The sequence below is a fragment of the Pinus tabuliformis genome, chromosome 5_1 (genome assembly GCF_031772625.1).
Source record: "Pinus tabuliformis cultivar Carrire ecotype Pingquan chromosome 5_1, CPIR1, whole genome shotgun sequence".
Taxonomy (NCBI): domain Eukaryota; kingdom Viridiplantae; phylum Streptophyta; class Pinopsida; order Pinales; family Pinaceae; genus Pinus; species Pinus tabuliformis.
Window position 1 is genome coordinate 309,247,592 of NC_142305.1, and position 144,179 is coordinate 309,391,770.

Below are 144,179 nucleotides of genomic sequence, written 5' to 3' on the forward strand. Positions count from 1 at the left end.
TAAAATTAGAGATAGGAAGCTCCAGGAGTTGTAGCATTATTGCTACAATACTGGAGCCCACCAGTATGACATATTTGGCATGTAAAAATGTCGATCATGAAAGATGAATACCTGCTGCAGCAGGAGGCTAACAGTGGCTCCACTTGGGGATGGTTTTTCCTTGTGAAAATCCAAGAACAGTAGGTCAGACTGCCTTGATCTTCTATTGTTGTTGTAGGACTAGGACTTTCTCTGTGTTGATTGTTAAATGCATGGGATTTCGACGTATGAGCAGCACTTTCCCTCAACTGAATTACTGCGAATATGAAGCACTGCCTGCTTTCTTCTGCGCGCTTGATATTACATACACTTTTTCTTGAGAACTGCCTTTTGAAATAAACCCAAAAAGGGAGCAAACTAGAGCAACTACTCTTAATTTTGCTTTTGAACAGGATGTAGATGTAATACTAAAAAACGCTCCTCTGTTTTAATACTATTGACTGAAGAGCTGGAAACCTGAATGCAGCATTTTTAATTGGATTTGCCGCTATAAACAACAGCGCTGCCCCTTTACCATTGAGTACATTTAAAATATATCTAAACCTGCCTTGCGCACCCTTTAAAGTAACTTGATAACCGGGAGAAAATTTAAGGTGTTTCTCTTTGAAATTAACTTCAAACGAATAGAGGCTTCAAATGTTGCGCTCCTTTGGCTTTTTTCTTCAGAACTGCGCTCTTTTCCCAAAATTAACCGCAAAGACAGAGCTTTGAAATGGAGGACTTGTGCTACTCTGTCTCCATGCTATGCTGCGTGGCTACTGGCAATCGAATTGCTTATGAAAAACAAAAGGAAAGCTCTGATATATACAAACACTAATGTACAGATATATAGAGGGGCACTGTATCCCTTAAAAGGGGTCTCGATAATGTTTCAACATTCGGCCATTTACGGGGCCGTCTTCCACTGTGCTGTTATCTATCGTTTTGAGAAAATACGTGTTATTTCCTTGCACAGCACTGATAACAAATGGGCCTTTCCAAAGAAAATCAAATTTTGCATGCTTGCCCTTGTCTTCTCTTCTTGAGTCCCACCTTAACACTTAATCGCCAATAAAGAAATCCTCAGCTTTAGTGCTTTTGTCAAATGCTTTCTTTAGCCTTTCTTGCACAATTTGAGCTCTGTCATACACATGCTCTCTGGTTTGCTGGAGATGAATGGTCTAATTTATTCTTCTTTGAATATTATTTGGTTCTGCTTGGATCTCTTGTAACAACTTGATGATAGGAATGCCCAAGGAAGATGGAAATCTGGCCTCCATGCCATATACCAGCTCATAAGGGCTCATCCCAATGGGTTTCTTTGTTGAAAGTCTGTCTACCCACAGGGCATTTGTGAGCTTTCTATGCCAGTTCTTCTTGTTTTCTTCTAAGATCTTCTTGATAATATTGATCAGACTCTTGTTGGATGATTCAGCCAGGCCATTACCTTGAGGGTAATAGGCTGTGGAGTGGCCTAAGGTGATATGAAATTTATGGCAAAATTTGATCATCTTTTTGGATTTGAAAGCAGCAGCGTTGTCAGTGATGATCTTTTCAGGGCAGCCAAATCTGGAAAGGATATTGCACTCCAGGAATTGGATAATTGTGGAGTCATTGGCTTGCCTACATGGGATGGCCTCAATCCACTTGGTGAAATAGTCGGTGGCTGTTAAAATCCACTTATGTTGGCCTGATGAAGAGGGATGGATTTCTCCAATGAAGTCGAGACCCCATTGTTGAAAAGGCTTTTTGGTTGAAATGGGCTTAAGAGGCAAAGGCAACAGATTTCTTTTTCCCTCAAAGATTTGGCATTTGTGGCACGAGGTAGTAAACTTTTTTACATATGTAAACAAGGAGGGCCAATAGAAACCAGCCCTTAGAATTTTATCAGTAGTGGACTTCCAATATAGATGTCCTCCACAGTCCCCTACATGGAATTCTTTCATGACATTGTTAGTTTCATTCATGGTTAAACAATTTAGCAATATGCCCTCATGATTTTTCCAAAATAATGCGGTATCTATGACGCAAAACTTTGAAGCCTTCATCTTTAAAAATCTTTTCTTGGTTCTGGACAATCCTGGGGGAGCAAACAGGTTTAACAATACAAAGCATATATCAGCATACCATGGAGATTGCAAAAAGGTTTCACTGATCTGTGGAGTCGCCAGCTCCTGTTCATTGTCGAGTTGGTTAATGTCCAAGGCTTGAAAGTTTGTTTCGGACATCAGTTTGGCTAAACCTTGTCCCTTTATCAGCTTGGTTGGTTTTATTTCAATGCCATAATCAAGGATACTAGCAATCCACTTGCCTCTTTTGCCCTCTAACCCTTCTTGGGTTAATATGTCTTTTACAATAGCATTTGGGACATAGGCAATCACATGTGAATATAAAATGTAAACTTGGAAATCTTTGATTGCTTTGACCTAAGCGTAGGCCTGCTTCTCCATGATTTGGTACTTTAAGGGAGTATCTCTTAAGGCTCAACTGAAAAATGCAATTGGATTTTCAGCTCCTTGATCATCCTTTTGCAAAAGGACAGTAGCTATGGTGTGCTCAGATGCAAATGAAAATATGATGAAATATTTGTCAAATTGCGGACTGGTGAGGACAGGGGCTTGGGTTAAGGCAGTTTTGATGCTTTCAAAGGCTTGCTTGGTCTGAAGAGACCATTTTACCTTAGCATCCTTTTTTAACATGTTGCCTAACAGTCTTATTAGTTCGGCTAGGTTTGGAATAAATCTTCTTAAGAATGTTATTTTTCCTAGGAATGCTTGCAATTCTTTTATATTCCTTGGATATGGGATTTGCAAAATGGCTTGGATCCTTTCAGGATCTATTCTAATCCTGTCTTATGAGATGATATGGCCTAGTAGTTTACCTTCTTCAAGGCCAAAGAGAGACTTCTTGGGGTTCAAGGAAATGCCGTATTTCCTACATGCCATGAATATTTGCCTCAAAGGTTTTAGGTGCTCTTGATCAGATTTGGAGAAAGGGGTTAAGTCATCGAGGTAGACAATTAGGAAATCATGTATTTCCTTGGAAAATGCAATATCCATTGCCCTTTGAAAGGTAGCACCAGCTTTTTTAAGTCCGAAAGGCATTTTCACATACTTAAATGTTCCCCATGGTGTGGTAAAGGTTGTCTTGTCTTGGTCATCCAGGTGAACCAGTATTTGATTGAAACCTGAAAAGCCATCTAGCAAAGATATTCTAGATGACCCCACTACTCTTTGTAGGATGTGGTCCATTTTTGGCAAGGGGTAGTGGTCTTTTAGGGAGACTTGGTTTAAATTTCTTAGATCTACACATAGCCTAATCTCACTTGTCTTCTTTCTTGTGGGAACAATATTGGATACCCATTCAGAAAATCTGATGGGTGTTATGATACCTGCTTCAAACATCCTTTTCACTTCCTTTTCAATCAAAGGAAGAAGTACGGGATTGATTCTTCTAAGTTTCTGTTTGAAGGGCTTTTGATTTGGTTTCAAGGGAATGGTGTGTTTGATCACTGAGGTGTCATAGGACTTCAAATCCTCATAACTCCAAGCAAATACATCTTGGAATTCTTTGAACAAATCAACATATTTGGGTTTTTGATCAGTTGGCAAAGATTGAGATAGTTTGATCATTTTGGGCTTCTCTGCTGACCCAATGTTATGTTCTTCTATAGCGGCGTTTAAGGGTTGCATTTTTGGTTTTTTGGGCACATCATTTGTATCAAACATATCTTCTAATGGAGTGAGGCCAGCAGGGAGAAAGTTATCCTTTAGATCAACGATCTCGCCTCTGTTTTGGCTATTTCCTCCAAATGCATCTGCTTTAGCTATTCTATGTTTGCATTGTCAAAAACAGTTGGGTTTAGGATTTGTTTGGCTGTTACTGCTGTTACAGCCTGCTGATTTTCATTTGTTTGTTGTTGTTCATCCGTCATGGTATCAATGTCAATGTTAGTATTTGAAAACTCATGCTCAAGAGTGAGGAAATTGTTAATTTGTTCATCGCTTTCAAACACTTTCCAATCTTTAACATTATTTGGGATAGCAGGCCTATGTTTTATCTCGGCAGTGAAATGGTGATTTGGCCCAAAGGGAAGTTTGCATGTACTAGCAAAAGTGGCTAGGATGTGTGCATGAATGTTATGATCTCTTGAAATCTTGGCAAGCTTGGATTCAGTGAATGCATTGAGTATATTAGTAGCAGCGGTCCTATAGGCCCTCATTCTATTGTCATTAGTAACAAAGTTGCATTTCATTTGTTGGATTACTAGGTCGGAGTCACCTAGAATGGACACTTTGGCAGCTCCTAAAGCTCTGAGCAGCTTAAGGCCTAAAAGGAGTGCCTCATACTTGGCCATGTTGTTGGTGCATTTGAAATTTAGTCTATATGCATGAACTTGTGCATAATTGTTGTGTGTGTTGTGAATCCATATTCCAGCCCCTGCTCCTAACTTGTTTACTGAACCATCAAACTCTAAATACCATGTGATTTCTTTCTTGTGGTTAGTATTGAGAGTTTCAGTGATTTTAGGATTGGGCGGACCTGAGTCTCGTGTTTGGCGAGGTTCTTCTTGTGTGCTGGTTGCATTGGCTGTTGTGACAGTCTCATGGGTATGTGCAACCGATTCTTCATTGATGTGTGCTTGTTGTTCTAAAGCCAACGGCTTGACATCTGTTGAAAGGTGGTAAAAAAACTCAATGTTCACATTGCCAAGATGACAGTGGACCCCTCTACTAATGCGATTGCTCTTCCTGCCACTACGATAAAATCTGTGCAGTCTACGAAAAAATTTGGTGGCAAGAACAAGAAGAATAAGAAAAAGACCGCTCCTTCTAAAGAGCAGTCAACAAAGCAGCCAAACCTAAAACAGAAAGCCATTGCACCTACTAACGAGGAAAAGGATAAAACCACCAGATATCCATGCAAACTCTATGCTGAAGACCACACAACCTGGCGTTGTCCACGTCTTCAGGAATGCATTGAATACCTTGCCAAAAGGGATACTGGTAAGATCCCCGCTGTCCTTAAGAATCCTTTCACCACTCAGCAACAGCAAAATCTTATTGCAAACCAACCGCGACCCCCTTAAGGGGGCAATGATGGTTCGCAACATCCTTCGACTGGTGAAGGATCTTCTACCATTTACACATTTGAAACCGAAGAACTCACCATAGGAGCCAAATCTTATGGAGATCCTGTTGCTCCTGCAACAAAACCTTCCTCAGGTCAAAACCCACCACCGCCCAACGATTTGCATATCAAAAGGCCAATTGAGGACCTTGTGTTGGGTCCCTATAATACTAGTGATTACCCCATTACTATTGTAGTTATACCCCTTATATATATTTTTGTGCCCCTATTACCCCCATATTGTTATTTCTGTGCCCCATAGAATCCCTCTATTGTTATTCTTGTGGCTTTATATTATTATTGTTAGGTCGGCTGGATTATATTGTGACTCCTTAGACTCCTATATATAGAAAGGAGGTTTTGTCATTTGAATCATCCAAGAATTGTTCATTTATGTAATGTAAAGGAGGTTTCCCCCTCGAAGAGGCTGAATTCTAAGGCGTTGATCTATCTTTTCTATCTTTTCTTGAGCTGGTTTCATAACATTTGGTATCAGAGCTTTGGATTCTAGGGTTTCGCTGCTCCAAACAGGTCATCGTGGAATTTTCGCTATAACTTTTTTTCTGGGACGTTTCAGAAGTTGCAAAAAAAACCCATTTGAGAAGAAATCGCGCTGAACCTTGGGTCCGAATTTCAGAGCTTTTTAAGCGATATTTGCGGAGATATGATCTGAGGAAGTTGGTCTTTTTGCAGACTCCTGAATTACATTCAAAACAGGTGACCTGGGGAAAATCGTCATAACTTTCTCTCTGGGGATCGGATTGAAATTTCGTAAGAAGGTACAGAAAGAGAACGGACTGTAGTTTCTTGTATGTGTTTTTCAGATCCATAGGTCGAAACAGTGACTCGTGGCACGTCTTACAAGTTCGCTCTACTGAACTAGTCTGTAATCAAGTCACTGTGGGAGATTCCGCATAACTCTTCATTGGAGAATCCAATTTGGGTCAGAATTGTGGCATTGGAAAGAGGACGCAGAAGGCTACTACAGGTCACAATTTCAGAATTGGAGGATCTGGAATTACAGAGATACATCAGATTCAATATCAGGCTTCTACAAAGTGAAAAAAGGTGTGTAGTTTTTTTTAAATTTTTGTGTAAGCTGGGTTTGAAGGAATTCAAAGGGCATAGTAAAGAATTATTATCGGTAACTGATGCCCCGAGGAAAGAAAATGCAAACACCTAGTAAGGAACCTGAAAGCTCTAGCATGACTCATGAAGAAGAGGAAGAAATGCTACATGATATATCAAAATTACAAGAACAAGTGCAACAAATGTCACGCTCACAAAAGCTAACAGACGCTAAGATAAATGGCATGGAATCTAAGATAAAGGGCGTGGAAGCTAAGATGGATGATTGGAAGACAAATTTAAAGACATACATGGAAGAATTGAAGATAGATTTGAACACAAACTTGAAGACAAGCATGACAGATATGAAGACAGATTTGACAAATTTTCTACAAGAAATACTTACTAATGGTGAAAAGGTAGTAAAGGAAAATCATGATGCGAACAAAAGAAATGTTAACCATGATATCATAGACTCTAATGTTGGATCAAAGACCCACCATATTCCAAAAATCGATATGAGAAAGTTTGATGGCAAGGATCCCGCCACATGGATATTACAAATGGAGCAATTCTTCGATCTCAATAATGTGCAAAACGCACAAAAGGTACGTATGGCAACTGTATATTTGGAACCAAATCAGTTTGTATGGTATCAATGGCTTTGTTCTCGTAAACAATTTATCACTTGGGCAATTTTTACGGAAGAATTGATAGCACATTATGAGGATACAAAAGCAACACTTTTTTTAGCCAATTGATAAGTCTCAAACAAAAGGGTTCAGTAATGGAGCACATTGAGGAGTTCCAAAAATTGAACATAAGGGTAAAAGATATTCCAGAGGAGCATAGGATTGATGTGTTCATAGGGTCTTTAAAGGATAATATCCAACATGATGTTCGCCTTTGGGAACCTGATTCATTAGAGAAGGCATTCAGGTTAGCAAGAAAAATGGAAAGCAAAATTATGGCAACTAGGAAGCATATCACTCACAACTATAAAGACGGAAGTGTTGTTACCCTAGTCTTCCACAACCTACAAGGTTGACACCACAACAATTGGAAGAAAAAAGAGCAAAAGGGCTTTGTTACAATTGTGATAGCAAATACACAAAAGGTCATAAGTGTGCTGAGAAGAAATTATTCTACATAGATTGTGAAGAGGAAGAAGAAAAGGAGCAAGAAAGGTCAAAAGAAGAGGATATACTCCAGGAACAAAGCCTAGATGAAGAACAAATAAATCCGACCATATCTTGTAATGCATTGGCGGGAATTACCACTCCTCAAACCATCAAGATAGAAGGACAAATCAAGAAGAAAAAGGTAATAGTGTTGATTGATTCAGGAAGCACCCACAATTTTATTCATTGTAGGGTAGCAAAAGAATTGAATTGCTTCCTATATCCAGCACCAGAGTGTCAAGTGATGATTGCAAATGGAGGAACAATAAATTTCTCTGGAAAGTGCCATAATATCAAGCTATCCATGGGAGAATATGTATTGACTAGCCCAATGCTTTCCATTCCAATGGGAGGTGTTGATGTTGTACTAGGAGTCCAATGGCTACAATCCTTGGGTACAATAGCTTTTAATTTTCAAGAACTTTTCATCAAATTTTCTACGGAAGGAAAGGAAGTTGAATTAAGGGGTATTGCAGGGAAACCAGGAAAGATAATCAGCTCTAATGGCATGACAAAGCTTCTAAAAAAGGAGCAAAGAGGTGTAATTGCACAATTATGTTCGCTAGATGTTTCCACATTGGAATCATCTATTTCTCCAGATCTCCAAAAAGTCCTGGACAATCATTCCAAGGTATTTGAGACTCCCAAAGGTCTCCCACCTATGCGTGATCATGATCATGCTATTCATCTGATTCCAGGAAGTGTTCCTCCAAACATCAGGCCGTACAGATATCCCTATGTCCAAAAAAGTGAAATTGAACGTATGGTTGCAGAAATGCTAGAGGCTGGTATAATTCAACCGAGTCAAAGTTCTTTCTCAGCTCCAGTAGTATTGGTGCACAAGAAGGATGGATCATGGCGCATGTGTCCGGATTATAGGGAGCTCAACAAGCTCACTATTAAAGATAAGTTCCCCATTCCTGTCATTGATGAATTACTGGATGAATTGCATGGATCAATTTACTTCACCAAGTTGGATCTTCGTTCAGGATATCATCAAATCAGAATGAAGATTGAAGACATTCCGAAAATGGCATTTAGAACTCATGAGGGTCATTATGAATTTTTGGTCATGCCTTTTGGCCTTACCAATGCACCTTCAACATTTCAAGGTTTGATGAATTCAATTTTCAAACCATTCCTTAGAAAATTTGTGTTAGTATTTTTTGATGATATACTAATCTACAGCAAGTCTTGGAAGGATCATGTTGAACATGTTGACAGGGTGCTACAACTATTGGAGGAGAAACAATTATATGCAAAAAGATCCAAATGTTTCTTTGGAGTCCAGGAGGTGGAATATTTGGGTCATATTGTATCTCATGAAGGAGTTAAGGTAGACCCTAGCAAAATTAAAGCCATTAAGGAATGGAAAATCCCCACATCCATAAAGCATCTGCGAGGATTTCTTGGGTTGACAGGGTATTATCGCAAGTTTTTTAAGAATTATGGGAGAATAGCAGCACCTCTAACAACATTATTGAAGAAAGATTCATTTTCATGGACTTCGGAAGCAACAAAGGCCTTTGAACATCTTAAAGAGGCAATGTGCCAAGCACCGGTCTTAGCTACACCGGACTTCACAAAAACCTTTATTGTGGAATGTGATGCTTCAGGAAATGGAATTGGTGCTGTTCTAATGCAAGATGAAAGACCCATTGCTTTTGAAAGTCGTCCAATCAAGGGAAAGTTTTAAGCAAAGCTATTTATGAGAAGGAAATGTTGGCAATACTCCATGCACTTAAGAAATGGCGACCCTACCTAATGGGAAGACACTTCAAGGTAAAAACGGATCATGATAGCCTTAAATACTTTTTAGAACAAAGATTATCCTCTGAAGAGCAACAAAAGTGGGTCACAAAGATGTTGGGTTATGACTTTGAAATCATCTACAAAAAAGGGAAGCAAAATGTGGTGGCAGATGCACTCTCAAGAAAGGATGAGGATGTGGAAGCATTGTTGTGTGCCATTTCTATTATCCAACCAGATTGGATAAACGAAGCAAGGGAGGAATGGAAGAATGACGAAGAAGTGTGGGCACTTATTCGAAAGCTACAACAAGATTCCAGTACTTCTGATACATTTAGCTGGCAAAATGATTCGTTATGGTACAAAGATCGCTTATACCTCTGTAAGAATTCCCAGCTAAAACAAAAGATTCTTATGGAATTGCACACTTCTCCCTTAGGAGGGCACTCAGGATTTTTAAAAACTTACCACAGGGTTAAGAAGGAATTTTTTTGGGATGGCCTTAAATCAGATATTCAAAAGTTTGTGGCGGAATGTTTGGTTTGCCAACAAAATAAAGTTGAAACAATTAAGACACCGGGTCTATTACAACCTTTATCCATTCCAAGCCAACGTTGGGAGGAGGTTTCAATGGATTTTATCACAGGTTTACCCAAGTCTGAGGGAAAGAGTGTCATCATGGTGGTAGTTGACAGACTTACCAAGTATGCACACTTTTGTGCATTATCACATCCATTTAAAGCCAGTACAGTTTCTACTGCATTTATGGAAACAGTTCAAAAGCTACATGGAAACCCAAAGATTATTGTAAGTGACAGAGATCCCATTTTCACTGGAAATTTTTGGACAGAATTATTTTCTTGTCTTGGTACTCAGTTAGCTCATAGCTCATCTTATCATCCTCAATCTGATGGGAAAACTGAGATAGTAAACAAATGTTTGGAAGGATATCTTCGTTGCTTTGTATCTGATAAACAGACACAATGGGTCAAATGGTTGCCTCTGGCTGAATGGTGGTATAACACTTCCTTCCATACAGCAACAAAAATGACCCCATTTATGGCACTTTATGGGTATCAACCACCATCCATCACATCATATTTAAGAGAAAATTCTAAGGTTCAGGCAGTGGAACATCACATCGAACATCAACAACAAGTCCTCCAACTCTTAAAGGATAACCTCGTGTTGGCACAAAATAGAATGAAACAACAGGCAGATCAACATCGCAGTGAAAGAAGTTTTGATGTAGGTGATTGGGTATTCCTACGGCTACAACCATATAAGCAAATGTCCCTAAAGCAAGCTAAGAAGGATAATAAATTATCACCAAAGTATTATGGTCCGTACAAGGTGTTGGAAAAGATTGGTACTATGGCATACAAATTGGAGCTTCCTGCAGCTTCTCGATTGCACCCAGTTTTCCATGTTTCATGTTTAAAGAAGGTTATAGGCGACAAGCTCCCAATTCAAACAATATTGCCAGAACTTGACGAGGAAGGAAAAATTATATTGGAACCGGAAGCAGTCACAGAAAAAAGAACTCGACAGCTACGAAATCGATCAATTTCAGAGTATCTTATCAAGTGGAAGAACTTATCCGCTGAAGATTCCACATGGGAGGATGAGAATTTTATGCAGAAGTATCCAGAACTACTCAAGCGTTGAGGACAACACTTTTTTGAAGGAGAGGGGCATGTTGGGTCCCTATAATACTAGTGATTACCCCATTACTATTGTAGTTATACCCCTTATATATATATTGTTGTGCCCCTATTACCCCCATATTGTTATTTCTGTGCCCCATAGAATCCCTCTATTGTTATTCTTGTGGCTTTATATTATTATTGTTAGGTCGGCTGGATTATATTGTGACTCCTTAGACTCCTATATATAGAAAGGAGGTTTTGTCATTTGAATCATCCAAGAATTGTTCATTTATGTAATGTAAAGGAGGTTGCCCCCTCGAAGAGGCTGAATTCTAAGGCGTTGATCTATCTTTTCTATCTTTTCTTGAGCTGGTTTCATAACACCTTGTAATTCGACCCCCAAAAGGGGCACTTCGACACACAATGCACAATACATCTACATGTTCTGCCCAACACTATAACATTGTAGAAGATTTGGCGCAAGCACCGTTGGCTATGTCGATGCTCGAAGTATTACAAACATGCCCAACATAACGGAAAGCTTTGCTTTCAGCTATTGGGGTTATTGACCCAATGGATTCCATGCTTGATATTTTTGACATGGACAAGTGTAAACCTCCCCTTTCTCACTAGCTTTCATTCCAGGTGCATATCACTTCGAAAGGTAAAGGTATACACAAAACTGTCATCGACAAAGGTGATTATACCTGCGTCATGTTGGCTTCATGTTGGCTCGCCTTGGGTTCTCCAGCCTTATCCCCATCATCGAACTCCCTTAAAGCTTTCGACGACCACACCTTTATCCCAAAAGGATACCTAGCCAATTTCCCCGTCACTTTGTGTGGGAAAACCATAATTGTGGACATATAAGTCGTAGACGAAAAACTCGACTATAATCTCTTGCTGGGTTGTAGTTGGACATATGCCATGACGGCCATTGTATCTACTGTCTTTCACATCATCCTATTTCCATTAGATGGAAAGGTTATTACAGTAGATCAATTGTCTTTCTACACGCCTGATTATTGACCATTACCAAGTGACTCCGTACCCCTAGTAGGAGGTGGAATTGACTGCTATGTTAGTTTAGGTACCAGTCTACTAAAGGCTTCATCCATCATGGGTTGTTTTCCTCTTTAGCTACCCAAGGTTTCATAGACGATCAACATGATTTCATATGTTCCTCATGAATTGACTGATCCATGGATCATGCTGACTCCTTCAGACCTTGACACATTTGGAGACCAGATGTCGCTGTCACCAGCTGAATTGGCCTACCAAGCCATTCAATCCACATCCGCATCTCTGGTCTTGTTGGTTACTACCGATGGTACCACCGCCCTTCACATGACTACTGTTACCAGGAAAACTAGTGTCTATTCAAAACTGCTAGTCCCACTAAGACAGGTAGCTATCTTAGAAACAAACAAGCTAAAGTTACTTGTATTTTCCTTTACGAGAGATAGATGAGAAAGAAGCAGAGAGTACCAACCTCGGTCTTTCTCTTGGCTCCTTTCTTGTTTCCTTTCCCCTTTGACAGAATCTCGCCACTGCTTCCTTACTTGTCCCGCTTCAAAGAGCACCTGTAGAATCACAGCAACATAATGCCATAAAAGCATAGAGATCTATAACTGTAAACAATATAAGATCAGATATATATTGACCATACAAATGCATATATCAACACAATATTCAGAGATACACAAGAATATGGAGGAAAACTCAAATAGCTTTATTGATAAAAGTAGTAGAAGAGAGGATTACAACCACTTGGTTTGACCCATCGCCATCCTCCCATCTTGAAAGCCCTCTTCACCTCATACAAAGCAAGATCACCCAACAATGTCTTCAAAGAGAAACCAACAACACTTCTTTGCAAATTACCAAATTCCAACCTCTGGATCTCTGGGATGAGGGATCCATATATAGATATTTGCAGGGGGGTGAGTTAGCTTCTGGGATTTTGATTAGTGTCATCTCTCTGATAGTTCTTGGTTCCACTTGGAGATTTCATGATCTCTTACTCATCCTTGGGTGAATTCAGGGAGGAAAGTGTCAAATGAGCAGCTTCTAGAAGATTCTCAGGGTTTCCACCTAGCAAACTGCTTGTGCCATTTGTCTACTCTCACTCATCGCACCCTATAGAAGGGCTTTCCAGTATGCATCGCACTTTTTGCATGTGGCAGGTGAGATGCATCGCACCCTTAGCACTGGGCAGTCTGTATGGTCCTACTTTGACCAGTTCTGAGTGGTTTTTCATGGAGAACTTCTGGGAGATGATGTAATCAGCTGACCTTGCTCCTTTAGGGTATGAAACAACACTTTTAGGGACTTAGAAACCCTTGGCTTATGGACATATGTGATTGGGGTTGCAGTGACAAAATATGTCTATAACAACCATTCCTCCTTTAGATCCACTCAATCAACTCCTACCTACGAATGAAGCTGTTCGAGGAATCATGAGTTTTAATATTTGATTCGGACATGATGCCTCTTCAAATCCTGTCCCCTGACATACCAAAAATCATTTCCTCACCCTATACGACCATCCAAACTTTAGATGTGGAAGGAAACATGGGTGACACTTCCAAATCATTGCCCATTGATATTTCTGTCAAGACAGGCATCATGGAAAACATCTAGATGAGAGTGGATTGCAATCCTAAGGAAATTACGAGCTCCACCTATCTATTTAAGGAATCCCATGATGTATTCAGTGGGTCTCACGAGGAAATGCCTGGAATTAATCTATCTATTGTCGCACATGAGATCCAGTGTTACGACGATGAAAAATTCATTGAGTGTCAGATCCCTTCCCTAGAAATAGCCATTGAAACCCTGCCCAGCACTACTGCTGAAGAATAACGCTTACTATACCTTAAACAGCTAGATAAAACCTGTCGAGATGCCGACATGGCACTCGAGGCTCACAAGCAGCAGGTATAATCCCAATTTTTGAAAGAGGTTAAGCTTTGTTCTTACCAATAGGGTGACCTTGTGTTGCTCTATCATCCAAAAGATGACCTCTTGGATTTGTCAGGCGGATGAATCGTTCTTACGGACGAGACCGATCTCCCTAGTATCTAATGATATCTAGCGACAAGCAAACCAAACAAATTCTATATTTCTCTAAATATGCGATTTATAAATAAAGGCTAATAGATGTTTTAGACATACCTCAGGTCCAGTGCTAGTTTGTGGAAGCCACGCTCCGTTGATCCAAATGAGCTCCTTTGTAAAGAATCTGCAAACACAAATAGGCACACAAATCAAATAACATCTGAAAAGCCAATATAATAAACCATATTTATCATGATGATCAAGGAATTCATGAAATAAACCATATAAGACAATTTATTGAGAAAAATGAATCTGATTGTATTAACTTTAATCAAAGAAGAACTTTACAACCTTGGTGCCTTGATGTTGTACAAGCTCCTCCCAGGGTCCAGCAAGAATCTCCTCTACTTTGACAAGTTTAACTCTCTTCCCAATGAAGCCAAAAGGTATGTAATCTCAGCTTAACTAGGAAGTCTCAATTCCAACAGCATTTACCCTCACAAATGTTCAGCTTTCAACCTCCCTAGCAACCAGCCCAATGCCTTAATTTATAGTGCAAAGGAGGGAAGTTACTAGGTCCACCTTCAAAGGGATAGAGCCCTCCTTCGAAGGGATAAGCTCCTCTTATCAAGGGGTTAGCTCCTTTAGTTATGGGATGCATGAACCACCTAGGAGCGAACCAACCATGTCAAGATTCCTTCTAGAAGCATCCATAATTAACCCAAAGTGAGTTTTTAAGAATAAACTTGCGCCTTTTTTACCTTTACATGGGTCTGCACCCACTCCTTTAGAAACAGAGCGGGCAGGTCTGCGGGTAACATGACCAATGGGTGCGGGACCGTAGGTAATGGTAAGAGAAAGTGTGCAACCAGAGTTTTATATATTTTCAAGGACTTTCTCTCATTTTTAAAGCTTGACATGAAGAGCTGAGGTTTGAGACTTGCAAAGGAGGACAGTATGATTGGTGATAGACTCACACTGACTGCAGAAAGTCATGGTGACAATATTTTGTGTGATAGATTGCCCCCTAAATTACGAAGTCTGTAGTAGATGAGGATTTCATTTATCATCTAAGAAGAGTGAATTACTTTATCATTTCGAGGATCATCTTGTGGAGAGCCCGGTTGGAACCTGTAAAAACATTCAATACAAAATATATATATATATATATATATATATGAGATCATATCATCTTTAAGGTAGGCATTCCCATACTCAGATCAAAACTGACTAGAAAACTAACTAAACTGCTCTGATACAGGAATGATCTTGCAATACATCACAAGTATAGACACATGTAGACACAGTATGGACACAGCCATTTGTTTATGAATAGTCCATTGTATAATGAATACAAAATTCCTCGCAGCCTGGATGGTGGAAACTAGATCCAGGGTCTTGATTTCTACTTCCCGAAATAGTACGATTCTATCCATGTGAATGAATGTGTCGAAGTTGAACATGGTAGAAACCACTTGATTACCAGTCAATGATGTAAATTGTTAACAAGTGTGAGAGAAACCACCAGTAATGTCAATGGCTCTCAAAGTACTCAGTATAATCCATGAAATGTGAATAGATGTGTTGATGTCGAACATGTCACGGAATCCTTTGATCGAAGGTTAATGATGCAACCTATCATTGAAGGCGAAAAACCTGCCATTGAGGCATGCAGATCCCAAGGTACTGACGATTTCTAGATCATCTTTCTAGATAATGAGCTGAGGTCGATAGAAAGCGATCCATTGTAGGCAAGCCCACAACACGAAATCATAGATCAAGTTTGAAGAAATATAGTTGCAAGGATTGACTCAGGGATGGTCAAGATGGATGATAGATATTTTTCAGATGAATGGTTTATTTGCACTGACCTCGTGAACACATAACGACACAGCATATGGTTTGGTGACAATTGACCCAAAGCTAATACCCAGAAACCGGCTGAAGACTTTCAAATATGATTTGATTAACTGTTAGGAAAAGGATTTCCCAACCCAGGTGAACAAAAAGTGTCATGTTCAAGAGTGGTTAAATGTTTTTCTGAGACACAAAGTATAACAAACAGGCTCATTTTTCTCTCTTTTCCCCCACCATTTCTGGTAAGTACCTCTTTATTTTTGACAAGCTTGAGGAGGATAACATTTGCTTGATTATAATTTCATCCTTCGGATGAGTCCAACTTAGTTTAAATTCGAACCCTAAGAAGGAGTGGTCTGTTCCTGTTTGTAATTGAATAGATCCTTTACTATTAAATTTTAACGAGTCCAGTATAGGAGAAACTTGGCGTTTTTCAATTTTAGGGAGTCTGAAAAAAACTTAAGAAAACTCCATGGTTGTCCTTTTTCGTAAATTTGTGTCTCCCAAGCCCGAAAAAGTATAAAATAATACTTGAGAGAACCACTTGACCATTACGATCAAGGAGTACTTTTCATAATTAGTGTCTCTGATCCGAAAAAAGTAAAAAATCGATCAATGACACGTCGTTTTATAACCAATATCGAATTTGAAATGACAAAAATCCGATAATATTTTCATGTTTTTATGGTCAGAAAAGGGTTGTAAGTGGACCGTCTTTTTAATTCCGTTTTAACAAGCTTAAAAAGAGAAACTCGGCAATATTTTCATATTTTAGGAGTCAGAAAAGAGATTAAAGGTGACTCTAATGTTTTTTGTCAAAAATGATCAACTTTGCCTGAAAAATCCGTTATCCTGCACAAAAACTCAAACATTACTCATAATTGTTTAAAGTAAATAAAAATGCTTCAAAGGTTACCTCTTTAAAGTGAAAAATAAACAAATTAAAAATTCGTTTATTCATTTATTCAAAAAATCTTATAAAAATGGCTTTTGTGAATTCATTTTTATTGTTTGACTTCAGAGTGAGAAAAAAGAGCTTTTGGTAAGAAACTTCCCGTGAAGATTGCGGAAAATTCGTCCGTTGGAATAGAACACCGTCACCTCCAGGTAATCCACATCATCTTACTCTTGCATTTCATCCATTTGAAATTTGTTTTTAGGGTTTTGTTTTGATTTCTAGGAAATATTTAGGTTAAAAGACCGCGCACGGGGGTCCGCAGGCGCAGCATGCGAAACCTGCGGACCCCAACTTTTTCACATGCAGAAAAAAGTCAGTGGCCTGCACCTATTGTATAGCCAGAGCGTGTACCTATGCACTGTCTCTAACATAGAGGGTGCGGTCCCCACGGCATATGTTCTAACATTCCAAATTTTTCAAAATTTTCCCAAAAACTTCGATTTAAGATATTCTAATCCGCCTTTTCTTTGAATGTAGGGTATACACCATGCTTGACTGGCGGGAACGGGAGCACGAGGATGTGGACCTCGCCACGATTAATCATCAACCTTTGATTGATGCATTGAAGGCATGCAGTTTATTCAAATTTTGGGCCATACCTGGCATGAGGGCCCAAGTGGACTTTTTGCAGTGGCTGGTAGACAGGTGGAATGTACAGGACCAGTGCTTCTTTATTGGTGGCCACCAGCTCGAAATGGAGCCAGAGGACATTTAATTTTTGACTAGTTTGCCTAAGAGAGGTGAACAATTGACTCTATTCGGGGCTAGGCTAGGTGGCTAGTCTGTCGATAGCCTCCGGCTAGAGTTTTGTAACGACCAAACCAAGGACAAAGGGATTGATATCAAAACCATCTCCTGTCCTAAACTCAAAGTGATTGCATTTACTATCACCAGGCTCTGTGGAAGTGCAACACTACATATGGCCACTGGATCCCAAATGCGGATGGCAATAGACTGCTTTCGGGGCACCATCTTCAACTGGTGTGAAGCTGTGTTGGCTAATGTAAAAGGCCAACTGACTAGAGCAAAGAACGGACAACTGAAAAACTTTGGATATGGTTTCTTAGTTGTGAGCTTTGGTCTAGAGAGGGTCCCAATGTTAGTCCCACAACATCTTTCCGTTGGAGCTGGACTTCCTCGAGAGCCCAAACTGATGCGTTGGGTTGCAGTTATGGCCCGTCATCCTGAGGAGGGTTCAGAAGTTGTTCGATTTCCTCCTGAGTATTTTCATTGGTTGGAGAACCAAGTTTTTGCTATTTAGGATTTTCCTTATGCTGGGATGGATTATCGTGGTGACCCAGACATGGCTCTTCCACCAGGAGAGCAATGGGATGACTCAGGTAAAATCATTTTTAACATTTTCTAATTTAATTTTTTTTTGTTTTTAAATCGTCCCAAAATTGATAGTAAAATTTTTCAAATGCAGATGTAGGTCCACAACGACCAGCCACTCTCCGACCTTATGAGAGGAAACAGCCAGTTGTAACAGCACCAGCCCCATGGGATGAATCTACAGAGACCTTGGTCGAATTTGAAAACCATCTAGGGCATTTGACAGTAGAATTCCAGAGACTAGCATAGATGACATTCCTGTTAGGCTACAGCGCTATGTGATTGGGGTCCCAGGACCTTTCAGGAGGTTCCTTTGTAGGGTGGCCCGTACAGTGGTTTCTTATCGCGATCATCACCAGTGATAGGATGATTGCCTGTTGTAGACTCATATGACATTTTTTCTTTTTGTACTATCATTTTGCCGATCATAAGTTGTTTTTCAACCTATGATCGAAGACGATGTATATTTGACACACTCCTATGCTATGCTATATCACTATTACTGGCTATCTTGTAAAACATGTTTATGGAATGTTTTTAAATTTACTGTTTGATTATTGCAAATGTCTACTTAACATTCGAGAAGCAATTGCATCTACTAATGTATTTAAATATCTTGGAATATGCTGATATTCAATATAGTCAAATTCACGTTCCAAGAGACGAACTCTCAAAAATAATCTCAATAACACTGGATTTCTAATGGCATACACTCTATTAAGCTGTAACACAACGAGTTCAGAATCTAACCTCACAATCAAACTCCGAATCTCAAATGAGATGGATTCAGATAATAACTCAATCACTGCACTATACTATGCAATTTTGTTCGTTGTTTGACCGAGGCTTACCCCATGCATAGATACCAACTCATCAGAGGGTGAATAGATAACCCAAGCTACGGAAGAAATGTTCTGTGTGTTACGACAAGCACCATCAGCAAAACCAATGTATGTTTGGAGAGATGTCGACATCTGCAATATCAAGAGTAAAATCAAGATAAGCAGGAATAATGACAAAAACACTCTCTAAGCTAAGCACACATTTTAGTCTAAAACACACCAGCTAGGAAAAAAACTAACCTAACTAAAATCTCCACACCCAGATTTAAGCATAATATCTCTTCAGGTAATGACCATTTCTGGGCTTACCTAAAGAGACCCCGTCAAAGTCTACCAATTTATAGGCCCCTTTTGCCAGCTTTCGCTTAACAACATAAGGAGCATGCCACATGGATACGAATTTTCCAATGCCTAATTTATCATTTGCTTGATCATACAGTAAGACTAGGTATCCTTCCGAAAAATTACGAGGTGTAACATTTCGATCATACTGAGCTTTAATACGTTTGGCATGAGCTTCGATTGCTAGTGCAGCATCATGTCGATTCTCATCTAGCTGAGCCAAGTACAGCAAACGTTTTTCCTCTTCGGAAGTGGCTGGAAGTAATTCTATGGCCATTTGCAATGATGGGATTTCACATTCAATGGGTAACACAGCTTCCAAACCGTAAACTAGTTGGAAATGAGTGAAGCCAATTGATGTTTTTACTGAGGTTCGATACGCCCAAAGCGATGAAAATAGCATGTTATGCCAATTTGACCTATGAATCCCAATGATTCGTCGGATCATGATGACTAGAACTTTTTTGATGGCTTCAACCAGACCATTAGCCTGTGGATAATATGGAGTTGAACTATCGTGACGCAAGCCAAGTTGGTCTGTTAGTTCAGTCATCATAATATTTCAAAAATGACACCCATGATCAGTGATAATCGCTTGTGGAACACCGAACCTAGCAATTATATGATTGAAAATGAAAATCATAGCAATTTTGCTGTCTGCCGAAAATGTAGACATCGCCTTGGCCCACTTGGTAAAATAATCTACCGCAAAGATGATATACGCATGCCCCCCGGCCGAGTGAGGATTACATCTAATAAAATCGATACCCCATTTTTTAAAAGGACCGGCGGAAATTATAGGGTGGAGAGGAGCAGGTGGAGCGCACATCTTTAGATCAAAAATTTGGCAGTTGTGGCAATTTCGGACCGCGTTAATACAATCTTTAAACAAAGACAGCCAGAAATAGCCAGCGCGCAATATCTTTTGGGCTGTGGCAAACCCAGACATATGACCGCCACACGCTCCAGAGTGATAGTCATTTAGAACCCTTTCAGCTTCCTCATGAGTTAAACAACGTCAGAAAACAGATTCTGCCCCACGACGATAAAGTGTATCTCCAATAATTCTGAATTGTTGGGATTGGAATCGTATTTTCCGACACTGAGTTCTTGAAATTTCAGGCCGAAAGGATTGGGTCTGGAGATAAACTATGATATCTCCATACCATGGATCTAAAGTGTTGATTAGAAACAAGGATTCATCCGCAATGGGCTCTTCCGCCACAGTTTTGGTATCAGCACGCGAGAAGTCACACATCAACTCCATAAAAACTAAAGATTCCTTTGACTTATATTTTTCAAACTCTAAGTCAAATTCTTGTAGGATAACAATCCATTTGGAATACTTGCCCCCTAGCAATTGTTTGGTTAAAATATAGATCATAGGGTTGCAATCGGAAATTACAGCAGTTTTGCGTAGTAAAATGTAATGACGAAAACGTTGGACATCTTGAACAGCTGCCAGGGCCAATTTCTCCACATGTGAATATTTTAGCTCAGTCAAATTTAAGGTTCGACTAAGGTAATATATCACATGTTCACTACCGAATTCATCTTCCTGAAATAATACCATTCCAATGGTGGAATGAGAGGCGACGAGATATAAGTAGTCCTGGTTGTAGTTGGGAGCATGCAATAACGGTACATGGGTCAACGCATGTTTTAGTGCATCAAAAGATTTATCGGCTATCTCATCCCAAAAGAATGGAGTATTCTGTTTCAGCAACTGGGTACAACCCTTTGTTATCTCGCCGTAGTTAAGAATGAATCGACGTAAAAAGTTTGCTTTCCCTTGCAAACTTTGGAGTTGGCGAAGAGTCGAAGGAGGAGGCATTTTTACAATAGCTTCAACCTTCGAGGGATCGACACAAATGCCAGCTTTCGAAACAAAAAATCCCAGTAACCGACCTGTTTCTATACAGAAAACACACTTGTGTGGATTCAACCTAATTCGATAATGCCTACACCTCATAAATATTGCTCGTAAATGGATGAGATGATCAGCTCGATGTAATGAATGAGCAGGTAAATCATCGAGATAGGGTTGCACAATGTGCTTGATGTCATGAAACGCATAAGACATGGCCCTTTGAAAAGTTGCACCAACGTTCTTGAGCCCAAAAGGTAATTTGCAATAAGCAAATGTCCCCCATGGACAAATGAAAGCCATTTTTGGTTAATCAGCAGGTAGAATATTTATTTGATTGTATCTGGAAAAACCATCCATGAAGGAGAATATTTCACTGCCAGCACAATCATGTATGATTTGATCGATATAGGGAGTTGGGTAATTGTCTTTTGGACAGGCTCAATTAATATCCCTATAATCGATACATATTCTTATTTTTCCTTTTTTTTAATTAACAGGAACAATATTCGATACCCAATCTGTTAAGGGAATTGGATAAATGAAACCTGCTTTAAGTAATTTTTCAACTTCTGCTTTAATAGCAGCAACTTTTCGTGGGTGGATCTGACGCAAACGTTGCCGAACGGGTTTAGCATCCGGGTAAGTTTTGATTTCATGAAAAATAATTGTTGGGTAAATTCCTAGCATTTCCTCATATGACCAGGCAAACATGTCACAGAATTCTTGAAATAGGGCCTTATATGTTTAAATTTCATCTTTCGTACAAGAGGCACCTATATGAATGTTTTCAACAATTCCAGGCTTAACCGAAATGTCAATAGGAATAGTTCGAGAAATATTTCCCAAATTTAACTCAGAATCAGGATTTTTCAATGGATTATGAGGTTCCTTGACATAATCAATCGTAAAAATAGATGAAAAATCATTTTCAAAATGATCAATCTCAAGTAAAAATGAAGATCTATGATGAAGATCTTCCCATGGTAAATCATCAACAGACAAGATTTCACGAATTTTCTCATCAGTGTGAACAAGTTCAGAAAACGTTGTTGAATCTGAGTCTGACATTGAAAGTGATTCTTCATGGACCACATTCATTAAGTCAATTTCGGTTGAAGAAGGGTCGGAAAATGACTGTACGGCCTGATACTCAATTTCATATGGACTCAAAGGCATAACATCACCAAACGAATCTATCTCAGATTCGGAAGGTACGATCCAAGGATCATCATAAACAATAGTGGTTGATGAAATCATATGAATGGTTGCAGTAGAAGGTGATACATTGGGAGGAGGAAAGGAAAAAGTTCCTAGTAAACCAGAATCTTTAACTAGTCCTACTCCAACATCCTTATAAGGGATAGTTGTTTTGCCGACATGCTGGATACTTTCAGAAGAGGCTGGGTTAGATGAAAAGCAAGTTAGATGGTCTATAGTTATGATCTTTCCTTTATGAGGAAACTTTATAAGCCGAAAGATCGATGAAACAATAGCAGTCATAGCGTAAGACCAACTACAACCCAAGAGAAGGTTGTAATATAGAGGGGCATCAACCACCTCCACATCTAGATTAACAGTTTTGCCTTCAAACCCTATAGGTAAATCCTATAGAATGCCAAAAGGATGGAACCCACGAAAATCAAAAACCTTTAGAATCGTCGGGGATTGATTGAGTGTAGGAGAACCAAGCGATCTCCAACACTGGATTGACATAATACACGTTGAGGCTCCCTCATCAATCACAGTCCTATAGCAAGGTCTATTTTTGACTAACACTGGAATCTGGAAATCCATTTGATGAGTTAAGCGAGGTGTACTATTTTCTAGATCGAAAATTATAAGGTTCGAGTCCTGAATATCAATAGCTCCTATAGCCGACAATAGCAATTTACGCTGTGTTGGACATGATTACAGCACCTCAAAAGCAGACATTGCTGAAGGTGAAATAGCCAAATCTTCAACAATGTTATAGTTCTGAGCAGCTCTCGCATGTGGATTGAAAGCTGACTTTCAAAGTATACCCTTAGCGGGCAGTTTGATTACTAAGTCTAGGTTAGGTTTCTCGATCTGTAGTGGATCGGAACCGGGAGTTGAAGTTGATGGGTTCGAATTAGAAGATTCTGCTTCCTTACCACCAACAGGACTTTTACTTCCATAATCTTGCGATCGTGTCACAATCCTAACATGGGACATCATCATTATGGGTTCTTCTGAGGCATTTGAGGAAGAACCTATCATATTACTGTCTTAACTAGGAAAAGGATCCTTCAAAACAGCAGGCGTTTGAGAACCTTTGACGATTTTCACAACCTCAGCACGATGAGGGCAGTCTCTTGTAAAATGCTCTTCGTCACAAATGAGACAAGGATAACGAGGTTTTCGTTTCTCATCAGTAGATTCCTTTTTTTCTGGTTTCTCTTTCAAATTTTTATCTGTTTTATTTTTCTTCTTCCCTTTATTTTTACTGAAAGATTTTGATTTGGCAGTAGATGACTCTACAACATGAATATCGGCAGAAATTTCCGCGGAAGAATCTCCTGTCGGGGAATCTGGTAAAGTTATGATAGGAGAAGAATTCTTGGAAGATTTCTTCTTACTTTTGGTATTAACTGTACCAATCATACCATCAGCGGCATGAGACCCTGAAGGAGCTGCAGTTATTTGATTTTATTTAGGAAGATCGGGGATTTTCTCGTGTAACATACCCGACTACGTATAAACGAGGTCAAGGTACTGAGCTTGAGAAATTACTCGCTCTTCAGTAACGACTCCTGCCTTAGCTACATCCTCAGTGATTTTAGGTAGTAAAGATTTGACAAACCATTTTGCTAAGATTTGATCCGGAAAAAAAACTTTCACTAAACGCCGTCGACGTCTCCATTCATGAATGTGATCTGAAATGTAAGTGGACGTTGACTGTTTTAATGAAGTTAATAATTCCGTGCCATTGTCATATCTGACAGGCAATTGAAAATGAGTTAAAAACGAAGTAGCTAGCTGACTAAAGTTATAAAAAGTGGCTCGCGGTAACTCAATGTACCACTTGGCCGCAAGACCAATTAGAGTGCGTTGAAAAAGCCGTAAATGAATTGAATCATCTGAAATAGAGTTAGATGCACACTAGAGGTGATAAGTCATCACATGGTTCGACGGATCCTCTCCTGATTTTCCTTCAAACTTAGGAATATCACTGGGCAACCAGGATTAACCGGACCGTACTGGGGTTGTTGCGGATGTTGATAAGTATATCCAGGGTACAGTTGATACTGATAGACTGGGTTCTGCACAGCAGGACCGAATTGGTACTATACCTGGTACGATTGATAAGTAAATTGAGGTTGACTTGTGACAACCGTACTTGGACCAGGTTGTCCTACAGGCATTTGAACTGAAGTCTGAATTGTGGGTCCATACTGAGGTAAAGATTCTTGAGGAATTGATGCAGGAACAGTAGAAACCGGAGCTGTCGATACTCCAAAAGTAGGTTGGGTAAATGGAACGGATGTTGCAGCAGTCACAGCAGTAGTTTGAGGCGGAGTTCGAGGCGAACTAGGCCCAGGCTGAGAAACTACAGAAGGTGCAGAAGTTTGAATAGTAGGTTGGACAGGTTGTTGGGTTGAACCAGAAACCAAGGGTTGTCCAAATTGAGATGACAACTGCACATTCGGTTGTAAGATCTGTTGGGATTGAGATGGATCCCACACTAAGTTCATTCTGGGGTATGGACCCATAGAAGGTTGAGCATATGGAGGACCATAACTAGGTTGAGGGTAGGGTTGACCTTGAGGTTGATAACCTTGAGGCACATATTGATACTGGGGTTGACCTTGAGGTACATATTGATACTGGGGTTGACCTTGAGGTACATACTGAGTCTGGGGTTGACCTTGAGGAATGTACTGTCTCGTAGGTGTGTACTATCCTTTAGGTTGGCCCCCGGGTGGTAATTGGGTACCTTGCGGTTGCCCCCCAGCCGATAATTGAGGACCTTGAGGCTGCCCCCCAAGCTGTAACTGGCCACCTTGAGGTTGCGGATTTGGAATGGTACCTGACATCATAAGAATATCTTCTACACTCAATGGCTTACTTCTGTTATTACCAGTTAATAACCCTTGTTCAACAGGTTGAGGAGATGCTCCCGAAAAAGTACCAGTAAGTGACTGATACCCAGAGGGAACAGAAAGACTGCCATATAAAAAGTTTTCTAGAGATTGAGAAAACATGGATGACTGTCTCGACATATTCAAAGGAGGATAATAACCCCTAGGTGGACTGTAAAAGATTGATTCACGCTCCCTAAGTTCTATAGCTGGTTGATTTTCAAGGATAGGTATACCTTCCTCCGGAGTAACAAGTTCTTCAATAGCAATAAGTCCAGAAGGAAGATTTTGGGTAATGACTCTTTCTACCCTGGGTGAACTAGGACCACTGAAAGTTGGAGAGGCAAATCTTGATGATGGAGTAGCAGCAGGTTCAGTTTCAGGTTTAGATATTTCAGGTTCCTCGGCTAATTCACTAGTAGAATAAAAACTACCAGTAACATCGGAAAATGAAACACATTCAATAATATACTCTGGTGCTTGAACTTGATAATCAGGATGTACAACTAAAGAAGACTCTCCTTCTTCAGGTGACCCAACTCTACTGTCAATAGGAGTTACAAGGGCTCGTATCCCTTCAAGCTAGCTTGGTGAAAACTTAGGAGGTTGGCCACGAAGTCTACGGGACCTCCTCGGTAATTCAGCCACGATTAAATATTTTAATTACTTCACACGCAAACAAAGAAAAATCTCAATGAAAACCACCTAAAGTCTCTAAAGAACCAAATAATTTTGAATCACACGCCTAAAGAATCTAGGAGGTCAAACCAGACACAAACAGTAACTTTCTGTACCAAAATCACTAGTTAGTGATGAAATCCAACGTCGCAGAATTCAATAAAGAAATGGTGGTTGGAACAGTTACCCCGACAACCTGCTTAATGAATAGACTGGCACAAGTTTCTCCACTAAACTGTCTCGAGTGAAGAGAACCCCCCAGAAAATCCAAGTGAGTCTAGACGACATCTGCTCCAGGTACAGTGGGATCTTCCCTCCACCGTCACCTTAGGAAAGAATCTTATAGAATATGGTCACTATGGTTACCAATAGAAACAAATATACCTGGGGGAACAGTCTGTGATCCGATACACACGCAAGGGCAGAGTAGCAAGCTCAATCCCCTTGAAGGCTCCTTGACATAATTGTTACAGGGAAAAGTGTCTATATAGAACTGCTCTATCCCACTAAGGTGTGACAGCTGCCTTAGAAACAAACAGAGAAAAACTACTTTTGTTTTTCCTTTATGAATTATAGATAGAGAGGAACAGAAAGACCAACCTTTGTCTTGCGCTAATCTCCTGATTTGATCCCTCTCTCCTTTGATAGTCTTCAGCTACCTGCTCCCTTGCACGCCCAGCTTCACCAAGTACCTGTAAGATCACAGAAGCATAGCACTATACAAAGACATGGATCTATAATCATAAACATTCTAGGATCAAATGTAAATTGACCATACCAATGTAGCAAGCATCAAGGACACAAAAGCATGGAGGAAAACTTGAATAGCTTTTATTGATAAACAAGAAAAGAGCCAAGAGGAGTACAACCAGTTGTTCTGACCCAGCATCAACCTCCCAGCAAAGAATCCCCTCTTCACCTCAAACAAAGCTTGGATCACCCAACAATCTGATGTTTATCTCAAGAAACCAACAGCAATTCCTTACAATATGCAAAATTCCAGCCTTCGGATCTTTGGGATGAGGGATCCATATATAGATATCTGTAATGGCGATGAGTCAGCTTGTGATTTGATTAGTGTCTTCTCTCTGATATTTCTTGCTTCCACTTGGAGACTGATGGTCTCTTACTCATCATTGGTCGAATTCAGTGAGGCAAGTGTCACAGGAGAAGATTCTGGAAGCTTCCATTGCCTCTCCACCTCGCGGAATGACACTACCATTTGTCATTTCTCACCCATCGCACCCCAAAGAAGGGATTTTTGAAATGCAACGCAACCACACAGTGTATTTAGGTGAGATGCAACGCACTTAGCTAGTGGAGCAGCTGAAATGATCCTGTTTTGACCAATTCTGATCAGCTTTTCATGGAGAACTTCTGGGAGAAGCTGTAATATGTTGACCTTGTTCCTTTAGGGGTTAGAACAACACTTTTAGGGACTTAGGAGCCCTTGGTTTATGGACATTTCATGCTTGGGGTTGTAGGGCCCAAAAATGTCTATAACAGTTGCCCCCTAAAGCATGAGGTCATTAATCTTTTGATGTCGGGTGAAATGCTTTATTATGAGGATCCGAAGTTCTTTCAATGTTGGGAGGAGATCTGTAATAAGATACAATACAATATATTATCTTCATAATATCTTCATGATCTAGCTGAGGCGGGCATTCCCATGCTCAGCTTTATAAATTCATTTTCATGTACATAGGACAGACAATCGTCTGAGTGTAGACTGATGATTCTGATAGAGCCATCATCCTTTTGGTTGGATGATTATCTGTGCAGCAATGATGTACATTTGATGTCTTTATTTTCCCTGAATATATATCGCAGCCCGGATGGATGAAACTAGATCCGGGGTCTTCAATCTCGTTCGATCTTCACTCGGAGTACAAGTCGATCCATGTGAGAAATGTTCTGAAGTCGAACATGGAAAGACATCGCTTGATTACCAACCAATGATGTAAATTGTTAACAAGCGCGAGAGGAATCACCGATAATGATAATGACCCTCAAGGTACTGCAGTACAATTCACATGGTGTGAATAAAGGACTTGGTGTCGAACACCACGCAAAATCTTTCGGTCAAAGGCCATTGATGTAAACCTATCGCCGGAAGTGAGAAACTTGCCATTGAGGCATGCAAGCTTCAAAGTACTGAACGGGATGTTCCTAGATCAACTTCTTGGATAATGAGATGATGTCAACAAGAAGTGATCCGTCACAGGAGGGCCTTAATGAATCCCACATCAATGACACAAAACGGAGCAAATGATTTTAATGGAGGTGAAAACGATCTGGTGATATAAGGTTCAGGGTGGCAGTCATGAAAGAATGGAGTATAATGTATGGTAGTGGGTGAGACACAGGTGAATTCTCTGAATGACTTCTCTTGAACATATCGGCGACACTGTTGTGATGGATTGGTAGTATTAACCCAAAATGTGGATGGTATGATGTGACCATGGTGATGTGACCGGTGAATGAAACAACCCAACCCGACTCGGACACGGAGTGGAAGTGTCATGTTCAAGAGCGACTTGCTACCAACAAAGTTTCTTCAAGTTTTCTTCCCAATTTTCCTTAGTCATTGCTAACCAGTACCTCTTTATTTTTTTCAAGCTTGAGGAGGATAACATATGCTTGTTCTATAATTTTCCCTTCGGGCAAACCCATCGCTATGTTTTAACGAGCCTAGCGATAGTGAAACTCGTTCTCGTCTATAGAAAAGTTTGTCGCTATTCTACTTTTTAACGAGTTTAACGACAAAGATAACTCGGTCCTTTTCAATTTTAGAGAGTCTGAAAAGGAACGTAAAGGTAACTCCAAAATTCCTTTTTCGTCATCTAATCCCTTAAGTCTGAAAAAGTATAAAACAATACAGAAGGGATGAATTTTCGATACTTTTAACGAGCCGAACAAAACAAGCGCTTGATCTTTTTGTGTAATAATCCCTCAGGTCCAAAAAGATTAAAATCTAGAGGAGGGATAGCACTTCCTGTCCCTTTAACGAGCTGGAGAGGCCAATGGCTCAGCAATCTTTTCATATTTTACGAGTCAGTTGAAAAGAGCTTAAAGGAGACTCGTCTTTTGAGGAACGAGTGATAAAATGGGTAGCAGCTGATTCCAGGTAAGGTTTGGAATTTTCCAATCATGGCAGTGTCACAAGGATGGCTAGTGAGATCACTCTTTGCAGCTGTTCCTCAAAATGGGTAAACAATCAAATGGAGGTGAATGATTGGCCAATGAAAAAGTGGAGGTGACGATGCAAACACGACCAAGGCTTTAATGGCTGAAGTACTACATTCACAATGGTTATTTACCGGGGAATAGTTTATTTTTTAACGAGCTTAAACGCGGGGGGAAACATTTGCTCATGGCTTATGTTTATTTTTTAACGAGCTTGAACTATGTGCTAAAATTGCTCGATTAATCCAGTCATGTGATAAGAATGTCTCATATAAAAACGGAAACTTTTAGAGTTTTGCCCCACATCCTTTCTTTATGCAAGTTAGGAAACGACCAATCCAAAAAAAACAGATAAATGATCGCTCTTTGCTTGCACTCCAAAAGGTTTGCATGCCCCCAGGCATAAAACAGAGTTTCAAGGTTACCCCTTCTTTAGTCCATTAAAACATTTGTTTTACCGAGAGAGGCCTACCTCTTACAGGTTACCCAAAGATTGTTCTATTCATAGCGCAAACAAAACACTTCTTCGGCGATGTCTACCGAAATAGACAAAGGTGAGTGAAGGAGGCTACTCCACTCACATAACTTTGACAAGAGAATATTGTTCTAGAATAACCCCCTCTTCCAATCACGGACGGGGGTACAGACTAGTCATATTCTCTCGCGGAAACCTACCCTATACCCGAAGTTTTCCTGCCGAAGCAGACCAGGGTGCATGCCCCCTGGGTTTCAGTCATGTCCCCCCGAATCACTCGCGCTCAGCGGCTGGACGGACTGGGGATTAAGACATTTCTTGCATGAAAAGACCATTCAGGGATGGTATATGACTATTTGCTCTGTATGATCCGGGAAATGAAAGCCGGTCTACGAGCTTGACCACTCTTCCTTCGTGCGGAAAACACATTACTCTAAAGAGTGAGGAGACAATTGCTCCCATGCAATAAATATAGTCTCGTCCAAGGAGTAGATTGTAATCCAGGGGTCCTTGAACTACCATAACATTCATGTGAATGGTTTTCCCTCTCAATGTTATGGGCACATTGGGAAGGATCCATAATGGTCGACTGGTTCCTTTATCAAAGCCTGTTAGATTTCTCATTTCAGGCAAAAGCGGTGGCGAACCAAGCGCTTTCCAAGCAATTGAGGAAAGGATACTCACAGAAGCCCCCTCATCTATGATGGTACCAACCATAACCATTCTATATATTTGAACAATAATTCGGAATGGTACACTAGCTGGTAAACGGGGTCTGCCTAGTTGATTCCAGTTGAAGGAGACAACTAGGTTGCTTGGAGGTGGGACCGAATAGACAGCCGGGTATGACTCTGACGAACTTCCTTCCTGCGGTAAAGGAATGGGTAAATTGCACCCATGTTCGTTGGAGTCTGTGCTTATGAAAAGAATTTGGACGGTGTCATCCTTGTTCTCTTTTGTGACTGTATCATCTGAAGATGGAACCTCTGAAGGCAAGACCGGGTCAACTGCCGCCTCGACCTTTTGACTTTCTTCTGGTATGGGTTCAGATGGTTTATCTTCAATGATAGATGCTTCGGCCGACCACCTGAGTGGGCCAGCCGGATTTTCAACTAGTGACGGACTCGGCAAGAGTTTTTTATATCCAGGAGGAAGTCGTAACGGTGAAACCGGACGATCGTCCAAAACTCTTTTGGCTTCGTCTAAGAAGGGACAACGATGGACGGCATGATCGCCTTCGCACAGTTTACAAGGAAATCTATATTTTCCTTTTTGTCCTGGGGCTTCACTTTCACTAGTTGACGGTGTGTTTTCAACATGACCATCAAAGGTTGATGACACCGGGTTGTGCAAACGAGGAGACCAGTCCCTTAAGATCCGAGGGATGCAAGGACAATCTCTGTGATAGTGGTCTCCTTTGCAAATGACACATGGTGATTTAGGCCTTGTCGGTGCAGTGTGTGGATTTTCGCTAGACGACACTCGTTTGCCCCCATTCGCTTTTGGCTCCTTCTTCTTCTTCTCTTTCTTCTTCTTCTCTTTCTTCTTCTTTTCCTTCTTCTCCTTAGGTACTTGAATTTTGGCTTTACCAGCCCCATCAAGCGAAGAGGAAGGAGGAGAGGAAGAATTAGAGGAAGTAGAAGGTTGGTGGGTAACTCTAGACTCGTCTAGTTGCTGATTCGATTGTTCAGGAATTGTGGTGTTCTGAACGACAGAGGTTGAGAAGAGCCATACAGGCAAACCAATTGTCAGTCCTGGAAGCGACAATGTGGCCATATGGGGTGCACCAACATCTCCCCAAGAGGAGAAGGGACTAGGATTTCCTCCAAGGGGAATTCCTTGGTTGGTGGATTCCATTTTCTCAACCCAAGATCAACGTAGGAAAGGGTAATGAATATTCTGTTTAAAATAAATTTTATACACTTCGACACAACTTGTTTTTTCAATTTTTAAGAGTCGAGAAAAAACAAAAGATGACTCTAGTCTCCTTCAATTTTTAATGAGCCTGAAGTGACAAGTGCTCAGATGGACCTTTTCTGTTAAGGAGTCTGAAAAGGAACGAAAGGGACTACTCTGGAAATCTAGGTAGAGGGATTACCAAACCAATCGCAAAACTGCAGAATACTTTTTACGGTACGGCAGTCAATCTTCCCGAATGTTGTGTTCAGTGCATTGCGATCGATAGGGCGGCAGAGACGGATTCCTATGGATAAAGGATTAAGCCTATTGGGGTCTCCCAAAATATACTCGACGGTACGTGGGAGCACAAGTCCGTACTGGAACTTATCGTCTCAAAGTGGAGGAATCACCCAACCATCAGTGAGAACAATAGTTACCAGGCTTTACGACGCCGGAATACGTCTCTAGCCTAGACTTCTAAATGTTGTGCGTTAAGTTCCAAAGTGTTGTTAGATTCATTGAATTTATTTTAAGTTGATCTTGTTTATGAAGTTTGCCTTTCAGGTTCACCACGAGATGTAGATGTAATTCCTAAAATGAAATCTAAGATGATAAACAAACTTTTTATCTCCTTTGTGCAATGAAAATCCTAGCTACTAGGGAAAAGAAAGACAGAATCTTTTCACAAAGAGCAAAGAGCACACTCTAAATGCACTTTCCTAAATCAAGCCAATCAGACTGTCTATATGCAAATGCACATGCATGTATTTGTTTTCGACTTTCTTAGTATATGAATGCTAAAAAGAAAGTTGATGCACAAATCTGAATTTCTTTTCAAGCGACAAATATCAACAAGTTTCTTTTCGAAATCAAAAATGGAGAAGATCACAATCACCTTACGATTTTGAAATGAATACTTGTTCTAGACACTAGAAAATTACAAATTCAGACCAAAGGCAGTAGTAACAGGATAACCGACCATCAACAGCAATCAAACTCTTTCCTATGATTGAAATCGACACTTGCGACAGTTTCAAATCAAAGGACGACAGTACGATTACGCTACTTTTGCAAAGGAGAACTGTAAATGACTCAACAAACACACAAAAACATCCACAGTTCTTTTGTACAAAGGAGGCGGAATAACAGCAAGGAAAAGGGGTTTCAAACAGACATATACTGATCACAGGCAGCAAAATTCAGGAATAGAACTGGAAAGAATGAATCACAGGAGCCACAACTGCACAGAGCTACTCTGATCAGCGCACCTATAACACAGAGAATCTGAAATGCAGCGCAGCTTGTCCACTCGGGAAGTGCGCTGAAATTCAGAATCTCTGAACAGTACCTACGTTGGGCCAGAAACGAGACTCTGTTCGGGTTTCGGGTCACAGTTTGCAGTTCAGTTCTTGGGTTTTGGTTGAGCAAAAAGCAATCAGTAATTCAACAATCATGGGTAGATCTAAGGAGGATCTAAGAGTTATCACAAGGGAAATTAGATAGTTTGTGAATCAGTTGTTTAAATCATAAACAGATCCAGTAGATGGATTGAGCAGTTATCTATTTTGCATTTGTTATGGCAAATGCAGTTCGAATGCTACTTTGTAAGTTTATGAAACAAAAAACAAAGAATGATAAACAAACAAACTAATTATCTCCCCAGCAGAGTCGCCATTTTGTTACAGGGAAAGTGTCTATATAGAACTGCTCTATCCCACAAAGGTGTGACAGCTGCCTTAGAAACAAACAGAGAAAAACTACTTTCGTTTTTCCTTTATGAATTATAGATAGAGAGGAACAAAAAGACCAACCTATGTCTTGCGCTAATCTCCTGATTTGATCCCTCTCTTCTTTGATAGTCTTCAGCTACCTGCTCCCTTGCACGCCCAGCTTCACCAAGTACCTGTAAGATCACAGAAGCATAGCACTATACAAAGACATGGATCTATAATCATAAACAATCTAGGATAAGATGTAAATTGACCATACAAATGTAGCAAGTATTAATGACACAAAAGCATGGAGGAAAACTTGAATAGCTTTTATTGATAAACAAGAAAAGAGCCAAGAGGAGTTACAACCAGTTGTTCTGACCCAGCATCAACCTCCCAGCAAAGAAGCCCCTCTTCACCTCAAACAAAGCTTGGATCACCCAACAATCTGATGTTTATCTCAAGAAACCAACAACAATTCCTTACAATATGCAAAATTCCAGCCTTCGGATCTCTGGGATGAGGGATCCATATATAGATATCTGTAAGGGGGATGAGTCAGCTTGTGATTTGATTAGTGTCTTCTCTCTGATAGTTCTTGCTTCCACTTGGAGACTGATGGTCTCTTACTCATCATTGGTCGAATTCAGTGAGGCAAGTGTCACAGGAGAAGATTCTGGAAGCTTCCATTGCCTCTCCACCTCGTGGAATGACACTACCATTTGTCATTTCTTGCCCATCGCACCCCACAGAAGGGATTTTTGAAATGAAACGCACCCACACAGTGTATTTAGGTGAGATGCAAAGCACTTAGCCAGTGGAGCAGCTGAAATGATCCTGTTTTGACCAATTCTGATCAGCTTTTCATGGAGAACTTCTGGGAGAAGTTGTAATCTATTGACCTTGTTCCTTTAGGGGTTAGAACAACACTTTTAGGGACTTAGGAGCCCTTGGTTTATGGACATTTCATGCATGGGGTTATAGGGCCCAAAAATTTCTATAACAATAATCCAAGGTTTACCAACAAGTGACCCCAGGCTCCTCGACAATAGTTAATCTGAGGTTTACCATTTTTAATACGTGTATATCTTGTATCGTTTCCAATGAGGAAGGATTGATTACCCCACTGGTTCAGACACGATCTCGTTCTTGACTCCTTTAAGAGGAGCTTTCCAGAGCATAGATGTAACAATTGGAGTTTATCTCCTACTGCAAGATATAGCTACTTGTTTGTTTTTACTATCTTGGAGAGTTAATTACTCCCTACTCCAAGATACTAGCCTAAGCTATGTTGGTGATAAAGAGCCCTAGAAATAAAAATATTGCTAGATAGATTTTACTTTAAGTGTTATTTTTATTGGTTTTTTCTTAAGTCAAAAGGTGCGGAGATGAAACTTTATGGTGTGAAGACTCGACTCCAAAACACTAAAAATGCACTTAAGATGATAAATAGTCCTTTTTCTTCAATGAATTTCTAGCTAAAGAAAGATTTGAGAATGCAAATGCTTGTAAAAACAAATCTTTCCTTAACAAACAAGTAAAAAGAAGAACTCTTTGTCTTTTCCAATAGACTCAAAAACGAGACAACTAGTTATGCTCACAAAAATTTCCCTTTCTTTTCAAACACTCAAATACTACAAAAACAAATTTTTTCAAAAGAGATTTTTTTTTTAAATTTTTATAAAACACTCAAAACTCTTGAAAAATCTAATCTTGAGATCTACAAATTCTAAAAAACTAATTGAAGCAAAAGCTTACAAAATTTATTTTCAAGGATGTTTTACTTAGTTATCAGCAAACTAAGGAATAATTTGTCTAGAATCACAAATTAATCAAAAAACAACCAGCTTTTATTTTCTTTTTAAAAAATGAAATCCAAAACTTTCAAAACAAGTTCTTTCGAAGCTTTGCAAAGAGAAAAATGAGATGTATTCCTCAACAAAGGCAGATTTTACAAATTGGTCAGACTCATAAGAAGACCAGTAAAAACCAAGGTGATCTGAGGTTTCTAAGGCTTCTAAGCTCTGAGTTACTACAAAGACCAAAAAAAGTCAAGCCAGGCACACAAAGCTTCTAGAAATTCACCTAAAACCTAAATGCCAATGGAATTAACCTACGAAAAGTTTTCGACAAGACATGTGCAGATCTGGGTAGAGGCTAAAACATATAAACAAATCCTAAGCTGACTGAATGAGAAAATTTTAAGTTTTTCAAAATTTTGACAGGGTCCGCAGGCTCCCAGTACAACCAGGTGCGGTACCGCTCTGTGTGTAAAGCAAAAGTGCGGGGATGTCCGCACTGTGTTACAAACAGAGGGTGTGGTCCTCTTCCAAAAGCATGAAAAACAAAAAATAATTCAAGATCTACAGAACCTACCCAATCCCACACAGCAAGCAAAAACCAGAAACAGAGAAACAGTTTCTCAAGTCAAAGTAAAAGCAAAGGCAAAAACCAAAAATTCAAGTCCCCAGTGGAGTCGCCATTTTTTCGGGCAGATGAATCGTTCTTGCAGACAAGACCGATCTCCCTAGTATCTAATTATATCTAGCGACAAGCAAACCAAACAAATTCTATCTTTCTCTAAATACATGATTTATAAATAAAGGCTAATAGATGTTTTAGGTCTACCTCGGGTCCAGTGCTAGTTTGTGGAAGCCACGCTCCGTTGATCCAAATGAGCTCCTTTGTAAAGAATCTGCAAACACAAACAGGCACACATATCAAATAGCATCTGAAAAGCCAATATAATAAACCATATTTATCATGATGATCAAGGAATTCATGAAATAAACCATATAAGACAATTTATTGAGAAAAATGAATCTGATTGTATTAACTTTAATCAAAGAAGAACTTTACAACCTTAGTGCCTTGATGTTGTACAAGCTCCTCCCAGGGTCCAGCAAGAATCTCCTCTACTTTTACAAGTTTCACTCTCTTCCCAATGAAGCCAAAAGGTATGTAATCTCTTCTCGCAAGCTTAACTAGGAAGTCTCAATTACAACAGCGTTTACCCTAAAAAATGTTCAGCTTTCAACCTCCCTAGCAACCAGCCCAATACCTTAATTTATAGTGCAAAGGAGGGAAGTTACTAGGTCCACCTTCAAAGGGATAGAGCCCTCCTTCAAAGGGATAAGCTTCTCTCATCAAGGGGTTAGCTCCTTTAGTTATGGGATGCATGAACCACCTAGGAGCGAACCAACCACGTCAAGATTCCTTCTAGAACTGTCTAGAATTAACCCAAAGTGAGTTTTTAAGAATAAAGTTGCACCTTTTTTACTTTTACAGGGATCCGCACCCACTCCTTTAGAGACAGAGCGGGCAGGTCCACAGGTAACATGACCAATTGGTGCGGGACCGCAAGTAATGGTAAGAGAAAGTGCGGAACCAGAGTTTTATAGATTTTCAAGGACTTTCTCTCATTTTTAAAGCTTGACATGAAGAGCTGAGGTTTGAGACTTGCAAAGGAGGATAGTATGAGTGGTGATAGACTCACACTAACTGCAGAAAGTCATGGTGACAATATTTTGTGTAACAGGAGTCATGCATGCTTCAACCCATCTGGCTAGGTCCCTATGTTGTAAAGAAAGTCCTCCCCACGGGGGCATATGAACTGCAGGATCGGGAAGGAGTCCCGCTCAAGGAGCCCAAATATGGGCTCTATCTAAAAAGGTATTATGCCTAGTATTGCACTGGGCATGTGCTTTGTAATTTTATGTATTCATAAGTTTTTCTTCCCTTTTTGGTGTGATTGGATTGTTTTGTTATTTAGTGGAGTACTTGTCTCATGCATTCTTCTCGCAATGCAGATGTCATCATTACCTTTAGCATACGTAGGATACATGGACGGTGCCAGTCATCACACACAATACATTGCATCAACTGCTTGGGTCACCTACACACCTGAGTCGGAACTATTTTTCTCCAGAGGGGTCCTTCTTGGTACCGCCACCAACAATATTGCTGAGTACATGTCCGTTTTTTCACTTCTCATGGAAGCGTCATCAAGGGACATCTCCAATCTAGTGGTCAAGTTAGACTCCTAGCTAGTCGTTATGCAATTGACAAACCATTATCACATTTGTAATCCAACCTTGTTGCATCATTATCTAAGGGTATGACTCCTAGAATGTCGATTTGAAATAATCACATATGAACATGTTTCTCGTGAATTAAATACAATTGCTAATTCATTAGCTAACTATGTATTAGACTGGAATTTGTCTCATTCTTTATAGAAGCATGCATGAAAAGTAAAACATTTACTTAGTTAAATTAAAATATATATATATATATATATATATATATATATATAATTAAAAACACATTTACACCATAAAAATACCAAAAATGTTAGTATATATATATATATATATATATCTATCTATCTATATATATATATATATATATATATATATATATCTCAAAATCCAGTCTTTTACATCAAAATATTTCAAAACATGGATGTTTTAAGTACAAAATGGCTACCAAGCCTAGCTACAAACACCCATATGGCTACGCCAAAACACCTGCAAAAAAGAGCCTATTGCTCCTGAAATGCTAAAACTGCTCTAGCTACCCTGTGAAGAGGAACAAGAAACCGCTTAGGTACACCAACTTTGTGCCACTGCATATGAGCGGGAATCTCCCTCATGGGGGGGGGACACCCATGATAAAACCATCTAGGCTCCTCATAACCTTGCGGAGACTATCAGCATTGCCCCCTCCAGCAGGTAGTTGGCCTCCTCGTCACATATGGCGAGGTTTGCCTGTAGGTCGTAATGGCACCACATTTGTGTTAAAGCATAAAGTTTCATGTCAATACTTATTTCGCCTATAAAAAACATTACATAAACATTCAAAAGCTAAAAAATACTTAAATTATTGTAAAAAATTATTCTCACCTTGAGGACCCCAGTTGGTCCCAGGTGTTAGCATCAAGTCCAGGTCGCCGATAAATTCCATGCCCTCATAAGCATAGTCATCAATAATCGCAATTTGGCTACAGAGCCACTGGAAGAAATCTTCGTCGAAGAAATGTTGGATTGGTCCTCCTCCTGTGCGAGGATCGAGTGATGACCAGCGACCCTACCTTGGCTCCCTTAGATCAAGGGGACCTAAGCTCATCCTTGGACGCATAACAGGTACCCTCTCAAGGAAGAATGAGACTATGATAGTATTGTACCCAAAACTGTGTTGGGTACGAGTCTTGCATGCTGTTAATTCCGCCTTCAACTAGCGAAGCACTGCTTCACACCAATTGAACATCTATGGCTGGACACAGCCAACTGTAAGCAACAGTTGGGCCTTTGTTGCAACGTGGTGACTCTTTGACCCTGCCAACCACATAATCAACCATAAAACTACCCTCATAGACCTGGACCTTATCCTCTCTATGGGGACTCTGTTGCTGACTAGTCCACTCTCAAGGATACAGTAGGATTGCAACTCTGAGGTAGATCATGGATCTGGCCTACCACCAGTGAGGTTTTCCTATGCCCCATAGCATGACAAACCAGTCAAAAAATAGATGTCATCACAGTTAATAGCCAGCTCCTGATGTCCAATCCTAAACACTTGCTCATGTTCATCCCAGCGTTGGATAATCCACCTCAATAAATCCTCCTGCCCTTTCATCAGCTCCAGCTTTGCATACTTTAATAAACCGCAATGGCACAAAGCAAGTATGCATGCTCGATCGTTTTGCATTAGCAATTCCTGGCCATCATTGGCCCGTTCTCTCCATAGGTGAGTCATTTCGGCCTGAAACCTGCACAAAATAACCCTAAAAATAGTCAAAATGGGGCAAAAACACTTCAGGAATCCATGCATGAGGGTTTTAACTGCGCCCTTTAGCTTTAATGCTACACCCAATGCTGCACAGGGAGGATTAATGCCCTCCAGTGGGTCGTACAGAGTGTTTAACGCTCCCTCCAGGTCATCTGGAGGGCATTAGTGCGTAAACAAGGCTTTAGGGCACCTCAGATCTGCATAATTCCACCCATAAAACTATCAAAAAAGGTTAAGAAATGCATAGAGAAAAGTTTTATCCTTCACCTAGGACTAACGGTACGCCGAATGGTCACTTGGATCTCCTGCAATGGTCATTGGAAAATTTGTTGTTCTTTAGCTCCAAAATGCTCTCACAAATCTCAAAATAGTGAAAATAACGCATGTGAAAGCTCAAAAAATTTCCTTATATTTATTTTGGAGACATGATTTTCTGAAATCATTAAAGAGGAAGTAGTCCATTCTCCATGATTTTTTTATCATGCATGAACCCATATGATAGGAATTGTTGCCTTTTTATACTTCTTACCACCTTTTTTATGAAAGTACCTTCAGGAATGAAATGCAGTAAAAGCTGCATGCAATTCTCAATAGAGCACTTTTTGATATATTTTATTGCTCTTTAAAAAATAAAAACGTCTCCGAGTTTTCATCATTGTGCTTGTTAAATATATATGATGATGCTCTGAGCAACTCTTTTCTGATCCTTTTCCAGCTCATTAAATTGAAAAAGACCAAGGGAGCATTCTTTTTAGCTTCTTTTTTCTCACTCTTTAAACTGAAAAAATCCTGAGCTTTATCTTTAGGCTCGTTAAACTTTATAATTATGACACGAGCATTATTTTAGGTACTTTTCTCTCTCGTTAAACTAAAAAATCTCGAGTTTTTGTTACCGAGCTCATTAAAAATATATGGCAGTAGCAAGAGCAATTTCTTTTTTGGGACCATTTCTCGCTCTTAAATCGAAAAATCCCGAAGTTTTTCCCCTCCTTCAGGCTCGTTAAATCTATGAAGAAGGAATGAGCAGTTCTTTTCCCTCTTTTTTCTCGCTCACTAAACTAAAAAAGATACCGTGAGTTTTCTTCATTTGACTCATTAAAAATTTTGATGAAGGTATTGAGTTTTTCGTCGCGTGACTCATTAAAAATTCACGAAGAAAAACGAGTTTACTCCATCGCCTCATACTCATAAAAAAATGAGGTTGACATCTATTGAAAATAGGTTTCTCTTTATCTGGGTTCAATAGATTAACTAACATAAAAGTAATTGATCTGGGTATACTGTTAACCTTTTGTCGCACTCGGTTAACAACTATGACAAAGGGACCACCATGGAGTTTCTCTTTATGATATTTTTAGACTCTCTACATATGAAAAGACCACTGAGTTGTCTAGTCTAGACTCTTTAAATTACATAGACAAGATATAGAGTTGTTATTTTTACGATACTTTTCAGAGTCTTAAAAACATGAAAAAATCGACGAGTTTGCTTGTCTGGACTCATTAAACTAATCAGATAGGGCACAGAGTCGCTCTTTTTGTAATCCTTTTCAGACTCTTTAAAAGTGAAAAGATCGATGAGTTTACCCATCTAGACTCATAAAATTAATCAAACGGGGAAAGTGGACAATAAAACTGTATTTTGTATTAGAAAGAATGGTTTGGCAGCAGTTGTTCCCTTGAAAATGGCACTCCCTCAGATAAAAATTCCTTTTGATGGCCTCTCAATATGAACCCTAGCATCCTATGAGTTTTAGCTTATATACCTTGATATAATTGCATCTCTATATCCTAACAGTCTGTAGTGTTCATGAGTCTAGTTCTGTCTGGTTAAAACCGTTGTCGTGCCTTCTATTGTTCAAGGGTTAACCATTTGTTTCCTCCATCAACCGATCACACATATCCTTTCATCATGACCTCTGTTGTTTAGACCCAAATGCTAAAAATATTCCTCAAAAAACAAAATCATTCTTGTCCCGTTTCATGTCGATTGATGTAGGACACATCATTGCCTACCTTTTGACATGTTTCTTCCTATCAACTTCAACACTCTATCTAGGAAGATAACCCAGAAACCCATTCAATGCCTTGGTACTTGTAGACATTAGTGGCAAGTGGCCTTGTGCTTGGTCAGGGGTTCTCATTATTGGCTCCTCATTAAGCAATTCTACGGGTGTTCGACGACAAAGACATCTTTCACACTCGCTAGTTTGTATTGTGCATCTTGGAGACCATCACCATTATCAGTGGCCTTCCTTGCGTCTATTAACGGTATCCATTATTGACTTGTAATCAGATGATTTCTGCATGTTCAATGTCAACGCATATATTCACATGTATCGATCTATGCTGTTCAGTGAAGCGGAAATCAAGACCTTGGGTAGAGGCTTGCATCATTCAGCCTTGTTTCCTCTTCCAAGATGCGGATATTATTTTCTAGAGACATCTGTTTCAAGATGATTATATTATGATACTAGATCCGCATTGTGCTTATCGGTGGCTAGTATTGTCATATATCTTTGGAGAAAAGTAATCTAACATAGCTACTAACCATGGGAATGCCCGACTAAGGACATGATTTTAGCAGTTTTATATATATGTCTTGTATCAGGTTTTCCTTGCTGCCCTAAGCTTCTCTCTCTCTCATTTTGACAGAAAAATTACAGTTTAAGTAAAGTATTTCGACCATCATCATAGCCTCTGATCTCATACCTTAGGGGGCATCTGTTATACAACAAAATGACCTCCTCATCAACTCAGAGGGGGGAGACATGATGACTGAAGCAAAGACCGCAATTACAGGCCTTGATTCCACACTAACGCTGGTTGTACACTAACAAACTGATTTATAAATATTGTTACCAAGCCCAGAGGTGCGCTAGTGACCCTACTAAAGCATGTTGCTAGTCAAGGGACAACATTAGTGAAACTAAGGGAAGTTCCAGGGGTCAAAGGAATGAATTGACTCACAAATATCTAGATATTTGTCCCTAAATTTACTCAATAAAAGCAAGGAAACATCCAAAATCAACCTATTTGGAGAAATTCTAATTTGGAAAAAGGACGAAAATGGGAAAGAGCTTAAAAGTAGGGCAAGTTCATTGCTTTTTCCCTAGTGAACTCCATGAGGAACTTGGAAACCCTAACTTGATTGTTATATAAGCAAAGTGAAGGTCATTATGAAAGGGGTCAAATCATTTGAAAGGATAACCTACTAAGTTGTTGATAACTGTCACATATCTGATGAAGTGAGCTAGAAGAGAGAGAGAGAGAGAAGCAAAAGGGGAAAAGGAAGACTGATACAATAGATGGTTGTAATCACTATTCCGTTATTAATACAGAACTGCAGTTGTGTTCCCTACTCCATGATGTCGGTAACATTGTTCATTAAGTTGTTCATTTGAGACTTGTTTATATGAGTAGTTTAGTTGTATGAAAATATATGTTCATTGTGTATTCATATATTGGTTTTCAAGGTTGTATGCGATGATTATTTTTACCTTTCCTTTGTGCAGGAATTGATTTGGAGATGGCTTTGAGGGAGTTCCTCTTAGCTGCATTATGATATCCAGACAAATCTAGAAGGATACTTGAGGTAATCCTCTTTCCATACTTTGTTAATTGATATTTGTCTATGAACATGTGTATAACTTGGTAGCATCTGCAGATAATCTTACAGTCCGTCGAAGGTCCCGAGAAGGCCTTTGAGGGTAGTTTTCATTCTTCGTACACTGTGCATTTTACCCCATACCACTAGCCCTTCCACCTTGCAACTTCAACTTTACCTTTCCACGACCAGTGATTCTAGCCTTCCTATCATCCCCTAAGAAGACATCACCACCATCGTATTTCTCATACTCGCAAAACCACTCTCTATGGGCAGTGAAGTGAAAGGATTCACCTGAGTCAATCAACCATGCCTCATGATCGACATGTGTACTTGAAGAAGCCAAGTACACATCCCCACCTTCATCTAAGGTGGTTTTCACCTCTGCAGAAGGATCATCATCAGATCCCTTTCCTTTGTCAGGAGCATTAGATTTATAGTCCCTTTTGTAGTGCCCTTCCTTTCCGCATTTCTAGCACACCACCTTTACAGGTTTTCCTGGAGATTTAGATATCCCTCTAGATTTAGATATCCCACTTGATGACTTATTTTTGTTTCTATTTTGGGATTGTCCTCGTACAGACAAGGCATCATCATTCTGGCTCTCCATATTTTTCCATCTCATCTCCTTCGTTAGCAAGGATGAGACTATTTCATCAAACTGCAAGGAAGTTGCATTACTACCTATTGAAATAACTAGGCTATCCCATGAATCTGGTAGAGAACACAACAAACTAATGCACTTATATTCATCTAAAATTTTGATATCAATAGACGATAACTGACTTACCACAGTATTAAATGCATTCAGATGCTCTGTCACCAAGTCTCCATCTTTCATCCTTAGGTTATACAAATTTTTCTATAGGAATAGTTTATTCACCAGAGACTTAGATTGGTACCAAGTCCCTAACTTTTCCCACAAAGCCTTCATTTTAGCTTCCCCTGATACATTCAACAATACTGAATCTGAGACACACAATCATTTTGTGCTCCTTGCCTTCTGATCCAAATTTTTCCATTCTTCATCAAACACTCTCGTTGGTTTATTACCCGGATCTACCGCGATCCACTGAACTTTATCCACCAACAGTTCCTCCATATTGAGTTTCCACAACTCAAAACTTTGACCATTAAATTTCTCGATCTCTATCTTTCCACTGCTTTCCATCTTCTTTCACTACCAGAATCGATATCACAAATCTCCCATTAAACAGGGTCTACCAAAGTCCCGAGCGAAACCCCTCAGCAACAAAGGTGTCCCCTTGAAGCCAAAACCTGGATCTGATATGAAATGTAGGTTTTAACCTCATACATAAATTACCTGCATACGAATTCTAAAACATAGAAAATAAACAATGTGAGAGAATAACACATAAAACACATATACACAGATATTTTCCCCTAAATCCCAAAACCGGGACTACCAGCTTGATTTTTCATTATATTCCTTTCAATGTTACAATACATATCTATACATTCTGAAGCATCCAATACCATGGACCGAAAACCATCGTGTCCAAAACCGTGTGCGAAAAACATGCACAAAACCATAGGTAGGTCTACCCAACCTAATATAGGGTCCAAAGCCAAAAAATTTCAAGGCACTACCCCGGACCCCGTAGAGTGGGGTTACCTGCACCCCTCAAACGTCCTATCACCCCCCCACTACGCAATAGTAGCAATTAAGGGGGGGCTCCTCCCCCCTTATAACCCCCCGGTTAACTACGTGGGCTAGCCGTGGAAAGAATATAACACAACCCAACACTCACCAAACTCACTATTAAAGATAAATTTCCCATTCTTGTCATTGATGAATTACATGGAGAAACATACTTCACCAAGTTGGATCTTCGTTCAGGATATCATCAAATTAGAATGAAGAGTGAAGATATTCTGAAAACAACATTCAGAACTCATGAGGGTCATTATGAATTTTTGATCACGCCTTTTTGCCTTACTCATGAACCTTCCACATTTCACGGTTTGATAAATTCCATTTTCAAACCCTTCTTTTGAAACTTTGTGTTAGTATTTTGTGATGATATACTAATCTACAACAAGTCTTGGAAGAATCATGTTCAATATGTTGACAGGGTGCTGAAACTATTGGAGTAGAAATAATTATATGAAAAAGCCTCCAAATGTTTCTTTGGAGTTGTTGTGGCTGCTACAACACCCTCAAAAATTTTGGCTTGCACTCAAATTTCAGAGCCTTACTTGGTATTTTCCTTGATTGTCGCAAAAACTTAAGCTCATTTCATGAGCTTTCTTGAAGTTTTGTGGCTCCTTTTGCATGTTGGATTAACTGTCATCTTTTGGCATGTTTGACTGTCATACAATGTCTATGAACCTTTTCTAGTGGTTTCGAAGTTCAGTATTTGTGTATATGAGTTGTCCCAACCATGTAAACATCCATCGCATTCATACACAAAGTCTTGAGAACTGTCGCACAAGTGTTTTCATGGTCATCCTAAAGTCTATCTTAAGTGTCGCACTTGTCTTGTCTTATCATGAGGTAGTCACAAAGAGGGGAATGCTTTGTTTGTCTGTTCTGATGATCTATGTTGTCATGTCATCAAAGTATGTGTTGATGGTGCTGGACTTGCCAATAAAGGGGATCTCCCTCGTATGAAGTCCCAACTAGACCTCACACCATTTTGTGTAGGAGTCCCATCCAGTACGATGGCTTAGTTGCCATTATCATAAATATTTGCCTTAGCTCTTACTGTTCAACACATGAGAGTGTTATGCTTGTAAATTCAATAAAATGAGGTGAGTATGTCTGGAGAGTTCTTAATGTACCTCTATGTTTGGGTTCTCTTACTATCAAAAGGGGGAGGTGAAGTGAGCCTCTTGATGAGAGGGAATAGTCCCAACCCAAGAAGAATCACATAGGAACAACAAAAAAGATCTTTCCAGCATCCAATGGAATAGTCCACAATAGATGCGACATTTGTGAAAACCAAAGTTCAAGGGAAAACATGTACACCATCCAACAGAGTAGTCCACACGGGGTGATGGTCGTTAAAACCAAGAAAAACAAAAGATGGTTTGTCTAATGTCTGGTGGAGTGGTCTGCACAGAGGGAACAATAGTGATAAACAGTGTAACATGTCTTCAACAATATGAGTACTAAAATAACCGAAGTAGTTCAAATATCTTAGTACAGGTTAAGAAAACATGCATTAAAAATGTTTAAAGAATATTTTACAAATGGATACAAAACATGCGTGAAAACGTTCTGGCCTGAAACAGGTTTCTGAATTAAGAGAAGATCCAAGACACATTTGTACACCATACATCACTAGTCCCAGTAGTGGGATTTTGGAGCCACTGCTCACTCCTCAAAGAATAGACTACAAAATATCAAGGCTATGTGGGAGGAGCCAAGGTGAAAATTCTTTTGTTCATACTATTAGTTCTAGTATTCGCAACCTGTCACTAGGGATCAAAATTGGCTCTTACTATGTCTGATTTTCAGAGATGTTTTGCACATGATCTTCAGTGAAAATCATATCTGTTGGAGAGGCAAATCCCCTCTACGGATAGAGGCGATCCCTACTAGCCCAGAGTGGATCTAGCAACAATCAGTCAATGCTACTATGCAAGTTCCTAATTGCAATTAAAAGGTAGGTAAAGAGCACCTACTTGGATTCCAGCGCTGTTGTTTGATGAAGAGATGCCACTTTCGCTCCTTCGCTCTGGCTGGTCACGATCCTCCGCGATCTCCGCGAATAGATACCTGCACACACGAAGAGGAAACAAACACAAGCGTGAAATCTAATAAAAGCAATTATACATCAGTCAGAAAGGATGTAATTCACATTAACCATTGCATTGACAAATGAGAATGGAACCATAATAGTAGTCATCTATTATTAATTCATAACAGAGAAGAGTACAACCAAGTGTTCTGACGTCGATATCCTTCTCAGGAGGGGCTAGTCAGCAAGTCTCTTAAGCATTCACCTTTGGAAATGATTCTCCCAAGACAAGAAACTCTCTCTCTCTCACAAGCAACACAAAACAACCTTCCCTAAGCTATCAAGCACTTCCACACTTATCACACCAACTACCTATAGTAGCAGCAATCTGAGCACTATAAGCTCCACACAATCCAAGCTATTCCAAACTAGCTGCTCATGGTAATGGTAGAGGTTTATATAGGAGAAGGAGTCTCCCTGAATGGTGGAAGGATGAGCTTATCTTCAAGGGAAGTAGTTGCAAAGGGTCGAACAGACATGCCATAGAAGGGAGGCGATACTCCCAAGGCCAACAACCAAGTCTGGAGTTATCTGGAAGGCTGGCTGTTGGAACAAATTCGCCCAAACTGGATCAGCGCGGGTGCATAACTAGGCTGGCGCGCTGACGTCGCAAGGCAATAACGGTCAAGCTGTTGTCAGCGCGGGTTAATACAAGCAAAGGCTGCGCTCGCCATGAAATTCGATCAGCGCGGGAAAGTCGTGTGCTTCCGCGCTGGCGGCGCACGCGATCTGTTATGAAGCGCCAGTCAGCGCGGGTATTTTAGAAACAGACGCGCTGATGAGGAAAACTTTAGAAAAGTGGGTTTTTGGCCAATTCAGAAGGCATGAACTTGATTATTGTGAACTCCTGACACATTGGGGTGACTGACAGGGAGATAGTGACAAATTACTGTGTAACAGATGCCCCCTAAAGCATGAAGACCGAGAGAGTGGGAGGGGTGAAATGCTTTACAAAACTTGCCAAACCGGAACACCACCAGGAAAGACCGAATATCTCTGATAATCAAGTACATGTAGTCTAGGCATGGGCGCAGCCATCCGAAAGACGTGCGAAAGGTCTGTGGAATGGACGCAGCCACCCAACTAAAGAGACCAGAATAATGATAAGGTATGGTCGCAGCCATCCATGAAGACTCAGGTATGGGCGCAGTCATCCATCAATGAGTCATGTAAAGATCATCCACAAAATCGCAGCCTGGACCATAACAGACAGGGATCCAGGGTCTTGCGCTCCGTCCCGACCCGAACAAAAGTACAAGTCCAAGCATGTGAATACATGAGCTGAAGTCGAACATGCATGGACATCATCTGATTACCAGTCAATGATGAGAACTGTTAACAGACGCGAGAGGTACCACCAATAATGACAATGGTCCTCAAGGTACTATAGGTACAATCTGCGGCGTGTGAATCAATGAGCTGGTGTCGAACACCCGCAGAATCATCTGATCGGAGGCCAATGATGAAAACCTCGCGTCGAACATGAAGAACCTGCCATCGAGGCATGCAGGCTCTAAGGCACCTGAAGGGAGTCTCTAAGTCACCTTCCTGGATAATGAGCTGAAGTCGACAGGAAGTGACCTTGATCGAAGGTGGGCCATAATGTTTCCCACATCATCGACACAAGACAGAGGTAAAATGATTTGTGTGAGATAGCAGATGAGGTTGTATTATTGCAGAGGTCAACTTCTCTTGAACATATCGGCGGCACGACGGTGGATTTGGCAGTATTTGACATCAAATGAGCAAAGGGTATGATGACGAGGCAGTGAGCAAATGAGAGGTCAAATAGGATAACCCGCACCCACGGAGGTCAGTTGTGAAACAAAATGAGAAATCCCCACCCAGACACGAATGCAGACGAGTGCCATGTTCAAGAGCGACATACTGCCGACACGACCATTATTACAGTTCCATTTTCCCCGCCATTTCTGGCAGGTACCCTGATTATTTTTAGAGGACAAGCTTGACGGGGATAGCATATGCTTGGAAGGCGTCATTTCGACGATGTCCGATGTCATTAGGTTTTAACAAGCCTGACAAAGGAAGAACTCGACGTCTTTTCCTGTTTAGAGAGTCTGAAAAGACAGCAGAAAAAAAAACTCCAGGGGGGTCCTTTTACGTAAAGTTGTGTCTCTCGAGCCCGAAAAAGTATAAAACAATGCTCGAAAGAACCGCCCGACCAGTATGATCGAGGAGTACTTTTCGTGAATAGTGACTTCGACCCGAAAAAGTAAAAAAGCGGTCGGAAGCACGTCGTTTTAGAGCCAATAACGAGTGTGAAACGACAAACACCCAGCAATCTTTTTAAGTTAAACGGTCGAAAAAAGAGCTTTAAAAGTGACCGCCTCTCATTCCTTTTAACGAGCCAAAAGGAAGCTCGGCCATCTTTTCTTGGTTTAAACGGTCGGAAAAGAGCTGAAAGCAGACGTCCATTTTTATTCTCTTTAACGAGTCAAAAAGGAAAAATACTCGGCAATCTTTTCATCTTTTACGAGTCAGAAAAGAGCTTAAAGGAGACTCGTCCTAGAGGAACGAGTGGTATAAAGGGTAGCAACTGGTTCCGGTAATGGTGGAACTACTCAAAACATGTAATGGTCAAGAGGCAGGCTAATAAAACCACTCATCGTTGCGGTTCCTCAGGAAAGGATAAACAACCAAGTGAGAGCATATGATCGGCCAAAGAGATGGTAGCAATGGAATGAAACAACCAAGGCTCATCTAGCAGAATTCAGCGGATAAAAATGGCAATCACGAGATGTAAATCGAGTATGGGTTCATTTTTGCACAAGCTTGAACCATGGAGAACTTTGCTTGGATTCGGTTTCATGTTTACACAAGCTTGAAACGAAAAACTATGCTTGTTATAAGTTCGCATGCCCCCAGCATAATGACGCAAATCGAGGTACATGCCCCCCAAGCTTCATTGCATTCAACAAAGTGGATGGAATGAAGGTTCACTCTCGAGATCTATGAAAGACTCGACTTTTATTTTACGAGATCTTAATCAAAAGACTCGATTTTGAAAGGGAGGTGTTTCATTTTTTAATGAGGTTGACACAGTAAAAGAACTATCCTCATAACCCTTGTTTCATTTTTTAACGAGCTTGACACAAGATCAGGAACTATGCTCCAGAACCCTTGTTTCATTTTTTAAGGAGCTTGACACAGGAAAGGAACTATGCTCCACTCAGACCCAATTTCATTTTTTAGGGAGCTTGACATAGGAAAGGGAACTATGCTCCGACCAGACTGCTTCATAATGAATGGGAAGTCGGTGCTTCCAAGAGTGTGATTCCTGATGGAAGGACCACATCTTGGAAGTCAGGACCTAATGCCTCCAGGACACTATGCACGACGGTGTCATCACTGGATATGGGCACAGGGTAGGTGGCCACGTAGTTGATCTGCGGCGGGGCAGATACAACTGGTGGATAAAAACTAGGAGGGGGTGACAACTGTGCAGGAGGCATCGGGGGACTAGCCAACGACAATTGATCGATAGTCACAATTCTTCCATCGTGTGGAAAGCAAACCACACGAAAAAGCGAAGAAATAAGTGCCCCCATGGCATAAACATAGTCGCGACCAAGGAGAAGACTAAAGTCTAAAACACCTTGGGTAACCAAGACATCTATATAGACGGTTTTTCCTCCCAAAGTAATAGGGAACTTTGGGAGAACTCCTAGAGAGGGATAGGCTCCTCCGTCGAAGGCCAACAGATTCTATGTGACCGGCCCGAGCTGCGGGGAACCTAAAGCTTGCCAAGTAGTGTACGGCATAAGACTGACCGATGCTCCCTCGTCTAACACAGTGCCAGGCAGCGCCTTATTGCAAGCATAGGCGGTGACCCAGAAAGGCACATGGGATGGAAGGGGAGGGGCAGTCAAACGACTCCAATCAAAGGAAATGACTGAACTACTTGGTGGGGGAACCATATGGTTGCCCCCCTGCTCGGAAAGAACCGACTCTGAATCCTCTGGAGAGGTTGGGGCGGGAGCAGCATTATCAAGCTCCGGAGAATTTGACGAAACGAGAAGAACATGAGAATTTTGCTCTTCCGAAACAGAGTGCTTGAGAGGAGGTGAACTCGAATCAACACCCTTTCCGACCAACGACGGGTCTGGAACAGGCTGGGGAGAGCCAGGTTCGGGAAGAGGGGCCTGGACAAGAGAGGAATCTGAAGCAATCTCTTTGTCAACAGGGGCGCGATCCACAGCTGTAGAAAGACACTGATAACCAGCGGGAAATTGGTTCGAAGGAGTCGTAAAACTTTCCAAGACAACAGAGGCTTCATCCATTAGTGGACAAAGGTGAAGGGGATGATTGCCTTCACAAAGTTTACAGGGGATTCGAAGCTTCCCTTTCTCCTTACCATTCCCAACTGATGAGGTAGCATCGCCATGATCATCAGTGGACGATGAAGGGCGGGCCGGATCGTGAGACCAAACTTCTAATACCCTGGGAATGCCAGGACAATCACGAAGCAGATGGTCTTCCTTGCATAATCGGCAAGGAAACTTAACCTTCCGCGGAGGAGCAGGAGGTGGCCCTATCTCAGATGTAGTAGAGGGGGTAGCTGGATTTGAGGAGGGGACGGCGCGTGTAAGCTCTCCCTTAGGGGACTTCTTCTTCTTGGTCTTCTTCTTCTTCTTCTTAGCCACCTGGTTATGCGAATCGAGACTTTCACCAGGCGAAGTATAAGAGGACGGCGTAGAAGTAAGCGTCGAAGGGGAGAGATCCACCTTAGGATCAACATGATGTTGTTCAGGTGGAGGGACTGATGGACTAACAGCCGATACGGTAGGGACCAAAGAGGTTGAAAACAACCACACAGGCAACCCGACAGTTAACCCTGGTAGGGACAACGTCGCCATATACGGAGCACCAACATTCCCAAGAGGATGGAATTGTCCTGGATTCCCATCAGAGGGGGAACCTGGGTTAGTGAATCCCGAAAAAGTTGCCATAGCAAACAGAAACGAAACCTACTCAAGCTAACGCACACGAGATCTAACCAAGTGATGTTATCATGGCCGAATAAATTTTTAAGACACAGGAACCAAACTTGACCTTTTCATGTTTCAAGAGTCGAGAAAAGGACGAAAAGATGACTCCAGTCTCCTTCGAATGTTTAATGAGCACGAAGTGACAAGACGCTCACAGGCACCTTTTCATTTAGGGAGTCCGAAAAGGATCAAAAGTGACTGCTCTGGAGACTCTAGGTAAAGGGTTTACCAAGCGATCCGTAAAACTGCTTATACACCTTAGCAATCGTATGAGAGCCAAGGACTTTCCGTACTGTAGTCAATCTTCCCGAATGTTGTGTTCGGTGCGTTACGGTTCACAAGGCGGCAGACTCGGCTTCCTATGGATTAAGGATAAAAGCCTAGTGGGGTCTCCCTATATATGCGACGGTACGTGGGAGCACAGTCCGTGTTAGACCACTATCGAGTCACAGAAGGAGGAATCACCCAACCGTAATGTGAAACAATAGTGACTATGTTTAAAGACGCCGGAACACGTCTCTAACCTAGACCTCTAGATGTTTGCGTTTAGTTCCAATGCGTTTTTAGGTTAATTCAGTTCATTTTATGGTTGATCTTGAAATTAAGTTTCGATTTCAGGCCCTATCGTATGGTCTCTCACAATTTCCTAGATGCAAGCTATATGCCAAAGAACATCATTTCGTTCGATGAATTCTAACTATGAGAAGGTTAAGAGCTTTCAATCAAACAAAACGAAATCAATCAATCAAACAATCTAATGCAGCTAATGACAAAGAAATGAGACTTTTCTTTTGAGAATGCAAATCAACAAAATGCTCTTTCCTTTGATTAACTATTGAATGCAAAAGATATTAGTTCGATTTTCTTTTCAATGACATAATGCACTTACAATGAATTTTGAGAGACAAGCAACACCGAGTAAAGAAAACAAAAATCACTCAATGGAACACACAACAAGCGTGAAAAAAAAACCTGGTTGAACCCAAGCAATTGTAATCTATGTCTGGGTGGCGAAGAGTAGCCGAAACAACCGAAGGATTGGTTCGAGGACAATCACCTAAACAACCAAGCAAAGAAAGCGAAAAGGAAGGCTTACGCAGTAGCAAAGGCAAGCAGCAACGAACTTTTGCGAACAAGTGAACAAGCGAACAAAACAAGGTTGGTCCAGTGAAAACTGGATGATGGCACTAGGTCACGGGGCGCAAAAATGAAATTCGTTCGACAAGGCTTTGCAAGCAAGTGTGCAACAGTTCAAACAATGAATATCAAGTCACAAACCAAGTAGAAAGAGCTGGAGATAGCCAAACCAACAGGTTCAGGAGGTAAAACTGAGACAATTTCAATTTTATAGGATCAGCGCGGGTAGCCTTCAGCAACTGTGCGCTGAAACTAGGTCACGCGTAGCAACTTGGCGCTGTCAGCGCGGAAGGACACGGATTAAGCGCGCTGGTTCGATTTCAGAACCGTCACGACTATTTTACGTACAAGCGCGATGACAACAGGTTTAAAGAAACAGCTATGCGCTGTCAGCGCAACTGTCTTGATATAAATCGCGCTGAGATTAAAAAAGAGGCAAAAACAAGCCAAGAACTCCCAAACCAAGGCCAGAACTCTTTAAACAATTCATACACCTCCCAGATTGACCCAGGAAGTTTAAAAACAGAGAACTAATCCCCAAACTCGAAAAGAGAGAAAAATCAAATTCAAACACAAGAATGGACACAAGATACAAAAGGCTGAATTCCCCAGCGGAGTCGCCAAATTGTTGGAGAGGCAAATCCCCTCTACGGATAGAGGCGATCCCTACTAGCCCAGAGTGGGTCTAGCAACAATCAGTCAATGCTACTATGCAAGTTCCTAATTGCAATTAAAAGGTAGGTAAAGAGCACCTACTTGGATTCCAGCGCTGTTGTTTGATGAAGAGATGCCACTTTCGCTCCTTCGCTCTGGCTGGTCACGATCCTCCGCGATCTCCACGAATAGATACCTGCACACACGAATACGAAACAAACACAAGCGTGAAATCTAATAAAAGCAATTATACATCAGTCAGAAAGGATGTAATTCACATTAACCATTGCATAGACAAATGAGAATGGAACCATAATAGTAGTCATCTATTATTAATTCATAACAGAGAAGAGTACAACCAAGTGTTCTGACATCGATATCCTTCTCAGGAGGGGCTAGTCAGCAAGTCTCTTAAGCATTCACCTTTGGAAATGATTCTCCCAAGACAAGAAACTCTCTCTCTCACACAAGCAACACAAAACAACCTTCCCTAAGCTATCAAGCACTTCCACACTTATCACACCAACTACCTATAGTAGCAGCAATCTGAGCACTATAAGCTCCACACAATCCAAGCTATTCCAAACTAGCTGCTCATGGTAATGGTAGAGGTTTATATAGGAGAAGGAGTCTCCTTGAATGGTGGAAGGATGAGCTTATCTTCAAGGGAAGTAGTTGCAAAGGGTCGAACAGACATGCCATAGAAGGGAGGTGATACTCACAAGGCCAACAACCAAGTCTGGAGTTATCTGGAAGGCTGGCTGTTGGAACAAATTCGCCCAAACTGGATCAGCGCGGGTGCATAACTGGGCTGGCGCGCTGACGTCGCAAGGCAATAACGGTCAAGCTGTTGTCAGCGCGGGTTAATACAAGCAGAGGCTGCGCTGGCCATGAAATTTGATCAGCGCGGGAAAGTCGTGTGCTTCCGCGCTGGCAGCGCACGCGGTCTGTTATGAAGCGCCAGTCAGCGCGGGTATTTTAGAAACAGACGCGCTGATGAGGAAAACTTTAGAAAAGTGGGTTTTTGGCCAGTTCAGAAGGCATGAACTTGATTATTGTGAACTCCTGACACAGTGGGGTGACTGACAGGGAGACAGTGACAAATTATTGTGTAACAATATCCTAAGCATGTTCATCAGAATCATCTTAGAAAAATCTTTCCAACGGTATATTACTCCCAAAACTAGCTCTTGTATCAGAAGGTATGATCGAAATGAATGATTGATTCTTGGTTATGCATGTTTTGAGGTCATTTGCTACACACATGGACAAGTTTACTACAAAATCAGTTTCTAAAGTAATGGACATGAATTTTACAAAAGTGAAAGAGGTTTTTGTCAAAATCATTCCAAAAAATAAAAACCTCTTTCAGTTTATGAACACATGTTACTATGTGGGAGATATGCAATGATATTTGAAGCTTACATTAAAACAAAACAAATTTTGCATTTGTTTTACTGTTTTAGTCATTGTAGTGCGGTGCTAGTTTGCAACAGATGGAAATTAATTTTGAGAAACCCAAGGAGGTTTTTGTCAAGCACAAGCCATATAAAAAAAATCTCTTTCAGTTTATTCACAGGTGTCATGCATTGGAATATTTGACTAGAGTTTTATAGCCTATTGTTACAGATTTAAATATTTAATGATTTCATGTTTCAGAGATTATTCTGTGGCATAGATTCCGAGAAAATGGAAACGAATTTCCAAAATTTGAGAGAGGTTTTTCTCAAACATGACCTTATCCACAAAAAATTCTTTCATATTTCTAACAGGTGTTATGGTCCAAGAGATACAAGTTCATCTTTGAACTCTATTTTCAGAAATTTGGTTCAAAATTAATGTAACTGTTTCTATCTTTAGGGAGATGGTTGAGCTTAACTCCCTTAGTACAGATATGAGATAATTGTATATATATTACGAATTTCAGAGTGTAAAGGGTTCAAATTTTTCAGTAGAGGAAAGTTTCTTTGGACTGTGTAAAGCTTTTTCTGAATATTATTTTTAATGGAGCAGTTTCTACCCTTTAGCTTTGGGATCCATCACAGTGTTTAATGTGCAACATGTTTTTCTTGTAAATTCATTTCCATGCTTTGTTTTTCCTACTAATTTCATTACAACTTTCACTAAGGGAAGTGTTAGAAATCCATCCACGCATGATGCTCCTTTCACAATGATTATGTAGTTTAATGTAGTGGTTACCTTTTAAGAATCCATCCTTTGTTAGATGCTCTGTTGAGTAATCTTGTGCTTCTCTTTCTCCTAATGTTGCCACTGTAGATCCATCCCCTAATTGATGCCTGCAAGGCAACAGTCTTTTTCCTCTTTTCTTCTCTCATTATATCTTTAATCTGGCTGAACATTGCACTTACTTTTCCCCAAGTTTGCCGACAGAAACTAGCCTCGATTCCATAGCCCAATGGTCCCTTCTCTTGTTGTTTTCGACCCACAAATTTCAACCAAATCGTTCTTCATAGCTAGCCTAAGATTCACTTATTGAGGCCATATTTTGTTGGCAAAGAGAGAGCCCTCTCTGATCTGGCAGGGCTAGATGCTATATTGAAAGCTTGGTCTGTGGTTACCTCAGAGTTGCCTCTTCTCAGCCTTGAGGTTCACTCTGAGTGCTAACATATTGGCACTGTTGTCGGGGAACGAGATGACAGATCTTCTCTGGGAAAGATCGCTCAAGTTGCAGATCTGGTTGCTGATGGTGGACAGCGATTAGATACATATGAAGGCTGAAACATTCACCTCGCGAATCTAACTCAATCCAAATATTCCAACACTCACTGATCTGTTCATGCACTAAAATAAGATTGTAGGGTATGTGGCAAACCTTGTGTTTTGTGAAGTTTTAAAAGAAGTTAGAGATCAGTTAGTGGATATTGAAATAGATGAGGTATTTTTCATTGCCGTGCTTCAATGTTTAAGATCTCTGAAGTTTTCTCTTATCAATAAAACTAGTTTCTTTGAGTTAGTGGTTGAAAATTTTGAGAAGGATATTGAGTATATAGATGTTCAAATTAAGTCAAATGAATTCCGAGATCCCAAAAAGTTCTTGGAAACTCTCCCTCCTTCAAAAAAATAAACAATAGGGCTGCCTGTGGATGTTTGCATTGACAATTTGTAGCTAGAAGCATATGTTGAGGATTTAGGGCAGCAGACATGGTCTGGTCTCTATGATCCTGTTGTTGCATATATGGAGTATCTTTTCAGTTTGAATGACAAACCATATTGTCTTTTACATAGCGAGACTCATTTTGTGCATGTACGACTGTCAGCATTTCCAATTATGTCTTGGTTAAAGAACTCCCTAGCATCATCATTGCCATAACTTCTTGATTGGTTGGTCTGGCATTACATCATTACTTGATCTATAAATTTTGCATCAGAGTAGGGTAGATTTGTAAAGCAACATTTCAGTTTCCAGTATTTGTTTATGTACATATTGCAATATGTATATGTTTTTGGATTGGTATGATTTTTTCAGGTTTACAGTTGTTTGTGACTGTATTTTCCAATGGATGAGGAACTTGGTCTACAGTGTTCTTGACACCTCCAAGGAGCTGCCATCCCCAATAAGGCCAATGTTAGTTCCAGTCTTCATAGCCTGTCACTAGGGATCAAAATGGGCTCTTACTATGTCTAGTTTTCAGAGATGTTATGCACATGATCTTCAGTGAAAGTCATATCCTAAGCATGTTCACCAGAAGAAGCTCAGAAAAAATTTTCCAACGATATATCAAACTCCCAAAACTAGCTCCCGGATCAGAAGATATGATTGAAATGAATGATTGATTCTTGGTTATGCATGTTTTGAGGTCATTTGTTGCACACAGGGACAAGTTTACTACAAAATTAGTTTTTGAAGTAATAGACATGAATTTTACAAAAGTGAAAGATGTTTTTTTCAATCACATACCAAATAACAAAAACCTCCTTCCATTTATGTACAGGTGTTACTATGTTGGATATATACGGTGATATTTGAAGCCTATATTAAAACAAAACAAATTTTGCATTTGTTTTATTGTTTTAGTTATTGTAGTGCGGAGCCATTTTACAACAGATGGAAAGTAATTTTGAGAAACCAAATAAAAAAAATTTCAACCATGAGCCATATAAAAAAAATATCTTTCCGTTTATTCACAAGTGTCATGAATTGGAATATTTGACTAGATCTTTACAACCTATTTTTACAAATTTAAATATTTAATGATTTTCTATTTTAGAGATTATTTTTTGGCATAGATTCCGAGCAACTGGAAACGAATTTCCAAAATTTGAGAGAGGTTTTTCTCCAACATGATTGTATCCACAAAAACCTCTTTTAGTTTTGTAACAGGTGTTATGGTTCAAGATATACGAGTTCATATTTGACCCCTATTTTCAGAGTTTCCGTCCAAATTTAATGTAACTGTTTCTATCTTTAGGGAGATGGTTGAGCTCAACTCCCTTAGTACAAGGATGAGCTAATTGTATATATTTTATGAATTTCAAAGTGTAAAGGGTTCAAATTTTTCAGTAGAAGAAAGCTGCTTTGGACTGTGTAAAGCTTTTTCTTAATATTATTTTTAATGGAGCAGTTTCTGCCCTTTAGATTTGGGATCCATCACGGTGTTTAATGTGCAACATGTTTTTCTTGTAAATTCATTTCCATGATTTGTTTTTTCTGTTAATTTCATTACAACATTCTCTAAGGGAAGTGTTAGGAATCCATCCACTCACGATGCTCCTTTCACAATTTTTATGTTGTTTAATGTAGGGGCTACCTTTTTAGAATCCATCCTCTGTTAGATGCTTTGTTGAGTAATCTTGTGCTTCTCTTTCTCCTAAAGTTGCCATTGTAGATCCATCCCCTCATTGATGCCTGTAAGGCAGTGGTCTTTTTCCTCTTTTCTTCTCTCATTATATATTTAATCTGGCTGAACATTGCACTTACTTTACCCCAATTTCAAATTTCAACCAAATCATTCTTCATAGCTAGCCTAAGATTCACTTATTGCAACCACGTTTTGTTGGCAAAGAGAGAGCCCTCTCTGGTCTAGCAAGGCTAGATGCCAGATCAAAAGCTTGGTTTGTGGTTACCTTAGAGTTGCCTCTTCTCAGCCTTGAGGTTCATTCTGACTGCTAACACATACAATGAGGGCGTATAAATAGCCAATGGGGGGTAACTAACCCTTGTGACTCTTTGAGTTCCGCATGTTTGTTTGTCTTCCTATGACTTTTTTTACTTTACATGACCCTTCAACTTCATATGTGGGTCTCTTGGACTTCCAATTTACATTACATCGATTACAACAAGTATGGCCCATATTAGTGATGTGGCCGAGAAAACTCATGACAAAACTCGACATGACACTACTGACATATGTTGGCTAACTATGGTGTCTATGTCAAGTTCTTATGTTGCTGAGTGATGGTATGCTCTCGGTGTAACATGTCTTCACCTCTGCATGGAAAAGTGTGCGGGGTCTTCGATGGTATTGGTCTTTGTTTGATGGTGCATGTGTAGTGTTTCATGTGTTCATTCAACCATGAGTAAGTCTTCTAGCATGCACCTCTTCTTCATCTCGTTCGTCCTTGCGCCATGTTTCATCAATGTACCTGTTCCTGCAATCACTCATAACGAGACGATATCAAATCCAAAAATCTCTTAGCCTAACATGATGCATTTCTTTCCATTTCGGTGCAGGTGACTGGGAGAGGGACAAGGCATTGAAAATGCGCAGAGAAAAACTAAGGTAGGGATGCGAGGCTCTATAGCACTGTCGAAAAAAACTACGCAGTTGTCATAAGGAGGCAGATTTGCACAATCCCGGGCAACAGTGACAACTATAGGGTAAAATCCAATTGGGAGTCAGAATTGTGAATCTTTCGAGAGGAAGACCAGGTAGGGTGTCGGGGAATTGCTAGGCCAATCTGCACAATTTTCAAAGGGAGAACTAGGCAGGTCATCCACTTGGGATCTACATAGTTTCTTTGGGGAAGACAAAGTGGGAAGTAGGGGTCACTGGTAGAAAAATATGCATAGTTTTCCAGAGGAGGACAAGATCAGGTTGTTGATCAACATTGCACAATTCTGGGGGATAGTCCCGACCTAGACATAGATGCGCAATTTCTGGGATGATTACAGAGCGAGGTAGAAGGGTAGGTGACAAACAAATCTATGTAATTTTCTGAGGGAGAACACAATAGGCCAGCAGGGAATCCTACTTGTTAGAGCTACACTATTTCCTAGGACAGTGCAGTGACAAGCATCAGAGGCATGTCCCACATGTCTATGCAGTTTCTATAGGCAGTGCAAGGCAGAGAGGTTGGACAAGTTTTGTGTCGTTTTGGAGATTAATGCAGCCCTGAATCAGCACAAGTCATTTTTTTTGGTTGACCAGAGCGAGGCTTAATGGGTGATATTGCGAGAAGTGCAGACTAGATTTGGTTCTTGGACAACTTCTTTGTAGTTCTGGGAGACATTCATCTGGCTTATTTCTAGAATTGTGCAGTGCAGGCTGCCAGGAGGACAGCCTCAAGCTCTGCGCAGTTCTGGGAAGTAGTGCAAGGTCACTAAGATCTGGGTCCAATTGGAGGGTTTTTCGGCTGACAAATTTTCAAGAAAAATGACTAAGTGGGAAAGCAATTGGACTTGCCCATACATGAGATTGTGATCACAAACTTATCATGACTAGATGACAAGAAACCTCAAACCAACAAGAAAATCATGTGCCCAATGAGACTGAATCAAAGGTTATGAGCTACAAGTGTGACACTCTAGATATGTCTTCGAACGGTCGTGTTGGAACTTGGACGACGGTGCATTCAACTTTTTGTGTGAGTGCAAACGATGTCGACAGAGTGAAAACAACTCATGCACATAAAGACAAACCTTCAAAATTGCCAGAAAAAACTCACAAGCATGACATAGTAATCAACATGCCAAAGACGACAGTTGGAAAAACAAGCTAAAAGTAAGCAAGACACGTAGAGGAAACACATGAAATGACTTTGTGCTTGAAAACATGCATGTTATTGAAGATAGAATGATATGACAATGACAAGCAGTCCTTCAAGCTACATTAAGATATTTACTTCAAAAGATATTATTTACTTACCATACTTACCCTCGAGGTGATATGCATCTGACAAAGTTTGCATGAGGTCTTGATCTCTTGTCATAACTCGGTTCCTTGGTTTTTCTCCTCAACTTCCAAAGAGTCATCTATCATGTCATCTTTCCTTGTGCTTAGTGAGAGATAGATCTGTGTAGTTTCAGTGGACAGTCACTACTGTCGAGATGATCTACACAATTTTCCAAAGTAAGGTTGGGTTGCCTGCTCTAAGTGATTTCTAGGAGCAAGGTTGTTGGCTTGCTCTATGTAGTTTTCTAGAGAAAGGTTAGTTGCCCGCTATGCGCAATTTATGAGTGTAAGGAAGGTTGGACATCTAATACAACACTACGCAGTTTTGAGATGAAAGAAGTTGTTGCGGGATGCGTCCTGGGACGACACCTCTGAATAGTTTCTGAGTGCACTGCAACCTGAGAAGCTAAGGGACAATAATGCATAGTTTTAGATGATAGGACATTGCTACAGGATGGGTTCCTAGGAGGATGCCTCTGTGTAGTTTTAGAATGTAGGGTAACTAGACTGATCTGTGCATTTTGGGAGAGAAATGTTGGTTGCTTGACTTCTCTGCACATTTCTAGAGAGTAGTGCTGACTACCTGACTACTATGTGCATTTTTGGAGAGAAGTGTTGGCTGCCTGATAGCTTTGTGCATTTCTAGAGAGCAGTGTTGGTTGGGTGCTGAGGGACAACACTACATAGTTTTTGAAGACAATGGGTTCCAGTTGGGAAGGACACTTGAGGAAACCACTGCGCAGTTTTGGATGCCAAGGGAGGTTAGGGTCTCTGTGCATTGTGCGGTTCCAACAAGAAAGGAAAATCTTGAGGGTTGCAGAAGAAAAGGGTTCAGTTTCAAAAAGCTAGATGAGGCTGGGTTGCTTAGGAAACTGACTAAATGTGAGATCAGTGAAACTAGTGTAAACAATGACAAGACTTGACTATAATCACACGTGAACACTTAGTGATACAACACAGACCATCCAGAAAGTATACAACATAATTTTCTTGATGCAACAACCTTCTTGGCAAGAGTGCATGAAGTGAGTGTGAAACATGTCTCTATGATGAGAAAAACTATACACATAAAGATTCCCCTTACAACAAAACAACATCCCCTTTGCATGACAAACAATAATCCCTATGCCCAAAGATGACACATATTGCATGAGATGAGAATGCGAACAAATCTTAAGATCAAGGAGGGGAGCTTGAGATCATTAGCTTATTAAAAAGTTACCAAGGAATGATCGATCACAAGATCGAAGATAGGCTCTGAAATTTGCATGTGAGCCAAAATAATGGAGGGTGGTTGTAGCTGTTGTGGTGACACACTGGTAGAACTCTATCTCTTTGTATAGACCTTGTTTCGTGAAAAGTGAGTCTAACCCTTCCAGAAGTATTGTTCGATTCTTTGATCATCATAGCTTAAGCACCTTCTTAGGTGAAAGATATAGTCCCTACTATTCTCTTGATCAGTCAACATGCATTCCAAGCCAAGTCAACTAAGTATTTTCAATTGGTAGGAGGGGTATGTAGATGCACAAGTAATATAAATTTCAGAGTCTTAGTTTTGTCTGTGTTTCTCCGCTACCAACAGGCCTAGATAGTACCTCGACGGAGTCACACAGGAACACAAGCATCGCTCCGCCACCATCGAGCTAGGTCAGTAACCCGGTGGAGTTACTTGCATCACCTCTTTGTACAAGAAACCCTTATCTTCTTTCTCCTTGTTTATTTTTTCATTGTCACATTTTTTTTATTTTTCAAAGAACTGTGCATAGGCACTTATTTATTTCAGAGGTGGAAGAGGGATCCTGACTTATTGAGAGCAGAAGAGGTTGCCCATTGAGAGAAGTATTTATACATACCTCTAACACACTAGTTAATGTTAGGTAGACTTGACTCCTCAGTAATTCTCCGTAATTAATTTGTGTTCTCGGGTAAATTTCTTAACAGTTAAGGTTTTCCCCCTCACCTTACTCTACTGGACTGAGCTGACAAGGGATAACCAAAAGAACCAATTAGAGTAGGTGCTACTAGTTAAAGTACAAGTGTTGTGTTTTCACCAAAACTCACTCTGAACAAAACGTATTTTCCATGAGGGTATCATCGACTGAAGACAACAAGCTCTTCATAAAGAGAGAGGACAATAGATAACTAAATGTTGATAGTTGTACAAGTCTTCTTATATTTTCTCGGCTTGTCTCGGGAGCCAAACATGGTTTCATGTTAGGCTTAACTATGGGTACAAACAAGCAAAGAAAACAAGAAAGAAAAGAGAAGAAGTAAAGAAAAGTAAGTAAGAAAATCAAGCGAGCAAGAAAACCAAACCGAGTAAGCATGAAAAGACACCAAGTAAGCAAGAAAAAACAAATGCAAACCAAAAAGAAAAGCAAAGCAAGGAAGCAAACACTACTCCTACTCCTACGCTAAATAGTTGGGATTATATGACATGAATCTTTCTAGTGAAGCCACCGTAATTGTTCCCAACCTTCAACCACAAAGATATAAGTGATTAAAACAGATAACAAATAGTGTGAAACAGAAAATAAAAAATCCTGAAAATATTACACATGGAAACGAAGATCTTGCCTGTGTGTAGAAAAATGTGTTACAGTCACCCAATACACATGCTTACCTTTTTGATGGGTGCTATTATTCAACAAACCTCAGAAGCCTAGGCTAGGTTTCTCGGGAAAATGACTGTGTGAGATCAGTGAAACTAGAGTAAACAGTGATAGGACTTGAGTATGATCACACATGAACACTTAATGATATAAGATAGACCCTCCAGAATGTATACAACATACTTTTATTTATGCAACAACCTTCGTGTCAAGAGTGCATTAAGTTAGTGTGAAACATGTCTCTGTGATGAGAACAACCATGTGCACAAAGATTCCCCTTACAACAAAACAACATCCCCTTTGCATGACAAACAATAATCCCTATGCCCAAAGATGACGCATACTGCATGAGATGAGAACGTGAACAAATCTTAAGATCAGGGAGGGGAGCTTAAGTTCATCAACTTACCAACAAGTGACCAAGGAACGATTGATCATGGGATCCAAAGTAGGCTCCGAAATTTTCAAGTGAGCCAAAATGTTGGAGGGTGGTTGTATCTACTACAATAGTATGCTAAGTGTGTGATCACAGTTCATTGTTCATCACAATTCCATCTCTCTTCCCACACAACCATTTTTGGAAAATCTTCTCGACTGGGAAAATTAGCTTCACTAGGCCCCGACTAAGCTGCGTACTATGTAGTATTATCCCTCTTGGATGTGACCCTGTTGCCTGGAACTATATGGTACCGAGTCTCCACTCTTCAGGGTTGCTATTATGTGCAATTCATATGTCTAACAACCTCCCTTGACCTCCAAAATTGCACATTTTTGCCTCCCAAATTTCCTTGAAATGCACACTTTGCATCTTCAACCCTCACGCCTTTTCCTTTCCTGCTAGAGTGCATAGTGCACAAAACGTCCAACCTCCCTGGTCCTCCAAAACTGCACAGATGCTTCCTCAAGTGGCCTTTCCTCAGCCGAAACACATTGCCTCCTAAAACTGCACAATTCTTCCCTTCAAGCCTCATAACTAGCCACTCCCCCTTGAATCCTAAAACTATGTAGTTTTTACTCCTAGGGATCCATCCCACAGCCTCCATTCCCTCCTTGAACTATGGAAGTTTGTCCCTCAGCAGGCACTGCGCAATTTTCCCCTCAGTGAGGACTACGCAAAAATATCCCTCAATCTAGAATGAGCCCTTTCTCCCAACCTATGACTTGTTCCGGGCCTAGTTCATGGATAATAATGCATCATCTTAGATTAGGGGTTTTTCACATTGATGTTGTCCCATCATGAGTGAATTGAAACAATAGGTACACTATCAGGTCATGGAGAGATGACGAATAAGGAGAAGGATGAGGGAAACATGCTAAATACTCTCTTGGAGTTGAACTCAAAAGTGGATATATCAAGAGCAAGAAAAGGGACACAAGTTTTCAACTACCGTCCATGACTTAAGATCATTGAATACTCTGCATTACCAATCCATGCGGAGGAGAAGAGAAAGCATATCCTATAAGACATCTAGCACTCAATAACAATAGTGGCCTACCATTGCCACATCATCAAGCAGTCCATGTTAGCAGTGTCATGTCATGTCATGTCATGAGTAGTGATATGCCACATCACTATTGTGGAGATGTCTATTGCATTCAAATGTATTGTAAAGTGGAAGTACAAAGGACCCACATGAATATGAACAATCATGTAAGTTGAAAAGCCATAGGAAGTTGAACAATCATGAGGGTAGTCAAAGAGTCACTATGGGGAAGCATCACCCCTTGGTAATATATACCCCCATATTGTATGAGCAAAGGACTTTTCACCTTGGCTCCTCCTGCAAGGCATTAGAGAGATCAACTATCTCTTTGAGGAGCAAGGAGTGGCTCCAATGTCCCACTACTAGGGCTAGTGATATACATTGTAAACATGTGTCTTGGAACTTTTTCTTAATAACAAAAGCCTTTTAAGGCTAGCACGTTCTTCATTCATGGACTATGAATGTTTGTAAGACTATTTTTTGGATGTTTGTATTTCATGTTTTCTTTCACTTGTTGATGAGGCTCATCAATGGGTAAATTATATGGACCTTAATGCACCTTCAGCTTACTAAAATCAACTTTTCTCATCATCTTTACATGTTTTAATTATAATTTGCTTAATGAGGAGAGTAAAGATGAGATCTCATGTCTAGTGGTCTAATGTGCATTGATTGTGGGTTTTGGAGAAAATTTTGGCTAATTAAAGTGTAGGAACTCGAATGGGGAAAAGCAATAGGGATTCTAGGAGATAGGATATCCCTCCTTAACTCCTCACTCACTCAAAGATTCCTCAATCAAATCTCATCGGCTAGGAGTTGCAAGCGACCTAGTCATGAAGTTCATTAGCAGCTAAGCCAATGATAGTTGAAGACTAGTTGATCTCGAGATTGGAGCCAAGCCTCCCTAAATTTAATGAAGTTGTTGGTAACTTTAGTGGTATAAATCAAGAGGCCTAGAGCCTCATTAGGATTCAGATTTTTTGTTCCAGATAGCTAAGAGATTTCCAGGTTGAAGTATTATAACCAAGCACTCTTATGTATTTCTGATTTCTTTAATGAAAATGAGCAACATTCCCTTGATCCAGCACTGAGTTGACTTAGAGGGCTGAAGCTCTTACATTAAAGCCAAACCCTAGTAGCAAATATTCCTCTTTGTTGGAAATAATACTGAGAGAGGGGGTGAATCAGTATTATTAAATCAATTATTTTTAATCAGAATTGTATATGCTACTTCAGCTATGGGAAACTGCGTATATACGCTACTGTGTCTAAAGAAACCAACGTATATCAGAAAACTTAAGATTCATTAATTGTTGATCTTTAATCAGTGCATCAAGACTTCATTAATCATAAGAATAGTAAACAGGGGCAGTAAAACAGAAAATATCATCACACACATGGACACACAGATATAAGATGGAAACCCAATGTGGGTGAAAACCACCTGCTGCAATTCGTCTCTATCTTCTTTTAATTAGAAACTTCATTTTACAATGATTTTGTACTGGTGTAGTCTTATACCATTACACAGGATACTACCTGCAGAAGGCTACAACCTTCTCTCGTTCTCCAGCTTCTCCTGGAAGGGAGCTACAACCCCCTTAGCTCTTGTACTAGTTGAGGTACTAGTACGTAGGTGATGACCTACAGAAGGCTACAACCTTCTCTTTTCTTCCAAGGACCATGTTTCATAATTTTTAGATTGGATCCATGAATAACATCAATCAAACATCAAATATATCTGCATCAACCAATCTCCTTTGCACCAAACAAACTGAATCAAATAGTCATTTCTCTGAATGTTGTACCCAGAAACAATAACAGTAACCAGACACCAATTCTGAACCTAGAACACTCCAGCAATAAAGAAAAGTAGCTAAAACATATTTCAAGAGACGTACGCTACTTCAATATGAAGAAACCTGCATGCATACGCTTCTGTATTAAGGCCAACCAGTGTATACGCTGTTTTGATTTACTGAACCAGCGTGTATACGCACCTCTGATGTGTCGAACCTGCGTATAGATCTATAAAAGATAATTCACTCTTTCAAATATTTAGACTTCAGTTATACCCAAATTATCAGATTTATAGATCAAGACATACGTCAATTATAACAGATCAAAATCACACAAAGATACTACTATTCAAGACTTGAGTTTTGACCCATCAATAGAACTTATCCATCTTCTTGCGCTCAGGTTCCTCCTTGATTCAGATTCAGCTATGCACCATAAACCAATCACCAGTATTTTAGATCTTCCTCTTTATAAGATATTCAATGCTTGAGTCAATACCTTTGCCAAATGATCTCCTCCTTTTTATAGTCTTAGGCCTTACTCAATACCATGGTCCAAAACCATAAATAACCAATACCTTGGGCCAAATACCAAGGTTCAACACTTTAGACAAGATACCATGGTCCAGAATCATAGGTCCAAATACCATGGATCTAAGAATAAGCTTTCCCACATGTACGCACTTTTCCGTGCATGAAAGTGCATGCATACGCATACGCGACTTTTGATCAGAAATACCGCGTGTATATGCAACTTCGTCAGAGGAAACCTACGTATACCTCTCTTTCTTTCATTCAGAGAGCCTGAACAGTGATTTGCCATCTGAGTGGGTTGCCATCAAGGACAACACCTGTGTCATAGCGCCAAACCTATGTCATAATGCCAACAATCTCCACCTTTGGACTTGATGGCAACCCCAAGTCACTCAAAGTCATTCTCCCCCTTTGACATCAAGGGCAAAGGATTATGCTCCCCTTGAGTTCATGTTGAAATCTCTACTCTGCTGTGCTATTCATGCTCCCCCTGACTGTAGGCAAGGTCTGCAAGAAGATGTTCTACAAGAATATACATAACTCTATACATCATAAGTGACCTTCCTACCACCAAAGACTCATACATACATCCATCTCCCAACCAAGTGGGAATTGACTCATCCACCCAACCAAGTGGGGATACACCAAAAGTTTACACAAGATAAAACAAGAACATTACATTATACATCCTAGGCATAGTGGGGAAATCAAAGAAGGCCGTTACATGACCTTGATAAGAAAAGAAATACATGACATAGAGATGAAATATCTACAACCAGACTATCAACAACTATCATCAGCAACATCTATCAATCATCATTTAGACCAGCAACCATTTTCTCCTTCTGCACCTATTCCCCCTGAAACCAAACACTGTGATATTGAACCAAGATCTTCTTGGATAATGCCAACAATGCATTATTAGAAGAATATATATGCTCCCCCTGAACCTGTGCCAGATGGTCTCTGTTAGACCCATATCAAACTCCTTTCATCCTGAGCCTGGCCCACTGTTTGTCTTCAAACCAACATATACGCGACTGTACCCACATACATTGGCGTATGTATGTGGATCCTCCTCATGAAACTAGCGTACACCCACTTTTCTCTGAAATAGACAAGTTTCAACAGCAAGATGATGCATCGACTACTCTCGGCTTCTGTATGAGGTATTCAAAAGTTTCCCTGGGTAGTGGTTTGGTGAGTATATCAACAACTTGTCCCTTGGAGGGAACATACTCTAATTTAACCTTTTGTTCAAGCACTTGTTCCCGGAGAAAATGATATTTGATAGGTATGTGCTTGGTCTTTGAATGCATGACAGGATTCTTTGAAATATTGATTGCACTTGTATTATCACAAAAAATGGAGATAGGTGGAGTACAAGTGATTTACATGTCTTGCAATGTTTTCATCGACCAAAGGAGTTGTGTGTAGCAAGATGCAGCGGCTACATATTCTGCTTCAGCTATGGATAATGCAATTGAACTCTATTTCTTGCTGAAATAAGATACTAATCTAGGACCCATGAAGAATGCACCACCACTAGTGCTTTTTCTATCATCCACGCTTCTTGTCCAATCTGCATCTGTATATGCATGAAGTGTGAGATTTGTACTTCTAGGATACCATAAGCTATATTTTTGAGTTCCTTGAAGATACTTGAAAATTCCCTTAACTACCTAAAGATGAGTTTCCTTTGGATTTTCCTAAAACCTTCCAACTATTCCCACTGCATGCATAATGTCTGGTTGGGTACCTGTTAGATAGAGCAGACTACTAATCATGGATCTATAGGTTGGTTGATGCATTGTTGTTGATTCATCATTTGTGTTGAGGCTGCATCCTATTACCATAGGGGTACATACTGGTTTCAAATCCTCCATCCCATATTTCTTCAAGATCTTCTTGAGATACTTGGTTTGTGACAGAAAAATATTGTCTTTGTTTTGTTGGACTTGTAAACGAAGAAAATATGTGAGCTCACCAAGCAGGGACATTTCAAATTCTTTTTGCATCACCAAGGCAAAGTTTTGACTCATGTCTTCTTCGTTGCTACCAAAGATGATATCATCAACATATACAACAAGTATTAGCAACTTATCATTGTCAATTTTTATATATAGATTGTTGTCTGTTGATCCTTTTGTAAAACCTTGTTGATGGAGATACTTATCTAAACGATAATACCAAGCCCTTGGAGCCTGTTTAAGTCCATACAGATCCTTTTTGAGTCTACATACAAGTTTTGGATCATTTCTAATGATAAACCCATCTGGTTGCTCAATATACACTTCTTCATCCAAGTCTCCATTTAGAAAAGCAGACTTCACGTCCATTTGAAATACTTTGAATTTCTGAAAGCTAGAAAGAGCAAGGAGCATTCTTATGGCCTCAAGTCTAGCAACTGGTGCAAAAGTTTCTTCAAAGTCTATTCCTTCTTGTTGAGCATACCCTTTACAAACTAGTCTTGCCTTGTTTCTAATAACATCTCCATTTTCATTCATTTTGTTTTTGAATATCCATTTTGTGCCTATTACATTTTTATCGTTTGGTCTAGGAACCAACTCCCAAGTGCCATTCTTTTCAATCTGCTCCAGTTCTTCATTCATGGCCTTGACCCAGCATTCATCTTTGCATGCTTCACTTACATTTTGTGGTTCAGTGGAGGAGAGAAATGCTAGGTAGCTTGAAGGTTCTGAAATAGTTCTTGTTTGTACACCTGCCTTTTTCTGCCCCAAAATTTGAGTTTCTAGATGATTCTTCTAAACGTACCTGGATGGAGTCTTTTCCTCTATCCTTATCTATTCTTCTGGTGCCTCATGGGTTTCTTCTTCATCATGAGTTTTATTTTTTGTTGAAGGATAGTCCTCATCATCTTCGAAATCTTCAGATTTTACTTGCCTAGGATTGTTTCCTTCTTCATCAACCACTACATCAATAATTTCAACAATTTTTCCAAGTCTTTTATTGTAACACTTTTTCCACGTGTTTTATTGTAACACTTGTATGCTTTGTTGTGTGGAGAGTAACCAAGAAGAATGCCTTCATCAGCTCTAGGTTCAAACTTACCAAGGTTTTCATCAGTCTTTTTGATGTAACGTTTGCTTCAAAAATTTTGAAGTATTTTACTGTGGGAGTCTTACCATACCAAAGTTCATGAGGAGTTTCAGTGATGTTTACCTGGACGTTTTTCTTGTTGAAAATAGTAACTGCAGCAAATGCGGCTTCACCCCAGAAGGTTGCGGGAGTTCCAGACTCATTAAGCATAGCACGAGCCATTTGTTGAACCGTTCTGTTCATCCTTTCCACTACTCCATTTTGTTGAGTATTCCTTGTAGTATAGAATTCACTTCTAATTCCATGTTCTTCATAAAAATCAAAAAATTCATCCGAGGTAAATTCCCCACCTCTATCAGACCTGAGGCATTTGATTCTACGATCTGATTCGTTTTCAACCAAGGTTTTGAATGCTTTGAACTTTTTGAAAGCTTCGTCTTTATGCTTCATAAGTCCTATCCAACACATCCTAGAAAAGTCGTCAATGAACAATATAAAGTATTCTTCTCCTCAAGGTGACCTTTTCCTAGATGGACCACATACATCAGTATGGACAAGTTGAAGTGGCCTACTAGCTGATCCTTCCTTCTTAGGGAAATTAGTTTTGGTTTGCTTCCCAAACTGACATGATTTTCATATTGTATTGTCTGGAATTCTGATGTCAGGGAGATCACGAACCACCTGATATTTTCATGCTTTCCTTATTTGAGAGAATCTTAGATGCCCCAATCTTCTGTGCCATAGCTAGTGTTCATCATTCTTTCTTAGATATCATTGTTGTTGTCCTCCCTTGAGTATGTATAAATTATTTGGTGTTCTTATGCCTTTGATCATTGTTTCTCCTGTATCAAGCTCACGAACAATACATCCATTTGATCGAAATATTACCTCATTTCCTTGATCACACATTTGACTGACACTTAATAGATTATGCTTTAAGCCATCAACATACACAACATTCCCAGCTTTGACCTTTTCTTTCAATATAACAGAACCTTTACCTTTTATGAATGCAGGAATGTCATTTCCAAATGATACCTTCTTTTCCTTTTCTAAAGCACTATATGATTGAATTTTTTCTTTATCACCTGTCATATGTTTCCAGCAGCCACTGTCGATGTACCACTGGTTTTCCTGCCCTTCCACATATAAGGCTATACCACATCTTTCTGGTTGCGGTTCTTTCTTCCTCCGTGTTTTGGGGCTCAATGAAGCTTGCTCCTTCTGAGTTGTTTGTCGAAACCTACTCCTGCATTCAGAATCTTTATGACCAAATTTGTTACAAATAGAACATTCTATTTTATTTTCAAGAGCAGAAAAGTTATTGTAGGTTATTTTCATGATTCCAGTCACACTCCTTTGATTTCATGCTTCTCTGGTCATTATGGTCTTGTAGGAAACACATTGAGCTGCTTTATGTCCAAAGTTATGACAAGAGAAACATTGGCCATTGAAGAAATTCCTGCGATCAACAAACCTTCCGTCTAGGCGATTGTAATAGCCATTTGTTCTTGAGGAAAATTGAGAATGATTTACCTGCGGTTGGTTGTAGCTTCTATTCATCCTTGAATTAGATTGCCCTTGATTTACTTGGTGATCTCTGTTCATTCTTGAAGTAAATTTTCCCTGATTTACCTGATGATCTTCATTATGCCTTTGCTGTCGATTGTCAACCTGTTCACTTCTCATTGCTGCTTCAAGATAACTTTTGGAGGTAGATGGCTTTTGTGCTTGAGATGTTTCTTTAGTATACCCAAGACCAGTCTTGATTAGAGGAGAACGTTGCACTTTGATAATCTCATCTAAAGTTTCAGACCCTTTAGCAAATCTGAGATTAAGAGCTTTTGTTTTCTCAGTGTCCTTTCTAAGTCCCACAATTTCACATTCTAACTTTTCATTGTGTTTTTCCCTTTCAGCAAGTTGGAATGTCAGAGTATCTATAATCATATTATTTTCTTCTAAAAAAAATTTGAGTTTAGAAATTTCTTCATAAAGACCTTCTTCATCTATAGCATCCAAGAAATCATCATCTTCAAAATCCATCAAAAGTCTATAATCATTACCTTGTTCATCTTCATCACTATTTGAAAATCCATCACTGTCTTCATGTGTGTAATAGCTCTTCTTACTTATATTTTGTTTTCTGTTCCATCTAACTGGTTCCTTACCTTTGTCAAGCTTATCTTTATGAGGACACTTGGCAGCATAGTGACCTACTCTTCCACAAGCAAAACACTTGAAAGGTAGCTTACCTCTGAATCTTCCAGAACCCCGTTGAAGGTTCTTGACAAAATTTGATTCTTCCTCTTCTTTCAACATATGTCCTCAGTCATTGTAATCTCCTTTTCCTGAGGCTTTGAATGCGGCTTCTCTCTTGTCTGATGGTCCCCCTTTTCTCATTTCGTAAGCGGTTAGGATTCCATGTAGCTATGACATGGTAATGGTCTGTAGGTTTTGTTTTTCTTCTATGGCAGAAACTTTTGATTCAAACTTAGAAGACAAAGATCTTAGAACCTTTTCAACCAAAACAAATTCTTTTATTTCTTCACCCAAAATTTTCATACAATTAACAATCTCATCTATACGTAGGAAATAGTTAGCCACACTTTCATCATTGTGCATTCTAAGATTTTCATATTGAATTCTGAGAGTTTGTAGTTTTTCTCGTTTTACCTGATCATCTCCTTCATAGCTCAGAACGATATTGTCCCATATTTCTTTTGCAGTTTTGAGCTGCATAACCTTGACGAATTCGAAATGAGATAGACTTCCTAATAGAGTATTGACAGCCTTTGCATTTGTTGCATACTGCTTCTTACCAGCCGTATCTGTAGGAGTTGCCGATGGAAATGTGTATCTTGTTTTCACGATATCCCAGACTTCTGTACCAAGAGATTGAAGATATGTTATGATTCTTACCTTCCAATAGACAAAGTTTCTCCCATAAAAAATTAGTGGCCTGATCGATGCTTCTTTCTCATAGTTGCTCATGATGATAGATCTTCCTTCAAGCGATCAAGCTTCTTTTGAAGGACCTGCTCTGATACCAATTGTTGGAAATAATACTGAGAGGGGGGGTGAATTAGTATTATTAAATCAATTATTTTTATTATATTTGTATACGCTACTTCAGCTACGGGAAACTACGTATATACGCTATTGTGTCTAAAGAAACCAGCGTATATCAGAAAACTTAAGATTCATTAATTGTTGATCTTTAATCAGTGCATCAGGACTTCGTTAATCATAAGAACAGTAAACAGGAGTAGTAAAATAGAACAGATCATCACACACTTGGACACACAGATATAAGGTGGAAACCTAATGTGGGTGAAAACCACCTGCTGCAATTCGTCTCTATCTTCTTTTAATTAGAAACATCTTTTTACAATGATTTTGTACTAGTGCAGTCTTATACCAGTACGTAGGCTACTACCTATAGAAGGCTACAACCTTCTCTCGTTCTCTGGCTTCTCCTAGAAGGGAGCTACAACCCCCTTAGCTGTACTAGTTGAGGTACTAGTACGTAGGTGCTGACCTACAGAAGGCTACAACCTTCTCTTTTCTTCTAGGGACCACGTTTCATAATTTTTAGACTGTATCCATGAATAACATCAATTAAACATCAAATATATCTGCATCAACCAATCTCCTATGCACCAAACAAACTGAATCAAATAGTCACTTCTTTGAATGTTGTACCTAGAAACAATAACAGTAACCAGACACCAATTCTGAACCCAGAACACTACAGCAATAAAGAAAAGTAGCTAAAACATATTTCAAGAGACGTACGCTACTTCAATATGTAGAAACCTGCGTGCATACGCTTCTGTATTAAGGCCAACCATCGTATACGTTGTTTTGATTTACTAAACCAACGTGTATACTTGCCTCTGATGTGTCGAACTTGCATATAGATCTATAAAAGATAATTCGCTCTTTCAAATATTCAGAAATCAGTTATACCCAGATTATCAGATTATAGATCAAGGCATGCGTCAATTATAACAGATCAAAATCACACAAAGATACTACTATTCAAGACTTGAGTTTTGACCCATCAATAGAACTTATCCATCTTCTTGCACTGAGGTTCCTCCTTGATTTAGATTCAGCAATGCACCATAAACCAATCACCAATATTTCAGATCTTCCTCTTCATAAGATATTCAATGCTTGAGTCAATACCTTTGCCAAATGATCTCCTCCTTTTTATAGTCTTAGGCCTTACTCAATACCATGGTCCAAAACCATAAATAACCAATACCTTGGACCAAATACCAGGGTTCAACACTTTAGACGAGATACCATGGTCCAAAACCATAGGTCCAAATACCATGGATCTAAGAATAATCTTTTCCACATGTACGCGCTTTTCCATGCATGAAAGTGTGTGCATATGCATACGCGACTTTTGATCGACAATACCGCATGTATATGCGACTTCATCAGAGAAAACCTACGTATACCTCTCTTTCTTTCATTCTGAGAGCCTGAATAGTGATCTGCCATCTAAGTGGGTTTCCATCAAGGACAACACCTGTGTCATAGTGCCAAACCTGTGTCATAATGCCAACACTCTTGTTGTATATGTATCCTTAGGTTATCTTCATAGTTAGATTTAAATTGATTTTGGTGTTGTTAATTTACAAGTATTGGTAGATTTAATTAGTTTGCCTCCGTTTGTGGATAGTTCTAATAGTAGCATTGTAGTGATAAGAGGATATTCCAAAAAGGCTAACAGCAATTGGTTTTTAGCTCAATTCTCCCTTTCAGGGATCATGGTTTGAGGATCATGGTTTAACCCCAAAAGAAAGAATTCTTTCTTTTTTTTGTAATCTAGGGTTTTCTTGCTAATTAGGTCATTACCTTTCAGTTTCATAGGGTAAGATGTAATTGGTATTCTCTGATCTCTTAAGTGTTGCACTAATTTCATCTCGCTTTCATATCGATTTCAAGCACTTCCATGCATGAGCTTAGCAAGTAAATGGTGACAACTCTATTTTCTTCTACTTGAATAAACCTTTCTTGTTTTTGTTGAATTCATGTATAAATGACAAGAATGATGTGTGTTGTTGTAGTAGTTTCTAAATTGCAGGGAAACCTCATCTTATCAGCCTCAACCAAGCCATATCCACCCATGATTGCCAAAATTCACTAAGGTCTCAATTCAAATTCTTGTCTTATGACGAAAACTTGCCATCTTCGTTCAACAAATCCAACCATCTTAAAGCTTTTGCTTGAGTTCTAAGTAAGCGCCTACCACTCCCATGCCTTGTTTCCTCTTCTTTCACCTTTTCCAAGCTCCATCCCACCTTCTAGACCATTCCCCAAGATTTCGTCTTGTTCCTATAGTAAAACAGGGGATCTTGTAGGTGAACTACTACTTCTTGTAGACATCCTGTAGGAAAACCTGTAATAGCTTGCTTTGAGCCTGATTTGATAAAAATCATCACTAAAGTCAAGAATAGGCCCCTACTTACCCTCCAAACCATCTGAACCATTGTACTCCTTCTCCTCCACACCTATATCCCCTGCGAAAGAACCAAGAAAGATTAGCATTTACATTTTTCAAGCAAAAAGATAAAAAGAAAAGGTTATTTATATTTATTCTTGCACACAGGAGTTAACACTCTTTAGATCATATTTCATGCTTAGATTAGTTGAAACCTCGCGTGTTAAAGTAGGGTTCTTTTGCAAGCAAAGTGTGTTAGCAAGTAGATAGAGGATTTCATATTCTTTTGCAAGCATTTCTTTCAGTATTTCCTTCATGCAATAGATAACATTTATTTTCTTCCAATTAGGGTAAATTTCCCTTCTCCAAGTTGGTAATTAGACATCTTCTAGTTAATAGAAGGCTGGTTTGAGAAAACCTAGTGGTTTATCGCCCCAGTTTAGTAGTGACAAAAAGTAGACCAATTACATCTATTTGTGTATACAAGACTATCACCTCCAAGTTTGTATGAACCACAGTTTGATGAAGTAAAGTCGGTAGCCCCAGGAGTTGCAGCATCCTTACTGCAATACTGGTGCTCATCACTTTTTGGCATCGTTTCTGGGGAGGTTTCTGAGTAGATGTGATTTCTTCTTTATTCCTTCCTTTTCTTATCTCTTTCATTATGCAATTAGTTCCATTCAGTAAATAGTTTCAATTCATTTTTTTTCTTTCAATTCTGCAAGTAGTTTAAAACTCAAAAAGAAAAAACGCACTCCTTTCATGCCTTATAGGAATAGGGATAACTCAAGAAAATTTCTACCAAATACCCCCACCACTTCAGACATCCAACCTTCTCTCTTCTTCGATGGTTGTGAGCTAGAGAACCCCTTAGGTGAACAACCATAGATTTTTGAAGAGCCTATAGGGGAAGAAGAAGAAACCATTCCAACTGACACAAAGGTTGAAAATAGAAATGAAAAGGGAGATAGGGAAAGAATTGAGGGTGATTTTCCCATCAACGAAACTAATGGAGATGCCAAGATGAAAAACATAAGCTCCTCTACTCTTCCTCACTTCCATGGCCTAACCTTAGAACACCCAGATACTTTTATGTTTGAATTTGTTGTCATATGAAAAACGTATGATTACACCTCTGATGATCAGAAGTTGAAATTATTCCCATCCACTCTCAAGGATGCAACCCTATGCTAGTTCATGGGTTTACCTGGGGATAGTATCACCACTTGGGCTTAGATATAATAATATTTCAACGACAAGTATAGGTACTACTGCAGGTCCAAAGATACCAAAGAGGAAATATTTAGAATGACCTTGGGACATGATGAGTCCTTAGAGGACTATGAGGAAAGATTTCAACTCAGCTACAAAAGGGTAAGGTGCACACTTGATCCTGAGTCGCTTAATTTATTCCTTCTCAGGGGGATCAGGGAATACCCTTCTAGAAACCCTAAATATGCTGTCACGAGGGGGCATCTACTAGTTACCCTATGACAATATCAAGAAAATTTTCAAGAATCATTATAGGGAAGCTAGAAAGAAGGGTAGGGCTAGTCAAGCAGTGGTTGGTTCATCCTCTTCCAACACATCCATAAAAAGTGGAATTGGGAACATGTTGGAAGACTTTAAGAGTGAAATGTTGCAAACCCTCACTCTGCAAATAGACACTATGCAAATCAAACGGAAGCAGGAGAAATCAGAGAGATCATTAGCCATCTTTTGCCCTAGATTCACAAGGAGGCACCCTAGGAATGAATGTTCATTGAACCTTATATAAATTTGCTCGATCTGTGAGGAAAACCACTCCACAGACAAGTTCTCTTCTCTACTTAGATTAAAAGTTGTGTATTAGGGAATCGAAGGGGTGACTGAAAAACTTTGCTACTGATCCAAAAATGGATCCTGGATAAACCTCTAAGTCTAAAAGACTTCATGTAAGAGGTAAAAGGTGCCAAATGGCACAAATCCTTTGTAAATCAGAGGAAAATGAAAGTTGCAGGCTACTCTCAGAAATAGTCTCATTATAGAGATCCCTCCATTCTAAATCCAACGCAACTTAAATGGGAAAAAACAGACTTCAGATGGGAAAGCTATCTTAAAATGAGGCTACCCTTTTTCAAAGGAAAAAGAGGAAAAATCCCTTGAATAATGGGTCTAAAAACCCTCTAAGTCTTCCTAATCTCCCAAAAGGGCAAGACCACCGAAAAAGGAGAAGTTATGGAGAAGGCGGATAACACTATCGGAGGCTGAAAACATGAAGAAAACCATGAAAAAAAGGCCATCAGAGGCTTAAACAATGGTTGCATAGGGGTCATCAGATCTGGCCTATCAACGGTCCAGATCCAATCGACATATCACATCGGTGGTGATAGGCAGATCGACAATCGCAATTGGCATTGGCATGAACCATGTATATGGGAAGGCCACGGGCTTATGCGATATGCTATTGCGACAAGTCGCATCACAATATCGTGTTAGCACATTACAATGGAGCAGGGACGATATATATATATATATATATATATATATATATATATATATATATATATATATATATATATATATATATATATATATATATATATATATATATATATATATATATATATATATATATATATATATATATAGATATATATATATATATATATATATATATATATATATATATATATATAATATATATATATATATATATATATATATAGATATATAGATATATAGATATATATGCATGCCCGATGCGATGGTTGGAACCGATAGGGCAGTAAACGACATTTGATATGTTTTGAAGTCCATTGAAAAGGTATTTTTACATGCATTTTCGCATATTTCGTTTAATAAACGAAAAGAGAAGGGAAGCGCGATGCAATGTAAACCGGACCCGAAAGGGTTTGGGAATGAAAATGTATAACATTTGAAATCCGCCAAAGCCAATGTTTGCATTATTTTCACCGTTTCAATGTATTTTAAAATACAAAATGGAAAACCATGTAGCATGCCAATTGTGATATGCAATAATGATTCTCAGGCAGACTCGATAGGGATATAAAGCACAGTTATGAATATTTCAAGTCCGGATGGACAGTGCTTTGCGGGCTTTCTCGTGTATTGCAGTGTTTTCCTCTGTAAACACAGAGCGACTGTTTCAGGTGGATTCAAAGCGTCGATGGATTCCTTACATTATGGAATAGGTGGCATTCATCCCCGAGGGCATTTAGCAATGATTGTTAATGCTCAAAGAATGGATTCGAGTGGACCAAAATAAGGAGACAGAGAGCCCAAATGGGAAAACCCAATAGAAACTGATGTTTTGGATTTTAAGCTATAAATGTCAAAGACAGGGGGCTACTGAGTTATTGAGGGGGATGAGTTGTTGAAGGTTGTAGAACTGAAGAGCTATTGCGCAGAGCAGCTAAAGGGGCCTTTGGGGTCACTTGAATTTCAAGTGAATAGCCAGAGAACTCCATTGACAACAACATATTGTTGTTGAAGGTTGTTGGAGTTGCTTGGAGATCGAGCGACTCACAGAGGCATGCAGAGGCCGAATGATCATGCTGCAGAGAGCCATGAGAGTGTGGAAGGATGGATAGCAAGCGAAGGGACAGAGAGCCCAAGAACTTGAGCACTGAAAATCCAGAGAGTTGAAGGTTACAGAGGGCCAAGAAGCCAGAGCCGAAGAGCCAGAGCCATAGCTAGAACCAAAGAGCCAGAGTGAGAACTAGAGTGAGAACTGAGAGCCAGAACCAGAGCTAGAGCCAAAAAGCCAGAGCCAGAGTCAGAATCGAGAGCTAGAGCCAGAGCCAGGGCCAGAGCCAGAGCCAGGGCCAAGAGCCAGAGAGAGACCCAGAGCTAGAAAGCCGAGAGCTTCAGAGCCAAGGATGAGATGGTAAAGTAAGCCCATCATGTTCTGTGTAAACCAATGGAGTTGATTCAAAGACTTGTAAAAGCACTACTGCCATAATCCTAGAGAGCCTAGTTGAGTTGACTAGAGCTCACGGATACGTAGCCCGAGGGTTTTGGTTGAACTCCAAATTAATATTTCTATTATGTTTATGCTTTACTTGCTGCATTATTTACTGTTCTTTGTATTTAAAATATTAGCATAAGCAACAATAATTACAACACTTAATAGTCAAAAATAAATACCAGCATACACCTATATTTTCAAGCATTTTTAATTCCACATTGGTTAATCATAAGACATGGAAATATTTAAAGCTTTGGAAGTGGGTGAGGTTCTTGTAAGTTGGACAAGAAGCCTAAGTGCCCCATTTTCAGATCAAGTGGTATCATAGCTTAAGTTTGGTTAACCCCACCTTCAATCAAGGTTATATCAGAATGCTTGATTGACAAAGAAAATTCTACTTGTCTGAAAGATGTTTGGCAGTCAAGGATTGATTGTTTGATTGATGTATGCTTGTTATAGACTGACTATTATTTGATTTTGAAAAGGTGAAGGGAAAGCTACTGATATCCAAGTCCAGGAGAGGACAAGAAGGAAGAAGGGCTGAAGGCATTCTCCTTATCCTGAAGGACCTCAAGAAAATCATTGAAGCACAAGGGCTTGTCAAACAGGTACAAATGAAAGCTTTGTGGAGCAGATGTACTTCACATTTGTTTGAGCCACCTTGGATCAATGATCAAGGCAAAGAAGCTCAAACCACCTTCTATGACCATTTCAGCAGAAGTTCTATAGGAAGGCAAGGAGGAAGACAGTTCTTCTTAGGAAGACTAGCCCATCCAAGAAGGGAAGTGGTCAGCAAATTTGGTTCAGAGGCACTGTACAAAGCCAATTGTAGGGAGGCTGAAAGAAGAGGGTGAGTCACTCTCATTTATTGTTCAAATTGGTATATCAGTCTTTTGTAGACCAAAAGTACTTTTAGTGGGAAGGCATGATCCAAAAATGGATCCTAGATAAACCTCTAAGTCTAAAAGACTTCATGTAAGAGGTAAAAGGTGCCAAATGGCAAAAATCCTTTGTAAATTAGAGGAAAATGAAAGTCGCAAGCTACTCTTAGAAATAGTGTCATTACAGAGATCCCTCCATTCTAAATCCAATGCAACTTAAATGGGAAAAAACGGACTTCAGATGGGAAAGCTATCATAAAATGAGGATGCCCTTTCTCAAAGGAAAAAGAGGAAAAATCCCTTGAATAATGAGTCTAAAAACCCTCTAAGTCTTCCTAATCTCCCAAAAGGGCAAGACCACCGAAAAAAAGGAGAAGTTATGGAGAAGGCGGATAACACTATTGGAGGCTGAAAACATGAAGAAAAACATGAAAACAATGCTATTGGAGGCTTAAATAATGGTTGCACAGGGGCCGTCGGATCTAGCCGATCAATGATCCAAATCCGATCGGCATATCGCATCGACAGTGACAAGAGGATCGAAAATCGTAATCGTCGTTGGCATGAACCATGTATATGGGAAGGCCGTGGGATTATGCGATATTCGATTGTGACAAGTCACATCGCAATATCGCAATGGCACATTACAGTGGAGCGGGGTCGATATACATACATACATACATACATACATACATATATATATATATATATATATATGCCCGATGCAATGGTCAGACCTGATGGGGCGATAAACGACTTTTGATATGTTTTGAAGTCCATTGAAAAGGCAGTTTTACATGAATTTTCGCATATTTCGTTTAATAAATGAAAAGAAAAGGGAAGCGTGATGTGATGTAAACTAGACTCGAAAGGGTTCGGGAATGAAAATGTATAACATTTAAAATCCACCAAATCCATGTTTGCGTTATTTTCACCATTTCAATGTATTTTAAAATACAAAGGGGAAAACCATGGAGCGGGCCAATTGTGATATGCAATAGCAATTCTCAGGGAAACACAATAGGGATATAAAGCACAGTTATGAATATTTCAAGTCCGGATGAATAGTGCTTTGCGGACTGTCCCGTGTATTGCAATGTTTTCCTGTGTAAACACAGAGCAACCATTTCAGGTGGATTCAAAGCGCTTGTGGCTTCCTTCCATTATGGAATAGGTGGCATTCATCCCCGAGGGTGTTTAGAAATGATTTCTAATGCTCAAAGAAGGGATTTGAGTGGACCAAAACAGGGAGATAGAGAGCCCGAATGGAAAAAACCAACAAACAACACTATTTTGGCTTTTAAGCCATGAATGTCAAAGACACAGGGCTGCTAAATTGTTGAGGGGGCTAAGTTTTTGAAGGTTGCAAAGCCAAAGAGAAACTATGCAGAGCAGCTAAAGGGGCCTTTGGGGTCACTTGAAGTTCAATTGAAAAGCCAGAGAGCTCCATTGAAAGCAACGTATTGTTGCTTAAGGTTGCTAGAGTTGCTTGGAGGTCGAGTGACTCACAGAGGCACGCAGAGGCCAAATGATCGAGCTGTAGAGAGCCACGAGAGCATGGAAGGCTGGACAACAAGCAAAGGGACAGAGAACCCGAGAACTTGAGCACTGAAAAGCCAGAGAGCTAAAGGTTGTAGAGGGCCAAGAAGCCAGAGCCGAAGAGCCAGAGCCAGAGCAAGAACCGAAGAGACAGAGCAAGATCCAGAGCAAGAGCCGAGAGCCAGAACCGGATCTAGAGCCAGAGCCAGAGTCAGAGTCAAGAGCTAGAGCTAGAGCCAAAGCCAAAAAGTTGAGAGCTTCAAAGCCAGGGACGAGATGGTAAAGTAAGCTCATCATGTTCTGTGTAAACTGATGGAGTTGAGTCAAATACTTGTAAAAGAACTGCTTCCATAATCCTAGAGAGCCTAGTTGAGTTGATTAGAGCTCACGGAGACATAACCCAAAGGTTTTGGGTGAACTCCAAATTAATATTGTTGTTATGTATGTGCTTTACTTGGTGCATGATTTATTGTTCTTTGTATTTAAAATATTAGCATAAGCAGCAATAATTACAGCACTTAACAATCAAAAATAAATACCAACATACACCTATATTTTCAAGCATTTTTAATTCCGCATTGGTTAATCATAAGACTTGGGAATATTTAAAGCTTTAGAAGTGGGAGAGGTTCTTGTAAGTTGGACAAGAAGCCTATGTGCCCCATTTTCAGATTAGCTACATTAATCAAAGGAGGCATCATGGACCTCGACCATACCAGCAGGGAATGCAAGGGTCATCCTATTCATATTACAACCCTAATCAAAACACATCCATTCCCCCTCGGTGCCCCCCAACGCATCCTTCCTGGTATACACCTTCTCCCTGGTCTTTTGCTCCTTAATAACATTCCCTTGAACAACCAACCATTTCAGCCATATACTCCTCCACAACCTCAGTGGAATGCACCACCCCAGGGGCGAAGGCCCCCATACAACCAAGCTCTAAATTTATTGCCTTCACCTATGTTGGGATGGGGTCCCCTGCATCAGTTTTGGGGGTAAAATAACCCAATTTTTGATACATTTTTGTAATTAATGTAAAGTCTGCGTGATTTTTAGATGCGGAGCACGTAGATGATTAGAATTCAAAGGGATTTAGCCCCTTTTTTTATGTAAAATATCAGTCACCTTTGAGATCCACCCATGGTCCGCGGACCATGGTGTTTTACGCTAAAGTCTATAAATATGTGTGTCTTAGAGAGTCTAAGGCATATGTTTTGAGATTAGATAAGCAATGGGTCAATAGAAGAGAAGTGCTAGTGAAGAGAAGTGGGTCAAATAGGCGAAGAAAGCCTTTGCAGTTGAGTGCGCAGAGGCCTAGGTAGAGTTTGCAGCTGAGTGCACGGACCCTTGTAGCTAAGTGTGTAGTGTAGTGTTGAGTCTGTAATCCTGAATTAAAGATCAATAAAGAATTGAATATATGATGTCTATGAATAATTTTTTTTATGGAATATTGGTTAAAGGTTGCGCGATCCTTTTGAATAACTGTTAGTGATGTACACAAAGCATGTTTATGTATTTTCACGAAGACTCTGATTGTTAGCTTGTTGGGGCCTAACCCGGGTTCGGTGTTAATTAACCAAACAAATCCCTGTACTACTAGCCCTTTCAGCAACAGTCTGCAGAGCACGGACTGAGGTCTCACACGAAGTAGTATGGGAGGGTCCTAGAACCAGGTTTCCGCACCCTTGAGATGTCTGAGAGGTTTGACTGGTCCACTGTTTGTTCCTGCACACAAGTCGCTTCGCACACTTCCTTGTTCCACACGGGCTGATGCACTACCTTCGTGTAGCCCTAACCAGGGGTTCTGGAGCTCTCGTGCCGCACTTTGTGCTATTACCAAAGATATTACTCATCTTCCCGTACCAGTTAATTACCTTCGCGTACTTGGATGTCTCACATTATAATTAGTTATACGCAACAACCATATAAGTTCGCACAGTAAATAAATAGTATACTTGCAAATTATATCCAATCATGCATTAAATCACGAAAAGATACAAAAATATAGTAAAACTTCTCTTTATTGATTCTTTCAATGGTTACAGACTCTACCTGCCCTATGCACTTAGTTGCAGGGGTCTATGCACTTAGCTGTGGAATACTAGGCCTCTGCGCACTCAGTTGCAGAGCCTTTCCCCACTCTATGACCCAAAGACACACTTAACACTTTCACTCAATCACTTAGACTTCTCATCCTATTCTCTTCACTTCCTTATCAGTTATCTTATACACTTAGAGCCTCACTCTATTTATACAATCCCATGGTCTGCAGACCATGGGTAGGTCTATCTAGCTGACATTACATTACAAAAACTAGGGTAGACAACCCTGTGACTCTATTATGATTTCACACCCCACGCCCGCAATTCACAGAGCTTTTACAAAAGGATTTGGTCAAAACTTGGGCTTTAAGCCCCAAAACCTGCCTTGGGGGCATTCTATGCCCAACAGACCCCCAACACAAACTTCATGACTCACCCTCGAGTCACTCTGTTGGCGTAGAGATCTTCATGTAGAGTCCTTCCAGCTCTGCTCAAACTGCTGCAAGGTCGGCAGCGCACTGAGCTGTTGCCTGCTGAATCTATTGCATGAGTTGATTCAAGACCGCTATGTTAGAAGTGCTTCTCTGCATCTGTGTGTGTATCCCCTACATGTGTGCGAGCTTGCCTTCATTTTTTGATGTGATGGTGAAGGCCTCGTCGATACAAGGCTGAACACATGCCTTCAGGACTGCTTCCTTGTGTTGTGCCATGTCCACCTGTTCCTTTAGCGCTTTGGCCTGTTGCATTTGTGCAAGCCTCTAAGTGAGGGCCACCATCTGTGTAGTTCCTTTGACGTTGTCATATTGCTGTTGGAGTTCTCACACCTCTATTTCAAAGCGTTGGATGTTGGGACCCTCCTGTAGATTTGTGAGGACCTCAAATGATTCTTCCAACATGCTGATGCAATCTCGCACTACACTGCCAATCTCATTGAGTTCCACTATAATGGTGCTAGCGGGTTGTTCTCTAACTTTTGCAGGGGTGGACGGTTGCGCCTTTAACCGCAGCTCGGTGATCTAAAGGTTTAAATCCATCTGAACCTTTGTCATTTCCTCTCACGCCTCACGCACCCCTGCAACTAACCTGTGGATGTGCGCCTCTGCTAGAGTGTCTACTGGGATGGCCAGCTCCGGAATGCTTTGACAAGCTGCATCTATTACCTGTACCAGCTATCGATTCTGTGACACCACTTGATTGCCCTGCAAGTTCAACTTTTCCATATTTATTTTTTGCTCTCTGAGGACTTGTAGTGCGTGGCTCTCCCTAGCTCACAGCTCTGCAATTATCCCATCTTATAGAACATATAAGGTCTCCTATGGAAGTGTAGCCATATTGATACTGAGACCCTTTAGCATGCTAACCATAGGCCTGTTGGCCTCATTTGTTGCCACTAGTGCCCCTTCTGGTAGCACTATGGTATTCGTCACCCGAGCACACAATATCTATTTTGTTGTCGTTGTTTTGACTACGAGGCTGGTCGAAAGGGTACCAGCCTGAGGAGGGTGCACCTACAATTCCTGCAGCTGTGCTCTGAGGGCCCCCAACAAAATCTAGTTCTCCTGCTTGAAATGTAGGAGGGCCTCAGAGGTGACATTGTGCACGGTCTCACTGATGTCGTGCAGATTACCCTCAGTTCGGGTGATCGGGTCAATAGACAACTTCGATGCCTTGACCTTCTTGCGCGGCCCTGGTTGGGTGTTGGTGCTTCAACTATGTTGATGCGGTTTGTGGTCCCGCACCTCCCTCTTCTTCCTCTTCTTCCTCTGATTCCTTCCCATGCAAAGGTGACGTTTGGCCCTCACGCGCCTTCACGGCTGACTCTTGCACTGCTGCTACTATAGCCTTTTCCTATTCAGTTGTTGCCTGTGCAGTGTCCCACGTCGCCCGTGCTTCTGCTGCCGCTGCCTCTTTCCTTCTCTTTTCTACCAACTTTGCAATGCACAGTTTGGCCTCTTCTTTCTTTCTCTATGCTGCTGACTTCTCTATCTCTGCAATGTCTGGAACACGCCACTCAGCGGCCATGTCTCCAGTATATTAAAGATGACATCGTTCGTGGCTACAAAGGGTAGCTTCCTTCATTGTTTGGCTGGGTCCTTGCGCGCTCTGATGTATATGCTATGGATGTCTTCTTTAAATTCTACAAAATTCTACAGGTTATTGTAGACAGTGGGTGACAACCATCGCTTGCGGTTGATCCCCATTCTGAGGTTCATCTCCATGAACACTCAAAATATTTTACTGTCGCGGATCCTATTGGCATCCTTTGTGGCCTAGAGTGAAGCGTACTTCGTGGCCTCTAGAAAATCCTTGTCAATTGTGGGGAATTGACTATCTTCTGGAAATTCCCCTACCATGAGCACTATGGACAATAGAATCCATGCATAGTGGAACACTTTTTCCTGTTCCTAAGCTTCACAACAATTCTCCAAAAATTCCTTGCAGAGGAACTCGGACCAGTTAAACTAGATCCCCTCCATGCACTGTTCAGCATGTGCTGTCACCGGCGTGGGTACCTCATCCGCATGGAACTTGCCCATAACCTTACCGCCCAGTATTTGGGTCACCACTCTCACTGATTTATCGTTGATGCTGGATATGGCATAGCCCCTTTTCTTCTTTGCCAACTTGTATTTCTTCTTCATGGACTCCTCAATGGCCAAGTCACTACTCTTCCATTCTGAGATGTCTGCAGGGTCCTCCCCTTTACACGGTAGCCAGGTAATGTGGTGAATCAAGTCTTTCGTGATGGGGATGGGCTCCTCTAGCCACAAACACCCATCATGCACCAGGCAGAGCAGCTGCCTGATGACGAAAATAGTTATTAGGGCACGGTGGAAATGCGGCACCAAGAAGTAGCTTGACTTTTTCCACTCTACGCAACCAACTTTTGTGGCTGTAATTCTATAACCCCTACCGCGGTGTTCTGCTTGGGCTTCATGAGGTGCGAGGTCTCAAGATGAAGGAACTTCTCGTGGTCAGTGAGGTCCCAATCTTCAAATTTTAAGCTCAGCACCCGTCCCAGGTTTGTGCCCTAAAAAATAATGTTGTCTGGGAGGAGCAGGGTATGGAGCAAGCTCTCGGTCTCGTCAAGGTCCTTGGGCACTTTAGCCTTCCCTTTTCGTAAGGGAACATAGGCGGGCAACTTTGTCGGGTGGTGCGTAGGCTCAGTTTCCTCCTCCATGCCTTTGTCCTCATCCTCTTCGATAATAAGGTCCTCCATGTATTCTTCTTCTTCATTGATCTCTATGGTGATGACTTTCCCCTTGTCCTCAATTGATATCTTGGTGCGTAGTGGGTTCTGCGGGGACACACGTACAATAACCATCGCTTGTTTGTCCTTCTTTGGCCTTGGCGTGCGCAGTGATTTCTGGATTTCTACCACAATCCCGGCGCCTTCCAGAGCATCCTCCATAGTTAGGGCCTGTGTGACCTCTTCGACATTCATTTCAGTTATTTCCATAAGTTCCTCAACTACTGCCATCGTGTCCATCGAGAAATTTATCACTCGCAAACTCAGGGGCTCAATCAACACTTGACACAAAACAAACAGGGCTTTGTTCAATAGCTCAATTCTAAAATAACCAAGTGTTGTTTGCTAGGAATCCCCTTGTAATTTATAGCATTTTTTGAATTTGAATTCAACCGTTCCTCCCAAATCCAATTCATTAATGCTCCCTTGGCAGTAGATTTTCCCAAATCTTGCTTATAAATTGCATCTTAAATGCCTGCCACATGCTCCATTTGGTCTCAAGTCAAGCATCCCATCATGAATAGTGACTTCAATGGTCACTTTCTGGCCAACCCGCATGGCAACGCAACCCCCTGTGCATGGTCGTAGACCTTGTGACTCTTTCCTTCTATGTGTAGCTCCAACATTGCGCAGCTCTAGGGTAGAGTAGTTTATAGTCCCTCGCTTCCTTTCAACCACCTGGAGCGCTAAGAATATACTTCCCTTAGCTAGTGAGGTTGTTGAACCACCTCTGTAAAGTTTCATCATGTCAGCTATCATGTTTCTTAGAAAATACCCATCTTTTATTTTTATGGGCAGCATCACGCACTTTATCATCTACAATGTGCTACCCTGGTTGATTCGCTTGGTAATGTGCGGTCCAAGCCAAGGCATCAGACTGATCAATTTGCAGGGATAGGCCTCAAATTTATCATCATAAACGTACACATCCTTCTCTATCACTATGGTCATTTTACCAAGAAAATATTCATTTATCTCGTCCTCCAGCTTCTTGACTTCTATGTCTACCAAAGCGCTTTTATTCCTTAATCGTACCCTTTCTTCTTCAAGTTCTTGGAGCCTAGACTTTCCTTATTGGATTTCTTCTTCCAAGGTTCCGTGAATCGTCATATCTACTGATGCTATCATCCGCAGTCTAAGTTGTTCATGTACAATAGGGCTTAGAGCTTTTGCTTTATACTCCAGCCTTGGCAGTGCCTACATGGTTAGGTTCTTGCACGCGGTCCTATAAGCCCATAGAACTGCTAGTACACATAGGTCCCAGTCAGTCCGCATCACAATGTGGAAATTGTTCAGTGCTTCACATACTTTGTTAAAATCGTCTGTGTGGATATCCTTCTATGCACTTGGTCTTTCCATACTTCATGGTCCCAACTAGAGGGATCATTCGCATCATTGCCTTACTTGCATCAGCTTACTGATCGTGCCTCCTACCGTGAGGACTGTGTGCATTCATACAAGTTTCGCACCATATGCCTATATCCACCTAGATAGGTGGGTGCGTGGACCGTTTTTTCTGATAATCTTGTCTGTTAATTGCATCAGAGGCTTCCCAAACTACCTGCGCATCATCCTTATGCAGTTGCGCCAGTCCTCAAAACTTCTTTGGTGTGTACCCCACCACCTTGCGAGCATAGTGTGCAGTACCCACTTCAGAGCATTGAAGCGCTACTGTTCCAGCACTCCTCTTTCAAATTTGTTCAGGAAGTCATCCACCTCACTTAACCTATCACCCATAGGCAAATCTCTTACCTCTATTGCTAGGCAGTGCAACAACCTCATCATCATGTAATAGTTGAGTGTGGTTACCTCATGTAACCGATTCTACCATCGTTCTATCTCCTTGTTAGAATCTGATGTGTAGGAACTTTAATGCTCCCATGAGATTCGACCATCTGTGGTTGGATTTACCCAGTCTTTCTCCCACGTGGTTATCTTGTAGATGCAGCCTAGATCGTCGTCGCTATCATAGTTGTGCACTGGCTCCGTGTAGCGCGATCCTTCTGTAGGGTCTAAAGGTACCACTACCGCAATGAATTATTCTCAAAGATCATCTTGCACTTCTTCAGATTTATCACTCCATTCATGTCAGTGGCCCAATCTATTCCCAATAGCGCGGGGTAGGGATTGTTATCATCAACAATCTCTATGACTTTGAAATCTGCTAGCATGCTTGATCCTTCGATATCTACTATGATTCCTTGCAATCTCCCCATAGGTAGGATCTTTTGTTGGTTCACCATTTGTAGTTGGATAAGAGACCATTGCAACACAGGCCTGCCCAAGTGCTCCCATGTCTACTTGGGCAGGACGTTCACATCTAATCCTAGATCCATAATCACTTGGTCCATCTCTATTCCCCAATCTGTGCGATCAATCTCATCTCCCTTCTTGTTCACGTCATGTGCTTCCCAAGCTTCCAAACTGCACGTGGTTCTCCTGGCATGGTCCAAATGCATCTAGTTATGAGTTCTTGTAGGCCCTTTACAGCCTTGTTGTCATGCAACAGCTTCATGCATGTCTCCAAGAACATAGTGAGCATCGATGGGTCCATTTCTGGCTCTAGTCTGTCTTTACTTCCTGAAGTGGAGGCATCAACGAAGCTTCTCTTAGCTTCCATGAAGGTCTCCTTAGCACGCTCCAAATCAAATTCTGGTTCCTTCTTTGGAGCCTTGCGAACCCAGGTACTTTCTTCAGATTTCTTGCCTCTATTGTCCCCTATCATAATTCCACTACGGAGCACGATATTTGCATTAGGGTCTTCCTCACGCGGCTCAGACCTCATCATTTGTAGGGTCTAAGTTGAGGGAGGTTGGAGTGCTCCTTTATTGCGCAACCTCGCTATCATTGTGGGGCAGTCCTCTATCTCTTGATCAAACAATGTACAATATAAGCATGATGGTCATGTTGAATTCATACAATTGCGGGCATAATGCCTTGGCCCTCTGCAATTGTAACATATCAACTGTCCGCAACCTCTTCCTGGTCCCCCTCCACCCCAGCCTCATCCGCGCCCCTGAAATCTGGTGCGCGCCATTCCTGCATCTTGATTGACAGGTCGTGTTTCAGCCTGGACTCTGTAGGTACGGGTTCGATCCATCATCAACTCATAACTTCTACAGGTGTGCTCATCATGTCCCACTGACCTACAAAATTTATAGAACAACTGCTGTGAATTCTTCGTATACTTTAGTAATAGGTGGTAGTTATTTGTAGCATGCTTTCCTCCTATCTGACAAATCGCACACCATAGCGCAGCCACCGTTCTTGGTCCTACTTGTGCTTCCGGTCTTAGTGGCATTGGCCCTCCTCCCATAAGGTAATTCACGAACACCAAGTAGTGGTCCTTGTCATGCCCCTGGCCCTTGCATTTTACACACCATACCTCATCGTGCATCTCTGGGTTGGTTGTCCTATCTTGTTTCAAACTCTGCATCTCAAGGCACAAGTTTTTCAACTGCATGTGAATCTAGTAAACTCCCAAGTTGGGATCTTGTATTGGGGTCTTGTGCAATCTCATTGCAAGCTCCAAGGCCTCGACCTGAGTGCTTAGCCTCTGTTGTGACAGCGTGTTCTGTAGATGCAGCCTTAATGATGCTACAAACCATTTGCAGTGTTGACCATCTGTCAATGTCATGTTTGCTTCGTGAATTGTGCACTTCAGTCTTTGATCCAACTCCCAAGGGGTTTCACCTGGTAGCATTATGATTTCCTTGAACCCAATGATTGAATTTGCCTCTAACTTCGGTGTGCTAAATTCTTTGTTTAGCATTGCTTGGATAACCATGATCCTTACATTCAGATTGTCATTGGAATGCTTAATGTACCAGGTCAGTGCACAATCTTGTAGAGCGTTGACCAATGTTGCCTTCTTTATATTATCATCCGTGACTCCCTGTGCTTCCCATACTACTTTTATCACAAACCAAAACTGATCTAGATCTTCATTCCCTACTCCCTTGAACACTAGTAATGTTATCGTGCTTTCCATACTGCTTCACAGTGGCGGTGGAGGTTCTATGGGCGAAGATGGGGGTGAAAATGGTGAAACTGGTGGTGGTGTGGGTGGGGGTTGTATGCGCAGAATTCTCTGCCTTATCAGATTGATCGCACTTCTTGGCAAGACCTTCACAAGATCTTCCTCGCCCCCTAATGGAGGTGAAATCAAGGGGATAGTTTCTAGTTCTGTGCTACCTTCATTTCTATGGATTCTCCCACTTTGCATAGCCCCAAAAATCAATTTATTCGCATAACCTACTTTTCACATAGTAGCATAATAATCCAATTGTTTAAAGATTTAACGTACTTACCTCACGGTCCTTTGAGGAAGTGTCGCTATGCCTCGCTATAACTAACTGAAGTATCTACCACGAATTTTGTGATGAATCCTCCTATGATTCGATTGAGCTAGTGATCGACAGTGCGCGCGATCTTATCTTCCAATGCTTCCAGTCTGCGCACCAATTCTGGAGTCCACACAATAGGGTTGTCAAGTTTACACCTTCCTTGGCTATTTTCTAGCTTCGCGATCAACTCGTACAACTCAGTGGGGAAGGATGCAAACACAATTTCATGTATCTCTGTATATAAGTAGTAGTCTAACCACTCTTCCTTTGATAGTCATGGATTCCTGATGAGCCCCAAAAATGGATAATTATATGGGCTCATTCAACCTCCTAATTCGACTTAATCCACCATTCTAATTAGTTTATTGCATGTTTTTTATTATATTTATGCTAATAGAGTGAATTGGGTTATTCATTATGCCAACAAGTCTAATGGGTGCTTTGTGCAGTCTTTTTGGTCAATTTTGAGACAAAATCAAAGGTTTTAATGAGCACTTCAAAGCCAAATTCGTGGGAGAACAAGGGAGAGGATTTGTAGGAAGGTGTCCCCTTCATTTATGGGCCCTTACCTCGAATTCTCCACCATCAGCTCAGATTTCAAGGGCCACCAAATCGATTATCACAAGGGCAGTCGAGCAAGTGCTAGTAAAAGTGTTGTTAACTACAAGTTTTGGCAGCCGAGTCCCTAAAGTTTAGGAGGGCTGTTAGGGTCCTCAATTTGTATAAATAAGAGGGCTTAGGGCCTCATTTCAGTTAGTCACATTGTAGGCAGAAGTTAGCTAGTTTGTAGTTCGATTTTAGTCATTCTTTTAGTCATTTTTTTAGGCAGTAGATTAGCTCTGCATTTCAGCACACTTTCAAGCTTTCCCTTGTGGACAATTTTTGATGTAACTATTATTTCTTGCTTAATAAAGATGAATCCAGCTTTGCACTAGCTCTAACCTCTCTTAGGAGGCTGTAGATCTTAGGGTTGGCCCAACTCAAGTGCCCAATACTTCCTTTGTTTACCTTTATGTGTTTTTGCTGCATTCTTAGAATAAAATCTGTTATTTAGATTTAAATATTGTTTTGTTATTTACGTTTCTTTTGATGATTAAAAAGGATTTTCATGTTTAGATTGATTTGATAGGTTAATGACAGAGAAGATCTTCAGAAAAATGCTATCAAGCACCCTGATCTCACCTCTCCCTCAGTGGGATCGTGAGCTGGGACAAAGGTGACTTTGCTGCCAACAAAAACACTTTCTTTGCTTCACCGTGAAACTGTTAGTGTTGTATTCTCATTTGCAGAAGTGGATACCAGTTTTGGTTAGATTATTAGGCCAATGATTGCTTAGTTTGCATAGCATTTCACATTATTTTGTTGCAAATAAACTGTTGTTCATTTTCCTTGTTGTTCTTTAGGTCAAATTAGGTCGAGATAGCTAGATCTTGGGTTTGCATAGTCTTTGTTTGGTCAGTTTTAGAAAATTGTGTGCAGATCACTTGTATTACCTCTCTATCTACCTTTCCTCTAGTAGATAATCTGTTCTAATCCTTAATCCATGATTCCTACCCTTCATTTTCTATACTTTTCCCACCTTGCCCTAATTTCTACATTCTTATGCATCATCGCTTCCTTGAACCAAATCCAATCGCTCCTTAGCCTCATGTGCCAGGTCCTAGACCCCTTAACATTCTTATCCAACCTCCATGTCCACTTTCCCACTATTTTTCCTCCATCAACCCTCCAAAATCGTCTTTTCGAAACATCATATAGAAATTTCAGAACATCCTGTAGAACCCCTGCAGACTTCCTGTAGAAGCTCACGAACGCGGTTTCTTGATATCCAAACTTTGTGAAACTCTCTGGAAGGGTGCTAGGGACCCCTTAGGCCCTCTTTGAATCTTCCCAACCATCTACAAGCATTTCCTCTCGCCAATCCACCTCTGCACAGTCAAAACAGTCAAAGCACACGCATGATAATTCTCACAACTTCTTCAAAAATACAAAAAGATGTTTTATTTTCAGATGTTACTATAGAAGTAGCTTAAACACATGCATTTTACCTTCCTAGAAGTTAATGTCATCTCTTTCAATAGCTTGCATCCTCTTTCTTGCATCAGTAGGGCTAGCTGGTAAAATTAGGGTTTGCTAGGGTTTGCATTTCCTTTTCGCTTTCAGTTTCTTTCTGCAAGTATATTAGCCTCCTTTGAGTTAACTTTCATCCATCAGTTAAAAAGCTTCTTCTAAGAGCTCATAGAATTTGTCTTAAGCTCCTAGCGGACTTGTGCCAGCTGATCAAGTGATAGTCGCGGCAAGAACTAGTACTTGTGCATACAGCACCGTTGCTTCCAAGTTTGTTACGAACTACCGGGTTGATAAAATTAAAGAAGCGAGTTCCAGGAGTTGCAGCATTATTGTTGCAATACTGGGGCCCACCACTCTTTTTGGCACCGTTTCCAGGGAAGCATCAGAGTATTGGTGATTGCTGCTTTTCTTCTATTTTCTACTACAACCTTCTGCTATGTAGTTTATTTCATTTCCATTCTGCAATTTCATCTCCGCAAAAGTAGATTAGACATTTCCTACTTTCATTTCATTTTAGCAAGTGTATATTAGATATTTCCTTCTTTCATAGATTAGCATTTCAATTCCGCAATTCCAATTCTACAAGCGTAGATTAGCATTTCAATTCCACAAGCGTAGCCTAGCATTTCATTCCTGCAATTTCATTTCAGAAAAATAGATTAGTCCTTTCATGCTTTCATTTCAATTCTGCATTTTCATTTCAGCAAGATAGATTTTCGTTAGTTGCAGTTCAATCTACTTCAGTTTTGCAGGTACAAGAAGAAAAAAACAAAAATCAACGAAAAATATTTCCTTTCATGCCTTGTAGGAGTAGAGATAAGTCAGAAAAATGTTTGCACAACACCACCCACTGCTTCACACAACTAACCTTCTCTCTTCTTTGATGGTTGTGAGTAGAAGAACCCTTAGGTGGACATAAAGACATATTTGAAGAACCTCTAGGGGAGAAGAAGAAGAAAACATTCCTCTGGAGCGAATGGCTACAAACAGAAATGTTGGGAGTAGTACCTTATCCAAAAAAGAATTTGCAAATCAGATGGAAGATTTCAAGAGTGATATGAGGTAGTTTCTTGCCATGCAACTGGATACCTTACAGATCCAAAGGAAGCAAGAGGTAGCCAAGAGGGATTTGGTCATCTTTTGTCCTAGGTGCACTACAAAGCATCCTAGGAACGAATGTCCAATGCACTCCCTAGAAGTGTGTTTTGTCTGTGAAGAATACCATCCTACGAATCAGTGCCCTTCCTTGCTTGGACTTAAAGCTGCATATCAAAGAGCCAAAGGAGCCACTAAATCACTCTATTATATGAACCAAAGGATGCCACATGGACCCATACCCTACCAGCAGGGAATGCAAGGGACGTCCCAGACCTATTACGACCCCTATCAAGCCACTTCCATGCCTTCTTGGGGTCCCCTTGCTCATCCTTCCTGGTCCACACCCCCTCCTTGGTCGTATCCTCCTCAATACCATGCTTCTCCAGTTGCTCATTCGTTTCACTCTTATGCTCAGCCACAGCCTCAGCGGAATGCACCTCATCAGGGGTGGAGGCCCCAGTACAACTCTCATCCCGCTCATTTGCCTCCACCACCCTCCCAACCACAACCCCATCCACATCCATCTCAAATATACACCCTCACTCAACTACCCATACCACCATTTCCAAACCCGCACATTGGAATAGCTCAACCCAACTGCAAAGCTGAGGCACAACATGTCCAAATGACTCCTCTTGAGCTCGATCTTCACCATAGATTAGGAAGAGTATTGAAAAACAAAGATTATATTGACAACATTGAAGGACCAAAGGCAAAAGAAGATTCAAAAGAAAAGATCAAAGAACCATGGGCTACACTTGATGAAGAGAAGGCATCAAAATCAGAGATTGAGAGAGTTCCCTCATGGTTACCATCAAATCTTCCATGTATTCAAGAGAAAGATCAGCAAAAAGAGGAAGATGAGAAATTCATGGTAGAAGGTGACATGAAACATGATCCAGATCAGCAAAAGGACCAAGGATATCAGAGCTATATTGAGATATGGTTTCAGACGGTCACTAAGTTGCAGCAGTACTCTCTTCCTCAGCTATGTTTGATCCCTTCAAAGTCAGATCATTTGGTCTTTGAAATCTGGATAGCTGTCAAAGCATGCATTTCAAGCCTCCACATCATTTTTTCTCTAATCTCGATGTGCACATGGCTCCATTGGAAGTATTCTTACACTTGAAAATGATTTTTTTTTTCAAGTAGGGTAGGGTAGAAAAAAAAAAGAAAAAAGAGAAAAAAAAAAAAGAAAAAAAAAATGAAAATAAGAAGAAAATAAAAATCTAAAGTGAAAACCTCCTCGGAGGCGCCTTAGATTGGCTCATTGATTGAAAACCTCCATGAGACGGTCATGGGTTGGAAAGAAGAGAAAATAAAAAGGGAATAAGATCCCTCGGTGAAAACCTCCCTTCGAGGCGCCTAGGGCAGGCAATTAGGGTGAAAACCTCCATGAGGCGCCCTAGTTGTTTTTCAAAAAAAGAGAAAAGGAAAAAGAAAAATAAACCTAATTTCCATTGAATAATTGCAGGGTGCAGCAAGGACATTGCAGGTTAGGAGGATCGCTCAAGACAAAGACAGAGGAAGTTCTATGCCTTCTATAGGAAGTTCTGTGTCTTCTACAGGAAGCCTACAAACAAGCCAAAATCGATCTCCAAAGAGGACCAGAAGGCTAGGAATATGTCCATGAGACATGCAAGCATCCATGTTTCCATCCCTCACCCTTCTCCATCATTTTTTCCATCTCATGGTTCTTCTTTCCTCAAAACTGCGTGTTCTATAGGAAGTTCCTGTAGAAATTACAAGATTTCTATAGGAAGCTAGAAATGGATTTCAAAAAGGTAGTTTGGCGAACATGATAGCTTCCTCAAGGGTTCATAAGTCCTCCTGCAATCTTCAAACTCCTCCTCCATCATCTCCATGCCTGCATCACAGCCCAAGCTCATTTTTTTTTACCATGCAAAAACTTGCAGAATGCTTTGAAGAAAAAAATACATAGAATAGAATTTTTTTTTTCCCTAGCTTGAAAACCGTGCATCCATTTGCAAAACTGTTACAGGGGGAGTTGTATGGGGACGATGGAAACATGCCCAAGAAATTTCAGCCAATTCCGGTGCACGGTTTCCAGGAAATCAACCTCCATCACCTTCAGCCATTTTTACATTTTCTCCATATCCGTGCACTCGTTTCAAAATCTATTTCATGGGGAGATGCACATGGGTGATAGTAGCCTACCCAAGTAGTTTCAGCTGATTCTGATGCACGGTTTCCGAGAAATTGATCTTTGTAATCTTCAGCCATTTTTCATTTTTCTCGAAATCTATGCATCCATTGATCGCAATTTTGCTATGGGAGGTGCATAATGATGATAGGAACATGCTCAGAAAGTTTCAGATCGATCCGGTCTATCGTTTGGGAGCAATGGAGAAAACAAGTTTCTGCCTTGTAAAAATTCAACATCAGCAGGTTGAGGGTGCAGATCTGAACGTGGAAACAAATTCCTGCATCTGAGTTCTGGCTAGAGGACACCTGCACAAGGAAAATAGCCATGAATAAGCAACCAAGTCCATCATGCCACCACATAAACCAATGAATGCAGCAAATGAAAGGCCACAGCACCTCACAGCAACCATTCGACTTCCAGGTACGTGACTAGAACTCGTTCCTCTGATTGCATGAATGTAATTTGAAAATTGCGTGAGCAATGAGATGGTTGTGATTAAAAAAAAAAACAATGACCAACTAATTGGCCACCCTCATCCAGTTCAAACAGCACTCGGTGGGTCAATACGACACGTGCGCTCAGCCAGCTGAGGAGGAAATCTGGAAACAGGTAGTGGTGACTGTTTAGCCTTCAACGTAATTGATGGGAGTGATCATAGGTAGGAAACATGATGTTTCGTGACAACACTGCCATCTACATGGGCCAGTGCACATTTTTTCCACCTCACCACGAATCACGCAGCAATTAAAGAATGCTCAGTTGAAACTCGAAAACTGTTGTTCATTTGCACTTGCAACATCCTCAACTGAAGTATGCACAAAATGAATAACTAGTCATCCTCCACTAGTTTTTCTACCTATCTTCAAGATTCTGCTGTGTATCGGGCTCGCTCAGAGGCGTAGGGGCATTCTACAGGAAACGGGGGGGTCTTCTACAGGAAGTATGGCACAACTTTCTGGAGCAGAAAAGTCTGGATTTTTCTTTGACAAATTTGGAGTCCCGAGAAAGGTAGGATCGAAAACACTCTTCCATGCATGATATACTCCAAAAAGGTGATGAATTGAGCTATTTTGAATTGGAGGGCTAGAGACAAGTCTTTCGTGAGTCAAAAACAGCAGTTTCCTTGTGTTGCATGGAATTTCTCGTTCAGTTCTGTGTCAATATTCTCCTCCACAGTTCATGTTAAAACATTTTTCTCTTGTAGAAAAGATAAAGCACTGTGAGGGCTAGCCTGTACATAAAAAAATTTGAAGTTGCAAGTTTGTATGTATGTTGGGAGTAAAAACTGAAGTGATGTACCCTGTCTGTGGAAACCTAAGTCTTCCTGTTATACACAGATGACCGAGTATTTGGGCAGCAAAAGTCTTGAAACCAGGGAATTATTGTTCATTGATATCAAACAGACGAGGAATTCTTCCTTGAGTCCAGGGGGAAACCATAAACAACATTTCCTTTTCTGACCAAAGCATAAGAAAAAGGGAGCACTCTCACCATGCCAGGGGGATTCATAATTCAGCATTATCCATGGTTATCATTTCAGGTTGTTGTGTGAACTTAGACATGGAATTGATTCACCTCTAGAAAAGAAGTTAAGCATTCCCTATTTTCTTCTGCAATCATTAAGTGAATGTGCCACAAAAATGAATGAAGGGATTCCAAACCAGTTGGCCCATCATGGGCTCATCAAATTATTAGTAGAAGATGCCCTGCATACCTACACTGTCCCTCTCTCCTGGGAGATTTTCCGCAACATGTCCAACAATGATGATATTCGAATTCTAGCCGAAGAACACACTTCATCCAGCAGTGAAGACAGGGAACACATTTAGGTAGAAGAGAAAGCCAGGGGTAAGGAAACACGGGACAGACCACCATAAAAAGAAAAAGAAGAGAAACAAGGGAAAGGCCAAATTGTTGAAGCCTAAAATAGTGGAGGAACAATGGCACAAACACCCCGGAAAAAAGCGTTTGCAGAATAGAGCATAGAGGACTGCAAAAGTCCAAACAAGTGAGGGCACAACCAAGGCAACCACACCAAAATTAAAAGCAAGACACCCCCAGCCAAGTAGACTGAAACAGTGAAGACAGGTTCTACAGGAAACCAGAAGATAGTTTCTACAGGAAGCCAGAAAGCAGTTTCTACAGGAAGACAAAAAACAGTCGACACAGGACTTTCTACAGGAAGTATGGAAACAGAGGAACAAAAAGGATAAATCGCCTGAGATTTTAGCCAGGGAGGCAACAGCTGTGCTGGCTACCCTTAGCACTTCTCCAAAGCAAAAATGGAAGCGAAAGAGGGAGCCTTCCATGTATTTTAAGGCAAGAAGGAGCATGCGGATAAAAACCGGCAGACACCAGCCACCGTCAAAAAAGAGCCAATCATGATTGTAGACACCCCAGCTACACCAAAGGAGAGGTCTCCCTCAAGGGCATCCATCACCTATGAACGGGGAAGCCCGAAGACATCCACCTAGAGAGAAAGAATGAAAATGTTGGACACAAAGGCCTCTCTACAGGATGTTGAGACTGTTTTATAGGAAACACTGGCTAAGCTAAGAGAGACCGAGAAATTGGATGAAAAGGTGGCCAAACAATCACAGGAAGAAGGAAATACAAGGAAACATCTGATGAACAGCAAAGAGAGGACAAGCTGCAGGCTAAGGTTGAGGCACTAACAAAACTGCTACAAGAAAAGGAGCACAGACAGTGGGAAGAAGTAGGGAGAAAAGCATGGTTTCATGACCGAGAAGAGGACATCACTTCAGAAGCTTGGCATGACAGGGAGGCCACCAGGGCCATCCAAGATGGAGAGATGGATTAGTTGCTCAGAGGATGAGCAACACTTTCAGTAGGGGGTGATGATGAGCCCCAAAAATGGATAATTATATGGGCTCATTCAGCCTCCTAATTCAACTTAATCCACCATTCTCATTAGTTTATTGCATGTTTTTTATTATATTTATGCTAATAGAGTGAATTGGGTTAGTCATTATGCCAACAAGTCTAATGGGTGCTTTGTGCAGTCTTTTTGGTCAATTTTGAGACAAAATCAAAGGTTTTAATGAGCACTTGGCAGCCAAATTCGTGGGAGAACAAGGGAGAGGATTTGTAGGGAGGTGTCCCCTTCATTTATGTGCCCTTACCTCGAATTCTCCACCATCAGCTCGGAGTTCAAGGGCCACCAAATCAATTATCACAAGGGCAGCCGAGCAAGTGCTAGTAAAAGTGTTGTTAACTACAAGTTTTGGCAGCCGAGTTCCTAAAGTTTAGGACGGTTGTTAGGGTCCTCAATTTGTATAAATAAGAGGGCTTAGGGCCTCATTTTGGTTAGTCACTTTGTAGGCAGAAGTTATCTAGTTTGTAGTTCGATTTTAGTCATTCTTTTAGTCATTTTTTTAGGCAGTAGATTAGCTCTACATTTCAGCACACTTTCAAGCTTTCCCTTGTGGACAATTTTTGATGTAACTATTATTTCTTGCTCAATAAAGATGAATCCAGCTTTTCACCAGCTCTAATCTCTCTTAGGACACTGTAGCTCTTGGGGTTGGGCCCAACTCAAGTGCCCAATACTTCCTTTGTTTACCTTTATGTGTTTTTGCTGCATTCTTAGAATAAAATCTGTTATTTAGATTTAAATCTTGTTTTGTTATTTAGGTTGCTTTTGATGATTAAAAAGGTTTTCCATGTTCAGATTGATTTGATAGGTTAATGACAGAGAATATCTTCAGAAAAAGGCTATCAAGCACCTCTGATCTCACCTCTCCCTCAGTGGGATCGTGAGTTGGGACAAAGGTGACTTTGCTGCCAACAAAAACACTTTCTTTGCTTCACCGTGCAACTGTTAGTATTGTATTCTCGTTTGCAGAAGTGGATACCAGTTTTGGTTAGATGATCAAGTCAATGATTGCTTATTTTTCATAGCATTTCACATTATTTCGTTGCAAATAAACTGATGTTCATTTTCCTTGCTGTTCTTTAGGTCAAATTAGGTCGAGATAGCTAGATCTTGGGTTTGCATAGTCTTTGTTTGGTCAGTTTTAGAAAATTGTGTGTAGATCACCTGTATTACCTCTCTATCTACCTTTCCTCCATCAGATAATCTACTCTAACCCTTAATCCATGATTCCTACCCTTCATTTGCCATACTTTTCCCACCTTGCCCTAATTTCTACATTCTTGTGCATCATCGCTTCCTCCTTCCTTGAACCAAATCCAATCGCTCCTTAGCCTCATGCACCAGGTCCTAGACCCCTTAACATTCTTGTCCAACCTCCATGTCCACTTTCCCACCATTTTTCCTCCATCAACCCTCCAAAATCCTCTTTTCGGAACATCATGTAGAAATTTCAGAACATCCTGTAGAACCCCTGCACACTTCCTGTAGAAGCTCACGAACACGGTTTCTTGATATCGAAACTTTGTGAAACTCTCTGGAAGGGTGCTAGGGACCCCTTAGGCCCTCTTTGAACCTTCCCAACCATCTGCAAGCATTTCCTCTCCCCAATCCACCTCTGCACAGTCAAAACAGTCAAAGCACACGCATGATAATTCTGACAACTTATTCAAAAATACAAAAAGATGTTTTATTTTCAGATGTTACTATAGAAGTAGCTTAAACACATGCATTTTACCTTCCTAGAAGTCAATGGCATCTCTTTCAGTAGCTTGCGTCCTCTTTCTTGCATCAGTAGGGCTAGCTGGTAAAATTAGGGTTTGCTAGGGTTTGCATTTCCTTTCCGCTTTCAGTTTCTTTCTGCAAGTATATTAGCCTCCTTTGAGTTAGTTTTCATCCATCAGTTAAAAATATTCTTCTAAGAGCTCATAGAAGTTGGCTTAAGCTCCTAGCAGACTTGTGCCAGCTGATCAAGTGACAGCCGCAGCAAGAGCTAGTACTTGTGCATACAACACCGTCGCTTCCAAGTTTGTTACAAACTACCGGGTTGATAAAATTAAAGAAGGGAGTTCCAGGAGTTGTAGCATTATTGCTGCAATACTAGGGCCCACCAATTCCTGCTTTCTTGCACCGCGAACTCATGAATCTTCCTGTCCAACCAATCTTCAAGTCCTTTATTTATCAGATTCCAGTGATACGACATCAAACATATCTATGCAGATCTCGGTCCCAGAAATGGAACCATTTGTTGGCTTGTTGGGGCTTGACCCAGTTTCAGAGTTAATTAGCCAATCAAATCCCTATACTAGTGGCACTTTCGGCAACATTCCACAGAGCGCGGACTGAGGTCTCACCTGAAGTAGTATGGGATGGTGCTAGAACTAGGTTTTTTCACCCTTGAGATGTCTGATAGGTTCAACTGGTCCACTGTTTGTTCTTGTGCGCAGGTCACTTTGCGCACTTCCTTGTTCCTCACGGGTTGATGCACTACCTTCGCACAACCCTAACCAGGGGTTGTGGAGCTCCTGCGCCGCACTCTATGCTATTACCTGAGATTTTACTTATCTTCTTATAACAATTAATTACCTTCGCTTACTTGGATGTCTCATGTTATAATTAGTTATACACAACATTCATATAAGTTCGCGCAATAAATAAACAATATACTTGCAAATTATATCCAATCATGCATTAAATCAGGAAAAGATACACAAAAATATAGTAAAACTTCTCTTTATTGATTCTTTCAATGATTACAGACTCGACCTGCCCTGCAGACTCAGTTACAGGGGTCCGCGCACTCAGCTGCGGACTACTGGGCCTCTGTGCACTTAGCTGCAGAGCCTTTCCCTACTCTATGACCCAAAGACACACTTTACACTTTCACTCAATCACTTAGACTTCTCATCCTATTCTCTTCACTTCCTTATCAGTTATCTTATACACTTGGAGCCTCACTCTATTTATACAATCGCATGGTCTGTGGACCATGGGTAGGTCTATCCAGCTGAAATTACATTTAAAAAACTAGGGCAGACAACACTGTGACTCTATTATGATTTCACGCCCCATGCTCGCAACTCGCGGAGATTTTACAAAAGGATTCGGTCAAAACTTGGGCTTGAAGCCCCAAAACCTATCTTGGGGGGATTCCATGCCCAACACTATTGCATTCCCTAATGTTTACTAATAAATTAAGTAAATTTGCACGAACCCTAATTTAGAACTTCTTTCTTATGCGCGTAAGTAAATAAGTTGATGGTTAAATGTCCGTAAAGACTAATCGTAGACCTTCACGAAGATTTGAAGGCCATTTTGACAAAGTTGCAGCAGTGTGCCCTAAGAGTGTATCGATTTGTGTGAAGGTAGATTTGAGGTGCTAAAAGACATCACACTAGTCTCTGGATGCAATAACCTTGGTTCTTACATCCCCCCATACTTCTTCGGGTGAGACTACAGCCTGCGCTACACGGGTTGTTGCCCAATGGGCCAGTAGTGTAGGGATTTGTTGGTTGGCACAATTAACTTTGAACCTGGGTTAGGACCCCCTAAGCCAACAAATGGTTCCATTGCCTGGACCAGGATCTGCTTGAAACAGATGTGTGATGTCACATCATTGGAATCTGACCAAGAAAGCAATTGAAAAGTGGTTGGATCAGAAGATTCGCGAGTTCGCGGTGCAAGAAATAGAAATTTGTGTCTATCAAAGGAAGAGTGGTTGAATAGGTACCTGTATACGGAGATACATGAGATATTCTTCTGCACATTTTCCATTGAAATGTATGAGTAGTTGGCTAAATTGATAGATACCCAAGGACGGTGGAAGCTCAATAATCTTATAATGTGGACTCCAGAATTAGTGCGATGGTTAGAAGCTTTTGAAAACAAGATCATACAGGTTGTTGATCATTGGCTTGATCAAATTATAGGAGGATTTGTTACAGAATTTGTAGTTGATACCTCAGTTAGCTACAATGAAGCAGAGAAAAGATTTTTTAAAGTACCATGAGCTAAGTACTTAATATCATTGAACACTTGGATTAAAATGTTGTTATGTGAAAAACGGGTGATGCCATTACCTTGATGTTCAGAGCTACGCGAATTGGATGATTCTTAAAAAATCGTGAAGGATCAGGACCAAAGTATAGTCCATTGATTGGACCTCCTTTAAGTGACGACGAAGGGGCTGAACAGACTTCTCCACGAAGTGTTGTTTAGCTAATCATTTAGGGGATTCCTCGAGTAAGACAAGGAGACAAGGAGACTAAACCAAAGGTGCGCATGAAAGTCTGGTGTCTGAAGTGCAAGATCCAAGGGCATGATAAATACCATTTTCCCATATACTCAAATTATATTATAGGAGGGGGACCAATTCCCTTGAAGCAAGAAGCTCCAACAGGGCCAAGCATGGGGGCTACACTATGGTACGCTATTTGTTAGGTTGTTGGACAACATGCGATGGATAAGTATCATTTACTTTAGAAGTTCATCCAGACACCTTAGTAGTTGTTCTGTAAATTCTGCAAATTGGTGGGCCACGATGAGTGCCACTATTGAAGCTATGAATTGATGTTGGAAAGAACACCCACATACTGGATGCAACCAGAAACTTAGCCTCCAAATCAGGGCATCGGGGGAGTGTGAGGAGGTTACCAGGGAAGAAGACGAGGCGTAGAGGAGGAGGACCTAGTAGAGGTCATGGTCAGCTATCTGCTACAACTGTGGAATGCCAGGGCACTGTGCGTGAGACTACCAGAATCAGACACGCCCGTCATGTGAATACTACAACCAGTTTGACCATACTATAGAAGAATTTATGTTGCTGATAGCTAAAATTCAAGAGAAGAAATCACAACCTAAACAACCTATGCAGAACCTACAGATGATGAGAGATGAGCCCGGCGAGGAATATCAGAGCATGAATATAGTGCTGAGAAGCGGAATAATGACTGGTGATGATAAAGGAAAATAGCCTGAAGAGGACGGATGGGTCTGCAAGGCCCCAAAGAAGGAACTTGGTTTTGATCTGGAACATGCTAAGGAAACATTTATGGAGGCCAAGAAAATCTTCGTTGAGGCATCCACCTTGGGAAGTCAGGACAAGGTGCAAGAAACTAGTGTGCCTGCATAGGTTGACCCCTATGTGCTTACTATGTTTTTGGAGATATATATAAAGCTATTGCACGATAGAAAAGTTGTGGAAGGCCTGTAGGAGTTAATAAACAAATGCGCCAGCAAAGAGAAGGTCCTTGATGGATAGTGGCTGGTCAGAAAAATTGAAAAACATAAGGCAAGAATAGGGTGTGAGATGAGGCTCACCGCGCAAATAGGTGATTATGAGATGGACCAGGTCATCTTGCACTTGGGGTCCGATGCAAATATTTTTCCAAAACAAACATGGGAATGGATGGGGAGACCTATGCTACAATGGTCTCCGATACAGCTTAGAATAGTGAACCAGTAGAAAATCATCCCCATGGGACGATTATATGGAGTCATAGTTGATATAGAAGGTGCAAGCACGATGGTCGACTTTGAGGTGATAGAGATCGTTGATGAAAATAATCCATACTCCGCGCTCCTAGGAATTAACTGGGTCATTGATATGAATGGGGTCATCAATATGAAGAAGAAGACAATGTCATTTGAAAGGAATTTGCTTCAGGTTGTAGTGTCGTTGGACCCTACAGAACGAGCGCGATCTACTGGACCAAACTGCGATTATGAAGAAAGTGAGGATGAACTAGATCAAATCTACAAAATAACAGTGCGAGACCAAGACTGGGTCAACCCGATGGTAGATGGATAGTTTGCATGGGACCAGGAGAGTTCCTGCACCTATGATTTAGACAAAGAGTTAGAACGTTGGTAGAAATGGTTGCATGAAGTATCCACACTACAGTGCAATATGGTCATGAAATCGTTGCGTTATGTTTTGTCGAAGGCAAGGAAACTACCCTATTATGATGGATTAAGTGACAGAGATAAGTTTTTGGATGCATTTGAGTGAGAATTTCTCGAGGATCACCACTTCCAAGCATTAGACTTGGTCCTGCATGGTGGTAGGGTATGCATAAAGATAGTTTTAACGGATGGTGAGATTACAGAAGGATGATGAGGTTATGGTTTGGGCATCCTAACACATGATTGACTAAGAAATATAGCGGGAATGATGATCCATAAGACCACTTAGCAAAATGGACTAAAGCATGGGGGACTGAACCCCAGCCACAGTGGGTACACCTATTTTTCCATACTTTGGATACAATTCCCATGAACTGGTATCTAGATACGGAGCTCCACCATGGCACCGCAGAGTGGGATATATTGAGGGAAGGGTTCTTATTAAACTTCATCTTTGAAGATGACTTTGTAATAATTAATGAATCCCTACAGAGATTAAGGTAGTTATCTTCAAAATGTCGCAAGAACCTATGGAATGGGTCCAACCAGACTAGGGCACCCATTTCTGCCATGCACTATAAGGTTATAAGGTGAAGAGGAGGATGAAGATCTAAGAAACATTAATATTCCAGAGACAAAAGGGCATCACGAAATCAAGGGCCCACAAATAGACAACCTGGACATCACCTCTCCATTGAAAACAAAGAAAGTAAACATTGGTACTGAAGCAAAGCCGGAGTTTGCAAAGATTGGAGATTGTTGGGATGACACTACTATGGATAAAGTTGTTGAGTCACTCCACGAATACCAAGATATATTCCCTACCATGTTCTCGGATTTGAAGGGTATAGTTGGAGATTTGGGTGCTATGAAGATCACTCTAAAGTTGGATGTGAAGCCTATTAAATAGAGGTTGTATCACCTTAATTCGAAATACAAGGAAAAAGTTTGCCTAGTGCTGGAGGTAGGCATCATAGAACTGGTTGAGGAATCTGAATGGGTGAGCCCTATGGTGGTTCAGGAGAAGAAACAAAAGGGTGAAATAAGGATTTGCATAGACCTATGGAAGCTTAATGATTTGTGCATCCATGACCCATTCCCAACAATGTTTACTGATGGAGTATTAGACAATGTTGGAGGGCAGGAGGCCTACTCTTTTACTGACAGGTTCTCTAGATACCATCAGATTATGATTGCACCCGATGATAGGAGAAAAATGACCTTTGCGATGGAATGGGATTGTTTTCAATACACTGTGATACTGTTTGGACTCAAGAATGCGCCTATGATATTTTCTCGCGTAGTCATCGCATCATTCAAGGAGTTCATTAATAAGTTCTTAGAAGTATACCTTGATGAAGACAATGTTTGGATGAGTAAAACGCCATGTAGCAAGTCTGTGCTTAATGTTGGATACGTGTCATAGATACCAGATCGCACTAAATTTGAAGAAATTCATCTTCTATGTTCTCTTTGGAATCTTCCTAGGTCATGTGGTGTGCAAGCAAGGGTTGATGGTGGACCCTGCAAAAATTGTAGTAATTGCGAAGTTGGAAGCCCCAAGGAACATTAAGAAGCTACGCGCAATGCTAGGACATACGGGATATTATAGAAAATTTATCAAATCCTTTGCTCAAATTACTGCACCCATGGAGAAATTGCTAAAGAAGGATTCCACATTCTGTTGGGATGAGTGATGTCAGCAAAATTTGGATGTATTGAAAAAAAAAGATGGTCATCATGCCAATATTTGTATTCCCTGATTGGAAAAAGGAGTGTCACGTACATGTTGATGCCTCTTGCATTGCATTGGGTGCAGTGTTAATGCAAGTCGGTGAAGGAGAAATGGACCATCTTATAGCCTTCGCGAGTATGAAATTATAGAAGGCTGAGAAGAATTACTCAATGGCTAAGCGCGAAGGATTGGCCATGTTGTACATGCTACAGAAGTTTAGGCATTATCTATTAGGAGGGAATTTCAAAATGTACACAAATCATTTGGTCTTGAAATACTTGGTCAATAAGCCTATGTTGGTGGGAAATATCTATAAATGGTTGTTATTATTCCAGGAGTATGAATTTGAAGTAACTTTGAAGCCAGGGAGGTTAAATGTGAGACCTGACCATCTGTCACAGATCAAAACAGGAGAGGAGACTAATAGTTTGGAGGAAGGGTTTCCAGATGCACATATCTTTGAGGTGCACGTAGTGGATAATCATTTTGTTGATATTATTCACTTCTTGACTACGAGAATGGCACCAGAAGGATATACAAGTCAACACAAGAAGGAATTAGTAGTGCGCCTGGCAAATTTTTCAGTTATTGTAGGATATCTGTATAAGATGGGTACATATGAAATATTGTGAAGATGTGTGCCAGATTGTGAGAGGGATAGACTTCTTGTTGAAGCTCATGAAGGAACTACAGATGGTCATTATGTAGGTAAGGCAACTGCATAGAAGATTTTGCACGCAGGTCTATGCTGGCTAATGTTGCACAAGGATTCCAAGACGTATGGTAAGGCATGCGATGCATGTTAGAGAATGGGCAGACCATCGTGAAGTATATTTGCAGCCATTTGAGAAATGGGCGATTGATTTTGTCGGGCCAATTTATCCCCCACGGAAGAAAAATGGTGCGCTCTATATCATCACCACGACGAAATATCTAACTAGATGATCAGAAGTACAGCCAGTTAAGGATTGTATAGGGGCTACAATAGCAAAATTTTTGTTTGAATATGTCTTGACCAGGTTCGGCTGCCCAAAAGCGTTGATGAGTGACCGAGGTACACACTTTCTGAATGAAACGATCAGTGCATTGACTGAGAAATTCCAAATCTACCATAAGAAGAGTACATTGTATCACCCATAGGCCAATGGAACTATTGAAGCTTTCAATAAGATTTTGGAGAACATGCTAACAAAGATCTACAACGCCTAGCGGAATGACTAGGATGTGCACATACCTATAGTATTATGGGCTTATAAGACTAATTTCAAGAAGATGACATGGAAAATGTCATTCAGACTAGTATATAGGGTTGAAGCTGTAATGCAGATGGAGTATATTGTTCCTAGTCTATGCATAGCAACTCACAGGTATGGTAGATCATGAGGCCTTGGAAGAACAGCTCATGCAATTGGTGGAGCTTGAAGAGGACCAATTTTTGACAATATTTCATCAACAAGTACAGAAGGAATGCAAAATATCTTGGCACGATCACCACATCAAGCTTCGAACATTCAAGGTAAATGATCTTGTCCTGTTATATGATAGTAAATTCACTAGTCTCCAGGTAAATTCTAGATGCATTGGCTAGGACCACATATTATCAAAGAAATTAAAGAGGGAGGTGCGGTTTACTTCGTGAAGCTAAATGGAAAACCTTTTCCGGGAAGACTGAAGGGGAGTTGATTGAAGTTGTATACAAGGGATCCTGCTAATGACTATATGGCGGCAGGATAGTCTTAATGATCCAGGAAGTTGCAAGGGAGCGCGATACTATAAACTACATTGCCAGTTTTGGAGGACTACGTAGCAGGTGGGTTGCACGGAAAATAATGAAGTTGCAGCCTAGGAAGCTGCACGCAGGAAGTTGCACCATGGAGGGAGGTGCCGCATAGCATAGTAGAAAAGTGACTGGTGGAGTCATTGTTCATGACTTGACATCCAGAAGATGGTTAAGAGGAGTGGGCTGGAGGAATTTATGGAAAAAATCTATGAAGATCTATCGCCAAAACATTATTAATTGTTATAAATTGGGGAAATAGTCAGATTTGAATTCAAAAACCCCTATAATTACATGTGTCGGTCCAATAGAGAACACTTTGTGCTCTCATAATTGTTAGTGAGATTTGTTGTCTATCACCTATGAACCATCGTATTGGGAAGACTTAGTCGCGAGCCCTGCATTTTCTAAGTTGTCTGAGCTAAACCAGAAATTTATCCTGGAGAAAATGCTTGGCCCAAGTCCTGTTGAAACTGTGAGTACAGGGGACGTTGCCTCTGAGGGAGCTACCCCGGAAGTCTTAAGTATGGAAGCTCTGGCTCCTGTGCCTACGGAACCGACGTCACCTAGGTCGAAACCTATCCATGCCAGAGAAACCAAAACAACCAAACCAAAGAAGGACAAGCAGAAGAAGCCAGTGCCAGTGTGTACGTCCCCCAGGAAGCATACTGAAGCACAGGAACAAAAGAAAGATAAGAAACAAGAGAAGGTAGTCAATCTGGAGGTGGAAGAAGGCCAAGGAATGGAAGACATTGATGTTGAGGGAGTAGAATCCATAATGAGGCTAGCTAAGTATATCCCTCTGCGGAAGGGAAAGGTGAAGATCCTAAAGGACCCAGATTCTGAGAAGTTCATCGTTTCCATGCCCCTACTACTGGAGCATGTCCCTTTTGAAGGTCCGTAGCTCGCGTGGATCCCACTGTTGAAAATTGAGGATTGGGACTACACAGATCATGCTAGGTTTCCACACCTGGCAATGGATAAGTATATGCATAGGTTTTATTATGTCGAATCAGATGTGACAGTATTAGAGACAGAAGAATGGGTCTAAGGTGTGGAGAAATCGGAGTTACTCAATCTGTTGTGGGTTCCCCATTATCACGCACCCCCATTAACACAATTTGTGTGTGCCAGGTTCTCACATTGGTGCAAAATGGCTATCTCTAACTAGGAGGGCCTATACCCATTACAGATATGCTAATTCACAAAATCATGCAACTTTCGTACGAAGGATTGAAGCCGGCTAAGGAGTTTGGCAAAAAGACGGGGGAAAAGGAGCTCGCAGAAAGAATGAAGAGAGATTACAGCCTCATTAAGAAGTCGTGAGGGTATTTAATTGTCTCTATCACAGATCTGGTGGTTAAATTGACCACGCAGATCTTAGTAGGGAAGATGATGAGGAAATGTCACGCGAATGAAGTTCTAGCACTTGTAGTTTCCTTGGTTGCCCAGTGCATGAAGGGCATACAATTTAGTTGGTCTAGATACCTCTGTTAGGAGTTCCTTGTGAAGTACCAAGAGGCCTAAGAAGAAACCAAGTTGTTTCACTACGCTTGGTTATTGATGTCCATTGTGCTTGTTGCATGGGAATTTCCAGAGGACAACCAATTTCCTCCGCTTGAGGAAGGATTTCCAGAGGCCACACAATTCACATCCTTACGGGCTACATAGGACCTTGCACGGATTACAGAGAAGAAAATATTTTGGGTCCTTATGGAAATGAGTCTCCACATGGCCATTAACCAACATCCAAGGTTGTCGCCAACCTTGTTCAAAAAGCTATCACCCTATGCAGCATTCAAGGCTGACTTCCACAAAGCGTACATTCAAGCACGGAAGGATCCATAGAAGAAATGGAATGACTTGCCATATTTGGTGATGGAAACAGACGTGCAGGAGGTAGTAGCGAGATGGCCTGTAGAGTGGTGCACCCCCTCAGACTTAAATGTTAGCACAAGCACCAGCACAGGAAGTTGTGATGCGCAGAAGAGAAAAGAGGCAGCTAAGCAAGTTACATGTACACTCGCAGAGAAAAAAAGAAGCAAGCCACAAAAAAGGCGTGGGTGGAACAAGAATGCACTACCAAGGAGTAGGAAGAATAGGAGCAATGCAAATCACAAAAAAGTGACAAGTCACCTTCTCCAAAGACAAAGGAGGAGGAAATTTCAGGGCAAGGTGGCAGCGGGGATGAGGGGCAGAGCACCCCATTGACTCCGAAGAAATGTGGTAAAGCACAGAAGGAAGGCACAAGGAAGAAGCAAAAATTAGATAAGTCACAAGTCGATCCCATGGTCTTAACAGAAGGCGATCTCGATGAGATCGGGGATAAAATTAGGGATACCACGACTGAAGTGTTACAGTAGTTTGAGCAGTAATATATGCAGATGTTGGGGAGCATCCAAAAAGATCTGCACAAGCAGTAGATCCATGCAAGCAGAATACAAGTGGGTACTAGACAAGCGAGTGTTGAACAAGTGACCCCGGCACCTGGGACAAGCCAAGCAGCTGAGTTCGTAAGGACCCTAGACCTTAGGAATATTGCATTTCCAGATGGGTCCCTTCATGCAGAGTCATTTAATGATCGCATTATCCTGAGCACAGTCAAGAACATCGGGTTGAATATAGTAGTGCTCTCCAACAAGACCCTCCACGCATTGCATGTAGGGGTGGAAGATGAGTTAAGAGCCTAGGAGAAGTGCACCCTCAACCTCATCAACGAATACAGAGTAAACAATGAGAAAATGTTCCTTGAAAAGACAAAGGCTCTAAAAGAAAAGGAGAAGCTACATGCACAGATTTCACGACTAGAGTCTGCAGTCGCAGAGGCATGCAAGATAGTGCCTGAGCTTCACATCCCGAAAGATGCACAACCAGAAGCAAAGATCATAGAACTAGTCATTGGTGTGTGTGAAGCTAGAGCTGAGGTTGGTCAAGTTCATTTTGAGCTCAATATGAAGATCACAAAGTTGTAGTTAAAGTTGTAGCCCATGACTCCACCTGAGGTGTAGGAGCAACACAGAGCCGCGATAAAGGAAGGAACGACCACCTTGGATGCCACAGTCACTGACTGTACGACATTGTTTGAGTAAGAAATGGAGCTAGTGACCAATCTGTAGGAGGATCCAAACTTGCAGACACTGAATACAGAAGTAAGGGAGTTGCAGTGGCAATACGATGAAGTTAGGGCCACTGTGCACTCCATTGCACCAGCACAATGCCTTGCTAAAATGCAGGAAGGAAATTGATCCAGGTGGATGTTGGTGGCCACCAACCTATCCCATTTGGAGCCCCACAGCTGTCTCTTTCAGCTTTTTCAATTTCATAAATTGTAGCACAGTTTACTATTTTTAGCAGTTTTTCGGGTCCTGAACTTCTGGAGCCATTTTGAGGCCCTAAACGATGTTTTTTGGGAAATCTGGGGCAACAATGGTAGTACTCGGATAGATCTTTCTAACGAGCTATCGTACGCGTCAAACGGAGATCGTATGCCAAAGTTACAACCCCAGGAAATTGATGTACCAATTTACCCAAACTGGGCCCACAATTTGGCGTTTCATCTTCTAGGATTAGGTTTTGGGATGTGAAGGGTTTTCCATTGTTTCTCAAAAATAAATAGGCCTTCGAGCCTCATTATAACATAGTTTTATAACAGTTCAGAGGCATGTATCCACCACATCTCTTCTCAGAGATAAGCTACCATCGCCCTAGCTAGTTTATTTCCATTACTGTTTGTAAGTATATTTCAGTATTTTACATTAATGAAATGAAGTATTATTTCTGCTGCATCTTTATGTATATGGTTATCTCTGTAATTTGTTGCGTTCCTATTTAAATCTGGATCAGTGGTATCAGAGCGGTCTGCTTTTTCTCTGTTTTTCTTTGCATGTCCCCAACGAGGTCAGGATATAAGGATTTAGGGCTTAAACTGGTCGAACCTTTGCAAGACCAGCCTTGCAAATCCCGACGGCCTCCCATGGCGGATGAGAAGAAAGACAAGGGGGCAGGAGATCCTATCAAAATCTTTCTCGAAGAAGCGCTCGAGCAGCAAAGGAACACGATGATGGATAGCTTTGCGCAGATCCTTCAGCAGCTACCCAGAGGCGATGCATCGGCTTCCAACAGCTACTCTGGAAACACCACACCGTTTAAGGTACAAGTTAATTTTGAAATCCCCATATTCGAGGGTCAAATAGACGCAGATGCCGTAGATAAATGGTTAAATCTGCTAGATGGGTATTTTTCTGTTCATGAATTTTCAAGTCGGGAAAATATTGTTTTTGCTCTTCTCAAAGCAGTCCCCCACATCAAGGACTGGTCGGAAACCTACTGCGAGCAGAAGGATGAAAGTACAGGCTCACTATTTTCAGCCGCAACCACTTGGAATGACTTCCGAGATGCCATCAAGGAGCAGTACTACCCTGTCGGAAGCTATGAGGACAAATACATCAAATGGACCACACTGTGGCAGGGACGAGACCAAGATGTGCCGGATTTCACAAACATTTTTCATACCCTTCGCACACAGTTGGGTATCAAATATTCTTAGCTGCATCTGGTACGCAAATACCGCGGCTGCCTACACAGATACATCCAGGAAGAGATGGGGTTCTTAAACATCTCCTCACTCGGCAAAGCATACCGATACGCTGTCAAAATCGAGCAAAAGTTCAAACAGAAGAAGCGAGACTTTGGATCTACAAATCCGAAGCCCAAAGGTCAAAGCCAAGGCGGGGTGACCCAAGACAACCCGTCGAAGCCGCAAGAAAAGAACAACACCACGAAGACGAAGAAGGACACAGGAAAGTGGTGTGAGTTCCACAAGAGTCCCACTCATAACACAAGTGAGTGTCGGACCAAGCAGTCGCTGGTGGCCGAGTTGAAGGCTTCCGAATTAGATGCATGTGCTGACCCTGAGCCAGAACCTGACAAGGGGAATGGCAAAGGGAAGCAGATCATTGATGCGGATCCCAGTGCCACTGTTGCCATTGCCAAGATCCAGAAGAATGAACCTGCAGATCTAGAAGAGGGGAAGCGTCTTTTCCACTCACAGATGTGGGTGAAGGGTTCGTCGCTGCAATTTATTATCGACAGTGGCAGCCAAAAGAACCTCATTTCAGTAGAGGTCGTGAAGCGGTTGGGCCTATCGACTACACCGCACCCGCAGCCGTATAGTATCAGGTGGCTTCACGAAGGACGAGATCTGAATTTTCGCCAGCAGTGCCGCCTTCCCTACAGCGTCAAACCCTTCACAGACAAGGTATTGTGTGATGTTACACCTCTGGATGTTTGTGATGTATTATTAGGCCAGCCATACTTGTGGAGGAGACATGCTGTGTATGAGTCCAGGCCTCGTGCTGTCATTATTTCTTTGAATAATTCATTATACAGGATACCGGAGGTAGCCCCACCTACCACCACATCTTTGATCACCACTAAGAAAGGCAGCAAGCTCATCTCCCAGACTAGGAAATTCATCTGTCTGGTTCACTCCCAAAGTAAGGGGAAGATTGCCATCACGTCCATGACCCTCGCGAAGGGTTCCTCCATGCAGCTGCAGCAGCAAAGGGATACAGTCATGACAAGACACAGGAACAACTTCTCCTCACCCACGGGGGTACCACACAAGTTTCAGGTGCGCGACAAAGTTTGGTTACATCTGCAGAGAGAACGCCTTACCAGAACCCATCAGAAACTCAGGCGACTTCGACATGGTCCTTACACCAGTACCAAGGCTACGGGCAACAATGCTTTGAAGCACAGCATTCCTCCTCTCCTTGGCTTGCGCCGAGTGTTCAATGTGGACCGTCGTCGACCATGCTCCCCACCATTTCTGGACACATCAGAGATTGTAGAACAACTCACCAGAGACCCAGCTCAGCAGAAGCTTCCTCATCTCAGGGAGGAACTCAACGCAATGGGGACCATTGCTTCCTAAGGGGGGAGGAATGATCCAGGTGGATGTTGGTGGCCACCCACCTATCCCACTTGGAGCCCCACAACTGTCTCTTTCAGCTTTTTCAATTTTGTAAATTGTAGCACAATTTACTATTTTTAGCATTTTTTCGGGTCCTGAACTCCCATAGCCATTTTGAGGCCCTAAACAACGTTTTTTGGGAAATCTGGGGCAACATGGGTCCATGGACCCATGTTGCCTCCCAAAGTGGTAGTACTCGAATAGATCTTTCTAACAAGCTATCGTACGCGTCAAACGGAGATCGTATGCCAAAGTTACAACCCCGGGAAATTGATGTACCAATTTACCCAAACGGGGCCCACAATTTGGCGTTTCATCTTCTAGGGTTAGGTTTTGGGATGTGAAGGGTTTTCCATTGTTTCTCAACAATAAATAGGCCTTTGAGCCTCATTGTAACACAATTTTAGAACAGTTCAGAGGCATGTAGCGACCACATCTCTTCTCAGAGATAAGATACCATCGCCCTAGCTATTTTATTTCCATTACTGTTTGTAAGCATATTTCAGTATTTTACATTAATGAAATGAAGTATTATTTCCACTGCATCTTTATGTATATGGTTATCTCTGTAATTTGTTGCATTCCTGTTTAAATCTGCATCAGAAATCAACTCCTCGGGTAGATGGAGGAAGCGTGAAGAAAGGAGGCCTTGCTAAAGGCTAAGCTGTAGCCATGGTAGGAAGAATCTTATCAAGTCATGACCATTATCCAGGATAAGCTAAAATGGTTGCAACAAACATAGCAGATGATGAGGCTACCAGTGGAAGACTAGCTACAGAAAAACTCACTGAGGAATTCAAGCAGGCAGCAACTCAAAGCGCTACCGAAGTCACAGTAATCCAGGTGGATCTAGGGGATCTTCATAGTAAGATCGCAGGCCTAGTCGAGTGACTCGAGGGCAAGTCACGATCTTTGTGTTAGGGGCCTATTGGGATGGGGTACCCTGGGTCAGTTTTGGGGGTAAAATAACCCAAGTTTTGATACACTTTTGTAATCAATGTAGAGTCTCCACGATTTATGGATGTGGAGCACGTAGATGATTAGGAGTCAAATGGGTTTAGCCCCTTGTTTTATGTAAAATATGATTTGTCTTTGAGATCCACCCATGGTCCGCAGACCATGGCATTGTATGCTAAAGGCTATAAATAGGTGTTACTTAGAGAGTCTAAGGCATATGTTTTGAGATTAGATAAGCAATGGGTCAATAGAAGGGAAGTGCTAGCGAAGAGAAGTGGATCATATAGTGGAAGAAGGGCTCTCCAACTGAGTGTGCAGAGGCCTAGGTAGAGACCATAGCTGAGTGTGCGGACCCCTGCAGCTGACTGCGCAGGGTAGTGTTGAGTCTGTAATCCTAAATTGAAGATTAATAAAGACAGTTTCCGAAGACTTCTTGTGTATTTTTGTTTACTTCTATTTATGATATATGATGTCTATGAATAATGTATTTTATAGAATATTGGTTAAAGGTTGCGCAATTCTATTGAATAACTGATAATTATGTAACAAAATCATGTTTATGTATTTTCGCGAAGACTCTATTACATTACTTGATGTTTACTAATAACTTAAGTAAATCTTCCTAAACCCTAATTTAGAACTACTTTCTGATGCATGTAAGTAGATAAGTTGACAGTTAAAGGTCCGCAAAGACTGATCATAGACCTTCACAAAAGTCTGAACGCCATTTTGACAAGGTTGTAGCAATGTACCCTAAGAGTGTATCGATTTGCATGAAGGTATATCTGAGGTGCTAAAAGACATCACACTAGTCTCTGGATGCAGAAACTTGGTTCTTGCAACCCCCCATATTGTTTTGGGTGAGATTGCATCTTGTGCTACGTGGGTTGTTGCTAAAAGAGCCAGTAGTGTAGGGATTTGTTGGTTAGCGCAACTAACTCTGAACCTGGGTCAGGACCCCCTAATCCAACAACGTACATCTCAACAACAACTCCTACACCCTGCTCCACCTAAAAAAACTCGGATGCCTGCCCAACCAAACCTAAACCCAAACAACAGACAGGCACAACAGGTCTATAGTGGAGAAGCATCCTACCCTACCTATGCTGTGAAATTCATGAAATTAACCTTAGGTCTGGGAGAGTGCTCCCAGATAACCAACCTCCATCTCCACCTAGGGATAGTGATGAGGAAAGAGAGGAAAGTGTGCCTAAAATGAATCCACCCCCCTTTCTTAAAAGGTTAACCCATCCAATCTAGCACACCCAAGAAGAGACTGAACTTCTAGGTGATTTGAAAAATCTCTGTGTTAAAATCTGCTTTTCCAAGCTATCAAAGATGTCCCCATTTACAAAAAGCTAATCAGGGAGAAGCGTTTCAAACATACAAGGAGCCGAAAGAGAGACACCCCCACCATTAATGTCATTGGACATTTGTCCGAATTAATGCTAGGGTGGGTAATTTGCCCAAAGTATTTAGATCACGGGAGCCTTGTAGTATATGTACACGTTGATGGCACCATTGTCCCCCATACTTTGATTGACCTTGGGGCTGCCATCAATGTAATGACTAAGGACAGTATGCTCAAGTTGAATCTCCAGGGATCATTAAGGAAGACCACGACAATCTTGCAGCTTGAAGACCAATCCATAGTAGCCCCTGAGGGCATTGTTGAGGACGTGATGGTCTCCATTTATTCCTAGGAATACTCTGCGGACTTCTTAGTTCTCCAACCTAAGACCAAATTCAATGGTTATCCTTGCATCCTTGGCAGGCCTTGGTTAACCACTGCTGATGCATACATAAGTTGTAGGGATGGAAATATGACTATCAAAAATGGGCATCTATCCAAATAGTTGGTCTTGTACCCCCCTGCTTAGCCATTCCTAGAACACGATTTACCTTTATGGCTAGAAGAGGAGGAAGAATATGAAGTCTACTCCTCCCAAATCTATACCGTATAAACTACCATAGGAGGAGGACATCTTGATGAAGATGATTTGATTGAATGCATCCTCCAAAATCAAACTCCCAACACCATGTATCTGGAGGAAGTAGTGAAGGAAACCAAGGACAACCATTAGATTGATCTATGCTTAGCTAACTCAAACCCTACTCGTGTCAAGGCAATATAATTTAGCCCTGAAAGATCATTGAAAATTAACCCCTCTCTATACACTAAGAAGAAGAGTTATGTAACATTCGAAGAGATAATTTGGATGCCTTTTCTTGGATTTACAAAGAAATGAAGGGATTTCACCCTTTAGTGTGTACTAACCACATTTACATTAAGGAAGATTGCAAGCTAGTCCATCAACCCCAAAGGAGAATGAATCCATCTCTCAAGGATATAGCCAAGGAAGAACTACAGAAGTTGTTGGATGCAAGATTCATTTACCCTATCTCGGATAGTGAGTGGGTGTCTCCTCTGGTGTTGGTTCCAAAGAAAAATGGAAAGTGGAGGTTTTGTGTGGATTACCGGGAGCTAAACAACGCCACAAAGAAGGACCATTTTCCCCTACCTTTCATTGACCAAGTGTTAGATGGTCTGGAAGGAAAGAAGTTCTTCTCTTTCCTGGATGGATTCAGTGGGTATAATCAAATCCAGATCAGCCCATAGGACCAGGATAAAACCACCTTCACCTATCCTTGGGGTACTTTTGCTTATAGGGTCCTTCCCTTTGGTCTATGCAATGCCCCTGCCACTTTCCAAAGAGCAACCCTGAGTATCTTTGCCAAGCTAGTCCATGATGTTGTAGAAATTTATATGGATGACTTCACACCCTATGGGTGTGATTTCTAGGAGGCTCTCTCTAAATTGGGAAAGGTGCAAATGCATTTAAATGAACTTATCCCTTAGTCCTGAAAAATGTGAATTCTTGATGACTACAGGGGATTGTTCTAGGTCACTCAATATCCTAGGAAGGACTGCAATTAGACCCAAATAAGATAGCCATCATCAAAAGGGTCCCAACTCCATAGAAGCAGAGGGATGTCAGAAGTTTCTTAGGTTTAGTCGGATACAATAGGAGATTTATAAAATATTTCAGCAAGTTAACTTCTCCCTTATTTGGTTTATTGGCCAAAGACTCTGAATGTTTATGGTCAGAAAGCTGCCAAGAGGCCCTGGACACCCTAGAGGAAAAGTTGACTACTGCACCTATTCTTTGAGGCCCAAATTGGGCTCCTCATTTTCACATTCATTCTGATTCCTCTCACAAAGTTGTAGGAGCAACTCTAGGCTAGATAGATGACAAGCTACCTTATGCCATTTACTTCATCAGTAAGAATCTATTGAAAACCGAGTTAAACTACACAGTAACTGAAAAAGAACTCCTAGATATTGTACATTCATTGAATAAATTTACACATTACATTACTAGATACCATAAATTTTTACATACCGACCATGCTGCAATTAAATACTTGATGAACAAACCTGATGTAAATGCCCAGATAGGTGGTTACTTTTATTACAACAATTTTACTAACTATTATTGATAAGCCTGGAAAAGAGAATGTAGTTGAAGATTTTTAATCCAGATTAACATTTCCTATAGGGGAGGAAGGAATGGTTGATAATTAGCTACCAAATGAACATTTATTTTCCATTTCAGTTCTCTCTCCATGGTTTTCTGACATAGAAAACTACTTGGTATCTGCAAAGTTCCCTCCAAATTTGTCCTCCAAGGAAAAAATTAGAATCATAAGAAAAAGCGCCCCATTCACTTGGATTGGGGGAAATCTCTTCAAGCTAGGTCTAGATCAAATTGTGAGAAGATGTGTCAGGGAGGAGGAATTATTTGACATCCTTCTGGCTTGTCATGATGGACTTTGTGGAGGTCACTTTGCAGCAAAAGGAGCAACATTCAGGGTACTACAAGCTGGCTATTACTAGCCCACTCTCCACCAAGATGTAAAAAGGTATACCAGATAGTGTGATAAATGCCAAAGTATGGGGAAGCCTACCACCAGGGATGAAATTCCCCTACAAACTCAAGTGAATTTCGAGCCATTTGACAAGTGGAGCATGGATTTCATCAAGCCCATTGACCCTCCATCCAGATAGAAGAGGTACATAATTGTGTGCACTGACTACTTAACAAAATGGGCTGAAGCCAAAGCTATCAAGGTAGAAATAGAAGAAAAGGTGGCTAAATTCCTGAGGGAGAATGTGTTTTATAAGTTTGGATACCCTAGAGAGTTGGTCATTGATCAAGGTAGTCAATTTACATCTCACATGATTGAAAATTTGTTAAGCCAGCATAAGATCAAGCACAAAAAATCCACTCCTTACCACCCATAGGCTAATGGGCAAGTGGAAGTCACCAGCTGAGCATTGGAAAGCATTATTACCAAGGCGATTAGTAGCATCAGAAAGGATTGGGAAGACAAATTAGTTGAGGCCACCTAGGCCTACAATACCACTTGGAAGACCACCACTGGCTTCACTCCTTATGAGCTGGCCTATGGGAAGAAAGCCTTGTTGTCCATTGAATTTGAATACAACACCTTAAGGATGGCAGCACAACTAGATCTAGATATCACAAGGGCACAACAAGAAATATTTCTCCAGTTGAATGGGTTAGATGAATTTAGTATGCAGGCCCTCCTGCACACAGAAGTGACTCAAGTACAAAGGAACATCTGGCATGATAGAAACATCAAGGACAAATTGTTTCAAGAAGGAAACTGGGCATTGTTGTATGACTCTCGGTACAAAGATTTCAAAGGAAAATTAATGACTAGATGGTTGGGAGCATATGTGATAGAAAAGTGCCATGAAAATGGCATTGTTCAGATAAGAACTATCGATGCGAAAGGTATCCCTTTTCTTGTCAACGGGTGCAGGTTAAAGGTCTACGAGAAGCCCTTATCAAAGCAGGAATTCATCAGTAAAATTAGTAAAGTAGTGATGGTGATTGGAGAAGTCTTAGCTTCCACCTCACCAAGTTTTCAGAAAATAAAAATTAAAAAATTAAAAATTAAAAATTAAAAAAAATTAAAAATAAAAAATAAATAAAATAAAGGGACCTAGGTGAAATCCTCCATGAGGCACCTGAGTCCAACTTTTGGGTTGAAAACCTCTTGAGGCAACCCAAGAGTATTAAAAAAAAGAGAAAAAGATAAAAGATCTTTGGGTGAAAAACTCTTTTGAGTTGCCCAGGGAAGGAAACAAGGATGAAAACCTCCTTCGAGGAAGCCTAGTTGTCTTTTCAAAAAAAGAAAAAAAGAAAAAAAAAGCGAAAAAAAAAAAAGACAAAAACATACAAAAATAGCGATTTTGTTTTTGCATGTCTGTAAGAAGATGATGTGCACATGATATAGACAATAGCAGGCCCTACCACAAGCCATGTTTTCCTTCATCCATCTCATCTCCTCCATACTCCCCATGTTCTTCCATCCATACTCCACTCCAGATGCCAATTCCAAGCAATTCTGTGTTTTCTACAGGATTCTTTGTAAGACTACAGGATTTTCTTATAGGTTTTACAGGAGACCTTGAAAAAGTACAGGAAGGACATTCCAGTGGAAAAATAGTGACACGAATTATTAAAAGAGCCATTGACCTCACCATACCTCAGCCAACACCCTCCATGACAATGTCACCACTATATGCATCAAAGAAATCAAGTTAGAAAATAAAAGTAAATAAAAAATGAAAAACATCAAAAAGATACATGCCACAACAGCATACCTCATATTCCACTCCATAACCACATCCTTCACTCATTCCAATACCCTTTCAACTTCAGAAGCAAAGAATAGATGCAAAAGTTCAAGAAAAAGGCAGCTATAGGACATCTTGTAGACATCTTGTATGAATTCCCGTAGCAGCCTATTCCACAAAAAATACCACAGAAACTCCAATCCACCTTCAACACAAGGATCACAGTGATGAGGAAGCTCCTCCAGAGCTCAGAGGCAACAAAATCTAGCACATGTACATCATCAAGAGAGCATCTCATCAACAAAAGAAGAAGAAAAAACACAGTTGGAGAATATGCAGCTAGGGAAAAGAACAATGAATTAACAACACTCTCCAGCATGCATCAGCAAAGCAAAGGACCAACAGGTATTTTATCTCACTAATACTCCCTCATAGGTATGAATATGATTAAACTATAGGAATGAGGTAGGAAGTTGATTTTATAAGAAAAGGTGGCCAGTTAACTTGGCCACCCTCGATCAGATAATGAGAAGAGAAAGGGTTAGTCAACTCCACACGTGGCAAGATCACATTAAAAAAAGAGGGGAATGAATAAAAAAAGTGGTTAAGCTACAAAGAATAAAAATGGGAGATGATTACAAGGAAAGGTGATATGCTGAACTTGTAGTGGGACCAACGGTCCAAAAGAAGGTATTCGTACTCATCCAGTCAGCACACCACTTAACGAAATCAGCCACAAATAGAAATAATCACTGAGTCCCATGCGAAGTATTAGTTATTTCAAAAATTTGAAGGAAGAGGAAACTTCAAAGTGTCATTGAAAGAAACATTACTCTCCGCATCCCTAGAGTGGCAACATATAGGAAACAGTTTGCATCTACAATAGACAAGAGCACCTATAGGAAACTATAGGAAGGCTACAGGATACAAAGAGAATTACCACACAGAGTTGCAAGAGGACACTGAGGGCAATTAATTCAAGAGTTCTCATCACTAGAGCGTAGGAAAGGGGGGTAGGTTCCAGAACTTCTATGTTTTTCATCTAAAAATAAGAAATCCTCCTTTCTTTTGAATATTTTCTATACGCATAAAGGTAGAGAGAATTCTATGAAGGTTAGTGAAGGATAAAGTCTAAAACCTCATCACTTACAAGAGTTCCTAAACTATATCCACCCAAACTTCACGCAAACAAGAATTGCTAGAATATATGATAGAAGGTTTCAACAAAAGATAGCCCACCAACATAGCCAGAATACACTAGCATCCTCCTGTGGTAGAAATCTTTACAAGGCATCAATGGATGGGGTTCTTTGAGCTACTGAGGGGATATGATGATGATGTGGCTATAGAATTTGTAATGTCACTCATACCTCTCACTAGAGCTAGTGCCACTACTGTAGTGAAGGGTTTGTTAGTATCAATTACCCCTGAGAGTATTAGAAGGATAACTACACTCCCCCTAGGGTTGCAATGGAGAAAAGAGGACAAGACTAACAACACTCTTGCAAAGAAAAAAAATTTCTTGGAAGGAGAAGAACCAATTGAAGACAAAAATGGGGTTAGAAGGGGAAGCATTCCATATCCCTTGAATAAGGTAAGTTACCACATCATCAAGTACATTTCTTTTGAAGGTAGATACAATGTAGTGTATGGATACCACTTTAGACTCCTCCAAGAGCTAAGATTTGGAGAAGAGACACCTCCTCATAATGAAGTTAGTGTACCTTATGTTATGCCCCTATACCAATAGGTGTCATATATCATGATTGACTTGATGAACTATGTAATATGTTCATACCTTTACTTGTTGCAAAGGTTTTCCATATTTGCAAAAATCAAAAAATTTAAAAAAATGTAAAGAGGGTATACCCTAAAAGAAAAATCAAAGGGTGAAAAGAATAAAAAGATGGTCAAAAAAATGAAAGAAAATGAACCCCAACAAAAATAAAGGCCAAGGAAAGTGTGAAAATCTAAATGCCACTACATTTTCACTTTGTATAATAAACAATTGTGTGCAGTTTGTCACTCATGCCAAAATTCATGAATAGTCAAACAGTTTAAACTTGGCTAGTTCATATTTCAATTTCATGTTGTAGAAATAGAGAATAAAGATCTGATCAAACAGTTTAATCTTGGCAGATTAGTAGATAGGTAGAATGAAAAAAGGAGCTCAACAATTTAATCTAAGCCCTTGGATGTAATAAGTGTAGACTTAGATAGGCATTGCCATGTAAAAGAAAATAAAGTTTGATAAGGGTTTGCCAGTCTAAGTGCACCCAAATAAAGAAGTAAAAAATGCTAGGTTAAAGTAGGTAGGGTAGGTAGATGATGGTTGGAGAATTACATGTGGTGAAAGATGATTCTAAATGTGTTAATCTTTTACTTTCATCACAAGGCAAAGGCATGCATTACATTGGAGACATCTCCAGCAAAGCAAAGTCAAATAATTAACTCCCCTATTCATTTTCCCTAAATTTTCACTAATTTCCCCTAAGTACCAAGGTATCTATTAAATTAAAGGGGCTCGAAGCATTTCTCTGACTTCTGGAGGGACTGGACCCTCGGCCCAATAATTTATAAAGCCTAACTACTTAAGACCTTTCATTAATCATCATAGCCCTTCATAAAAATCATTCATACCTTGGATAAGTTTTTCTTAAGTAAAATCCCATTTTACTTAGGAAAATTATAATATTTCCACAAAAACCCTTTTTTCACCTTAGCTTAAGTTTAAATACACACTTTAATGTTTTATGCTTAGCACATTTCCACTTCATAAAGTCATATTAGCTACTAACTTATGTTATTAAGTAATTCCCATATACACCTGCTCCCGTATTATTTAAACTATTAAAATCCTGAATTTCTATGTATCCCGCCCCTTTGGTTAGTTATAACCATAATACATCATTAATTGGGCTTAATTAGTTAAACAGTAACTAATTAATAGCCCTTAATCCCCCGCCGCATTAATAAGGGATTAAATAACCCTCACAGTTAATTAAGAGCCTCCCTGTCCAATCCCATCAACCCTGATATGATTAATTAATTCTTAAATGTATCGAGCCCGCCTTCATTAAATCCCCACCATCTCGTATCCCCAATAGTCATCCGATCAAGACCCCGAGATCTGATGGCTATTATCAATATCGCACAACCCTTTGCGACCATGCGTTAGCGCGCGATCACAAAGCGGTTTTTTAACAGTGCCTCCACCATGCGTCAAGTAATCTATGGAATCACTGGCTCGAGGCTAAATACCACCCCTTCCCCATAAGCAGTGCGATATAAAACTGCTTACCACCTCCGAACTAAATGACAAAACATCACGTCGCTCTCCCGGTGACGTCACCCATCCAAAACCCGCCAAACCTTGACTTTGTGTATAAAACAAAATAATGTCGTTTTCATTGTTTTATCCTATGAACCTATACACCCATGCAAACGATACATCAAGGTCAACCAGCTTGAGTTTTTAGCTACCAACCTGCTCCAAACTTCATAGCTAACGCCACCCAGAGCCAACCAGTTACACCCAACACCTGCATTCTGTTGCCTGTCCCCCAAAAGTAGGTATTTACCAATTCCTCAATGATAAAACCCTACAAATGCTTGTTTTCTCTGCAGATTGATTAAAAAATCAAAATTCACCATAATTCTGCTATTATATTTGTAAATTCAAGTACCCAGACCTGCTATTTCATCATTTCCACCTAAAAAACCTCAGTTTCCCTCCTGAAACCCACAAGAACCAATATGGAAACTCCAATAGCCCTAAATGTTGCTCCCATTACCACTCCTCATTGTGATTTGGACTATTTGCCTCTGGTAGATAAAGATTTCCAAATAAAAGAACTAACCACTGATAAAGACCACCTCAAAGTATTTTGCCAATGTCGAGATAACCATTTGAATGGCTATAATGCCATGGGACTGTGGGAATCCAATCTCCTAATATACTTTCTCCCCTCTGTCCATATTTTCCCTGAAATAATTCATCAATGCCATTCAAACTATGACCCCATTTGCAAAGCAGTAATGTCTCCCAACCAAACAGTCCTTTTTACAATAACTTCTTAATCAATTAATGAGATGCTACAATTTCACCCCAGTCAGGCCCTTACCCCCATTTCCATTGGAAATTTACTAGAAAAATCAACTCAATTATCCCAAGCTGAGCTTACTCACCTCTGCCAGACTTTCATATTACCACAGTAACAAAACTAAAGATCCCCCACCTTATATGTTAGTTTTCTTCATAGATACAGGCAAGCTCATAGCTGATATGATATCAGCAGTCATGGGATTCAACACTAGTGAATATGTAGATGAATTGACCTTAGTGATGATGTCTATATTCACCCCAGGATAGAATCCTATTGTCAAATATGATTATGCCTCTTATATTGCTGATAAAATTCATGACCAGTTCATAAGACTAGAGAATGAAAGGGTTTTCAAGTTTTCCACCTTCATATATCACCTCATTCTCTACTATCAATCAAACCAATTCCCATTTTCTATCAAGAAACTTGATACCAAGGGTAATCCAAGGTCTGTCATCTTTTGGTCTTCCATCTTCCATAAAACTTTTGATTGCCCTTATTCCTTTAATCAATTCATTGATCAGTTTGTCCACCCAGTGACCACCTTGCTAATAGGGAATTCCCCTCCTAGAATTAGTGATGACATCAAAAGGATTCTTTAGCTTTCTAAATAGTATAGAGTGGGTGATTGGTATCTATACCAAAATCACACAGAAATTAGAATATATGGGTGTGAGCTTTCCCCATTCAAGCTTCCTAAATATGTTCCAACGAGACTGTTTGCACTGGAATACTATAGGCAGATGATACATTCAGATTTGACACATTTCACTAAGGCCAAGAAGAAAGCCCAACTCAGAATTAGGGATCACTTAGGCCCAATTGTCTGCAACACTAGAGAAGCATGGAGAGAAGTAGAACGAATTCTAGAGGATGATCTAAAGTTAAGCAAAAGTTTTAATTGGACTCCATATGACCCTCATAGTTTTATCTGTGATAGAAGGATGAAAAACAGACTATCACCATACTTTCATCACAAAGTTCCAGAGATTGAGAAATTTGCTAATATGGATGAATGGAGGGAAGGAACCCTAGTAGAAAAAGATAGTGAACAGGTCAATAAAATCTAAAGAAGAGCTGATGGAATTAGTCCTAAAGCTTAATGAGAAGTTGAAGGAAACTGAGCAAGAGTTAGAAAAATCACTAAAGAGCAAGTAGGGAGAGTCGACCTCTCAGCCTCCAAATGTGATTCTAGTAGTTTCCATTGCAGTCCCCTCAACACTTGGAACAACTCTAGCACCAAATGTCCCAGTGGTCACAGCAGAAGTAATAGTGGGAACAACAACAGCAGGAACAGCACAAGCAGGTACTTCTGGTTTAAGCACAGAAGAATTGATAAAGTCAATGGAGGAGGTGAAGCTCCGGGTTTCAGAATTGCAGAAGGTAAAAGGACAATTCGTTACCTTGGAACAAAAATATGATCTTTCCAAAATCAATTTTGCTAAAAAAGTGAGAGAAAATAAAGGATTAGCTCAGCAGGTGAAATCACTAAAGAAGGACCTCACTTTTGACAAGCCCTTAGCAGATATTAGGAAAATTATTTGGACCAACATCACTCAGTCAATAAATTATGCTTGGCCATCAATATAAATAATTTTTGAACAAATTGATTTGGTAAAAGTGGCTCTCGAAGAAATCCAGAGGACTAAGGAAGAATTAGGAAGAAAGCCTGAGGAAGCCACCATGCTAATAAATTTTTTGAATAGCAAGAATAAGTACCAACTAGAAGAGTTGGGCATTGAAGACAGAACATGGACTATTCTAGAGGTCAAGAAGGTATTGACCAAAAGGTCTCTCATGCAGAATTTGGAAAGAAGATGCCAGAATATACAAGAAGAAATCAATGATTTTATGGAGAAATTTGGCATATTGCAGAGCAAAGGACTTCCCAGTCCTTTAGTTATTAATGATAAATTGATGAGACATATAGACTATGTTGACAAGTTGGCTCAATATGCAGACAACCAGGCCAGCTCATCAGCTAGTGCATCTGCACCAAAGGCACTACCTACAGGTAGAGTTCTCTATGACAGTCTAGAGAACCTTTTCTATGTGGAGCATGAAATAAAACATCTATTCCCAGTTCAGCCTAATTTTTTCAAATACACCGAGGCTGATGAGATATTAAGAAAAATTCAAAGGACCAGAATACCACAGGAAAAATGGTGGACAGATATGATAGAAATTTTGTGATTTATCCTTGGTAAAAAGGTAAATTTCCATTTTTTACTATAGTCAATGGTGGTAATAGAAGGTAAACAAGGATCAAACAGGTAAAGAGTATCAGAATAGGTCAAAGAGTATCAGTAAGAAGATGAAAAGCAGAACAACCAGCATAGAATTACAAAGAAGATAGCAAGATGCCCAATCATAGGGCCTGCCTCCAGCTCATTCACAAGAATAGGGACATCAAGCCATCAATTTACCTTTATCTTCTATATTCGAGACTATCTATCTCTACTTTCATGTAACATATAGTTAGTCATCCTAGAATATATCTCTCTTTGTTATGAGATATTTTATTGTAAATTTTGTATGAATACTTCTTCATTTGAAGTATTTAGTGTGGATTCTTAGACATTTCTGTAAGACTGATTATTTCGGAAAAGAAGTACGGTTGGACAATTTTTTGCATGGCTGGCTAGATGAAGGAATAGTACAAAGGGATTTTCACAGGATTCATGTGTCAAACACCAAACAAATAAGTATCTATATCTCATGTGTTATTGTTTTCTTGTTCAAATATTTCAATTGTGTTCCATAGCTGAATATTAAAACGAAAAAATGTAATTCAGAAAGTGCTTAAGTGCAATATGTCTTTAAATTCGTTTTTATTCTAAATGTTTTCTTCTAAACTATCAAAGGCAGTGAAATCTTGATTTCTCCTGCTTCTTATTTTATCACTTCAGTCATTTAGTAAAAAATTCTTGATTGCTTTTTATTGGTGATCAGTCATTTTCCCTCTCTTAAAACATGTTGAAGGATTCTTAATTGCCCTTCTTCCCTTTTAAGTCCATCCCATCCTTTCAAGTTACCATTTGTTCCCTGTTCAACTATCTTGCCCTGTGAAGCCATCCTTTTGTTGAAAAGCTAAGTCCAGTTAAGCCATCTTTAGATTGACTCCATAGCCCAATGGCCTAAAATACTCAGTTCTATCCATCTGCTCCTGGATTCCACCACCAAACATAATCAAAACCCCCAAGCTTTCATAACTAGCCTAATACCTTATAAAAAAAAGCTAAATCTTAAAGAGAGAGCCCTCTCTGAGTACAGATTGGCTAGATTCTGTACCTAAAAGTTGGTTTGTGATTACCTCAGACCCCTTTCCCTCTTCTTACAACTTCAAGTAAAATCTAAGTGATAACATAGTGGCGACTCCATTGGGGAATGAAAAGTTTGTTTGTTTGTTATCATTGTTTGCTTTATAAACTACAGACGGAGCCTGAAGTTAGCCAGATAGCCTTCGAACTACTCTTGCTCTGCAAGTTCATAGTACATGAATGATACTTCAGTCAATCTTCGGTTTAGTTTATGAACTGAACATATGGTTTCCAAATGTCAATTCCTCAGTCCTAAAAATCTTTAAGAAAGTTTAAATTTCATATCTACAGCCTCTTAAAGAAATAATAGAAGTTGTTTCTTGATATCAATTAAGAAAAACCAAAAACAAAACCTAAAAACCTGGCTTTAGAAAGGACTCATTACACTAGAGCTAATCCTGATCCCAATCGACCACAAGTTTTTGAGAATCCTAACCTGATCCCCAGAATTCTTAGGAGACAAGAAAGTTCTGTTAGTCCTTGGCCCACCTTTAGATCGTCATCCTGTCCTGTTAGGTGGATCTACTTTGAAGACCAACCTTTTGACGAATACTTTGAGACCTCTTTGTTTAGGACCTCATCTGATTCTGAATTGATTGACCTAGTCCCAGACCTAGAGTTCATCCGAGAGTTAGAGCTTCAAGCTACCAATTTGTCAATTGATAGGTACTTACAGAACTCCCCACAATCTGATCTTACCACCAAAGGAACACCCAATCCCTCTGTAATCACTACTACCTCTGCAAGCTCCTCACCATTTCCTCATATATCTCAACCTCAAACCACTCCACAACAAACCATCACCTCCAGTCCTCCATCCACAACTCAGACACCTATTGTTATCCCAACCCCATCTGTTGTTTCACCATTACCTACAGCCATGGCAAATATATATGCTCCCCTGGCACTACCTGCAAGTTTAGGTGCCATGCCCCAAGATTACCGAAGTAAAATCACTCCATTTGATGGTACTGGTACGTACACAGCCCAACAACATACCAAAAGGATGACTGACTACTTTGAAATTTATGAAATAGATGTTGATGATGTACAAATGAGAATATTTGTTCAGAGTCTAACTGGGGAAGTCAGAACCTGGTTTAGAGCCCTAGCTGCAAACAGTATAGACAACCTAGAAACTCTCTATAGACAATTCTTAAACGGATGGGAGAAAAAGAAATATCCTCTTCAAATTGTGCAGGATTACTGCACTAGGTTCAACAATGTCTATAATGCCATCCCTTAAAACCCTAGACCACCACCTGATTTCACCTTAATCAAATTCCCTGATGGATTTGATTCTGACATGGCCTTCTAGCTAAGAGAAAGAGCTCCTTGCACATTGGAAGATATGCAAAGTATATCTATCAGTGTTGAAGCCAACCTGATTGTTGAAAAGTGTGCAACAAGAAATGCTTGTTGAGAGTGCAACAAGATGATGGAGCTTAGTGAAAAGAGTCGCCTTCACTAAGTGGGCCCGCAGGCTATTTTTGGCGCAAGTCTATTTTTAGACTATGTCTATTTTTAGACATATGGATCATGTCTATGGATTGCAGGTTGCTGTTTATGGATGATTGGTCAAGTTGGGAAAAATAGATGGAATTCTATTTTTGATCAAAGTGTGAGTGATCACAGTGTGAGTGATCAAAGTCTATTTTTAGACTGGCTGTCAAAAATAGAAAAGTCAAATATTATTATCTCATAATAATATTTGGACTATAAACTTGATCTTATTCTCTTGGAGCACTTCAGTTTGAGCTACAGAGGTGGCACATGCAGCTGTCAGAAGGAAATACGCTTTTCTTATGAGTCAGTTGAGTTGTTGCATGCATGACTTCAGTTAGAACTCAATCAGTTGAGTTTGGTGGAGTTGATTGTGCAGTTGATGGAGTTGTGTTCAGTTTAGCTTTGTTAAACTAGTTGTATTTAGTCTAACTGATCAATAGACTAGAGATGAGTTGGGTGAATTAGTTATTAATTAATTCACAAGTTATTAACTCATAATGCAACTATAGAATACATCAGTTAACTCAGTTGCATGTCAGTGCATGTTCAGTTCAACAGGGACAGGTGGTAGAGAATCAGATTGCTATCAGTTGTGACTATAGTTGTGCACCAGATCTTCCACAATCAAAGGATTGAGGATGCAATGAGTTTGCTCATGTATTTTCCCAGTATTGTAGCCTTTGCTCACGTCCAACAAAGTGTGAGTGACTATTTTGAGGTGAAATACGAGTTTGGTGAGCCATTCTCATCAGTTCTTGAGCAGGTATTGAGCAGTGGAGGCAGGCAAGCAGCGGGGAGATTTGGAGATCAAATCTGAGCTGTATTGTGTGTAACAGGTGGAGATACTTGTGAGAAGTATTATGCTTTGTAATGTTACATGATTCAATCAATATAATATACAGATAGTGTGGGGTTTTTAGCGAGATGCTTTCCCCGGGATACATACTGTGTTTATGAGTTTGATTGATGCTTCTATGTGTGCCTATGAATGTTTCTGCTTCTGTAAATTGATGATCAACGTAGAGGAGATTATGTATTATACATGTTCCGCTTATAATTGTATGATCAGGATAATCTCTATGAATATGTGTTAAATTATTCAAAATTTCTACACTGATGTCTAAAAGAGCCAAGGTTAGAAGTGAAAGAAGAATACCACTGAAAGAAGAATCCTCACCCTTTGAACAGAAATTAGATGCTATAATCAAAGGGATGGATAGGCTAGGGGATAGAGTGGACACAATTCAAATGAAAGCTCCTTGGGATGGTCAGCCAACCAACACAGGAAGAAATCCCAATTTCAGAAAAAATCAAAACCAGAACACTGGGAAGACTGGTCCAGACCAAAACATTAGGCCCCCTTTCTAGGAGAATTATGCAAAAGCCTCAAATTCTAATGAACCAGTAGAAGACACTCAAATAAATCTGATGGGACTCAATAATGAAGGAGAGGTTTTCTTGACCCAAGATGATCAAGAGGCTGATATTCTTAAACAATTTCAAACTCAGCTGGGTGAATCATTTGACTTCAGGGAGGGATATGACACGGCCATCTATGAGGTGCATAAGCAGTACAACCTAAGGAGTAGAAGAATTGATGTTCCTGAAGCCAACAAACAGAAAACTTCAAAACAGCCCATGAAAGGTAAGACAATCACTACACCTGTACATATTCTTTCTAGATCAAACCCTAATCCTTCTAATCCAATAATTGAAGTTGTCTCTGACAACCAACCTAATAATAGATAGCCCTCCACTTCTCCTCCTCCCAAAGGAAATGTGGAAGAACCTCCAGAAGTTGATTTAGGAAATACTTCAACTTATAACCCCACTCATGAGAAGGAGAAAAATACAGAAAATATAGAAAACAAAGAGAATCTCACTGTTCGAAATACAAAAGACCAAATAGAAAAACCTTTCAATCTGGAGACTAAAGTAGGCAAGCTAAAAATTGTTGTTCCATTGTTTGAATTAGTGAAACATGATGCCTACCAAAGTCAAATCAACATATCACTTAAAATCACTTGAACTGAAGACTCGGTTAATGTATTTGATGACCAACCAGAATTGATCTTTGGCCCTGAAGTAAATGGAAAACCATTAGAAGGAGGAATTCCTCCTTTCTATGTGAGCTTAAATATACATGACAAAATTCTTCACAATGCCATGTTTGATTCTAAACAATGTAAACTTTGAAACGGGAACTGATACTGTTACCCGTTTTGTAGAGGTGGCAAAAAAATGACCCGATTTTCAAAAGTGTTGATGCAGAATACACATGTTTTTTTAAGAACATGGTTTTTGGAACTTTAATTTTTTTCATGTGCATTAAGTTTTAGAATGGTAGTGAATGGTAGTGATTTTCATCCTGATTTTAAAAAGTGAGTATTCTGCATCACACCCTTTTTTTAAAAGACCTATTTTTTGACTTTAAATTTTCTAGTGTGTGAAATGTAAAAAATTATTTTCTAAATTTGATAGTTTTTGAAGTCGTCATTGTATTCATATTTTCTTGTTCTCTATCTTAATTTTTTTTTTTTTAGTGGGGTTTTTATTGTTTTGCGTTTTTAAATTAGAAAGTCGATAGTTTGAATTTTAGATAATCTACATATTTAGACATCCTTAATTAATTTTTCAATCCACATGAAATAATTGTTTCTAAAAAACAACATTTTTTAACAATGGACATAAAAAATAACCATTTTTAACATAAATATAACAAAAAAACTAAACATTTTGATAATTTGTTGCTAGAATTAACATGTCAAAATCATAATTTTTATACAAAAATATTAACTAAAAATGGTCAAATAATAGTTTTTTTTATGAATTTCATGTCAAAAAGATAATAATAACTACTTTTTTTTCAAAAAAAAATGATTAACTTAAAAATCAATGCAAAAATCACATATTACCAATATTGAACGTATAACAACCCTAATTGAGTGTTTATTCTTCTCATAAAATGTCAAAGTCAAAACATTGCAAAGCTTGAGTTACAAGCATAACTTAAATTTAATCAAGAATGTCACATAATCCAAACTCTTCGTCCTCTAGAGTTTCATCATTGTCCTCTTCCACAATATTTTCTGTTTCATTTTGCTCATTTTGCTCATTTTCTCTTCTAATGGGTCTTTCATGTCTGCAAATCCCCCAATATGTGTCTTTCCATACATTCCATGTAATGGTGGTTGGGGTTCCTTTGCCTTTTTTGCCACACGTGATTCACTAAAGTCCCCTTTCTTCAACCCAATTTCTTGCATTGCATCTGGAAGAAATTGAAGAGCATTAATTCTTTGTTGAATGAAATTGTATTGTAATGGATCTTTCTCAATTGCAATGCAATTTCTTCCTTTTTGAAGGCAGCATGCTAGTGTTGTACCTAATTATCAAGCACAAAAAAATAATGAAGTAAATTAGTACAATGACATATTAATTAAAAAAAAGAACATATTGAAATTCAATTCCATGTGGCAAAACGTACCTGAGCCAGAAAATAAATCCAAAACCCAATCTCCTTCATTTGAACATGTGTCTATAAGATAGTTAATCAATAATTGTGGTTTCTGATAAATGTTAACTATCTCTCCTTTCATTTCTTTGTCTTCATATGTTAGTTTTCTCACAACAGCATCATAAGTCAGTATTTGGCTATGACTCTTTTTGTCCACCCGATTAAAAATCATAGACATATGGCTATCATCTTTTGCCCAACTATCAATATGAATTAACTCACAGTCATTTATAAATTGTTGATCTTCATTGTCAAGAAGATTTGACTTTTGCCTGTAACATAAAATAGTAAAAGTTCAATTAACTTGTACATAAATTAATTTTTCAACATTAATCAAATATACCTTTAAACATCTTACCATGTAAGCTGCATCCTTGAATTTGTTTTCCCCTTGAAGCTTGACAATAACATTGCCAATTGTGTGTCTGAATGAAATGTCACAAATCTCCATAATGGTGATGATGTCACTTCCTTAAATCCCGCCACCACTTTATTAAAAGCTTGATAAGTATAAGGGTCAATATCATAGCAAATTTGAAATATTGAAACCATGGGGAATATCTGCAATAACCAGGGCATAATCCCTTTTTGGTACGAGTTTCGCAATGTCTTCACAGTCGCCTTGTATTACTTGATATTGAATAGTGTCTAGCCCATTCCAAATGAAATGATTAAGAGTTGGATCAAGTTCAACATTCTTAATACGTTGCTTTCTCAGTCTTTCAATCTTTATTTTTTCAATAAAAGTCTTGAAACTGTCTGGTGCTCCATTATCTTCTTTCTTCATCTTTTACCAAACAAACAAATGTATGTGTAAGTTTTAAATTAAAAATAGTACACAGATGATTAAAACTGAATGTATAAATCAAGTTACCTTTTTAAATGCAAGATAAAAAGCTTTCAATGTTGATGTAGAACTTGAATCTGGATAGTTGCGTACAACATCATCCCAACTATCTTCATTCAACAATTTAACCATTTGTTCCTGAATTTTCATGTAAACTTTGTGACTGCGTAGATAAAGTAATAAAAAGTTAATATACTGATATGTATAACAAATACTACCAATAACAACATGTTTTAGTTAAAAGATAACTATAATCCTGGAAATAAGTAAAAATAATTCAGCAAATTCTTCAGACATTTCTTCCAATGATAATTCCCCCGACTTCACACGAGATAATATTGTTTTGAAAATTTTTTCATCTTTCACTCCTTGCATCGCCCTCCAAGGCGTGATGGTCATATCGTCTGGAAGTTGCTTCAGTTCAGGCGCTGATTTATTGTTGCTACATATCAATGGCTTAGACTTTCTGACCCTCTGGTTTTTAATGCGAATGTCTTCCCACATGCTAAAAATGTCATCAATCAAATTCCAAATATCTCCAGTTCTAAATGCCAATTGGAAAATGTTATCAACACCTCTGAATAAATCGCTAGATCTGTTGTCTTTTCCATTTTTTGAATTGCCTTTATCTTCAATTTGATAGCCTATTTCCATACAACATTCCTTTCGGAAATCTGTAGTAATATTGATCTTATCCCCACCACATTTTTCTAGGAATTCACTATGAATAAATCTAACCTTTTGGATCAAATTCATAGACATCCTATATTCATTATCTGAATTATGATCCCATGCCACTAACTTTGCTTCTGTTTCATTTAAACCAGCATAAATGATACATTTCATCGTTTCAAAACGTGGGTTATTAGGATATTCCTCCATCAATTGTCTTTGAGCTTCAACAGAATGGTTCCCCCCAAGCACATAATAATTGTATTCAAAACATTTTGACTTATCAAATGCTTCTTTGTTGGGAACTTGAAGTGGATCAACAAGAAGCACATAACTAACCACATGAGCATATGGATTGTACCTCATCAATGTCTTCAAGTTGTGAACATGCAGATGATGTGGCTTTCTGACTTGATATTGGCATTGTCCTTCACTTGCCTTATAGGTTTGTGTGACATTTAACTGAAATGTACGACCACCATCAACTAAGTTTCTCTTTGTCAAATTCTGTCGAATGGCATTTTGTTTTGTTTTGATAATGCCATCACCTAAATCAGCTCCTGGTGTAATGATTTCTCTGCTTTCTTTTGAAGTTTCACTAGGTTCTTGACTGCTGGTAATGACTACTTCAAGATCTTCAACTCTACTTTTTTTCGTCTTAACATTCTCAAGAGATCTATTCTTGGGCATTGTTACTTTTGGTCTTTTACGACCTTCCACAATTTCAATGTCATCTTCAGTAATGGCAACATATGCTTCATTGTCAATTTCAACTTCATCGTCCTCAAAAGTAACTTGTTTACCCTTGCTAGATTTATCCACCAGAGGCCTTTTTTTCTGATTCTTTGGATGTAGTTTTGTAGCATCATCAATTACTACATTTTCCATGTTTTGCATATCTTCTTCTGACACTGAGTAAAAATGGCTGACAACTTTCATGATATCATGCTCTATGTAATGAATGCCTCCCAACATAATTGAACAACTTTCAACAAAATTCTGCCAAACAAAATATCATATGTTAATATAATCAAAGTTAAAAAAATATAGCGAGACATTTTCAAAACGCAAAATAAAAATACAAATAACAATACTTACCGTGTTTTGTGTCATATAATTTACGATTTGTTTACACAACTTTGTAGATACCTCTCTCCTGTCATATAATGAATATGATAGTCGGTATTTAATCCTTTCATGTGACTTGGCAGCTTTTGTAAGTACGTAAACAACTTCAGTGTTTGGTACCGAACACATATCTATGACTTTTCCCATCACCTCCAAATTTTCATTATTATTGCGTGTATCAATGTATAGATATATATTCACAGTTGTGCTCTCTCTTTCTTTCACATACCAGGCTCTTGATGGAAATTTCACCTCTTTTGAACTTTTCCAATCTGAGATTAGCTTCTTATCACTTAAAGCAGTTGACATATTTGTAGGTATGAGCTCAGGTGGAGTTCGTTCACCAACGTTTTTTGAAGATACACCTTTAAGACTCCTTGCTCCAGAAAGATTCACAGAAATTTTCCTTGATGCCATTTTCCTAAAAAAAAAACACATAAATTAGTAAATAAAAAAACATATTAACTTAAATTAACAACAAAAATATACCATAAATTTTTTATTTGTATAATCAAAATTGCCCTCCCCCTCCCCCGACCTGCCCCCCAGCCCACCCCTAGGCCCCCCGCTCGGGCCGCCCCGCCCCCCTCCCCCTCCGGCCCCCCGGGCTGCCCCGGCCCCCCTCCCCTCGCCGGGCCGCCCCACCCCCTCCCCCTCCCTCCCCCCCCGGGCCGCCCCCTCCCACCCCCCACCTCCACCCCCTTCCCCTCCCTCCCCCGGCCGGGCCAGCCCCCCCCCCCCCCCTCGGGCCGCCCCCGGCCACCCCCGCCCGGGCCGCCCCACCCCCCTCCCCCTCCCTCCCCCGCCCGGGCCGCCCCCTCCACCCCCCGGCCCCCCGCCCGGGCCGCCCCTCCCCCTCCCCCTCCCTCCCCCGCCCGGCCACCCCCGCCCGGGCCGCCCCACCGCCCTCCCCCTCCCCCTCCCTTCCCCACCCGGCCACCCCCGCCCGAGCCGCCCCTCCCCCCTCCCCATCCCCCTCCCTCCCCCCTCCCCCTCCCTCCCCCTCCCGGCCACCCCCGCCCGGGCCGCCCCTCCCCCTCCCGCGCTCCCTCCCTGGCCCCGCCGCCCCCCTGCCCGCCCCTCCCCCCTCCCCCGCCCCGCCGCCCACCCCGCCCGCCCCCTCCGCCCGCACAGGGCCACCACCGGGCCGCCCCGCCCGAGGGGCGAAGCGTCGATTCCGAGGGGCGGCCCGGGCGGGGGAGGGAGGGGGAGGGGGGTGGGGCGGCCCGGGCGGGGGGGGGGGGGGCCGGGGAGGGGGCGGCCCGGGCGGGGGTGGCCAGGCGGGGGAGGGAGGGGGAGGGGGAGGCGGGTGGGGCGGCCCGGGCGGGGGGGGGGCGGCGGCCCGCGCGGGGGTGGCCGGGCGGGGGAGGGAGGGGGAGGGGGGTGGGGCGGCCCGGGCGGGGCGGGGCGGAGGGGGGAGGGGGCCGCCCGGGCGGGGGTGGCCGGGCAGGGGAGGGAGGGGGAGGGGGAGGCGGGTGGGACGGCCAGGGCAGGGGGGGGCCCGGGGGGGGGAGGGGGCGGCCCGGGCGGGGGTGGCCGGGCGGGGGAGGGAGGGGGAGGGGGGTGGGGCGGCTCGGGCGGGGGAGGGCCGGGGGGGGATGGAGGGGGAGGGGGAGGGGGGTGGGGCGGCCCGGGCGGGGGTGGCCGGCCCGGCCGGGGGTGGGGGTTGGGGCGGCCCGGTGGGCCGGGGCGGGGGTGGGCGCCGGTTGGGCCGTGCGCCAGGTGGAGGATGGGCGGGCAGGGGTGCCGGGGAGGGGGCGGGCGCGGGCGGGGTTGGGCCGTGCGCCGGGTGGGGGTGGGGGTGTCGGGGAGGGGGAGGGGCGGGCGGGGTTAGGCCGTGCGCCGGGTGGGGGCGGGGTAGGCGGGGGTGCCGAGGAGGGAGGAGGGGCGAGTGGGATGGGCAGGGGGCCGGGTGGGCCCGGGGTGGGGTGTGGGATGGGCAGGGGGGCCGGGGTGGGGGCGGGTGCCAGGTGGGCCCGGGGTGGGGTGGGGTTGGAAAAATTTTTAATTTAAAAAAAAATATGGGGGGGGGGAGGGAGTTAGGGGGGCAGGGGTTGGAGAAGGGGGGAGGTGTGGCGGGCGGGGTGGGGTAAATAGCAAGATTAGGCTAGACAGTTACCGATTCACCATGTGGTATTAAAAAAAAAAAAAAATTGGCTTGGAAAATTTTTTAATTTTAAAAAAAAAATATTTTCATTAAAGTAATTTAATATGAAAATTTCGAAAAATTAATTGTACTTACCTTTCAATTGCGACAATTCTTCGTTGTATATATTGTTGATAGCAATATCGCTGCTCCACAAATTCACGAGTCTTTCAAGGGACTTCAGAAAACCTAGATGTGAGGCGAGTAATAGTGATAGCGAAATTTATTATATAAGTGAAATTACGAAGATGTTTTTCCATACGATTAATGTGGGATAGTTTGTTTTACATTATTATAGAGAGAATATTGTAGAGTTGTTTTACAACGGATTGAATGTGGGATTAATTTGTTTGAGAATATATTATAAAAATTAGAAAAAAATAATTGTTAAGTAAATATTATATACTTTAACTATTAGAATAATTAATGTACAAGTTGTGATTTACAATTTGAATTTTAGTTATTTATTTCATAAAAATAAATTAGTTTACGTTTTTCAATCAATTGTAGAATAAAATAATAAAGGTAAATAAATCTAACAAAATTTTTGGAGGGAAATATTTTCGCGAAAATTTTTGGAGGGAATAACTTTGGAGGGAATATTTCATTCTTTAAGCTATATAATATTCTTAGGAGACTCCATTTGTATCATTCAACATTTTCTATTTGAAAGTGATGGATTGCTCTGATGGTGAAGTTTCGGTTTATACACCATCAACATCTTCATCGCGTAACAACTCTATTCATATTGATGAATATAGCGGGAATTCTTCCACTATGAATAGAAAGTCAATTCTTCCACTTAGTCCCAATTCTAAAGACTATGAGAGCAACACTGATGAAAGAGGGGATGGAGAATTTCAAATTAATAAAGAGTCACAGATTCCACTTAGTCCAAATTCTAAGGACTATGAAAGCAGCGGTGATGAGGAGCATGATGGTGAAGTTCAAAAGAATGGGGTGTCACAATGTCCACTTAGTCCTAATTCTGAGGACTATGAGAGTAGCAGTTTTGAAGAATTTGATGGTGAAGTTCAAAAGAATGGAGGGTCACGATGTCCACTTAGTCCTAATTCTGAAGACTATGAGAGCAGCAGTTTTGACGTGCATGATGGCAAATTTCAAAATAATGGAGTGTCAAAGTGTCCACTTAGTCCTAATTCTAAGGACTATGAGAGCAGCAGTGATGATGAATGTGATAATGAATTTCAAAAAAATGGAGTGTCAAAGTGTCCACTTAGTCCTAATTCTAAGGACTATGAGAGCAGCAGTGATGAAGAGCATGATGATGAATTTCAAAAGTATGGAGTGTCACAGTGTCCAGTTTGTCCTGATTCTAAGGACTATGAGAGCAGCGGTGATGAAGCGCGGGATGATGATTTTCAAAAGATTGGAGTATCACAATGTCCTCTTAGTCCTAATTCTAAGGACTATGAGAGCAGCGGTGATGAAGCGCGGCATGATGATTTTCAAAAGATTGGAGTATCACAATGTCCTCTTAGTCCTGATTCTAAGGACTATGAGAGCAGCGGTGATGAAGCGCGGGATGATGATTTTCAAAATATTGGAGTATCACAATGTCCTCTTAGTCCTAATTCTAAGGACTATGAGAGCAGCGGTGATGAAGGGCGGGATGATGATTTTCAAAAGATTGGAGTATCACAATGTCCTCTTAGTCCTAATTCTAAGGACTATGAGAGCAGCGGTGATGAAGCACGGGATGATGATTTTCAAAAGATTGGAGTATCACAATGTCCTCTTAGTCCTGATTCTAAGGACTATGAGAGCAGCGGTGATGAAGCGCGGGATGATGATTTTCAAAACATTGGAGTATCACAATGTCCTCTTAGTCCTGATTCTAAGGACTATGAGAGCAACAGTGATGAAGAACAGGATTATGCAGTTAGTCCTAATTCTAATCAGTATAAAGGTAGCAGTGACAAAGGACAGGATGTAGCATCTTCAATAAGTAAACAGCCACATTTTCAACATAGTCCTAATTCTATGGACTATGAGAGTAGCACTGACAATGTACATGAGGAAGAATATCCATTAAACATCGAGTCAGATTTTCCATTTAGTCTGAATTCTAAGGACTATGATAGTAGCACTGAAGAAGGGGAAGATGAAGGGTATCCTCTCAGTCAAAATTTGAAAATCAGAGCAGATCATAGTGTGGATAACGTTCCTCTTAATGATGATGAAAGTCCTTATAAAAATGATGATCCAATGATGGAGATGTTGCCAAGAAATATTGTATCGAGGAGTAGGAGTAGACCTTTTCGTATCGATGCAAGCTATTCTAGTCATACAAGGGGTAGAGCAGAATATCTGACGAGAAGAAGTTCTATCAGCGCTCTCATTTCAAGTGAATGTTGCCAAAAAAATTGCTTGAAACGTATGGATTTCACATTTGCATTAGAAAGCAGGAAGAGATATTTGTCAATGAATAAAAGCATGCAAAACTCATATTTAGTTGGCTGCATGCAATCTACATTGTCAGGTTATGATTATCATATTAGGAATTTTTTATTGTGTAGAAAAGCTTTCAAAATGTTTCATTCAATTGGGAATTTTCGTCTCTCGAGAATTCAAGAAAATTTGGAAAAGGATCCCACATTTTATTCAGAAGTACGTTATAAAAGACAGTTTGGGCCATTATCAAATACTGCAATGTCATGGATGAAAGATTTCTTTTCAAAGCATGGAGAGTGTATGCCAAATAGAGAGACAATACATATTCCAGATAATTTTTCAAGACGAGAAATCTACAACTTATACAAAGAATATGCAAAAAGTGCTGAGGGACAGGGCCACTTTATTACATATCAATATTTTGTGAAGATATGGAAGAAAGAATTCAATAATGTTCGTATTCCTAAGAAGACAAGGATGGGGATTTGCAGTACATGTGCTTCTCTTAAATCAAAAAGGGACAAATGTGAAGGCTCAGAAAGAGGTAAGTGTTCATAACTTTTACTTTTAAAATTGTATAGTCATCAACTATGAAAACATATTTCTTAATGAATTTCTTTTATGTTGTGTAGATTTAATTGTCAAAGAACTTCAGGAGCATCGCGAACAACAAACAAATGAAAGGAAGAAGTTGTACAAGCATCGAAAGAAGTGTTATGATAATCCAAATAAATATTTGGGTTTGATAATTGATGGTATGGACCAGAAGAAAACACTTTTACCACATTTTGTTCGCACACCCAAAAATCTACAAGAGGAAAATTTTATTCAGTTTCACTTGGTCGGTTGTATGGTCTTCAATGGGAAAATGTTGCCAAGGGTGTACTTCACAGCTCCAAATATTCATAATGATGCAAATCTGACCATAACCATAATTCATGATGTGATTTCTCATTGGTCTGGTAATCTTCCTGAAGTTTTGTATCTACAATTGGACAACACTTGCCGTGAAAACAAAAATCAAATTGTTTTTGGGTATCTGAACATGCTTGTTGAATTGAGAATTTTTCAAAAGGTAAAGGTTGGTTTCCTTCTTGTTGGGCACACTCATGACCATATTGATCAGATGTTCAGTCGTTTTTCAGTCACATTGAGGAGGAAGGAAGTTGGGAGCTTGCCATCACTAATTGAATGTATTAAGAAATCATACATGCCAGAGCCTGCTTTTGAAGTGTTGGAAGAAACTGTTGACATGCGAAGGTTTATTCTGGGATCATATGGTGAGGGGAAATGCATTGAACAACTTAATGACATTAGCTTCCAACATCAATTTCGTATCAAAAAAATTGATGGGAAAACACTAATATGGGGCAAGAAGTATTCAACTACTACAGAGTGGGCACTGTCATCAGGATTGCAATTTTTGAAGTTCATTCCAGATCATCCAATATTTGCATCAAAAATATTGTCATTACAATCAGTTGGTGAAGTTCAGAATGCACGTAGACAGAACAGGGCTATAAATTATTCTGATTGCCTGGAAGAAATTAAAAAATGTATTAGATATACATATGAGTACTTTGACATTGCTGATTCAGTTTGGTGAGAGTCGTTTTTCAATAATCAAAGTGATCTCATTTCGAAAACAATAAATGAAGATATACCTTTGAAAAATCCATTTATTTGGCCACCAAATGTGTCGAATGAACATGAGGAAGTAAACATTGTTGAACAACAACAATCTCAAGGTATTATTAATTCTTCACAGGCAGAGGAAAGAGAGATGTATATAGGTTCCAGAAGATCTTGTGCACAACGTGAAGCCATGGAAGACCTTTATAGGGGTTCAGTACAGGATATTAAGGAGGGTTAAATGATTGCAGTGCTAGCAGATGGAGATCCCAATGGCTATCCATTTTGGGTTGCTAAAGTTTTAAAGGTCTTTACAGAAAATGAGGATGTTACAGGTGTTGAAGTACATTGGTATGCCACAAATACACACCCATTCAATGGTGTGTATAAGCCAGAGATGGTAGTTGACAAAAAAAATGGTGGAAAAAGAAAAAGAAAGGGTACAAATATAAATCGCCGCCGCACAGACATATTACAATTGAACGATGTTGACATACTTGTTTATGACTTCAATTTAACAAAGAGAGGAACTCTTCGCTTCAAGACGACAGAGATTCTGAAAAGGTTGTTACCAGAAGGAACAGTGTTGACATGGGACTCTGCTGAAACCAGTCGTAGATCTAGAAGACTTTTGAAACCTGGAATCTTGGGCATGCATGTGGACTCAGATGGGGCACTAGTTGATGACAGAGAAGAATATGGAACATCTTCGTCAGCATCCAGTCACTCATCTGAAGATGTGAATTCTGATGGTGTGCAAGAAAATATGAGTGATTTTGAATAATTGTTTAAGACAGTTTATATAACTGATGTATGCATCGTATCTTCAAATAAAATTAATGTTTTCCATATTTTGTTAAATGAGAAGTTATGAAGCATTTTTATGTTGTTGGATTATGTCTTAAATATGATAAATTTTATTGTTTAAATATCTACAATGCAATATCAAATTAGAGATATAATGTCTCTTTTATTCAGTGTACAAATAAAGACTTTTGAATTCATTCAGTGATATAATTTGTTCATAATGTCATGTTTTTTTAGTTTTGTGGTTGAAACATGTTAAATTTATACTTAGGAAAGAAAAATGATATTCTACCAGAAACATTAATGTGTTTTTCCTTAAAAGTTAACTTTGTTTGAGACATAAAAAATTGGTTTTATTAGCATTGTTTAAAAAGTATGAAAATTGACCCTAAAAAAAAAATCATTATTCCAGTATCAACACTTTCGTTCTAAAGCTATATTTTGCAGGAAAATTTCGTAGAAAATTTCGTAGTCACTGCCATTTTTAAAACAACTGCAAAATTGACACCTAAAAAAAAAAACATCGTTCCAGTATACACACTTTTCGTTTTGAGCACTGTTTTTGTGGTTTTTTTGGGGTTTTTGGGCCAGAGTTCCCGTTTTGAGTTTATAGTTCCCGTTTCAAAGTTTACATTGTTTCTAGGGCATCTCACAACCTAA